Here is a 143184-nt window from a genome sequence, read left to right on the forward strand (position 1 = left end):
TTTAGAAAATGTAAAGATGAAATGGACATGACCATATCTTTAACAAGTAAGAGAAACAGGTATTAAACAAATGGTAACAATTAATTTAGGTAGGCATAGATATAAGAAGTCTATAACAGGTATAATCAATGTCATGAGGAATGATAGGTATAATCAATGTCATGAGGAAAAATGATAGGTATGATCAACATCATGAGGAAAAATTATGGCCTCCTTCACCTAGGAATAGTAACAATTATATGATAGGTATAACCAAAGTTGTGAGGAAAAAAAAACAACAACCAGTATCCTTCACCTTATTTAGAATTATAAACATGGATTATAAGCCTACCCCAGTAAGACTGGTGCATCTAACCACATGAACCAGGTCTAATCACATGGTTCCTCTAACCACGTGGACCACACCCTTGTCTAACTTAATGAAACTATACACCGTGCCAAGTAGGATCACCCAAGATGGACGAGTCATGGTGAAGAGGTCTGACAGAATGTGGTCCACTGGAGAAGAGAATGGCAAACCACTTCAGTATTCTTGTCTTGAGAACCCCATGAACAGAATGAAAAGGCAAAAAATATGGCGCTGAAAGACGAACTCCCCATTCGGTAGGTGTCCGATATGCTACTGGAGATCAGTGGAGAAATAACTCCAGACAGAATGAAGAGACAGAGCCAAAGCAAAAACAATAGCCAGTTGTGGATGTGACTGGTGATGAAAGAAAGGTCTGGTGCTGTAAGAGCAATATTGCATAGGAACCTGGAATGTTAGGTCCATGAATCAAGAAAAATTGGAAGTGGCCAAGCAGGAGATGGCAAGAGTGAACGTCGACATTTGAGGAATCAGCAAATTAAAATGGACTGGAATGGGTGAATGTCACTCAGATGATCATTATAACTGCTACTGTGAGCAAGGATCCCTTAGAAGAAATGTAGTAGCCATCATAGTCAACAAAAGAGTCTGAAATGCAGTACTTGGATGCAATCTCAAAAACAACAGAATGACCTCTGTTGGTTTCCAAGGCAAACCATTCAATATCACGGTAATCCAAGTCTATGCCCCAAACCGTAATGCTGAAGAAACTGAACTTGAAGAGTTTCTTCAGCAGAAGAACAGAAGAAACTTGAACGCTTCTATGAAGACCTACAAGACCTTCCAGGACTAACACCCAGAAGGATGTCCTTTTCATTATAGGGGACTGGAATGCAAAAGCAGCAAGTCAAGAAACACCTGGAATAACAGACAAACTTGGCCTTGGAGTACAGAATGAAGCAGGGCAAAGGCTAATAGAGTTCTGCCAAGAGAATGCACTGGTCATAGAAAACACCCTCTTCCAAAAACATAAGAGAAGACTTTACAAATGGACATCACCAGGTGGTCAACATTGAAATCAGACTGATTATATTCTTTGCAGCCAAAGATAGAGAAGCTCTATACAGTCAGCAAGAACAAGACCGGGAGCTGACTGTGGCTCAGATGATGAACTCCTTATTGCCAAATTCAGGCTGAAATTGAATAAAGTACAGAAAACGACTAGACCATTCAAGTATGACCTAAATCAAATCCCTAATGATTATACAGTGGAAGTGAGAAATAGATTTAACGGACTAGATCTGATAGACGAGGGCCTGTGTTTCTCCACTTCCCCCTCCAGCCTGTGACCCTGGTGCTTCTTTTCATCACAGCCCCCACTGAATGCTCAGGGCACAGCTGGTAAGTGAATAGATCAGAGGCTCCATTCCTCCACTGAGAAGCTTGGATGCTAGTAGGAGGAGGTATAGGCCAGGTCAGGGGCAGGGGAATGTGTAGGAGTGCAAGGGCCACTCTCCTCGCCCCCGCACTGGACACATGACCCCTTTGATGGGAACCTCTCATACTGCACACCCAGCAGGGAAAGCACAGCACAGACCCTACCTCTGAGAGACTTCAGGACACCAGCATTCCGTGGGCCCCAGGAGGGAATGTGAGAGGATCCACAGGAAGCAGGGGCTTTGAGAGGAACCTTGAAGAGGACCCTCAGCCTCCTCTTGTCCACTTCAGCCGGGGGGTGTCTCATTCGCTTCTCAGGACTCCTCACCACAGCCAGTGCAGATGTCCTGACCTTGATTCCATACGAGGTCCAACAAGGTGGTCTTTGCCTCAGTCCAAGGAGAAATGACGCATGTTTCTGTCACCGTTGCCACCCCAAGGTCCACCCCTCCCCTGACCCCACTGCCTATGCTCCCTTCCTCTGACGTATGTCAGTGTGTACTTGTGTGCACACGCAGAGAATCTGCTCCACATTGCCAAAATATCCTGGGGTCTCAGGACCTCTAGTTCCCACGGCAAACTACGTGGCAGGGAGACAGCGCTAGCCTAGGAGATCCTAACTCTCCCTTCATCTCAAGACTCTGCCCCTGCCGAGGCTGATTAGTAGTAACACACACACACACACACACACACACACACACACACTAAATAAAACTTCACAGGCTAAAACGTATTGACTGAAAATTTATAGAAGCAATAGATAAGTTTGGTACCTATTATCTGACTCAGGTGACCAAGTAGAAATTATTATTCTTAAATCTTACAAAGACAGAATCTATAGTCATGAAATGATGATTAGGATAAGAAAACTTGACATTTATTTTTTTAAACAACTGATATCAAGTCCAACACTCTAAGGAAATGTAAAGTCAGGATTTTCCAGCCAGGAGTCCTGGGGCTGACAAACGCCCCTCCCCGCCCCCACTGGGCCTGGAGCGAGTGCGCAGGCGCGAGAGGCTGCAGGTGCGAGTGCGCAGGCGCGAGCGGCCACAGGCGAGTGGGCGGAGGCACAGGGACGCCAGAGCTCCCGGACCGCTCCTGAGGGGAGGGAAGGTGGAGACTGGGTCGGTCCCCACTGCGAAAGGCCCCGGACCGGGGAGCAGGACAGACACGAGTAAGTGCAGCTCCATCCGCAGCCCCTCACCGCGCGCCCCCGCCTGCCCAACGGCCAGCCGCCCCGACTCCTCCAGCCTCGGGGAGCGCGAGCCTCGCTGGGTCCTCGGGTCCGGGGTCGCCGCCACCGGCCGCAGGGTGAGGACCCCGGGCCGGGGCCCAAGACGGTCGTGGAACTGTGGGCGCCCCGCGCGCTCGCAGCCCTCCCTGCTCGGCGCCCCTCGACCGCGGGGGGCGGCCTCTGGGTCTGTGGGCGCCGCCTGGACCCGGTCGCCGCGGGCTCGCGGGTTCGGGAAGGGGAGGTGCCTCCGAGGAGCCCGAAGTCGGGGCCGCGGGGTGCGCGTCGGGCGCGTTGGGTCCGCGGGTGTGAAGAGGTCTCTGCTCCCGGATGCGCGCCGGTGATGGGGGCGCCCAGCTCGGGATCCTGTTCGCTGGCCGCCAACAGCGGGTGTTCAGATGGGACTCCGTGCTCTTTGCTAAAGCCTTCTGGAGGATAGGCTACAAAAGGTTATTAACGTTCACTTTCAGCGTTTTCAGGCTTTATTGACGTCACTGACTCTAAGAGCGCGTCTTGGAGGGCAGTTTGTGACATACTAACATCTAAGCAAAGTTTGAAATAAAACTATTCCCGCCTTTGTATGTTTTGGGGTATGGTGAAGAGTTTTTCTTGATTCCGTTAGGCTTTTCAAGCCTAACGACTTTTGGCGACTTTTGGCGGAGCTGCACTGCTCTTAAATGGTGACAGTATTGTCGCTAAGTCATGTCCCAACTCTTGGGACACCGTGGACTGACTGTAGCCCTTCAGGCTCCTCTGTCCGTGGAATTCTCCAGGCAGGAATACTTGAGTGCGTTGCCATTTGCTTCTCCAGGAGATCTTCCCAACCCAGGAATCGAAGCCGAGTCTCTGGCATTGTAGGCAGATTCTTTAGCAACTGAGCTACTAGGGAAGCTCCTAAGTTAAATGAGCATTTAAAAAATACTTCTTTGAGCAGTTACCATAGACGCTCAAATATTTGAGAATTTTAGTTATAGTAATGGGCGTGGTTTCTTTGGTTTTTTGTTTGGTTTGGGGTCTTTGGTTATTTTTTGTTGTTGGTTGGCTGGTTTTGGGATTTTTGGATTTCTTTGGGTCGGGGTAGAGTTTGCATCAGGAGGAGATGGTATCCAAATCAGGAGAAATGTTTATTTCATGGTGTTCTGGTATGCAGTGTTGCAGTTTAAAGTATCTAATCCTGGTTAAATCTCAGATTGGCTCCAGCAAATGGATATTTTTATTGAGAATAGTTTGGGTTTTGTTCTGTGGGTTTTTTATGTGCTTTTCTTTTTTAGTACAATCTGCTTATTTAGCATGCTTCAAATCATAATAGATTGTAGTTAACACTGGTGGTTGATGCAAGGAACAATGCTTTGTAACACAGAGATGGGTTGTCTTTTTCTACAGAAATTTGTTCTTGAGTCAGTAAATTTCCACGTAAAACTCTCAGGAGTGACTTTTGCTATAGCACTTTGGTCTCTGTAATGAGGAATAAAGCATATCATTTCACTGTTGAAGATAATGGCATATACTATAAAGATAGGCATCGGGTACATAAAAGGAATTCGAGCCTTGAGTTTGGTGAATTAGTGTCCTCAATGAAACGGCTTGTCTCTTCGAAGAGAAGGAGAGCGATAACCACATGGTGATGACCAGGGTTCTTTCCCTACCTTGAACACCAAGAGGAACGGGAGGAGACAGAGTGATTTTCAGAAGAACTGACGTTCATTTATCAACCACGTACCCTCATTCCTTGCTGTTTCTTAATTCCCAGAGAAATTAAAAAACGTGGTTCCTAACCAGGATATTTGAATGGGAAAGGTCCTTTCAGTTCCCAGGCAGGTAACTGAATCCGTTGTATAAGCGTTCATCTGCCTGTACCTTGGAAGTAACACTGAGAAAATCGTCTTCTCTAATGGATGAAGTGGGCAGAATAGGAGGGTGGTGGAGCTTTTTGGGGCAAGTTTTCCAAAAGTTGGAGCAAAAGTAAATCAGTCTCTTCAAAGGAACAGACTCATTAGATACCAGCATTTGGGCCTTAAGGTCTTTTGCAACATCATGTAGCTTGTTAGTAAAAATACTCCAGACCAGAGAAAAATCCACGTGGTCAAATGCTTATTGGATGAAAAGTAATGAATGAAAAAGAACATGCTGAAGATTTTTAATATCTGGTATTTGACCCAGATCAGTTGACTGAGTACAAATAAAGGTCAGTCAAGAAATCTTCCAGAGAGAGAATTTAGTCATTCAGCTGTGATGTGGACAAGAAACCTGCTATTTATTTGTTAAAAATTAATCCCAACTAAAATACTTTGTTAATTAGCAATAAATATGGATAAACTGCAAGTAGTTTACTATGCTGTGTTTTCAAAGCAGGATCAAGGAATTAAAAGTTACTGAAGTTTTCTCTGGAAAGTACTTTCTCAACATTATTTTTCAAATATTGTAATTCTGATTGCAGTGTGTATGAATCTCAGAGTAAAATCTGTTGAGGAATTGATATTCTCTGAGGTCAAATGACTGATTCAGAAGAGCAGGGTTAAATTGGAGGGTAAAAGTGTCAATAACACAAATTGATATCTGTCATTTTAAATGTACTAGATTGAGGGCCATTTAAGTGGATCGTATAATTAGCATAATTGTGCGTATAATGGTTTATGCTAAATTACCACACAACTCCCCAAATTTCAGCAGCACAGCACTATGGTTCCCACATCACAGCCCTGGGTGGGTATTCACTTTGGGGAGACTGCACTCCTTCAGATGGTCATTCAGGAACCCAGACTCCTCCCATCCTATACCGTCTCCCTTCCCTTAGACCTCATCCCCATCTGCATCCATCAGCAGAAGGGGTCAAGAATATGGAGAAATGCATATGGAAGTTTCTGATGAGCCAGCTCTGGAAGGATCCAGGTCAGTTTCTCTGCTGCTGTTTTGGCCACAGTCCATTTCTGTGGCCACAAGAGAGACTGGGGATTCTTCCAACTGTTCTCCCCAGGAAGGGAGAACAATTAAAGTTGTCAGCAACTTTATGAATGTCAGTCATTCATTTCGATTTAATTCGTTTTCAAATCTTTATTGGCTGTTTGCCATACACCAAGCGCTGTGCAGAGTGTGACCTGAGAATTGGTTGAGCAGCATCTTGATCTTGGAGGAGTTGTGAATCCTCAGGAGAGAAGACAGAGTATGAAGTGCCTGCCATCCTAGGAGAAAGGGATTAAGAGAACCTGCTTTGAAAGTTCAGGGAATGATTCTAGATTTGAAAGCTGCCTGGAAATGATTGATTTGGATTCCACTTTCAGAGATGAACAAGATATGATTGTGAAAGAAGCTGGCATCAGGAGCCGTAGAAACAGGTCCTGCGATACAGGGTATCATAAAGAATATCATGTCGTCATTGTTCAGTTGCTAAGTTGTGTCGGTCTCTTTGCGACTCCATGGAACTAAGAAGAGATATATCATTTTACAGCTAAAGCAGCTGAAGCCTAGAGTAGGAAGGTGACCATCCAGGTCAGGTAAAGGGGTTGAAGATCAGGTTTCAAGCTGAGAAAGAGTCCACGGGGACTCAGTCTGAGCAGTTCCAACACTGAAAGGAGACCACTAATGTTCTGGGAAGGCTGGCATCTGGCCTCAGTGTGGGATTTGAGACAGAGAGTGGGCCCAGGGGGAACTGAGCCTCCGCAGTGGGCAGAGGAGGCCACCCCATCTCCGAAAAGTGCCACTGACCTCAGAGTGGGTGGAATGAGCAGTGAATTCTAGTCCACCTGAGAAAGCAGTCCAATCTGAATAACTCTGAGTTTAGGTTTATCTTACAAACTTCTTAAGAAAGAACTTGGACAAGGCCAAGTCAAGTGCAGCCTCTTGAATTCCACACCCAGTATTCATTGGTGGAAGTGCTTAAACCCTCCAAGTGATTCCAGTATTTTAATTTTACTCTGTATTTAATTCCAACAGTCCTATGATTACTTAATGAGCAAATAACTGGAATCAAAAAGAGTGTGAATGTATTTTTAATGTGAGGACAGGTGAAGTGAAGCAGTCTGGAAGAGGGAACCAATAAAAAGGGATCTTGGTAAATAAATAAAGACATCGTTTAGAAATGGAGAGGTATTTGGAAGGAAATTAGTGCCTGACACCATACTCTGCTCTTTGCATGTTTAGGAGCTAGTTTCTGATGTTATTTTCACCACAGATCTCCCTGTGGTGAATTGTATTTGACCTCCACACTGTTTATCTCCTGGACACATTGTGAAATTTTGAGAAGAAGCAGGTATTAGAATTTGTCTTGAGAGCAGCTATAAACATTTCCTGGAACCCCTCTAGGGTAGAAGAAAAAGGAAAGGAAAATGGAAACAAGGGATAAAGACAGCTAATAATGTTGGAGATACCACTGGGATTTGTGGTCTCTTTTTGAAATGGCTTCCCTGGTGGTTGAGACAGGAAAGAATCCACCTGCAATGCAGAAGTCCTGGGTTCGATCCCTGGGTTGGAAAGATCCCCTGGAGAAGGGAACGACTACCCACTCCAATATTCTGGCCTGGAGAATTCCATGGACAGAGGAGCCTGGTGGGCTACAGTCCATGGGGTCACAAAGAGTCGGACACAACGGAGCACTTTCAATTCACTTTTTGAAACTAAATAGAAGAAGTCAGAACGTGACTGTTTCTTGATCATGGTTTGTTTTCATTTTTGTCTTTTTTTTCTTACTCCTTCATCAGTTATTCCAGTTGATAGAACATTATGTCATCTTCAGTTTCAGTGTGAGTGCTTGTCTTGCTTCCATTTGTATTATTCATGCAAACGTTGATTGAACTGATGACCCCAAGTCATCAAGGAAACATTAAATACACTGATGAATACATTTCTTAATTTTAGAAAAAATTAATGAGTGAAGGTTAAAATACTCTTCTTAAATTTGTCATTTAAAAAATTCTCATATGCATACCTCATTGCCCAATACTGCCAGAAAAATGAAGAATTCCTATGTGTTAATGAGCCTGTATATTTTTTTACAGGTATGACTATTACCGAGTGTAAGAGCCCAGTTTGCTGGCCATGTCCTGTCTCCAGGAAAGTTGTAGCTGCTGTTGTTTCAGGTAGTCCCTTGGGTACCAGAGGTGAGTTTATGAAGCTATACGACCTTTTACACTTATTTAAAAAAATTGAAGTGTCGTTGATTTACAGTGTTGTATGTCAGCTGTACAGGTAAGTAATTCAGTTGTGTGTGTGTGTGTGTGTGTGTGTATTCTTTTCCATTACCGTTTATTACAAGGTATTGAGTAAGTTCTCTGTGCGATACAGTGGGTTCTTATTGTTTATTTTATATATAATATGCCTTGCGTGATTCACGCTGGTCAGACAACATGATTATGTTCACTTCTGATATAATCTTTTTAGGTACAGCCTTAAAGTCTTTGATAAGATATTTTAAAATAATTTTAGCATGTGTGTGTTCTAATTCCAGTGGTAGTTATTAGAGATATGATTTTGCATGAAGTATTTCTCTTTTTGTTCTTGACCAATTAAAAAAATTGTTTTTATTTTCTGATTGGTTTGCTAGATATTTGTGACTACATTAAAAATGTTAACTTTTGTCTCATCTTAAAATACGATCTGAATTAGCAATGAATATTGTGCTATACATAAGGGCTGTGACATAAATCTAGTTTCTAACTTCATAAACACATAATCTAGAAGGGAACACAGACACATATGTAACAACTGCATTTGTTTACTGAGTGAAATAGTGAGATGGATAAAGTTCTAGTAAGCCTTGAACAGCCAAATCAGCTTCAGAAATAGATGTGCAGTTATTTTAAAATGTTTTAAACATTTTCCAGCTACATGCAGAAAATAGTGTGAAAAAGGTATGGTTTTTACTATAAACAATTTAGCATTTTGACATTCTGAGCATCCTCATCATGAAATTAAGTCCAGAAGGAGTTTTTCCCATGTCTCTTGAAATGGTCCTTGTTCGTCCACAACATTTCCCATAATAACAGAGGTGCTTCCAAGGGCAGGAAACGTCAACATTATTAAAGTTTCACAAAGCAAAGTCAATTTTAAGAATATGATGTCCCCAAACTGACAGAGGTCTTGAAAAATAATTTCAAGGGAGGCATAAATTATTTTCTGCTTGTCAAAGGGCAAAAATATTTAGGTTGAGCTAATGAATGGTTGAGTTTTAGAGTGGAGAATATCCTTAAAATATTACATAGATTTATACTGTCAGTAGATGCTACCTACATGAGGTTATTTGTATTTAAACAAATTTTAAAATTAAAACTGCAGTTTCTCAGTTGGATTTGCCATATTTTAAAGATGTTTATTAGCTACATGTGGCTAGTGAATACTGCACTGGATAGTACAGATACAAAACATTTTCATTATCATAAAAAATTCTATTGAGCAATACTAAATATATACCCAGATATTCATAGAGGAGGCAACCAAGTCTCAAGGAAGTAATAAAACTTCCAGAGGTCACACAGCTGTGTTTTTAAAGAAACGCAGAATGATGCAAAGCAAGTAATAACAGAGGCATTAAAGAAACCCAGGAGGTTTCTGGAACAGATAAAGTAGAGTTTAACAGTGCAGGCTTAGTTGTTAGCAGGGTTGAAGCTCATGATCATTAGGACGACCTACCTGATTGAATGTGGACAGATAAAATTTTATGCAGTGAATTAAAAGCAGAAAAATATTTCAATTTCAATCAAAAGCTGCCAGCTCCATATTTTTAGCCTGTGCTGTGCTTCCAGATTATGTTTATCACTTTAGTATACAGGGCACCACTCAAACCAAACCCGAAGTTTGGTTTGCCTGGCCCCAAGAAATGAAACAATCTTGAGGGGTTATGGCTATATTTGAAAAGGTTGATTTTTCAATGCATCATGCAGACTGGCCCTGTTTTAAAAGGGACTCCTGCCACCACATAGTCGAAATGTGAACTCTTTTCTCACTTGGCAAAAGTCAAAGATAGGCCCTGCCTTTTTATTATTTCATTAAAATCCAAATATTATTTTTCCATTTTCTACCTTGTTTTCATCACAGTGTGATCAACTGTAGTCAAGAAAGGAAAGGTTAGATTTATCAATCGAAGTGTGATAAAGGCCCTCTAAATAATTGAACCCTCAGGAGAAACAATCCTCATGTATTCTTTTTCTGTTGCTTCAATATCTTCATAAAAAGTCATTTCAGTATGTTTGGTCCTGTAGCAGAGATTCTGTGAAGTGCTTATCTTCCTCGGAGGTCCAGAAAGCCTGTGAGTGTGTGGATAAAGGTGGGTCTTAGAGAGAGAGAGGGAGGATGGAGAGAGACTTGATGCTGAGAGAGGACAGTGTTCTAAAACCTCCTTGGGTTGAATGTAGGGGAGCAGAAATACCCATGAGTAATCTAGAGTAAAAGTTAAATAATCAAGGAGATGAATACTCTGAAGGAATATGGTAACTTCCCTCCTAGAAATAAAAGTTACCCTTATTAATTCTCTTCCTTTTGCCCCAGAAAAGCTTTAGTTAGGTCTAGAGAGGGGTATTATTGCCAGAAATGGAAAAGGCAGTTTGAAGAGACTAGCCTGGAGCAGAGAGAGCAAGAAAGCTGAGCCAGTAGATGGAAAGCAGACTTCATGGAAGTCTCCAGCTCAAGTTCTGGGAACACCAAGTTCAAGTCCAAAAGGGCCCACATGGGAACTGAGGAAGACTGGCAGAGAGGGCAAAGTTACACTGAAGGTACAGTATTTATTATGGGATTGAACTCCTGAAAGGCCTTCCAGTAGCTTCCGATCTGTTCAAGAATCCTTCATGTCCTGCTGCTTCCCAGTGAGTGGCTCACAGCTTCAAGACCTCTTCTCCAGGCTAAAGAACTATTTGTAATATACCCTGCCTGTATTTTTTACTTTGGCAACCCAGACAAGGAAAGTTGAACAATTTTCAGATTCTAGAGCTTTTGCCCCAGCCCTGGAAATGCTGCAGACAGCCAATCTCAGCTAAAGGGAGCCACTTAGCCCAGGGTCACATCACCCCTTCGTACAATGCCCTTCATCCAATGACAGGTGTAAGAATATAAAAGTTAAGACATCCTCCTGAATTGGGACATCCCCCTGAAGGGGTCATCTCATTTTAAGAACTCTCCCCCAAAGGGTCACCTGAGGTTTCCTGAGGCTGCAACACAACTTTACTTCTACCTTTGCCCAATCTGATGTCCTTTTCTTCCATACGTTGTTGATGCCAAGAGTTGTCCCTAATTAATCTCTTAGACACTAATCACTGTCTCAGGGTTAGCTCTGAACATGGTGGCATTTGTTTATGATTTGGAGTGCATACCTAGACTTTAAAGTGCAGCAGTGCCCAATTGCACAAATATGTCTTTCTATTTCTCTCTCTCATCTCTGTTTTCATTTTCTCGCTGCTAGATTAGTCAGGGGACTCCCAAGTTCTTCATTGTGTCATCCTGGTACCAAGATTCTCCTGGAAATTATAAAGTTATTCACCTTCTACATCAAGTACTTCTTATTTTTTCCCTAGAAACATAAATCATCCTTAAAAGGAATTAGAGTGTCAAATCTTAAATATATTTTAGTTTCTCCACCACTTTATACATTAAATGCTTTTTCCTGGAGACTGCTTCTGACATTGGCGTTCACTGTGCTCTCAAACTGCCTAATTTGGAAGCTACTCCTGTTTCCAAATGCTGCCTTCTGCTGGTCTCCTGAAGTTCTGAAGTCTGCCCTGCCTCCACTATTAGGTATAGTTCAGTAGTTGTCTACCTCAAGGTAATAGGGTATCTTTTGGAAGCTTTATTCTTTTTCCATTTACACAACACACACACACACGTATATGATTACATATATTATATAATTCTAATACTTAAGCGTCTATGTGACCACAGCTTTATCTGCAGCCCACAGGTTTTGCTACAGTATATTTTCATTCAGTTCAGTTCAGATGCTCAGTCATATCTGACTCTTTGCGACCCCATGAACTGCAGCATGCAAGGCCTCCCTGTCCATCACCAAGTCCCAGAGTCCACCCCAACCCATATCTGTTGTGTTGGTGATGCCATCCAACTGTCTCATCCTCCATCGTCCCCTTCTCCTCCTGCCCTCAATCTTTCCCAGCATCAGGGTCTTTTCAAATGAGTCAGTTCTTCACATCAGGTGGCCAAAGTATTGGAGTTTCAGCTTCAACATCAGTCCTTCCAATGAACACCCAGGACTGGTGTCGTTTAGGATGGACTGGTTGGAGCTCCTTGCAGTCCAAGGGACTCTCAAGAGTCCTCTCCAACACCACAGTTCAAAAGCATCAATTCTTTGGTGCTCAACTTTATAGTCCAACTCTCACTTCCATACATGACCACTGGAAAAACCATAACCTTGACTAGACGGACCTTTGTGGCCAAAGTAATGTCTCTACTTTTTAATACGCTGCCTGGGTTGGCCATAACTTTCCTTCCAAGGAGTAAGTGTCTTTTAATTTCATGGCTGCAGTCACCACCTGCAGTGATTTTGGAGCCCAGAAAAATAAAGTCAGCCACTGTTTCCACTGTTTCCCCATCTATTTGCCATGAAGTGATGGGACCAGATGCCATGATCTTCGTTTTCTGAATGTTGAGCTTTAAGCCAACTTTTTCACTCTCCTCTTTCACTTTTATCCAGAGGCTCTTTAGTTCTTCTTCACTTTCTGCCATAAGGGTGGTGTCATCTGCATATCTGAGGTTATTGATATTTCTCCAGGCCGTCTTGATTCCAGCTTGTGCTTTCTCCAGCCCAGCGTTTCTCATGATGTACACCGCATGTAAGTTAAATGAGCAGGGTGACAATAGACAACCTTGACGTACTCCTTTTCCTAATTTCCTAATTCTGGAACCAGTCTGTTGTTCCATGTTCAATTCTAACTGTTGCTTCCTGACCTGCATACAGGTTTCTCAAGAGGCAGGTCAGGTAGTCTGGTATTCCTATCTCCTTCAGAATTTTCCACAGTTTATTGTGATCCACACAGTCAAAGGCTTTGGCATAGTCAATAAAGCAGAAATAGATGCTTTTCTGGACCTCTCTTGCTTTTTCGATGATCCAGCGGATGTTGGCAATTTGATCTCTGGCTCCTCTGCCTTTTCTCAAACCAGCTTGAGCATCTGGAAGTTCACGGATCAGGTATTGCTGAAGCCTGGTTTGGAGAACTTTGAGCAATACTTTACTAGTGTGTGAGATGAGTGCAATTGTGCGGTAGTTTGAGCATTCTTTGGGATTGGAATGAAAACTGACCTTTTCCAGTCCTGTGGCCACTGCTGAGTTTTCCAAATTTGCTGACATATTGAGTGCAGCACTTTTACAGCATCATCTTTCAGGATTTGAAATAGCTCAACTTGAATTCCATCACCTCCACTAGCCTTGTTCGTAGTGATGCTTACTAAGGCCCACCTGATTTCATATTCCAGGATGTCTGGCTCTAGGTCAGTGTTTCATTATCATTCAATTAATAAAATTCTAATTCCTATTATGACTTTATCTTTGACATCCATATTTATCAGAAGTATGTTTTGGTTTTTTTTTTTTAATTTAATTTGTTTATTCAGCTGCACCTGGTCTTAGTTGTGGCTTTCAGGATCTTCAGTCTTCATTGTAGCATGCAAGGTCGTTTAGTTGTGGCATGAAAACTCTTTGTTTGTGGGAACCAGTTCCCTGACTCGAGATGGGATTCAGGGTCCCTGCATTGGGAGTATGGAGTCTTAGTCACTGGACCACCATGGAAATCCAGAAGTGTGTTTTTAATGTCCAAATATTTGATAAAATATTGGTTATACATTTTTAAATTTCTTGATTATTCTGAGTCTTGTTTTATACCCAGCATTCAGTCAACTTAAAAATGTGCCATGTACACCTCAAAATTTGTATGTAAATGTGCATTTCATTCTTGTTAATGCAGTGTTTTATGCAAATGTAGGCCAAAGATTTTTTCAATTTATTTATTTTAATTGGATATAGTTACATTAAGGATATTGTGATGGTTTTTGCCATAGGTCAACATGAAATGGCCACAGGTATACATGTGTCCCCCCCAATTCTGAACCTCCTCTCCCATTTCCCACCCCACTGTATTCCTCTGGGTTTTCTCAGAGCACCGACTTTAGGTGCCCTGGTTCATGCATCAAATTTGCACAGGTCATCTATTTTACATATGGTAATGTACATGTTTCAATGCTCTTCTCTCAAATCATCCCACTCTCATCTTTTCCCCCTGAGTCCAAAAGTCTGTTCTTTACATCTGTGTCATCTTTGCTGCCATGCATGTAGGATTGTTGGTACCATCTTTCTAAGTTCTCTCTATATGCGTTAATATAGAGTATTTGTCTTTCTATTTCTGGCTTACTTCACTCTGTATAATAGGCTCCAGGTTCATCCACCTCATTAGAACTGACTCAGATGCATTCCTTTTTATAGCTGAGTAATATTTCATTGTGTGCATATAGCACAACTTTCCTATCCATTCATCTGCTGGTGGACATCTAGGTTGCTTCCTTGTCTAGCTTTGTAAATAGTGCTGCAGTGAATGTTGGGGTACATATGTCTCTTTCAATTCTGGTTTCCTTGGGGTGTATAGGCCAAAGACTTTAACAATGGTATTCAGATCTTCTGTAGTTTACTGATTTGTTGTTGTTCTGAATTATTGATCTAGGTAATTTAGATTTTATTTCTAGTTAGTTTTCAGAATTTCCCTTCATATATTGCCTCGAAGTTTAGTTTTATGACATGTTCCTTGTAAAGTAATGGTTGGTGTTATTATCCTGTCTTATCTCCAGTGATACTTTTTGCTTTCAAATCTCCCATTATTTTTTTTTTCAGTTTTGCTTATTGTTTTTATGACATAAGTTTTGCATCCTTTAACTTGCAGTCTGACTATGGTGTCTTGTAAGGGGCATAGAATTAAGATTTTTGTTTGTTTCAAAAAATCTCTGCCCTTTAATGTGACTATTTACAGTTAACGTATCTTATTATAGACCTTTTACTCCTTGTTTTCTGCTTGTCCTTCCTTTTTATGTTCCTCTGGCTCTTCCTTTTAAATTCATCAAACTCCATTTTCCCTTTATTAGCTCACAATGCTTATATAGGTAGCAGTTACACATGCACCGTGACTTATTAGCTCTTTTACTGCTTCTCAAGCAGTGCTGAGACCTTAAATTTATTTTATTACTTTTTCCTCTTCCTCTTGTTTTAATGCATTCTAATTTTTATATATTTCATTATTACTCTTATGTGCAGTTAGATTTTATTCAGATTTATTCACTTACGCTTCCTTTCTGTTCTATTTAATTCCTTTGTCAAGTCCTTATTTTCCTCTATGATAATTTTCCTTCTGCCTGCGGGTCTCCCTTTCAGTTGGTTCTGATGAGAACATATTCTCTAAATTTTGTTTGTTTGCAGATTTCCTTATTTCGTCTTCCAAACAACATTTTCTCTGCCTCTAGAATTCTCAGTGAGCAGTTATTTTCTTTAGCACTTTCCATTATTTTCTAGTATTAATCATTTTTGCTGAGAAGTAAGCAGTAATCTTAAGCATTGTTGAAAGGTCAACTGTTGTTTTTCCTCTGGTTACTTCTAAGGTGTTCTGTTTTTCTTTGCTATTTGTAAATTGTACTCTGGTGGTGTTAGATATGGTTTCTTTATATTTACTCTTGTTGCGTTTTTTAGTGCTTGTTGAATTTATGGCTTGATATATTCTTTTTAGTTTTTGAGAACTCTCAGCTATTATTTCTAAATATTGTTCTCGCCCGAATCTCTCTCTTCTTTTCCCTTTGGACTCCAATGTAAACATATGATGAAAATGTTTACTGTGGCCCATATGTTTCAAATGCTCTTTTCTGTACTTTTTTATCCTTTTTGTTTTCCACGTTTAGTCTTCCTATTTTTACTGCTACTCTGTCTTCCAGTTCATTTATCTTTCTTCACCTGTGTTCGGCCCACTACTGAGTTTAATTTTGAATTCTGTCAGTTCAACTTTAATCAGTTTCTAGTTGTCTAGTTAAATTCTCTACCTTGTCATCTATTTTCCTGAACTTGGTAATATTTATCAAAATATATTTGAACTTTAATATCTAGGTCATCCATGATTCTGATTCTGTTTTTTATTCTAATTCTCCTTTTCTTGGGAGTCTTGGTGGTTCTTTGATGAACACCAGACTTGGGATATGACAAGTTGTAGAGAATCATAATGACATTCCAGTTGACCTTTGAACAACCTGGATTTAGATTGCACAGATCCACTTATATATGGATTTTTTCCCAACAACTGCAGCACTGCATGATCCGTGGTTGGTTGAATCCTCAGATGCAGAACCATAGATAGGAAGGGCCGCCTATCAAGTGACATGTGAATTTTTGACTGCATAGGGAGTCGGTGTCTCTAAGTCTTGTATTGTTGAACGGTCAACTGTCCTTTTTTCAAGAGAGAATTTCCTATTCCCAGGTAAGGAGCAGAAGGAAAGATCAGCTTATTGATCTTCAGTCATTGCACAAGCTTCATACTCATTTTCCTTCTTTATAGATGTTTCCATCAAGGTAGCTGTTTCATCAGCCTTCCTAACACACATTCACGTGGACACAGATACATATAGAAACCTCCAGTGTCCTAATTCATATCATTAGCCTTCCACCGGGCCACTATTCTTTGGTGGGTTCTGAACCTCAGTTTTATCTCCTCAGCATTACAAGACTCCTGAGTCTTTGCTTTGACTTCAGTTAGCTTTTGTTTGACTTCTTAACATCTTGCCTTGTCTACCTACGTGGAAAATGTGATAACGTCAAGGGACCACTGTTGCTGAATTGAGCTCGAGTCTCTGAATCTTTCCCATCTCTGGGATTTTGATCCTTAAAATTCTAGCTGCCTTGTTATTTCTAAAAGTCCAACCCTGCTCTCTCCTCAGTCCTCCAATATTGTCCTAAGATCTACTGGCTTTTCTTCCTCTTAGGAGCCATATTTGGTTTCTCATGCTTTTGATTTTCATCAATAGTTTCTAAATGACTGGATTAGATAAAGCATGTGCAGAATACTGTTCTTACTTCTATGAGTTTCTTTTCTATTTTATTTTTCTATGTCATGGCTACCTCATTAGCTTTATAATGCTCACAGTCAAATGTTGCTTATGATTTATCTGACCTTTCTAGTATGGTTTCCTAAGGTAAACTGATATAGTTGGAAGCAGAAGTCCTTACCTACTATTGAAAAATTCTGTTTTAGCTTTCTATGAATTCTTTGATTTATTTTATTTTGTCCCATCTTCCATCACTTTTTCCTACCAGAAATTCCGATTCTCACAGTTAATTTTAAAATTAAAAATTATAATTAAGCTACTATGTTAATAGTCAAGGGATTAATTTTGCTTTGAAGAAGAACACAGATTGATGAATGGAATATGGAGAATTTCTTAAGACCTTTGTCATTTCTAAGCATGGGAATCAGCCATCTGCACCGTGATAAATTAGTCAGATATGTAAGGAAGCACTCATTATAAAATCAGCATTACTCAGTAACAATCTCAAAAGTTGCTTCACTTTCCTACTCATGTTACCAATTCCCACATGTTCAATAGGAGCTTAGAATCATGAGATAGGCCATTTTCCATGTCCTATCTTAGTAACTATAATTATTGGGAAAACAAAACTATAAATAAGGATTTGCTATGAATATATTCAAACCTTTTGTTCCTAAACATCTTCTAGAAGAAGACTGAAAAGTTTGACATAGAAACACCTCTTGATAAGTAAGAAACAGTAAAATTTCTCATAATAGTTCTTTTCTGATCCCATTATGTGATTCTCAGGTTCACACAAAATTAGTTTTATATGAACTTCACAAATCTTATTTTTACTATTAAATCAGTGGCCCCACTCTTTTGAAACATGGGGCAAAATAGTTGAAATTGGAACAATTTTCCAAAACCCAGGGCATATGACATATGTACCTATAGAACGCAATATTTCTGTCTGGTTCTGCGGTAGAATTTTTCATACCTGCCAGTCTAAGTTGACTATTGTTTTTACAGTGCGTTAGTAGAAATCAAATGGTAAATTCAGTCAAACAGTCATTTCATACATCAAAAAGAAAAATCAGTCAACACAACTGTCTGACTGAAATAAAGGAAGAAAACAATTCAAGGCAAACAGTTGTCCTAGGAGACTTGTATAAATGCAGTAGCGGTGTCATGTGCAGAATTAACCTTTCCCCACCTTTAACTGGAGAACATTCTGCCAGCCAATTCAGTCAGCTCAGATAAGCCTGAATTTTAATATTCCAGTCTCATCACTCTCAGTTGATGGTGACTGCGCTTCCTTCTCCTTCCCCTGTCACTCAGTGGAGAACGTCAGAGCAGGAGGACAGTGATATCGGCATACTGTAATGGCCTGCCCTGGACTCTACAGCTTCAAAGTTCTTAAGCTGACTCAGTGATCTTACAGAGTCTGGTGCAGAAGGAATATGTGAATTAAATTACAGACCGTTGACTGCCTTCTAGCACTAACATCCCTTATTTCTGGTTCTAATATATCACTAAATACTCAAGAAGAAATTTTTGAGTGTTTAGCAGAAATATGGCTCCAAAGCAGACACATTGCAAAGAAACATTGTCATCTATGATTGGTTTTAAAGTTGACTTGTCTTTTACTCATAAACAGATTTAGTGTGAATTCAGTTTTGCTAAACCGTTAGAGAATCTTTTGGAGGGACGTGCCAACTCTTTTGAGTTTTTTTGCACTCTGACTTTTAAAGCAAGGTTATTTTTCAAAAAGTTTAAGGGTTACTTGAATACTATAAAGATTATTTGTATTTTTGAGTTGCCAGTTCTCTAGAACAAATTTGTGTGCTTGAAGTTCTTAACTGTAGTACCTAGATGGCACGTGGAAAGCAAGCAAAAGAGATGACTTTTCTGCTTTGAGAGACCTCTGCCTATCTTTGTAAGTAACAGGACTCATTCCTCATGAAACAATGTTCAGAAAGGAAGGAAAGGTAGTTTTCTTAGTTGAAGCTTATGATACTGAAGAGGACTCTAAGAATAGCTTCATAAAGAGGATCTGCGTAAAACAGAAGTAACCCTAGGAAACATGTATTTTCTGATGGACTCTTATCTTTGTGATGGTGAAAAGAGGATATGGCAAGGAAGTGACACTAATACTGGCGTGTTACATCAAGCTGTCTCCTGGGATGCAGGGGTAAGCACGTGGGACAATAAAAGCACTTGAGAAAGAGTCAGCTGTCAGCCATCCATCACCTAGTTTGTGAGCATACTTGTGCCTCTCCTCCTCCTTTCCTTTTGACCATTTTACTTTTCTCAGCATATTTAAAAGAAGGCAAGGTGAAAAGAGTGGGTTAACTGTCAGATCAGTCTCATTTTCTGTTTTATAGTACCTCTCCCAGTTTGAGAACAGATAGAGAGCTTTGGAATAATGGGAAGAAAAGAGTCTCTTGGATCAGTAATAGACTCTCATGATAGTTGGCCAATCTTGTGCTCCTTTAGGACGCTAAATAGCAGGTGAATGTACCAACTTCTAATTCAGTAACTAATTGAGTGCTCCTTTAGATAATATACCTGGGTAAGGGGAAAAAAACCCTATTTTTCTTTACCTTGTCATAGCATTAATGGATGTTGGGGGGAGTCTGTGTTTATCTCTCTATCCATCTAGATATAGATACATATTTTGGATTTGCTAGATTTATTATTCCTGTACCTGTTTCCCCTCAGATGTATTCCCTCTCCCTTTCTTGCTCTGCTGACCCCTAGAAGCTACATACTGTTCACATGATTAGATTTAATGAGAATCCTTGATATGTAGTTGAGGAGCAGGAGGAAGGGAGAAACCAGAGTCTTTTTCTCTATCTTGATCTTGCTGGCATCTCTGGCAGGAATGTCTTCAACTCTTTGACTCCAGGTCCTAAAAAGCCTGTCAGCCAGGTGACCATAGATGCTGTCTTGACTCTTGGTGATATCACCTGTTTCCTTTGACCTCCAGCCTAAGAGAATAGTAGTCTTCTGTTGGTGATAATCTGTGGATTGCACACATCCCTTATTTGGTCTCATGGCTCTTCCATGACTGGTATAACCAATTCTCTGTACTTAATTCCCTTTAATCTTGCTTGTAAAATGGTTTTCTTTCCTTGGCTAGCCCCTGGGATACAATGGATAGGGCAGTTTTTCTCATGACTAACTCACTAATCAGTGAGGATCAACCAATTCCCAGTAACATTAATATCCTAATTTTACTAACTCATTAGCTGCATTTGACTAACTGTAATATCTGAGCCATCCTTAGAGTATCTTTAAGGTAGCATGATTTGGGGGGTCTTGAGAAAGGTTGTAGGACCTTTCTACCAACTTCATCAATTCTCCTTCCAATGTCACATGTATAATCATTTCTTAGTCTCACAAAATCTGAGGGATAGAGAGGGAATTATAACTCTGCAACATAGTTTCTGGAATCAGATGCAAACATTTAAAACATTAATCACACCTGTTTTTTCTAAGACAATATGAATATTTCAAATATTTGGCCTATATGAAACTTAGTAATAAATGCAGTTTATAATCAATGTCCCTATGAGATATGCCTACTGCCACATTTAATTTTTACTAACAAGGCATTTCCCCATGCAATAACAAACATGAATCATTACACAATCGTAGGGGTACAAGTAATGTCAGATTTTTCATATAAATACCATTTATTTTGGATCCAGACACAAACCACCTAGTTGGGCAAATGTACAGTATCATCTAATAGTGGGAAACCCTTCCATTATTTTGTAGACGAGATCGGAGGCTTCTTCTATACCAGAAAAAGTGAAGAGAGACTTGGTCCTCGTTTGCAAAGGTCATGCCTGCCAATACTTTTTGATCAGACCAGGAATGATCCCTTTGAAGGTGGAGGGGATTCCAGAATATCATGATTTAGAATCCACTCCATAGACACAGCACGTTTAGAAATCCTTCCATACATGGGTGCCATGTTCAATTTGTAACCACTGTCCTCTGCTTCATCCTCAGTGACCTCACAATAGCTAGGGTCAGACCATCCTTGTTAGACCTTGGCACTCACTCTGTCAGCCAAGTGATATGCCAGCTTCGTAATGGACTCACTGTGAAACTGAAGCCACAGTGTAGTGTTTGCCAATTTCTGTAGTGGGACTGCTCCCATGGTGGTCAGTTTCATGTTACCAACATGATGTCAGTGAAGGCAGAGTTGGGAACAGATTTTTTTTATTATTTCCACCATACAAATTTAAGACATGTAAATAACCTCAAGAAAGAGCACAGATTATAATAAAATGCAGTATAATAATTAGGAAGTGATGAGTTTTGAATATCCGTTAGTATTGTTGTTAATAAAATTAGTTTCACAGTAAGTTTATATCATTTAAATTTTAATGATGACTGTATTTGACAACACAAAATTCCTGAAAAAGATAAGCAAGAGAATATGAGCTATCTGTAGTACACTACCATTTGTCTTTCTCTCCTTAGATTCTCTTGGAGCCTGCCAGGCTCCTCCCGCCATGGAATTCTCCAGGCAGTAGCACTGGAGTGGGTTGCCGTTCCCTTCTCCAGGGGGTCTTCCGGACCCAGGGATGGAGCTCAGTCTCTTGCACTGCAGGCAGATGCTTTACCCTCTGAGCTACCAGGGAAGACCTGGAGTGTCCCCAGTCTCCACACAGAAAGAGCCGTTGTAAGAACTGACAGCGTCATGGTCCATGGTCCTGGGTCTGATTTCTTTAAAGAGGTGTGAAGAGGATCCTGTCTACTATGCACCTTGTCACATGGAGAGTTAAGAACTAGAACTGTGGGGCTGACTGTGCTTCTGGAGAGAAGGGAGTTAGGGTTGGAGACTGTAGGGAAGCTCATTTTTATATGTTTTTGTGAGTACAGAGCAGTAAAACACAAAATGAAAATGGATTTATCAGTAGACTATTTCACTACGTAAAATTTTGACTCAGTCACCCTACTATGAACAATGTTCCTGCTGCCCCCACTGTTTTAGGATGTCACAGAGGGCTCCCTTAGAGTGCTCCCTGACTAATGTAGATGCCAGGCACCGTAGGGGGCTCCCCAGCTGGCACTAGTGGTAAAGAACCCGCCTGTCAGAGCAGGAGACATAAGATGGACAGGTTTGATCCCTGGGTCAGGAAGCTCCCCTAAGGAGGAAATGGCAACCCACAAGAATGATAGTATCAAGAGTTAAGGGTGTAAGGAAGTGACTTAAGAGTCAAGAGGTGAACCCTTATGAATGAGATGAGTTTTCTTATAAAAGAGGCCCCACAGAGATCCCTTGTTTTTCCTGCTATGTGAGGATGCAATAAGAAGTCTACAACCCAGAAAAAGTCAGCAGCCAACCATGTTATCACTCCGATCTTTTGATGTACAACTTTCAGAACTCTGAGAAAGTTCTGTTATTTATAAATTGTCCAATTTATAGTGTTTTGTTACAGCAGCCCAAGTGGATTAAGACACCAAGTATTTGCTAAGAGTGTTTTTGGATGAGATTAAAATTTAAATCGGCATATCGAGTAAATCAGATTGCCCCCCCTAATGTGAGTGGGCCCCATTTAATCATTTGAATGCCTAAATAGAACAGAAAAGCTGACCTTCCCCTGTGAAGAGGGAATTCTGCCAACTTGTGTCCTTTGAAGTGGGACACTGACTTTGCTCCTGCCTTTAGACTCAAACTAAAACATTAGCTCTTCCTGATCTCAAGCCTGCTAGTTTTTAGAATGGAACATCATCATTGGCTTTCCTGATTCTCAGAATTGTGGACTTAGGCTTGAGTCTTCAGTTCTGACTTACCACCCTGCAAATACTGAGACTTCTGCATCTCTCTAATCATGGGAGCTAATTCCCTGTAATGAATGTGTTTGTGTATAAATATATACATATATTGTTATAAACACACATATATACATATTTATGCCCTATTGGTCCCATTTCTCTCGAGAACTCTAATGCATTGCCTGATATTCTTAATTTTGACTCTGTTGACCTCAGCACTCTATTATGGAACATGGTATAATTTTTATTTAGCAGTAATTACCTTATTGAATACATTTTTGAAGTAGGAGGAAAGATATTTTCTTTTTTGCAGCAATACAGATTTTTCTTTTTTGCTATAGATGTAGATCCCAATGATTATTTCAATTAGCTGATTTAGTATTGATGAAAATGATGGAGAATATTTTTAAACCAAATTCCAATTACATAATCATAAACCTTCACACTTAATTAATCATAGTTTACATGTTTGGAAAATTAAATCACTCTTAAGGAGCCTAAGTAGTTATTTATGTATACTATAGAAAATTACAGAGGCAGGAAATTTGTTGATACTCCTTTTAAGGTTCTTTTGAATTTCCAAAATATTTTATAAGGTTTAGGTTACTTTGAAGTAGGATTCGCATTTATAAAGAAGTAATCAAAGTTGAAAGAAGGAGCACAAAACTAAAAGTCAAGTCTCTTAGAAACTAACCTTGACTCTGACAATGATTAGCTTTTAACTAGTTCACAGCAGTGGATCTCACTTTCATTATGTATGAGTACTGGTAATAATCAGATAATATGTATGCTCTTAGTATTATTTCATCTATAGGCAACAGTGTGAGATAAGTTTCTTTGTTCTGACTCATCTAAACTCATCTTACTGACTTGGGTTTTTCTCATCCTACTTCTATGACCACAGAATGACTCCCTCCTCTGGCCAGACTGCACTAGGGAAAAACAAATCTGATATTCATCTGTCATGAGTTTAAATAATTTAAAAGGGATTCAAGTGTGATTGACTCTGTGTTGCTGCATTTGTTTTGCATTTTAACAAGACCGACATTTTTAGCTAAATGAATGAAACTCAAAAGTGGAATTTCAGATGACAGTATAGTTTGGGACAGAAGTTTTCTTAGCCATTTGAAGAGCTTTCAGGGTGATTGTTTATTTGTCTTACCTATAATATTGAGAGAAGAATGTACAAGTCAGGATTGGCCAAGAGATAGAGGAACTGCTGCCAACCATACTTCATTAATTTTTAATCAAGTATTATGTACTAGGCATTGTGCCGGTTCATAGGTATGTAGGGTTAGCGAAGATGGTGCATAGAACTTATTAACTACTTGTGCTTACTTGTGACCATGAAATCTACAAACTTAGAGAAATATTGAAGACCCCAGGCCCACAATGCCCTACATCGCATAACAGTCATCTATTCTTACTTGATAGAATTTGAAACACTGTTAAAAGCTGGAGGAAAGATTAGAACAATTCTTCATATCTTACTTCAGCCCTGAAATAACCTCCACATTTTCTCCTGTATCTTTCTTTCTTTCTTTTTTTTTTTTTTCCTGTTTTGCTTTAAGGAAGAAAGGGCACTTAAAACAGTAAACAGGGTGATTGAGATAGAGACAAGTAAAAAAATAGTATCAATGCATTTTGATAATTGATCCCTCAAATTGTACAAATAGTATGAGATAATTGTATAATTAAATTGTAAAATTGTATAAACGTGTATGAGATTAAGTTTAATTGAAAAGAGTGTTACTGAAAATGATTAAATACCGGTTAGCAATATTTATCTGCTACTATTCAAAGTCACAAGCTGGACACTAATAGTAATGTTCAAATTTATAATCAACAGTAAGTAATAAATAGACTAGCAAAAATTCTTTTATAGGACTTCTATAGCCTCTTAAATTAATTCACCAAAACTCAAATACTGTCCTTGATAGCATTGGAGATGAAAGCTTTACTTTTTAATGGGAAATCTGCATCTCATTGTAAAAATGGAACACTTCATTCCTGGTCTATACGTATTTTCAGAAACAGTAGTTTTTGGATTGCCAAATACTTCACATAAAGACAGTCTTGAAAATTCATTTCAGGCATAAGACACCTATATATATAGAAAGAGGACTATTAAAATGAAATAACCACTTCCTGGGACCAAAAGGTTATAATGATGAAAACTCTTCAAAGTGATACCTTTTGCCTTATGTTTTGCAATCCTAAGCCTGCAAGTACAAAAAAAGATTGAAGAGTGAGAAATAGATACAATTTATGATGATTATTGATATAATTGCAGTTCCTGGTACTACTTGGGTCAACTATCAAGGAGCAGGGAGAATTTCGGCAGTAAAACAGTCTTATCAGATTTATCAAATTTTTTCTTAAACTTGATCATTAGTGTCTCCTACATGCAACCATTATTACATTTTTCCTTTTGAAATTTTCCTGCTTTGCTAAGAAAGAAAATATATATTAGACTGGTAATATAGAGCCTCAAGTTTTGGTTCCAAGTTTGTGATTTGGAATAAGTCCTGTATCTTATATAAGCCTTCTATTGTAAAAGTAAAACTTCCATTTCCAAAGTTTTAGAGAACAATATTTACAGTGGGTTTAAGTTTATGAAGATTTTTTAAAAGTCCTATATAAGAATTCCCTCTAGTTTTGATTATATTGACATTTGATTATAAATTTAGAAGGTGGATCATGACCCCAGTTACCAGTGCTGGGTACTTTCTACAACACCAAGATATCTCTCACCTTGAAGATCAAAAAAGTAAAGTGTGTTCAATTCAGGTTGATCTGATCTGACACCTTGGTGTTGAGACTCAGGCTAACTAACATTTGTTAATGAATGTAAGCTGTCTCTCAGTAATGTGAGTAGATCCGTTGGTATTTAGATTGAGTTTAAAGTCAACCAGTTGGAATATATATTTCACAAAGTTACATGCGTTTGTAGATCAAATGATCCTGGGATTTCTATGACTTTGTTGTGAAATGCCTAACTGATAGAGCCTCAGAAATTACCTGTAGTTTGTGTAGGAGAACATAAGGACAATGTGGCAGATGTGGCTAATGGACTGATAATGAAAAGTCATACTTTCCTGAGCTTGTTTGCAGAGAGATGGGGCCCTGTGGCTGCTTCCCCCTAAAATGAATGTAAATGAGAGCAACACACACATCTTCAGGGCCAAAGCAGTTAAGGACAGATGCACCTTTCCTAAGGTCTCTTTTCTCCAAATACACAGTGAGAGGATCCCAAAGACTGAGCCGAGGACAGGATTTCTGAAGGCCGTTAAATGAGGAAACCCCACCTGGCCATTCAAGTGTCAGAAATAACATCTGTTGTGTGAAGGCACTAAACTGTGGAGAGTTGCTGGCCGTACTGAATTATTACCAGACCTTCCTAATACAGAATTTGATTTTTTTCCTTTTCTTTTTTTTTTGCTAGTGATAGCACTAACTCAAAGATATTTAAGGGCTGAGGAAGAATGATACCATCAGTTTGTTTGCAGTCTCTCAGTTTATATGGTTTACATTTATGTTTTTGTCCTGTTTATGCTGTTTGTCCCTACTGGGGAGTTGAGGGGCACAAATCCATAAAAACTTTACTGGAGAAACCGAGGGTTTAGGGGACTTCCCTTAGAACACATTGCCAGTGAGTGTCACAGTGCAGTGGAGATTTGTAACTCAGGCAAATGGATCCAAAGCCCACACTTTTCCAAAGTTCTTCAGCCTGAAAAAGCCTACAAGTTAGTTAATCCAAGAGATCCATGGTGGTACAGATGCAGTCTTAAGGTCCAACTATGTCCTTCCTTTGCAAGTTTTATTGAGGTGTATTCTATGTAGAGGAAAGTACAAATATCATGAATGTTTCATTTCAAAGACTGTGACAAATAAAGCACAACTGTGCACCCATCATGCAGATGAAGGCGGAGCCCTCCATACCCCCTGCACTGGTTCCTTTCAGCAGCTCCTCGCCTCCTTTAACCTAGAGACTAGTTTGACTGCATTGCATTTTATATAAATTTGGTAATATAGTGTGTATTCTTTGGTGTCTGGCTCTTGTTTTTTTTTTTTTTTTTGGCTGATTAGCGTATTTAAGAAAGCCTCACTGTTGGGTGAAGTGAAGATGATTCTTTTTCATTGCTTGTGTTTTCTTCTTGTTTGTGTAAATCACAATCTGTTAATCCATCCTTCTACTCACGGGCACTTGGGTAGTCTTCACTTTGGGTTTATTGGAAATAATCATACTCAGTGAGTCCCACATTTTCCCAAAGGAGCACACAAGTGACAGGACCAGAGGGCGCAGTGTCTCCTGCTTGCCGCCTCCCCTGCGTCCCAGCCCTTCACGTTTCGCTGGTCGGACTCTTAAAGGAAAGGGAACCAGAGGACCCTTGGCATCCACCTTCTATCTGATTTTACACTGTGTGTTTTGGTATTTTTACTCCTTGGATACTCTGTATAGGTTTACCTTTTTGAGTATGCTGAATGTAGGAAGTCTAATTTTAATTTATTCTTTATATACAATATTAAAACAGTTAATAAACATTTCAAAGTTGAAAATATCAATTTAGTATACAGAAAAGATCATTGGACTTTGAATTCTGGAAAAGTAGATTTAATTTCTATCTCAGGGACTTTGTTTCAAAAAAACCATCTTCAAGACTAAAATTTGCAATCTGCGTGATGGAGCTATATTCCTGCTGCAGAAACTTTTAATTGTGCAGATGTTACATTTGTGAATGCCTTTGGTAATCCTAAGGGCAGTACACAAATATTGGTCATTATTAGGGATAAACTTGCAAAGAAAGTGGGTGCTAAGTCTGAGTGTTCATAATAGCTGAAACAAATCTAAGGTCGAATTTGTTGAGATTTTCTTCATTTAATTTTCTTTTCTGTGTGTGTGTGTGTGTGTGTGTGTATGAATGTACTTTTAGGTCTACTTTTATTTACTTAGACAAGAGAGTGAAAGAAAAAGAGAGAAGGGAACGCTATCCAGGAAAAATGAAGCTTAAAATTCTTGCCACAAACTAGACAGGCTCCCCACAGAGTGAGGTGTTACGGTTATGGACATCCGTTGCCCCCTCTCTTGGGACTCATAAACTGGCTAGATGTCCTCCAATTTCTACCCCAGACATAAAACAGCTCGGGTGCATTGTCAGCAGTGATTACACCCTCCCCAAGGGACCTGAAGTTTCAAGCACCCACTCCTAATCTCCCTGCTACAACAGAAGTCCCCTGCAATCAGACAAATTTGTAGGTCAATGAGTTGAAAATTGGTTGTCTTTAACTTTCTGATTTTTAAATACATTTTGTACAAATTGGTTCCAAGGAAAAGTAGGATGGGATGGTGAAAAATAAGAGCTGCCACCTTGCATTAATATTCACAATATTGTCGTCTACTTACTTTTGGTTTCTGGATTAATGTAGCTCTGACTTGGCTCCTGTCTCTGTCAGTAATAAAAAGATAATAAAATGGGTAAATGGAAACCAGAGAATTTGCAAGCTGTATGATAAGTGTGGTTTTTCATGTTTAAAAAAAAATGTTCATCTGGGAACAAACTAACTTAAAGATTTTAAAAGCCAATTTCAGCTTAGCGGCTGGGGTTTGTTTGAAATCTTAACCACTGACTGAGGTGTGACACTTACATTTGATACAGTAAATCTTGTCGACTGTTATTTTAAAGGACTGAAATGTGCTTTTATTGCAAAATCGTCTCAGATAAAAAATACATTTTTACAATCTCACTCTGTCATAAACTTTCATGTCAGGTTTTGGCTCCGCAATGCATGCGGGGGAAGCATTATACAGAAATAAGAAGGAGACATGTATAATATTTTATTTTCCATTTTAAGAGAGGAACAGAGATGGTCTTATACCATTCTTGTTATCAAAATACTAAATATTACATACTTGATCGGAAATGATCTGTAAGCATATCTCAAGTCATAAGACTCTTGCTTATTGTTGCAGAATCGTTTTCTTAGTTTGATATACTATAATGTCATATATATAAGAAGTTCTGTGAAATGTGTTTATACTTTCTCTCACTTATCATATTTCCTGAAATAATTATTAAAAACTCCAGGCCAAAATTCTACAGGAGAGGGGAGCTTGATTTATATGATTCTCACACTAACATTTCAAAAAATTGAGTTTCTCAAAAAAAGTTTTCAATGAATTGTGTTGTAATTAATTAAACTGTAGATTTCTCACTATTATAAGTCTTATGATTTCAAGTTTAAAAGTACTTGAAAAGATTCCATTTATATGAATAAAACGTCTACTCAAGTCTGTGTTTGAGAATGGAAGGATACAAATTTGAAATGACATTGATTAGCACAACCATTGGCATATTTGTCAATAGATATCAATGATAGAAAACAAACTGGCAAGCAGTTTTTGTCTCAGGGCCATTTCTTTTTAGAATATATTATTTGTTTATTGACCTTAGAAATCTGGGCACACATTAAAGCTTTTAAACATAAAATAATGATGGTGGGAAAATTAATTACAAGGCATTGCTCACATGTTTCAAAACACCAAAATGCTATAATTCTCAAAGAGAAGTCCTCTGCCCTTAGCCTTAGGATTTTAGGGCTTCAGTGTATTTATATATAGGCATACCTCAGAGATTCTGTAGGTTCAGTTCCAGACCACTGCAGTAAAGCAAATATGATAAAGTGAGTCACATGAATTTTTTTGGTCTCTTGAGTGCACAAAAAAGTTATGCTTACACTATACTGTAGTCTAGTGTGCAACAGTATTATGTCTAAAAAAGTACATACCTCAGTTGAAAATACTTTATTGCTAAAAAATGCTAACCATCATTTGACAACGCAGTCTTGCCACAAACCTTCAATATGTGAAAACCACAATGTATGTGAAGCTTGATAAACTAAGCACAGTCAAATGAGGTATGCTTGTATGTGTATATTCACAAATAAAGAGGGTTGTTCATATTGTTCCTTCCCTTACACTGGCACTAGAAAATGCTCTTAGGTAATTCAAACAGGATAACGAATGTTAAAGTGCTTTGCAAGCTAAAAAAAAAAAAAAAAGCTTTGACTCCTGTGCCACCCCCCTGAGTTTGGTATACTCTTCACATCTGTTGACTTTTAGAATGACTTTTGTGATTATTTTTGCTTGACATGAGAGTCTCAAGTGAGCTGTGATTTCCACTTGATATGTGGGTGTTGAGCGCTTCCTTGGTGGCCCAGCAGTGAAGAACCCACTGATAATGCAGGAGACACGGCAGGAGCTGAAGGTTCAGTCCCTGGGTCGGGAAGATCTCCTGAAGAAGGAAATGACAGCACAATCCAGTGTACTTGCCTGAAAAATCCCATGGGCAGAGGAACCTGGTGGTATCTCTAAACAGTTCAACATGACTTAGCGACTAAATAGCAACAACAGCAGCAGAGGCCAACTCGTTCATAAGATTTCTGACACCAGATGTCTGGGATTTTTCCCACGCTGAATCTCCAACACCAGCTTGATATCCTTTATTCAGTTCTGACACTAACCAGCGGTAGCATAGAGGCTGCTGGTTAAGGGTTGTGAGACTGCCCCTCCCCCAACCCCTAACTTCAGATACTAATCACTAGTATAATCCTCGGGTTGCCTAAAATTTCTGACCAACTTGGCTGCAAATTGGAGGTTCCCACAGTACCCTCCCTGGATTCAGTAATTTGATCGAGCAGCTCATAGAGCTCAGGAAAACAGTTCACTGATTTTATATTTTATAAAGGTTACAAATGAAAAGCTGGATGAAGACATACGTAGGATGAGGTCTGGAAAGGTCTTGAGTGCAAGAGTCTACCTTTTATAATTGAAATGCGCTGTCCTCCACGCACGTAGGTGTGTTCACTAACGGGGAAATACTCTGAACCCAGTACTTTTAGGGTTTTTATGGAGGATTCCTAATGTTAGCATGATCACAAACTGCACTTCCAACCTTTTCCCCTCCTGGAGAATAGGAGATGGGACCAAAAGTCCCAAAGTTCTGCTCCCAGCTTGCTCTTTCTGGTGACCATCCTCCATCCAAGAGAACAGAAAGATATTCCTATCACCTAGGAAATCACAGAGGACTTAGGAGCTCTGTGTCAGATGGTCCCATCACTCAGTAAATTAACGAAAGTCTCAAGAGCTTTGTGTCAGGAACTTGGGTCAAAGAGTAATGATAGTATCTCTCTCTACAAGTCCAAGAGATCTGTGTCAGACACTGGGGCCCTGACCAATATATATGCATATATATAATGTTTGTTTCTTATTTTACAGAGGGTCTACACTGCTGAAGAATGAGACAGCTAGGCTTTTAATCTAGGCTTCCATGATAAACTCAGGGCACTGAGTTTTCTATCACATTAATAATTCTAAGGAGATACTAGCATCATTAAAATGTTATTTAATTATACTTTTTATTAAGACGTGTTAATGTGGTTACCGAGTGCTGCTGGATTGTTAATAAATAATCTTTCCAACAAGAATTTTATGATCATGATATACTAAATAGAAAAGCTCTTTAGATTTATCCATGTTATGATTTTGAAAAGTAGTCAAGTTAGGTATTTCTGATGTCAGAAACCCAGTAAGAGTAAGCTGCTGAATTCAAGTTAGTAAAGATATTGAGCCATTTCTTATCTGTATGAACAGCAAGAATCTGAAAGCATAATTCCAGCAAATACACTCTTTGAGAATCAGCCCATATGTCACTAGAAGTCTTAATATTTAAGGTGAACTAGAAAATAAGACCAGAAAGATTTCATTTACTTCCAATCTAATTCAACAAACACTTATTGAACTCTTATTAAAGGAAGGTTCTGTTTCAGAGACTGTGCATATATAGATGAATAAAACGAAAACAAACAGAAAAAGCCGACTCTTGCCGACCTCATCCGCAGCGTTTATGGTGGTTGAGCTTGCGCTACGTAAAGCCTGTTTCCTCTGGTCTGCCCTACTTAGACCAGGACAGAGACTCTGGGCATCTGCATTTTCCCAGTGAAGATTAAGACCTCTGCAGGAAGAATCGACAATGATTTGCGGACCTGCTCAATCATTTCCTGCTGATTGCTATTGAAATTCCTTGGAGACTGACACTGGCTTATACATAGCTATCGCTATAGTCCCTACACACTTGTTGCTCAAAGTATGGCCTGTGGGCTAACAGTGTTTGAGTCTACTTGAAAAGTATAGATGACAACTTTTCTCTGTTTGGTAGAATTCACCTGTAAAAGCTATCTAGTCTTGGCATTTTGTTTTGGGTGCAGTTTTTAAATTATCTGTTCTGTTTCATTACTGGCAATTGGCCTGTTCCTATTTTGTATTTCTTCCTGACTCAGACTTGGGAAAATGTGCATTTCTAAGAATTAGTTCAGCACAGAGGGCCTTGAGACAACTCAAACTCTTTATTTAGTACTGAATTATGATTGGGTAAGTGTGTATGTTTCATGCTTAAGTGATTTTTATCCCACTTGTGTGTTCTTTTGGAGTTTAGATACCTAAATGTATTAATGCAGACCAGGTTATGTCCTGTACATTCTAGGTAAGCATTGTGATGTGTGTTTACTGAAAATGCCCAGTGCAGTCAGTGAGTTAGAATGCTGTCTCCTGCAGTAGCTGGTCTCTGTTAGGGTTCCATAACCAGTCCCAGCTGCAGCTTCTCTCAGAGTCACTCTGTCTGACGCTTCTGGAGACGCCGTGTGGAAACAGAGCTTCGGGCGCTGAGCTGTGTCTCCTGTGCGTCGTGGGCTCAGTTTTGTCCAGCTCTCTGTGGCCCCGTGGAGCGCTGAGTTTCACATGGTCTCAGTCCTTCCTCCTCAGATCGAGTGTGTTGTTTTATTTAAGATCGATGAAACATATCTCATTCCTGTCATCTATTATTTCCATTATGTAAGATACTTGAAATTTCACTTTTGTATTTCCTCCCGCAAGTGGTTAATTCTATATTTATGTATGCATTAACTTCTGAAAGATTTGCCTTCTTACAACTAGAATACAAGTCCCATGTATTTAGAGAACATTCGCTTTGTTAACCATTATGCACCAGTTCCAAAAACTTGACTCAACCTATAGTAGTTATTAAAACATATTTATTAAAAAAAATTTTTTTTAAACATATTTATTGAATAAATAAGTACATTCCCATACTGTCAAATACCTTTAAACCTCTTTTAGGAGTAGATTACTTATCATATTATGAATGATTTAGTTCAAAGCCCTTCTACATGTTCCTCTGTTTTTCTCTTTAAAATGCTGTCTTTATAAAATGTGGCAAATTTTACTGCTTCTCTAGGCTGATATGATCCTCTGAGTTTCATTTTTCCATTTTAGATAATTTCTACACTAATTAGAAAGCAATGAAAAACATACTATTATTTTTAGTCTCTAAAGCATGAGACTGTAGTGCATTTGTTCTTCCACTATAGTTATTTTTAAAATAAAAGGCAGTGTTTCAGTTTCATAGGTTTCTCTTAACTGCCTGGTGAATGCAGTCATTCTTTTGGGAGGTACTTTCTGACATATACTTGGAGAGTAGAGTATAAGAGCCTGTCTTTAAAAACTCACTGTCCAATAGAATATAAAAATCTTAAGGGGTGTGCCAACAAACAGCCCCTAAAGATCAACAGAAAATCCTGAATCCAGTAAAGCTAAATTTATTTGACATATTGCAATAAGGGAAAATACACTATAGCTGTCACACTCTTGGTAACATCTCTGAAGGGGAAAACCGGGGAGGTGGGGAATAGTTGCATGGTTTTAGAATTTTAGAGAGTAATTTTCAGGTGAATCTTGCAAGAGAGGGAACCAGCTGGGACCGGGCAGAGTTTATGCTGTAACTGCTTTGGGTTGGCACGTACAGGGAAGTGAGGGTTTTGAAGTGCGGTGTGACAAGTAAGTCTCGTCTCCACAAGTCAACTGCTCTTATTTGCTCAGCCTTCTCTTCTAGGAGGGAGTATTCCCTGGAGCAAAAACCTAATTTTACTTTGCTTATTCTCAGTATTGTTTAACATAGTCAGAGGAAGTTTGCTCAGTCTCTGTATTGTTTAACACAGGAAGAGAAAATTATTTTGGCATCAGGTTTCAGTGCTTCGTTTTTGTGATTTATCAGCTTTGGCTGAAGAAGACTATTATCATCTGATCACATGATAAATTATATATGTATCACTGTTTGAGCTATCCAGCTCTTTGGGAAAGACCCTGATGCTGAGAAGGACTGAGTACCGGAGGAGTAGGAGACCAGAGAGGATGAGACAGTTGAACGGCGTCACCAGTTCAAGGAGTCTGAGCAGACTCTGGGCGATAGTGAAGAGCAGGGAAGCATTCTGCGGTCCTTCAGGGCACAAAGAGTAGGACATGATTGAACGACTAAACACCAGCAGCACTGTTTGATGTTATGGCTGCATATAAAGTTTCTGATAATAATCACTGCAGCTGTTTAAGATTTTCTTCTCTATTGGGGGGCAGGTAATTTATTATATACATATTGTTTGATGGAATTGCAGCCATGAAACAATATTTAAGACTGAAGATTAAACAATTGAGCACTACAACACAGACACATACTAATATGAATTATTATCATCAGAACTGTGGTTCACTTCTAAGCCAGAAATAGTCCTCATTCTTGAGAATAGATCAAATCCCACACCCACATTATCTCAAATTATGTATGGGTATTTCTTGTGTTTGTCCAGTTTTGGCATCAGGGTAAATTGAAATAATAGAATGAGTTGAGAAGTATTCTGTCCTCTTCTGTTTTTTAGAAGACTGTGTAAGGAATTGGTCGTGTTTTCATTAACTGTTTGACCATAAAATTCTTTGGAATTCAGCCTCAAAGCAATCTGTACACTGCATTTTTAAAAAATTGTTCATCAACTCACAAATCTACAAGTTATCTGAAAAGTTTATCTGTAAAACTCTACCTTTCCGTAGCTTCATCACATACTATGGATATTACCTTAGCACTTTATGGAGCAGTGTCACATACAAAACAAATCCCCTCTTCTTTTTCCTGAACGTAAAGTATTGTTGATTTGTTACATTGAACTCATAGTGAGCAGCACTATAAGTCATGCTTGAATGAAGCTTATCTAACACACATTTTTTCCTAAGAAGCACATCACAGCCGTCTTGTGCTTGTAGACAGCACTTCACTACACTTGAGGCCATTTAAAATAGCAAAATCACAAAAAAAAGCACGAGAACATGAAAAACTTGACACTAAGTATACGTCAGAAAAGAAACTTGTTCCGTGTGAGAGCTGAAATGACAGGGCAGTGTGTTGCCTGATTTGACCTCAGTTAGAACATGTTTTGGGTGACTCAGATGATTCATTACTTTTTATATAAGTTTGTAAATGACTGTGAACTTGCGCTGAGTGTCCGTTTGGGGGGTTACAAACACATTTTGCAAGTCGTCAAATTTGCAAATGCAGAATCCATGAAGAATGGATCCGTACGTTAGTATGCTCAATAGTGTCCTACATTTCTCCAAGGCTCTCTTCATTGTTCCTCATTCTTATTTTTTTTCTGCTCTCAGATTCTGTGATCTCTATCAGCCTGTCTTCGTGTTTACTGGTTTATTCTTCTCCTAACTCCCATTTCCTGTTGACCCCTGAAGCAGAATTTTTGTTTGGTTATTGGGCTTTTTGAACTCCAGAATTTCCTTTTGGTTCAACTTATCATTTCTATTTTTCATTGATCTTTTCTAATAGATGAGACATTATCATCATATCTTCCTTTAATTCTGTAAGTGTGACTTTCTTTAGTTCTTTGAAGGTATTTGTAATAGCTACTTTAGAGTTTCTCTCCTCAAAGTACATTTGGGCTCTCTAAAATGCAGTTTCCTTTGCCTGTTCTTTTAAATCCTGAAACTATGCTTTCTTGTTTATTTGCCTTTCTCATAGTTGGTACTTTTTTAGTTCCAAACTGGATATTTGATAATACATTGTAGCAGTTCTGATACTAACTCCCTATTTCTAGGGCTATCATTGTTAACTAGTCTACTTGTTTGTTGGCATTTATTTTCTAGTTAGTTGCTTGTTTTAGCTGAGTGAAATTAGTTTTTCCCCAAATGTGCAACCCTTAATGTTGAGCTTAGAGAGTGCAGGCTTGAGTATGACTCCTCCTACCCCACTGGGTTAAAATGGTTTTATCTCTGTCCTCTTTGATTATCTCTTTCAGTGAACTCCCTTTGAGGATACTGCTTTAGTTGCAGATGGCATATCTGCATTGGTATCAGATGCCACAGTTAGCCTATGCTAATTTCTAGCTGATTGCTCTATTGTTTTGACAACACCCTGGTAAATAAATTACTCTGAAGTCTGATCTGATTCTGCTTGAACAGAAACAATCTGATTCCAGTGCTTCTACAACTTCTGTAGGAGTTGTCTTTGAGGTCACATTTTAAGGCTTCCGCCACCCCCAGGAGGACCCTGCTACTTCTTTCCTCAGTTATTTCTACTAACCTTCTAGCTGTTCTGCCTTTTCTCGTATTGCTGTTACAGAGCTATAAGCCCCAACTAATTTACTTATCACCAAAATCACCACTGGTGATTCCAGTGTCCTTAGGCTTGAACTTCTCCACACTCCATTCAATATAAGATGAGTCCTCTTAAGGAGAAGTATGGAGTGCTCTGTGCTTTTAGGCTTCCTCTTCTTCCCGGGCAGAATGTACCTGCTACTGCTTCAGAGTTTAAGGTGAGGACAGCACCCTGTTTCTCTTGCAGAGACACCCATGTTCTATGAGCAGAGTTCTAGGCAAAGATACTGTATGGTCATCTTGGCTTTCTCCTCCTAACATGGAACCTCAGCTATACTCGTGTACTAAGACGAGGATGCTTAAGGTCTAGTATTCTCAGCCTGTCATGGCTGCTGTGGAACTTTTGTCCTACAACAAGGCCCAGGTAGAGGAAGAGAGCCTCTACCTTCTCAGTCATTTTTGCCTGAAATAGAGCTTTAGCCACATGAAGCTGGGAGAGGAAGGGATGAGAAATAGGTGGTCTGCTCCTCTTGGCAGATACCATAACCCTAGGCTTGGACTGTCATGAAAGACTTACTCCATCTTCTTAACTTCCCAAGCCTAGATTAGACCTCCTGTCACTATACCTGGGAAAGGAAGGGGGCAAGGCATGGTTCAGATGGCACTGACTCTGTTCTTCTAAAAGTTAGCAGATTTTCTTGAATAAGTATTTCTCCATTTGTTATATGACCTTAGGATGGCTTCCAGACATATTTAAATTGTTTTCCATACTTTGATCATTTGTTTTTTATTGGGAAGAGGATCCACAGAGTTCCTCACATCACTATTCTAGAAGTGCTTCTGACTTGACTTTTCTGGGATGTGTCACTGTTTATAACATCTTTGCATGAAAAGTTCCCTTGATATCTCTAATTTTCTTGAAGAGATCTCTAGTCTTTCCCATTCTATTGTTTTCCTCTATTTATTTGCATTGATCACTGAGGAAGGTTTTCTTATCTCTCCTTGCTATTCTTTGGAATTCTGTATTCAAATGGGGATATCTTTCCTTTTCTCCTTTGTCTTTCACTTCTTTTCATAGCTGTTTGTAAGGCCTTCCTAGACAGCCATTTTGCCTTTTGCGTTTTTCTCTTGTTGATGTTCTTGATCACTGCCTTCCCTGCAATGTCACAGACCTCTATCCATAGTTCTACAGCCACTATCAGATCGAATCCCTTGAATCTATTTGTCACTTCCACTATATAATTCTAAGGGATTTTATTTAGGTCACACCTGGATGGTCTAGTGGTTTTTCCTACTTTGTCCAATTTCAGTCTGAACTTGGCAATAAGGAGTTCATGATCTGTGCCAGAGTCAGCTGCTGGTCTTGTTTTTGCTGACTGTATAGAGCTTCTCCATCTTTGGCTGTGAAGAATATAATCAGTCTGATTTTGGTATTGACCATCTGGTGAAGTCCATGGGTAGAGGGTTCTCTTGTGTTGTTTGAAGAGGGTGTTTGCTCTGACCAGTGTGTTCTCTTGGCAAAGCTCTGTTAGCCTTTGCCCTGTTTCATTCTGTACTCCAAGGCCAAATTAGCCCAGAGACTTTGAAAGATGGGGCCTGACTGTTCTCTAATTGTGATATACATCTATCATCACCGTGGTGGTTTGTGAACTTGATAACAGCTGTGAAGTTTGGCACTTCCTCACAGTTAATACATGCCGGTATCTGAAATTTGTTTGTTCTGTTGTGGGATAGGCATTATTTAATTAAATAACTGTAATGTATGGATGTGAGAGTTGGACTGTAAAGAAAGTTGAGTGCAGAAGAACTGATGCTTTTGAACTGTGGTGTTGGAGAAGACTCTTGAGAGTCCCTTGGACTGCAAGGAGATCCAACCAGTCCATCCTAAAGGAGATCAGTCCTGGGTGTCCTTTGGAAGGACTGATGTTGAAGCTGAAACGCCAATACTTTGGCCACCTCATGCGAAGAGCTGACTCATTTGAAAAGACCCTGATGCTGGGAAAGACTGAGGGCAGGAGGAGAAGGGGACGACAGAGGATGAGATGGTTGGATGGCATCACCAACTCGATGGACATGGGTTGGGGTGGACTCTGGGAGTTGGTGATGGACAGGGAGGCCTGGCGTGCTGCAGTCCATGGGATTGCAAAGAATCGGACATGACTGAGCGACTGAACTGAACTGAACTGAACTGAAATTCATGCATGAGCAAACTGTTCAGAGTGAGAACTGCCTGTATAGCATATGTTGAGTAATGTCCCATGGTAAGAAACAAATACCTAGAGGCCTGTAGGATGAGAATTTGTATCTTGTTATGAGGAAGTCTTTCTCTAAGCGGAGTGTGAAATTGAGATATAAAGAAAAAAGAGAGTTGCTTTGACTTCAGAAAAATGAAAGAATTCTGCATAGCAAAAGGCAACCCAAATAGAGTTAAAGATAACTGGCAAACTTGGAAACATAAACATTTGATGATGTCTTTGGCCAGCAATTCCCTTTTTTCACCGTAGAATGAGGGGGAAATCTCAGTGAGCCAAACCTCATGAATCAATAGATAAGAGGTTAGACTAAATTTCTCATATGGTGTGGATTTAATTTTATGGAATGCAAAGTATCTTCCTGTAGGAAACACGGAGTATTAGCAGTCTTATCCAAATCCTTAGCAGTGCACGCAGGTAAACCTTGCATAACTGTGTGATGGGTGAGTCTCTTTTCTGTTCTATAAGAGAGAGAGAACAATGAGCAGAATGTGTGTTTCTCCAGGGCCGAATTCTAGTATTGTCTCTGGACCACTGAGCTTTTCAAAAAATCGAAACGCACAGTCTCTCGCCAATCACTCTGAAACAATCAAGAGGGAAAGAAATGGAAAGGTTGATGAACTTGCCAGTCACCGTTGTGGTCCTGACTCCTGAAAATAGTGATGATGGGGAGGATGAGATGTCACATATCTGAAACTTACAGGGCATGAAGATTCAGATGTCCAGGGTGTAGATTCACATGGAGTAGGGAAGAATGCCTCTCATAACCTACCTCAGCTGAATTACTTATTGGGAATTGTTGATTAAGAAATGAGAGGATACAGGCAGGAGCAACTCCTGAAATAGTGCCTAAATAACTCAAATATTCCTAAGGAATCCTGCGGGCAACTGTGTCAGAGAGGAACTGACAAATGGAATATAATAAGCACAGAGATCATGCCCTTGTCAGCTAGCATACGGAGAGCATTACTGATCCTCAGCAAATTGCCGGGAGCCAACACACGAGACCCTACCCCTAAAGAGGCCATAGGGGAGAAAACCTGACGGGCAAGGCGAATCAGGTTTTCAGGGGTTTTGGAAAGCTGCCCCCGGCTCTCACCTTAAAGATGATATCTGTCTTTCTGATGCCTGCCTCAATGGACTACTCCCTAATTTCTCTGACACAGGCAGGAGGGCCTTCCCCGATCTCTTCCCAAATAAGAATCAATTTAGAATTTTAATCAATAAGTTTCCCAGGTGGTGGTATTTTATGAGATTATTTAGGGTGAAAGGAGTGTTTTAATTTAAACTCCTTTGCTGGTATTTTAGTTTGTTTGGCAAATGTGTTTAGGTCCTTGGTACTAATATGCATGATTGCTTATAATATCCTAATCATAAAACAGCATAAAGAACCTGATCACCTAAAGTCTTTAGTAGGCACAGAGCCCTTCGGGGGTGAGGAAGCCCTATGAGAGAACATAAAAATATTATTCTAAAAGTGGTTATAGTTAAAGATTTAGAAAAATAAGAGTTTAAATTTGTTAATTTTAACCAGGAATGCTAAACAGGGGCTGCCTCACTGGAGCTGCAGAGTCTTTGTGTGGTAAACCTTTTAGATAAATTTAACTGATAACTTCTGCAAAAGGATTGACCTTTGTGTTCATTAAAGAATAGATTACGGAAAACAGCTTTGCATTCACCTAGGTCATAAAATGTCAATAGGCCCCAAGGCCAGAAGATAATGTACAAGACCCTCATAAACAAAGAAGTATGCAGAAAACACCCTGGTTTCGTGAAGGACAAGCTGACGTAATGTTAAACTATCTTCCCCTTAGAAATGTACAAACTTAGGGTATAAAAGCTATGGTAAAAAATAAAGCATTGCCAGACTCTTCCAGACTCTCTGCACCCCCGTCTGGTCATTCTCTCTCTCTCTCTCTCTCTCTCTCTCTCCCTCGCAGACTTGGCCCTATCAATGCTAGTCTCACGTCTCTCTCTCTCTCTCTCTCTCTCTCTCTCGCCGACGCCGTTCATCCTGAGGGTATCCCCTGGATCCTGCCGAGGCTGGACCCCGGCAGCAAATCATTACTGATCCTCAGAAAAATGTAATGTGACTGGGCCTAAAACCTGGTTGGAATTTTCCATAGATGTGTGATATTGGAGATGTGTTTGCAGCTGCACTTGCCAAATCTCCTTTTCAAAGCACAGTAGGTCATGGCCAGAGGAGCAAGGGCAGCTCTGCTCGCTCTCAGGCAGAAAAGGATTTTAGAAATGTCAGGTTCTCTCCCACAAAGGAAGGGGTTAGCAGATTATGAATTGGTGATTAGTACAAGTGTCTGTGATCCCTCAACTAATTTCCATCTTGAAGCTGGGATATAAAGACTCAGGTGCTGGGTGGTGAGTCACAATCTCTGAATAGGTGCTTAGTCAGGACGGATGGGCTGAATCCGGGTCTCGGCATCTGGTACCCAGCTCTTTTTCCAGCAGGATGCCTTTAGACATGACCCTGACACCTTTGCATCCATAGCTTTTTGTTGTTGTTTGGTTGTTTGAGTATATAAAATGGTGATAACACTACTTGGTGGCATATTCAATTAAAAAAAAATAGCAACCTTTCATTACTCAGTGCAAATCAAACAGGAAATGCTTTCTCTTAGTAACCCTGCTTAACAATTTTCTGGACTCTTCTGCGCTGGGCCAGATTCAGAAATACACAAGTGAAAGATGAGACAGTACATCATGTTTTATTCAATTGGGTCTTGATACCTGTGTGTGACTCTTAACCAAGTAGTATGCAGTAGTTAAGGACACAGATTGAAATTGTTTAGAGTGTGTCCTAAACTCTGACTGCCAGGATTTAAACCTCAACTCTGGAGATTGTAAAACCTGGGAAAAATTGCTCTCCTAAACTTCATTTCCTGCAACCGAGAAACATAACTGTATCTTCCTTGTTGTGTACTGAATAATACCCTTGTCCCTAAATATCCATATTCTAATGCCCAGAACCTGTGAATGTCACATTAAATGACAGAAGGGATTTTGCCAATGGGATTAAATTAAGGTTATTGATAGGAAGATTCTCCTGGGTTACCTGGATGGGTACTCAGTCATCACTGGTGTCCTCACGAGAGAGAGGTAGAGGGAGATTTGACTCCAAAGAGAAAGTGATGATGAAGCTAGGTTTGGATTGATGCAGCCAGAAACCAAGGAATGCTGACAAGAAAACAGATTCTGTCTTAGAGCCTCTAGAGGGGGCATGAATGGTCCTACCAACTCCTGATTTCAGTCCAGTGAAACTGGTTTTGGACCTCTGTCTTCCAGAACCGTAAGAAAATGTGTTTCATTTTAAGCCACCAAGTTTGTAGTAATATTACAGCAACCGTACCGAACAAATGTGCACCTCTTAGGAACTATTACCCCAGTTAAGATGTGTGCCTGGAAGCACACTTAGTGGAATAGCGGCATGCAGCAGGTTTGCCATCATAAGCCATTCTTAAAAACCTGAATCCTTGGCTTTGCGGGATCATCAGATCCAGTACAGTGGTTGCCGTTTTTCTCCTTGTTCATCCTGGTAACATGTCTGGACAGCTAGTAGAGAGAGCTCTGTCCTTCTCCACAGGTCCTCTCACCTCTATTAATTAGAAGGAAAGTAAAAGTTGCTCGGTCATGTCCAACTCTTTGGAGACCCCATAGCCCCCCAGGCTTCTCTGTCCATGGGGAGGCTCCAGGCAAGAATACTGGAGTGGGTTGCCATACCTTGCTCCAGGGGATCTTCCCAACCAAGGGATCGAACCCAGGTCTCCTGCATTGCAGGCGGATTATTTGCCAACTGAGCCACGAGGGAAGCCCAAGAGTACTGGAGTGGGCAGTTTCCCTTCTTCAGGGGATCTTCCTGACCCGGGAATCGAACTGGGGTCTCCTGCATTGCAGGCAGACTGTTTCCCAACTGAGCTACCCAGGAAGTCCTAACGAGAGGGAAGAGGTTACTTAAGTAAGACGTTACTTAAGCCACCATCTTCTTTTCCTCTCCTTTATGACTCTTCATCCAACTGGTCTTTATAAATTTTAAAGAAAACAAAGTCATTTCTCAATGGATTCAGATACTACCCCAAATTAATATTCCCCAAAAGTTCTTATTCTTATTTCCAGACCTCATCACCAGAAATTCCTGAGCCTAAACCCTGCCTAGCTTCTAGGATCAGTCATTTTCTCATTTCTCCCTTTTCCTTTTAGTTGAGTCTTGTCATTTTTGTCCCTTCCCTAAACATAACTTGTAATAAGGTGACATAGCAAAGTGATGAAAGTATAGATGGTTTGTTTTAATCCTGGGTTTTTGCCATCTACTTACTGTGCGACATTGGACAGGCTCTTTAACCTCTCTGGGCCTCAGTTTCAAAAAAATAAGTCAGTATTATAAATAATACCTACCTAAGATTGCAATTGTGAGGATTAAATGGGCTTAAGCACTTGCTAAGCACTTAAAATAGTACTTGTTGTAGTGTAAGCACTGTAATTGTGCTTGCTAATAATCATAAGTGCAATTCCCAGCACATAACTTACTCAACTTTCTGTCATCACTTTGAGGTATGTATTTGATGAAATCAGTAAAATCATTCTGTTTCAAGGGGAACAGAAAAGTATTTTTGAGCAATTGTCCATGTGGCTATTTCACCACATTTAGTGTTTTCAGATTTCTGTACAACAGCCTGGGCTAGTCCAGCAGCAAATTAAAAATGGACAGAGCTTATGTTTTGCACCCTTTATCTCACTGTCCCCCCGCCTCCCCCACACACATCCCCATCTCTTTGGACATAAGCTTTCATTTTTCTTCCATGTTCTGAAAACCTACTTCTAAGAAAGTGTCTCGGTTCATCCATGTCGCCACAAAGTAGCATTGGCATATAGACACTATCACGTGTGAAATAGCTACTAGTGGGAAGCTGCCGGATAACCCGGAGAGCCCAGCCTGGTACTCTGTGATGGCCTGGAGGGGAGTGAGGGGAGGGCTGAGGTAGGCTCAAGAGGAAGGGGAGATACAGATATAGATAATTATATGTTTATATTATATATAACGTATATATTATATATGTATATATAATTATGACTGATTTGCTTTGTTGTATGGCATAAACCAACACAACATTGTAAAACAAGTATCTGCCAGTTTAAAAACCAAAGGTGTGTGATCTCCAACTTAGCGTGAATTTAAGACAAAAGTGCCACTTGTCTCAGAGAGAGAACTTTTCAAGCCTGGTTCTGTTTCTCAAGGTTGTTTTGTTTTTCTGTCTCTCCTAGCCTTTCCACCTTGGGCAAATACGGGAGGTCCACATTGTGGCTCCAACACTTAGCACCCGCGGCGTTCTCCAGGCCTGAGAGGAGCGTCTGAGGGCGGCACCCCTGTCCCGGGGCTGCTGAGGGACCGCGCCCGGCTCCGTCTCACGTGAGGCGTCAGCTGCTGCTCAGGCAGCCCCTCGCCTCTCGTCACCCTGGGTGACGGCAGCGCCCGGTCCAGGGAGGGCCTGGGTGGGCTCAGCATAGGCAAGGGTGTTTCTGGATCTCTGAGAAGAAAATATCGGCGACAAGAAAGACATGCATTCATGAGTCTGGGATTCTCAAATCTTCCACAAGCCGCCTGCTAATTCTTGAGAGGTATATGTGGGGAAAATGCCCTGCTTGATAATAACGAGAGTTTTAGCCTGAAGTTCCACACAAAATTTCTAATCTTAAGAAATATAAGAGGCCCTAGGTGAGATCTCACTCGTGGCCTAGACCAGTATTGGGCACAGTATGGAATAAGGACTACCTGGCTCATAATGACCTGAAGTACTGGTTGAAATCCAGATTGTTAACTCTCCCACAAGGCAAGGAAATTAGGAGTGATGGGGCCAGAATTATGCCGTTTTCATGATCAGTAACTAGTGGTTATTTCCAGTCTAACCTGAAAGCAATTTGGTCTCTTTTCTTTCAGGGTCTTATGCTTCCTTTGGTCTTAGAGCTTCAAACTGAGGAGGGGGAGGGGCAAGGGTTCTGAAAGAGGAGGGGATCCAGGCAAGGAAACAGTGTTGCCTTTGAACATTTTAAAAATAGTTTATTCTGGGGAAATGGTTCAAGAGAACAAAAGAAGGTGGGTCAGATTTTAGGAGAAGTGATGACATTTTGTGAGAAAATAGCAGTTGAAGGAAAAAGCAAACTGAAATACAGCATGAGTTTAAACAGTTGATGATAGAGACAGAAGTAGGAGCATCATGCCTACAGAGAGGGAAATACAGTTCTACCATTCTGTTGTCCCCAGGACCGAGCAGAACTTAGTTAATTTAACTTACTGGTTTTCAACCCATAGCATCAACCTGTAAATAAAACACAGGACACTTTGTTGTGTTTGCATAACAAATTATAAATATTATCATCACAGGTAAAGCAAACATGCTATTGCCCAAAGGTGAGCTGTACAAGGGGAAAGACAGAACTGGGGGCAGAAGCAGTCTCAGGCATAAAGAAAATGATGAGATTAGAGTGAAAGTGAGTACTGTAGCTATGTCCTATAGCTAATATTTCTTGAGAGCTTCCGTGTGTTGGACATTGAAGGCTGCAGATGTGTTATTATTTGCATCATCACGAGCAACTCCACGCAGTGGTGGTTATCATCCAGTTCCTCATCATACAGGTGAGGAAACAGAGGCCCAGGAAGGTTGAGTAAATTGCTCAGGATTGCAGAGCTAATATACTGAAGAACAAAGCTTCCAAGCCAAGTGGTCCATCTCCAGAACCAAGGCTTTTAGCCACTAGGCTACTACTTCTCCCTTCAATAAAAGCCAGCAAAAATTGCATGGCATTACAGAAGAGAGGCAGCAGAAGTGATGAAATGAATATGATGTATTGGAGGGAAGAGGGATGAGAAGTAGTGGGGGTAGGAGTTTATCTTCCTGCCTCATGCTAGGGTGCTAAAATGGATCTACAATGGATACAGCAGATAAACATAATGTCTAGAATTATGGGGGCAACATTCCTGTGGCCAAAAACTGTCTCTGGAGAGGGGAACTGGGGTTAGAAAAGTTGAATTTCTGTATTTGAGATGCTATCATGTCCACATAGTATTTTCATAACAATATTTCCATTTATTTAGATGAAGCTTCAACTGTGTAAATGCATTAAAACATGAAATTCAAAATCATCTTTATATCTCATACATTTGCTAAGTGCTTGCCTTATCAGAATTGTTGTTTTCAGCTTTGAAGGATTTTTGTTTTTTAATGAAAAGCATTATAAATTTTAAAAGTTAAAAATTGTCCCTGGTGATGTTGTCCTGCATGGCCGAGAGAAGGTGTGGAACTATTAGAAGCAAACTGTATTTCAACCCTGCTTCTGGTAGGGAAGGAGAGTGTCTGAAGTCAGGCAACAGGAGCTTTGATCCTCTGGAGTCGGAAGGAACAACTTGGAGTAAATGAATCAGGCGGCAGGGTGCCGGGAGGAGGCTGTCGGCCTCTCTGTGATGGTGTTCTTTGTTTTGCAGGACTAATCTCAGAAATGTTGCATTAGGCTCAGTGCTGTGCATTTTTAGGCTGCAGTATTTTTCCATCTGTATACTTCATGAAAGCAAGCACTTTTATGCTCCCTTTAAAATGGGAATCTCCTATTTGAATTGCCTGGTGAGGACATTTGAAGTAATTCATTAAGCATACATATGCATGCTCTATCTCCATCTATGTAGCTATCAGTTATCCTTTCCCTACTCACCTGCCTGTATTAGTCTGCTCAGGCTGCTATAACAGAATAGCATAGACTAAGTGGCTTAAACAAGAGACATTTCACACTTCTGGGAAGTCTTAAGAGCAAGGCAGAAACACTTCCAGGTGAGTCCTCCATTTTTGGCTTGTAGATGGCCATCTCCTTGCTGTGTCCTCCTCACATGGTGGAGAGAGAAAGCTTTCGTGTTTTTTCTGTTTCTTATAAGAGCTAATCCTATCATGACAGCTCTACCCTCATGGCCTCTTCTAAACCTAGTTACCTCCTAAAAACTCCATCTCCTAATTCCATCACACATAAGGGGATAGGGCTTCAATATATGAATCTGTGGAGGGGGACAAAAAAATTGTCTTAACTCTCTATATCTGTCTGTCTATCTGTCTTTATGTGTAGAATAATAACAGTGGCTTATAATTCATTTCCCTGTGTTATTTTATCCTTCCAAAACTCTTGTGAGGTAAATTGGCCATAGGAAAATCACTGATTTCACTGAAACGTTTGAAGGTTGAATTAACTTTGTGATCACACAATCAATAAATGATGATGCCACAATTCAATCCACATCTTCTCCACCCTCCTTTCCTCTTCTCTTCTCCCTTCCCACTTTCTGACTTTCTTCCAGCCGCATTATTTACTAGCTTTTCCCTTAGGACATTGGTGTCCTTCTTCTGGGCCTTGCAGAGGTTATTCCCATTATCTGGAATGCTTTTTCCTCAGGTATCTGACTCAGTTCCCTCCCGCTACACTGTTCAAACTCCACCTTCCCAGTAAGACTTATCCTGTTCTACTGTTTAACTGGAACACCTTGTTTCTCTGCCCATACACTGCTCAATCTCTGTTGCGTTTGTTACTAGGCTTCCCTGGAGGCTCAGTCAGTAAAGAATCCACCTGTAATGCAGGAGACCTGGCCCGATCTCTGGGTCAGGAAGACCCCCTGGAGAAGGAAATGGCAACCCACTCCAGTATCCTTGCCTGGAAAATCCTGTGGACAGAGGAGCCTACAGGTGGGCTACAGTCCCTGGGGTTGCAAAGAGTCTGACACAACTTAGCAACTAAACCACACCTCCAGCTTGTCAGATAATTTACACTGATTTCTGTTCTCCCCTCTGACTACAGGATAGGCTACAGAGAGTCAGGAGTTTTGCCTTTATTGAACCTCCTGGAGGCCCAGCAAAACTCTAGGGTCTGCAAGAACTGGACACAGTTATACCTCTTATGTTTGGTATTTTAGCAGCCTATCTCAGAGCCAAGCCAGTTATTGAAGAGAATCTTTTCTGATACTTTAAGCAGTATGATCAACTTGAAGTAAACTTAAATTTTCAACAATTACAGAGCAGGCATGGACTCTTCCTTTGTTTCTCCAGACACATGAACCTGGATACAAAGTCCATCCTCTCTGGGTGAAGTGGGAACATACAGAGATGACTGGCCTAAGTTTCAATTGGATCAAAAGATGCACAAAAGAGACATTTAAACGTTTTCAAAAACGAAAACCATCAAGTGTGTTTCCTCTTCACACATCAGGGATTGTCTGGCCTCTGGTGTGGTTCGAGTGGTGCAGGGGGAGAGAGAGAGACATAGAGAAGTAAGGATGAGCTGCCCTGTCTCTCCCTCCTCTGGACCTTAGTTCTTCCTGGACTGTCACTCCTTACACTCAAAGCAGATTTCAGAAGTCAGCACACATGGTCATAATGTATGCCTAGCTCCACAACCCAGTCACTGGGACCCAGAAAATTTTGCAACCTTAAGTCTGCCTCAACACATCATGACTCATATATATCAATGGGTAAAGACACACAAACAGTAGTAGATTAACAGGAATAAGTTTTTACTTATATATAAATTACCTATATACATATTTGTCCATAAAGCTGGGAAAGATAAGTGTCCATTGAGGCAAATGGGTAGGGGGAGAGGAAGCAGCTAAAGACAGCTGTAGAACTTGCCAGTTCCAAGTGTAGGGAAAATATCCAGAAGTTTGGGTCGGCCAAGTTTACAGTCAAACCAGGGATGGCATAGTGGATGATACATGCAGATTACTTTCCATCCTCCACATGGAACTTCTCAATTCTGGTATGTAGTTCTGAACTGGGCTCAGATACTTCTCAGCCTGCACGACACACACACCCACCTTCCTCACCCATGCACATACAACACACACCTACTCGTGCATATCGCTGAGCGTGTGGTCCTTTGGCTCATTGCTGCTAAAGGCAACATCGTGCTCCTCCAAAGTCAGAGGGGTGCCCTGAGTTGGGGTCCCAGGAGTTCTGAGTGCAGACATTCCTCTCTAAATATATATGGTGCTATCCCCCATCGTACTACGTGGGTTTGGGCTGGGGAGGCCTGGGTGCTTTGTGTGAATGGGACAGCAGAAGTGTACCCAGTCACAGCGGGTGAGGTGCTGGCCCCCGTCACCCGCTCTGTGCTTTGCATATATGAGTTCCGAGCCCAGTGGCAGGTGCTGACACTGGGGCCTCCCATCCGAGATGAGATGTGGCTCCTTCCATGTGTTCACCCATGGTGTATTGGCCAGGTGGGTCCCAGTTGTACTGATGGGAAGTGTGGCTACCAGGTCCTCCATTCCTGGGAATGATGACGTTCCCTCCTATACCACCACCACTTGGATCTTGGACAGGTGGACCCCTTGTGTTTGGAAGTCAGGTGGAACTTCTAGTGGGTTTCAAGCCAGGGGTGGGTCTCACAGTTGCAAATCCAATGGATGCAGTGTTGTTCTAGTGAAAAGTTGAAATTGACTTGTCCCTTGACACAAATTTCTTCTTCATGGTGATGGGATTTGTAACTGTAGATTGTCTACACTCATGTGGGTCCTGGGTGCAGTGATGGGAAGTGGTAACACCCCGACCTCTAACCATAAGGATGGTGGTTTCCCCTGCCGTGACTCTACCACCTGGACTTGGCTGAAGGAGACCCCAGGCGTTTGGATTCAAGTTGGAACCAGATACGTGCCCGGATGCTGGGATGGGGGCTTGCTGTTCCTACTGCAGCAGCCAGCTGCAATGAGATGAGCCCAAGGTGATCTGGCCACAGTAGGAACACAGGTGGTGCTGGGTGTCCCACACAGTTCTGTGCAAAAGTGAGGTGGGCCAGATGCTTCTGAATAAGTGAGGCCTAGGGCATTCACACCAACCCAAAACTCCCACCAGCCATAGAGGCTGCAGCCCCATCAACAGTGGGCCTCATGTGGTACTAGCAAGACAACAAGCTACTGTCTCCAGGACTGGGCACTGTGGTATCCATTCCAAAACCAGAAGTAGCAGATACATCCCTGGGGAAAATACCTGAGCTGTAGACAGAGGGCGGCTGCATGTTGATGGTGGTGGTGGAAGACAGGGGATCTGGTAAACCCGAATCCATTATCCTTCCTCTGGGTGGCTGGACTGCAGAAGAGGTTAGCTTTTCATCTTGTGCTAGGGCTAATGGGTTTCCCAGTGGAATCGACTTGTTAGGCTTCTTCCTATTGTTGGCCCCAGATGTGGGTTCAATGGTGAGTTCTGGGTTTCAAGCTTCACTTGAAACATGGGTACCTCTGTTGACCACGTCCACAGGTAAATAAGTCGAGGCTCGGGTCCAGGCATCGCTGCCACTGGGTGCTGTGTTCTCAGAACCAGGAAGAGCCATGTGGTATGAGTAGTGGTTGTCCTTGGAATCAGAGGTAGACTAGAAAGTAAAGTCTGAGGAGGAGGTGCATTCATAGCTTTGATGTCAAAGACTGGTTTGACATCTGTAGAGATGCTGACTGCTGAAGCATAGATAACTGCCGAAGCCATAGGTGGGGGGCTGGGGGAGGCAGGAGCCGAAGCCATAGATGGGGGTTTGGGGAAAACAGGAGCTGAAGCAATAGATGGGGGGCTGGGGGAGGCAGGACCTAAAGCCATAATTTGGGGACTGAGGGAAAGAGCCAAAGCCCTAGAGAGGGGGCCAGGGAAGACAGGACCAAAAGCTGTAGATGGGGGGCTAGGGGAGAGAGTGGGCAGAACCCTAGATGGAGGGATGGGGAAGACACTGGCTGGAGTCCTACACAGTGGGGCCGGGGAAGACAGGACCCAAGGCCGTAGATGGGGTTCCAAGGGAGACATTAACCAGAGTCCCAGATGAGGGCCCGGGAAAGGCAGCAGCCTGACCCCCAGGTGGGGGCCCGGGGAAGGCGGCAGCCGGAACCCCAGATGAGGGCCTGGGAAAGGCAGCAGCCTGATACCCAGGTGGGGGCCCGGGGAAGGCGGCAGCCGGAGCCCCAGGTGGGGGCCCGGGAAAGGCGGCAGCCTGACTCCGAGTGGGGGCCCGGGGAAGACGACAGCCTGACCCCCAGGTGGGGGCCCGGGGAAGGCGCCAGCCGGAGCCCCAGATGAGGGCCTGGGAAAGGCAGCAGCCTGACCCCCAGGTGGGGGCCCGGGGAAGGCGGCAGCCGGAGCCCCAGATGGGGGCCCGGGAAAGGCGGCAGCCTGACCCCCAGGTGGGGGCCCGGGGAAGACGACAGCCTGACTCCCAGGTGGGGTCCCGGGAAAGGCGGCAGCCTGACCTCCGGGTGTGGGCCCGGGGAAGATGGCAGTCGGAGCCCCAGATGAGGGCCAGGGAAAGGCGGCAGCCTGATATCCAGGTGATGGCCCGGGGAAGACGGCAGCCGGAGCCCCAGATGAGGGCCTGGGAAAGGCGGCAGCCTGATAACCATGTGGGGGCCCAGGGAAGGCGGCAGCCGGAGCCCCAGATGAGGGCTCGGGAATGGCGGCAGCCTGACCTCCGGGTGGGGGCCCGCGGAAGACGACAGCCTGACCCCCAGGTGGGGGCCCGGGGAAGACAGCAGCCGGAGCCCCAGATGGGGGCTTGGGAAAAACAGAGGCTCTCTGCTGCCCATCAGTGGCTGCAAATGTAGGGTGAGGGTTGGTTTGGGAGTGAAAGGCATAGTTAAAGATTGAAGCAGGGCAGGAGACCGTCGGCACAAATGGCGCTGGTGGTGTCTGGTCTCCCTGCAGTGCGTGTCTGCTCCACCCCAATACCTGGGGGAGACTGAAAGGTTACAGCATGAGCCGGGGGAGTAGTGTCCATGTCAGTGACGTCCTGATCTGAAGGAGACAGGAAGGTTACACTTGGAGATGCTGTGACTGTGGTGGTAAAAGGGACTCCAGTAGAAGTTGTAGCAGGGGGAGCGATGGGGCGGTCTGGAAGAGGGGTGAGTAAGTATGAGGGAGGGGGAGAATCTACACACATGGGTGTTGGGGATTCATTTTTGTCGGAGGGTGGCTGGAAGGGGAGGGTTGGGGTGCTCAGGGGTGTGGAGAGGTCAGAAATAGAAGGTGGTGTTGCTCTGACTGCACACGCAGTGCCCGCATCCTCCTTGAGGGCAGTTCCCACAGTGGGATTGGAAACTGGAGGCAGAGCATCTGCAGGACTAGCAGAATGAGAGTCCACGGGGGCTGTGTGTCTTGCCACCCGATCCACATAAGGTGTCAGGCAAGGTGGAAGGCCAGCCAGATTGGGGAATCTGGAGGACAGGTCGGCCAAGTTGGTGGTGGTAGGAGGGACCTGCAACGTGTGACTGACCGGAGGCAGGGAGCCTGTGGTCCCTGGGGCAGGCGGGGCGGCGCTGCGGCGTCGCATGGCCTTCCTTGCATCCCTCAGGATTCTGTTCCTCTGACGGTCCCTGTTTTGTTTCAGGGTGCCCCGGGTTTTGGCGCGAGTCATGGCTGGAAGCTTCGGAGGCGGGGGAAGGTCACTGCGACCCCAGGGCAGCGGCAGCGGGGGCGGCAGTGGCCCCAGCAGTGGCGGCAGTGGCAGAAAAAGCGGCGGGGGCATCGTCCTCTTGCAGGGGCGCCCACTGCCGGCGGCTCCCAGGGGAGAAGAGCTTCTCCGCGGGGTGTCTGAAGGTGGCTCACGCTGCAGCGCCTTCCCGGACATCGGTGACTCTGGGCAGCCGGGTTGGTGGTCTTCACCCAGCACCACTTCTCCTGGCCTCTCGGGCAGCAGGCTGCAGCGCGGACTTGGGGCAGAGAGCACCGTGGCCAGGGGGCCAGGCTGCGAGGGAGGCCGGCCGTCTCCAGCAGTGCCGTCTGAGCAGATGGCGGGGCTTTGGGAGGAAGGCTTCGTCCGAGACACCTGGGCTTTCTCACTGAAGTTGCCTCCTGGGTGCCCCGGAAGGAGGTTTGGAGGCTCGGGAGGGCAGTGGAGGGGCGGGAGGAGCCCGCCGGTCTCCTGGGGCCTAGGTGTCATTGTCATAGCCCCGCTGCGGTCCGGACTCATCTTTCCGTTGTCCTCTCCTTCGGCCTCTGTGTGACCTTCCTCCTCTGTCACGCCTTCCCTTTGATCTTCCTGGACCATGGCCTTACTCTCCTTTGCGCGAGGAAGTGGGCGGTGACTGGTTGGTACCGGCTTCCCAGCCTTGGCTACCTGAACAGGTAGCTCAGGGAGTGAACGCAGGAGAGTAATTTTGCGCCCCGGTGGAGGAATTCTGACGGTTCTCGAAGGTCCGAACATCATGGAATTGCGAGTGGACAGGACGGGCTGCTGCTTCGGCCGCTCCCTCAAGTTCGCCAGGGGTAGCCCGCCCACACGGGAGTACCCAGCCTGCTGGATTGGGTACCACCTTTTCGGCATGCTGTAAAGCCCGGACGATGAGGGCACTGGATCCTGGTTGAGCAGCCTGCGACCAGGTTGTAAAGCAGGAGCTGGGGCGGCGGGGTGACCCCGGCCAGATGTGGTGGCACCCCGAGGGCGCAAAACCAGCGAGCGCCGGCCCAGCGGGCGCCGGCGGCGGAGCACAGAAAGAAGTTTACACAGTAAATTGCCCGTATTGTGCGCCAAATAACCCGAGAATAGAATGTGAAACTGCGAGAGCGTCTCCCTAGCTTCTTACTCCTCTCGCGGTGAAACACGCCCTGGAGAGAGGAGGACTCAGCCTGGCAATTGTGACTCGTCCATGGTATACGTGTCACAGAGAAACTGCAAATTCCGGGGCAAAGGGCGGGGCCCAGTGCATGACCCCTCCCGGGCTCTCTAGCCGCTGAGACCTCCCACTGTGGGTGGCAGGTGTTTGGCACCAGATGGGCCACCGTGCAGAGACTCTTCAGGACCGTGGGGGCCTCCTTCTCCAGAGCTCATCCCATCTAGCTCCTCATCATGCAGCCCCCTTGGTGCCTGCGTGTGTATCTGCCGGCCCTTCCCTGCCTGGGTCTCAGAGACCTGTGCAAAGCTGACTGCAGGAGCCACCCACCCTCCCGGGGGTGGTCCAGCACCTGTGGGGACCTCTCCAGCTTCTCTGCGAGGCCAGGAGCCAGGAGCAGCTTCTCCGCCGCGGCTCCTCTGCCATCATCACCAGCCGGAATGCAGAGCCCTCACCTGGCCAGGTGCTGCACCCCACCACGTCCTTTTCTGGCGGGTAAGCCTCTTTCTTCACTTCTTTTTAGAAATTTGGTACAACAGTTAAATCTTAGACTGTTCTTCAGGGTGTGCAGATGGTAATGGCTTAGCCAGGATGTGACCCAAACCTGCTCTGGGCTGTGGTGCCTCCCCGCCATACATGCTTCACGTGTTACTGTTCTTTTCTTGTCCTCCTTATGGCACTTAGCCCTAAGTGTCATACCTATAATGAGTCTATATCCTACCCTGTAGGTTTTCTTTTGCTCAATTCATGAATTGATCACCTGCTGCGTTGGGTTCTGATCTCAGAAGAGGCAGGTTAAGGACCACCAGTTGTCAGCATAGCACCAGCGGAGGTTTTCCCTTTGGTATAGTTTGAAGGATCCAGATATGTAAAGATGATAGTCTAGATAAATCATGGGCTTTCCCGAAAGAAATTTACCAGTGCATTATTCTGTATGGATTAGAAGCCTGTTTCTGTGGCCTTCCTGGAGTGTGTTCAGTAAGGCAGCTCATTCATGTTGAGAAAGCAAACACATCACTTATTGCAGGTTCATAGTGGAGCTCTGTGTCAGCTTCAGTCAGTCAGTACAGTTTGGTCACTGTGAGCATGTCAGCTGGGTCCACTCTTTACTACCATATATAATTCTAAAGATTCTTATGCCCAGGAGAGAAGTCACACTCTTGGGTGTCTAGGACAAGGGAGACATGTTATTATTCACAAGGTAGAAGCTTCAAAAGAATAGGATAGGACTGAAAACTCCTAGTCTAACATGGCTTTATCGAGTTTGAATCTTGTTTCTTTGGCTTACTTCATTGGAGTGTTTTCTTTCTCCTGGGCTGACATTGTGTGTTACACAGCAGGCATGTGACATGTAGAGGTTTCAGAACCCAGAATTGTATTGATCAGTGAAACTTTATTTATATATTTTAGTTTAAAATCTATTTAAAATAACACTGGACATAATTCATATATTATAAATTAGTTTGCCCTCTGCTCTTGAGATTCTTTTTATAGTATGTCAGAGTAAATTTGGACTTCCATCCCCAAGAAGATTTGAGATTGGAGGACACAAAAGGTTTTTCTCAGACCTAAATTATGTCTGAAAAAAGCGAGAAATATCATAAGCCCTATCTGACCTCTCTAGGAGCAGAAATGATTTACAGTTGTGGCATTTAACCATAATTCCTTGATCTCATTTGAGAAGAGTTCAGTAAGGAACAATCTCTTCATTTTTGTTTCTTCCTTATTTTCTTGTCTTGCTTACCAACAATCCATTGTAATCCATGGATTGATATGGCAGCAGGCTGAGTGGTCTCTGGAGCTCATACAAGTAACTTTTTTCCCTAAAATAACTTTAATTTCCTTGTTTTTCAGCTCCTCTTCTTTCCTTGCCCTTTGCTATAACCAGAACTCACCGAAAGCTAACTGGCTTTGTGCAGACCCTCCTTAGGACAGTCTTTCCTTAGTTATTTTATTCATCACTCTGTTTCATTTTTTGCCTTCTCGAAATATGTTGAAATCTTTCTGTAGTTGATGACTTCCACAACCTCTTGGCTTTTACTGGCTTATTAATTTTGGTATTTCTACACTTTTATTTAAGTATGGTTTCAGAAGGAACAGAAAGTAAATGTGTCCTAGTCTGCCATCTTGAGCTGAAAATCCCTGTCAGTTTTAGCATCCAGCATTCCCATGGGGTGGGGCGGGGACCTTGGCATTAATAGGTGTAACACTCAAGATTTCAGCTTTTCTTGGGCAGTCACTAAGGACATAGTATGTGGTAATTTCTAATGGGAAAATAATAACTATTTCATGGAATTTATTTGAGGATTACATTAGATAATGAACATACAAATGCTTTCTAAAGTTTCAAAGTCCATAAAAATGTTTCTTGTTATTGATTTGGTGCTACTTCAGTTTTACTTGACAGTGATTCATGACCTTGCTTATGTGAGAAGATGCCTTCTGAAACAATTATGATCATTTAAAATATTTGTTTATTTTAAATGTTTACTTGTGTAAGGAGCTGTGCAGAATGAACTGGGCATCCCCTGCCCCCTAGTGGCTAAAAAGCTGCACACAAAACACTTTTAACATTTCCAGAGTGACTTGGAAAGGGCTGAGAGCTGGGAGACGCCGCTCTAGGGGACTTGCGTTTGTGTACTGCAGTCTGTAATTGCCTGTGCCGAAAGTTTTAGCCCCTCTTTTTTTTCTGGCATGTTATCTAAAGCTGGCTAATTAGCATTCTTAAGAGTAAATCATTTGTTACTTTGAATTAGGTGTGTTTTGTTCAAGGACAAGTTAACATATGTCAAGTCATGCTGAATGTAGATTCTCATTTTCATACAAAATAATGAATATCTAAAACACTTGGAATTTATGTCTTAAAGCGTGTCCTGTGAATTGTTGAAAATCAGTAACTTTGTTTCGAGGTTTATTTAAGGGTAAAATTATTTTTTTCATTTTATCTCTCGATCTCAAGATTTATGTAAAATCCCATATGCTGAGTCTGTTCTTTCCAGAAAGTGAACTGAAACATTTATCTAGAAAGCATCTCAGTTCTGACCTCCTGGTCTTTTGTTTTGAAGCAGGAAGACAGCTGAAATTTTTGTAGTTTTACACAGCCATGATGTTGTTCTTACTATACAGATATTGAGAAAGTTTCTATTAGCTGATCCTTAGAAATTTTATAAACACATGTGAAAAATTTTTACAGAGAGAAATGGAAAGTTCAGTTAATATTTTCATTGCCCAAAATAAATTATGAATTGTAGATGCATTTTTAAAATTTCAATTGAAAGTTATTTGGAGGAAAACACAAAACATAACAAAGATAGAAAGAACAAAAATAACAGAAGAAGGTGTTACCTGGAAAAAAAAGGAAAGCAAATTGTTCCTCATGTGTCCTGAATTATAAGCATTATTGTATTAGAGCAACAGTTATCTCAGGTAGAGAAAAAAAAAAGGTTAGGCTTGTACACGTGTTTCGTTTCCGGTTTTATATTTGTTTTATAGTTTAATTATGTTTTGGGAAAGTGTGACTAAGGCCTGTTTTAACACAAGTCAATAAATTAGACTGCATGCTTTTGTTATAATAGACATGTTAACATACGCGGTTCTTCATAAAAATATGTTTTTTTTTCATATATTTTGAATCATTTTTTTCCTATTTTTCAGCCTCTAAATGTGACCTGTGCTTATAACTGACCTTACCTGTAAGTACAATGCTGTTGTCCTTCCTAGTTTTTTACTACTTTATTTTTAATTTTTACCCTCTTTTAAGAATCTGTTCCAAGTGGAGAAAATCAGAGTGTGACAGGAGGTGAGGAAGAGGCAGTGGATGAATGCCAAGAGTTAAATGCAAGAGAAGAGGGGGATATTGAGATAATGATGGAAGGCTGTGAATATGCAATTTCTAGCGCCGAGGCCTTTGCAGAAAGGTTGTCCAGAGAGCTGCAGGTGTTAGATGGGGTCAGCCTTTCTTGTAACGTGTGGCTAGTGATGTGTGGTAAGCTGAGGAGACTGGTGATGTTCATATTCTGCTGCCGCTGCCTTTGAGCCTAGACGGTGGGATCGTTGCTGTCTTTCCCTAGAAGCGCATCACCAGCTGCCTCCCTCTGTCTTTCACTGTTCTTGGTCCAGAGACAGAACCATTCCTATTAGGCCAGTGAAGGCAGTTGGCTGAGGTTCTGGATTTGGGGAGGTTCTTGATATGAAGTGATGGAAGTAGAAAGTAGCCAACCTGAAACCACCCTGGGGGTTGATTCCCCCAGCCTCTGGAACACTTCAGAATAGTTCAAGGCTAGAGAATATAATTTTTGTGGTTTGGGGGGAAAAAAATAGGTACAAGTTAGAAGGAGAGAGAGTGAGCTGAAAGAAGCGAATCCTTTACCCAAAGAGAGCAAAATAGTGTAGTGAAAACAGGAGAGCCAGGGCAAAAGGATGTTTGACGACTCCTCTGAACTGCTGTGGAATAGATGCTGTTTATTTGTATGCACATATCTGAGCTTGTACCTACATGTACATCTTTAGGAAGTAAAAAGCTACAAGTAGCACCTGTCTTACGAGAAAAATCTAAAATGAGAGTGTTTTGTGAGGGGGGTGTCGTTTTGTTAGGCAAAGTATGAATTTAAGAAAAACTCTGAGAATAAGGAATGTTTTTAAGACTTAAAAGAGTGTTGGCATTTTATACATGAAAGGTACAGAAGTTGTAAGGTTGAACTGAGGTCCAGAGATTACACCAATAGCCCAAGCTTACAAATTTGTAGAACTCTCTGGAAGTAAAGCCTAGAAGAGACTTCAAGATGTTGAAGTGAAAATTGTCCTGGATCAGTTCAAGTCACAGCTCTGCTGCTTAAGATTCAGTGGGTCAGAGCTCTGCTGCTTTACAGTTGGGCTGCATCTCCATGGGAGTTATTATGAATAGTATATAAAATAACATGTGAAATTTTAGCATCACCCATACAATGATACTATTTTATTTCTTTATCCAAATTTTTTCCTCATATCATGTTATCTGCCTTCTTAATGTGGCTTTGTGGTTTGTATTTTCTAGTTAATGTTGCATCTGTGTTTCAAGTCATCATATTACTTTGCAGTTTAATTTTGGGTTTGAAAGCTTCCATATTTCAGGGAATTGAGAATCAATAGAGTCTTTAGAAAATATTAATAAGGGGTCGGTGGTTTGTTGCTACTTTGTCTGGGGAAAAAAAAAAGTAGTTGCAAATGAAAGAGAAAAGAAAGAATATTGTAGAAGGAGCTATCTTATGGCAATAGACTCTTCCACATCCTATTAGTACAAATCATGCTACAGTTATAAATTAGTTCCATGTATCTGTTAAAGACTGGCATGCTACTGCTACCCTCTTAACTAAGGTATTAGCATAGGTGATTATTATGCTTTTGTTTAGGATTTTACATAAATGTTGCAGATTATAGAAAATGTCTATAGTTGATAGAGCTGGAAGCAGCGTCAGAGATGGTATAACCTAACGGCACTAATGAGAGTCCACATTGCTGATGATACATCATGGCGCATGCCCTAAATATGCGGTATTGAGATCTGGTCCCTATCCTCCACATAAGGGGACGTGTGCTTCCCTGAAATACTGTGTGAAAAAGTGGAGTGTAAACACAAAGCAGCCAATTAAAGTAGACGTGTAGATGTGTGTGTCAGCCTTTGTTGCCGCTGCTGCTGAGTCACGCTGCTGTCAAAGATTTATGGATATTTCATTTGAAGAATATGAAGTATTACTTCTCTTTTTAACTGTGTAGGCCAACATCCAGTCTATCATGGCCTCTGAAAAGCAAGTCAACATCCTTATGAAGTTACTGGATGAGGCTCTCAAGGAGGTGGATCAGATTGAATTGAAACTGAGCAGTTATGAGGAAATGCTCCAAAGTGTAAAAGAACAGATGGATCAGATCTCCGAAAGCAACCACCTCATTCATCTCAGTAACACTAATAACGTAAAACTCCTGTCTGAGATAGAGTTTCTTGTGGTAAGCATGGTTATAAACTACTAACAACAATTAAAAAAAAACAAACTATTGATCTCTAAAGCCCATTTGCAAGTATTTTCTAGTTTCCTTAGGAGAGCAAGATTTAAAAATACTGAAGTTTCAAACACCCAGTAATAGGATTGCGTAGCATCTTACCTGTAAACTTCCTAAGAGTACACAGACAAATGGTGTGTTTATTTACTTTCCAGAGCCACATGGACCTGGCCAAAGGTCATATAAAGGCACTTCAGGAAGGAGATCTTTCTTCTTCCAGGGGCATTGAGGCCTGCACCAATGCTGCAGATGCCCTGCTGCAGTGCGTGAATGTAGCTCTTCGACCAGGTATGACCATAAAATCTGCCCAAGAACCTGGGACTAAGCTTCTGACTTAGTGTAAAGCTTTTGACAAGAAGTCCATGAGGCAGGTGGTTTAGGGTTAGATTATTAGCTATTGAAACAAGTTTCACTTACTCTCAAACATAATTTATATTGGCACGAAGAACTTGTTCATTTCAGTACCTTCTGATTGACCATCAGTGACTCTGCGTTAACACCAGCATTTTTCTTCAGCGCTGTTCACAGGACCTAGCACAAAGTAGATGTCGTAAGGCTTTGCTAGACCAGCGGTTCCTAAACTTGAGCTTGCATCGGGATCACGGCTAGGGGCCAGCGCAGAAGCAGTAGGTCTGCTCTGAGGCCTTAGAATCCATGTTTCTGACCGTTCCCAGGTGAGGCTGAGGCAAGACCGCAGCGTGAGGATCGCTGAGTTACACTGTTTTTCCCCCTTACCTTTCTTTTATAAACACACGCATAAACCAGCAAAAGGTTGAGTTCTTCAGAACTGAAATACGGCTTCTGTTATAAATGCACTCCTTAGACATCCGGGAGCTCTTTAACCCGTTGAATAAGCTGTCACGATTTCAGGCCATGACGTGCTTCTGGCAGTTCAGCAGCAGCAGCAGCAGCGTTTCAGTGATTTGCGAGAGAATTTTGCCCGGAGACTGGCCAGTCACCTCAACAATGTTTTTGTTCGACAGGTAATTTTATCTTATTATAGTACTGGCATGTTCCTGTAGCTTGAAATGAAATGGTCACAGAAAAAAAATTTTAATGTATTTAATTGGGAGCACAATATGTTCCTTTCTATATTTATTTGATTTTAATATTTTTAGATATGTATGTATTTGCTCATAGATGTTTTGGGGGCCTCAGTGGTCTCCTATGAAGACAGTTCCTTTTAGCCAAAATTCCCTAAGTTTTAAATAATTGTGCTTGCATGTTACATATACCCCATTTAGACAATCTTGTTTCTAAAAATAAGTCCAAACTTGTTACGTTTTTAATGTTTGGCCTGTTTTATTTTTCAGTATTTTCAAGTGAGAACAGGGACTTGATTCCATGTTTTCAGTATTTCATTGGCTCCATATACTTATAAATATGAGAAAAATGACTAACTCAATTGTAAATTCTAGTTGATTTAATCTTATAGAAAACCTTTATCTCTATTTCTATGTGGAAAGGGTGTTATAATTAAGGTTGTGGCAATGATATAAATGTTGCTGTTAAGTATACCTTAGAAGGATTTGACTAGAAGGTGCTTTTTTTAATAAATAATAAATTAGACTTAATATTTCTTGAATAAATTAGGTGTCATAAATTAGATTTTGTGTATTTATGATCTCTTTAATAGGGATTTGGGGCCAAAAAAAAGTTGAGTGAAATTTTGTTCATCAAGAAATGCTGACTGATATTCCAGGTTCTTATTTTGTTTTCACTTTGTAGTATTCTGAAACAATTGTATTTACTCTATTTTATTTCTGATTAGTTTACTCAGGCCCTCCTTCAACTCTATAACAGGTCCTACTTTCTTTCCGTGCCTGTGAGTACATCAACTTTGGCTCCAGCTTCTCCGATTCTTTTTTTTCCCCTGTAAGGTTTACTAAGCTTAATAGCAGCAGAATCTTTATAGTTATAATTTACTGATTTGAGCTACCTGTTAACCATATTTGTGGCAGTTTTTTTAATGTCCCATAACAGAAAGTTTATTTAGATCCAAAGGCATTTAATCTCATTCTGCTTGCTTTTCTTTCTGTCATTCTTTCATTCACTCACTCACTCCTTTATTTGGAAGTCATTTGCCAAGTGATTAAAGATGCATTCCAGACATTTCATTGGAATAGATGAGAGGCTGATTCTTTGCTCTAGTTGCTCACGATCTAGAGAAGGGCGACAAACAGACTGAGGGAGGGTGTATGTTATGGTGGTACCATGGGAGTAAAGGAAGACCAGCTAACTAACCGCGCAAGGGGGAAACAGGGGAAGACTCTCTTAACATTCCACTTGACTTGAAAAGCTTCAGGAAAAAAGTAAACCTAGGAATCACATAGGAAATACTAATGCACATTTTTCTTACACTATTATTTCAATAATATCTATTTTTACACAATTCCCTAGTTTTTTTAAATTATCCTGTTGACAGGCTATGGTCCACATTTGTAAATGGTATGGAAAATACCAGTCAGTAAATGATAATCCTTTCTCCACCCTTAATTGTTTGTTATAACATGCTATTATTTGTGATTTTTGCTTCCTTGCCTTATAAACTAATGGCTTTGTTTAAAATGAATGCATCCCAGTTCTGAAAATCTAATATGCATTGTTACATGTGAGTAATGCATGTTAAAAACCAGAATGTTGCAACAACCTGGAATGTGCTGAAGAAGATGAAAGACAGTGTCCCAAGTGCAGAAAAGAGATTTTCTGTGTGTTAAATTGAATACTTCGTGTCACCTAGCAAAGAGTTGGGAAACAAGGGGATTTCTGTTCCTGGTTGTGGGACACACGGGGAAGATTCGATTACCGCACTGGGTTACATGTCTTTGTTCACCATCAAATTTTGATTGTGTGTCTGATTTGTGTGTTACATTGTATGACAGGACTCACTGTCCTCCATATGTAAGAGTAAGAAATGGCTGCTACCCTCAAGATGCTTGTGAGGATGTGGTAAAGGTAATGTACTTAAAACTCTACAGCAGTGTATAGGGGCTACCTTAGGGACACCACAATGAAGTGAATGTGTCAGTAAAGCAAGTCACACAAATTTTTTGGTTTCCCAGTGCATAAAAAAGCTATGTTTACACAGTATTTTAGCCTATTGTGTGCAATAGCATTATGTCTAACAGAAGAATGTACACATTTATTTTAAAAATACTTCATTGCTAAAAATTGCTAAGCACCCTCTGAGCCTACCATCTGAGTCATCATCTTTTTGCTGGTGGAGGGTCTTTCCTCAATGTTGAAGGTGCTGGAGGACCAAGGCAGTGATTGCTGAAGATTGGGGTAGCTATGGCAATTTTTAAAAATAAGACAAGAGTGAAGTTTGCTGTAATGATCAACTTTTCCTTTCTCAGACAATTTCTCTGTGGCATGCAATGCTGTTTGATAGCATTTTACCCACAGTAGAACTTCTTCCAAAATTGGAGTCAGTCTTCTCAAATCCTGCCACTTGTTTTATCAACTTAGTTTATGTATTAATTATAGTCTAAATCCTTTGTTGTCATTTCAGTAGCCTTCACAGCATCTTCATCAGGAGTAGATTCTCTTTCAAGAGACCAGTTTCTTTGTTCATCCGTAAGAAGCAACTTCTCATCCATTAAATATCTGTTAAATGAGATTATAACAGTTCAGTCACATCTTTAGACTCCACTTCTAATTCTAGTTCTGCTTTCTACCACATCTATAGTTACTTCCTGTACTGAAGTCATACCCCTCAAAGTCATTCATGAGGGTTGGAATCAGCTTCTTCCAAAACTCCTGTTAATGTTGATATTTTGACCTCTTCTCATGAATCATGGTGTTCTTAAAGGCATCTAGAATGGCCAGTCCTTTTCAAAAGGTTTTCAGTCATCATTACTAATTTATTTATCTCTAATAAGAAACTTTAAACAATGTCTTAATTTTTAAAGTATATAAAGAGTAAAATTCTTAGCACGATTGAATTCTAGATATGATAGTTATCTATATTATTGATTGAATTAAGCAATTTAAGTATTTTTTCTCCTTCCTATATATTTTGAAACCAGTTTCTCTTAAAATCTTTCTGTTAACACTAACAATATTTAATATATCCTAATAGTCTGAAGGTAATAATGTTTTTATATCAGTGAATTTTCACATGATGATGATCTGGAAATGCTACTTACAGTAGAAAGTTTTGAATAGTAATATATGTAGAAGAGCTTTGTAAACCGTAAAATTCTCTATAAATGTTGGTTCTTCCATTTTGCAGGAGAGATGAAGGTTTTTAATTGAAGAGTTTTCCTGACATTAAATTAAATAGTACAACTTAACATGCAGTGACCTGAGTAAACAGCTATAGAAGAACATAAACCATGATTTTGAGTCTTGAATTATTGAAAAAATTAATGAGGAAGGATAATGGAAATATATCTAATGTTATTATTAATAAGGGTAAAATATTTGGAAAACATTTATCAGCAATAACAAGTTTGTCAAATACTCCTTCCTTTTAGTTAGTGTAACTTAATTAAGGCACAATTTGGAGACATTAGGAGACTTAAAACTAATCTCTCTGTGTGTACAGTATCTAATATCTGTGAGTCAGTGGAATCTCAGTCATCCTTCTGATGTGGTAAACATTTCTGAAATGTAATGTTTGTAATGACCTTCAGCAGTTTTTGAGTCTGGTTAGAATGGTTTTGTTTGGCATGTTTTTAAAAGAAAACAGAAGTGAGACTCACATGGCTGAGGTTCAGATTCTAGCCTTCCACCTGTGTGGCCTGTGTGGATCACTTAGCCCTTTGAATTTCAGTTTGTTCCGTTGGGTCAGCTGATCTACTGGATCCATATACTCTAGAACAAAAGTCAGGATGCATCGTCTGCCTCAGGCTGATTGAAAACGTGCTCATTTATATAAGTCATGTCAAGGATTAAAAACAAAATTATATAGTTGCTTCTGTAGAAAATTAATGGAAAAATTAAAATTACATTATTATTAGGGGTTATCCTGGAAAGGGCTTCCCAGGTGGCTCAGTGGTAAAGAATCCGCCTGCAGTGCAGAAGACATAGGTTCAGTCCCTGGGTGGGGAAGATCCCCTGGAGGAGGAAATGGCAACCTACACCAGTACTCTTGCTGGGAACTCCCATGGACAGAGGAGCCCGGCAGGCTACAGACAATCTATTGGGTTGGCCAAGAATAGGATATGATCCAGCAACTGAGCACTGAGCGCTGCCCTGGAAAGCCCAGGAAGCAGTCATCTGCAGTCCTTCCTAGTTCTGACATTCTGTGTCCTGTGCATTTTCACCTGCTGTTTAAATATCGTAGACTCTAATGGAGATATCATAGATGGAGACAATTTGTTTTGAATGACTTCCCCTGTTCGGTGTGTGTTTCTTAGTAACAGTTTATATCATGATATTTATTTGCTTAGTCAATTGTAAAATGTTATGGGAGAGGTAAAGTTGATTAAACTATTCATTCTCAACTACTCTAAAAGATAAAATGAGTCGACTTATCAGAGAGTCATTCTTGTGTGTTTATGACTATTTTATGGTGGTGGTGTTCAGTTTGTATACACAGGATGATTAAAAAAAGACAAGTAAGTACTCGGTTCTTATATTTCTATGTTCTGTTGTTTTTGCTTGGCCATGCTTGATCATTATTAAGGATATTTAGTTACAACAATGTTTCTTTATACTGTCAGTGATAGTTATGTCCTTATTTATTCACTCTAGGGTCATGATCAGAGTTCAACTCTTGCTCAGCGCTCTATTGAACTGACTTTACCTAATCATCATGCATTTCATAGAGACTTACTCCGATATGCCAAGCTGATGGAGTGGCTAGAGAGTACGGATTATCGAAAATATGAGGGACTAACAAAGGTATGGATTTGACGTCAGCTACTCACTGAGTATAGAGCATTATCTTTTAGAATCGAGAGGTCGTGTGTTCAGTTACGCAAGTGACATTTGAAGCACTGTTGTATGTTCTTAAAAAAGCAGCAAGTAGTTGAATTTCTTAGTGCTCATTAGCTATGGAGAACATTTTTTTTCTTTTTCATTTATTTTTATTCGTTGGAGGCTAATTACTTTACAATATTGTAGTGGTTTTTGCCGTACACTGACATGAATCAGCCATGGATTTACATGTGTTCCCCATCCTGATCCCCCCTCCCGCCTCCCTCTCCATCCCATCCCTCTGGGTCTTCCCAGTGCACCAGCCCTGAGCACCCGTCTCATGCATCCAGCCTGGGCTGGTGATCTCTTTCACCCTTGATAGTATACTTGTTTCAATGCTGTTCTCTCTGAACATCCCACCCTCGCCTTCTCCCACAGAGTCTAAAATTCTGGAGAACATTTATTTTATGTACTTAGATGGAGAATAGCTAAATTTTGAACTTCAATATAGTATTAGGCCATACTGTAGCTTGAAGCATCATTTAGTTTAGTTAGTTAAATAATTATTTCCTGAGTTGCTTTATGTGCAATATAAAAACTAGAGAGTACGAAGTTATATTTTCAATGAGGCATTTGCTTTATAAGAACCTGTAATCTGTTCTTTTAAGCACATGCAGTGTGCCTTTTTATTAAGCAGACATTCCACTGTTCCAGGCACAGAGGAACATGGGTATTTCTGTTCCTGATTGTGGGACACACTAGCTGGAAAAATTGGATTATCATATTATGGTACATTTCTTTGTCACTCACCAGATTTTCACTGTGTGCCTCTTTTGTACTCACTAATCCATATGTAAGAATAAGAAGTGGCTCCCACACATGCTTCTACTTCCAGAGAGCGTCAGGTCTGCCCGGGAAGAGCAACTATCCTTAGCAGCCGGCCAGAGTTAAGTGCTGAACTGGATATGAGTTTAAATGTATAGCATGTTAGAGAAAGGAAATTCATGACCTGTAGCCACAGGAGAAAACTTCATAGAAAACATTGGACTTGACTCTTTTCCCGGGACTTTAAGAAGACCAGCCTGACTGAAGCTGAAATTCCATATTCTAGAAGAGTGAGAAGTTAGGTTGAAAAATCTGAGTCGTGAGTCCTAGCAGCATTCTTCAGACACAGGAAGAGACTTGATAGGGGAAACTAAGAACCTAATACAATAGTGAACTGAAATGAAATCTTGGACGAAGAGGATGATAGTAGGAATAGAGATTATAAGTCACAAGAGAGAATCCCAAAACAAGGGACAGGATGGTGCCAGACTTGTGAGACGCAGAGATTAAAACAGTGATAAATACCACTTGGGCTTCCCAGGTGGCGCAATGATAAAAAAAAAATCCACCTGTCAATGTAGAAAATGCAGGCTTGATCCCTGGGTTGGAAAGATCCCCTGGAGAAGGAAATGGCAACCGACTGCAGTACCATTGCCTGGAGAATCCCGTGGAGAGAGGAGCCTGGTGGCCACAGTCCGTGGGGTCGCAGAGTGGGACACGACTGAGTGGCTGAGCACACACACACACGGATGGCCACAGCTGGACAAGAAAGAGCCATTCACACGTTCCCTTAGCAAACGCGCTGAGCATCTGCTGTGTGCTGACACTGTTGTATGCACGAAAGAGAACGGCGCTGAAGGAGACAGGCGAACACTTGCCTGTTCAGAGTACATATTCCAGTGGAGAAGGACCAACATAAAAGTCAACTTCATAGTCTGCTGGAAGGTACTGCTGAGAGCTCTAGAGAAAATAAAGCAGGGAATGCTAGGACATCAGAAAGGTTGCGGTTTCAAAAAGGGTGGTCCGAGAAGGCAACATTTGAGCACAAATTTTAAAGATAAGCAGGGGTGCGCAGTGGGAATTTCCGAGGAACGCTTTCCCAGCACAGCACAAGTGCCCCAAGGCAAGAGCAACCTGGAGCACTGGAGGAGCAACCAGGCCGTGGTGGTGGGAGCACGGCGAGTCAGGTTCAGGATGGGAGGGCGGGCGTGAGAGGTGCGGTGGGGGGCGGGGGGCGGGGCAGGGCAGATCTGGAAGGGACTGGGCACCGGTGTTGGAATTTGGTTTTTACTTGCAGAGAGATGAGGGAGGGGTGTTGATGGGCTTTGAGTAGCAGAATGACATGCTCTCATTTAGTAAACGGCCATTGTAGCAGGAACCCTTGGGCTCAGGACTCTACTGTTGTGTTGTATTCTGATTAGTTTTGAGTCAGCAGAATTCTGATTTGGAGATAGTTTACAGAAGAATATTTGCATGACTGGAATCTTTGCCTTCTGAAGTTTTAAGAGGATTAATACTGTATTTTGAATGATTAAATATTGTTACATCTTAAGAGTTTTGTGCCAACAAGTGCTTTGTCCCCTAGTGAATATTCAAATGAGTAAAATAATCAATAAGCTTTTTGCCTGATTGTGTTCTCAGTGAGTATTATTGCCGTATCTTTATATATATGTAGCGTCATGAATGTAATTTAAAGTGAAGAAGCAAGCCAGTAGCCAGTCTAGTGCTGAAGTATGGAATCATTCTCTGCTCATGGTATATTTTCAATTGACAGTATTGATGTGCTTTTTTAAATGAAATTATCTTATTTCCAAAGAATCTTGCTTTATCTTGTGTTTGAACTTGTGACAGACCATGCAGTTTTATGCCTGATAATCTAATTTGGTTGCTCAAGTGTTTTCAAAAATAGGAATCTTATTAATATGACCAAGAAAGGAATGAAAGGAAATGGAAGGAAAGGAATGAAAAAAGGAACCTGACAAATCAGTGTTTCTTTGGTAAGAAATAATAATTAAATCCAGATGCTATTTGTACTTGATCCTTTCCATGTAGTGTGTGCTAGTGGTAAAGAACCCGCCTGCCAATGCAGGAGACAGGAGATTCAGCTTCAGTGTCTGGCTCAGGAAGGTCCCCTGGAGAAGGAAATGGCAACCCACTCCAGTATTCTTGCCTGGAGAATTCCATGGACAGAGGAGCCTGGTGAGCTCTAGTCCATAGGGCTGCAAAGAGTTGAACCTGATTGAAGTGACGTAGCACTCACCTTTGTACTTGGTTATTTGTACCCAGCTCACACTTTTTGGCAGGACCAGGAAAAGCTTGTCTTCATTTCTTTAGGGAAAAGAATAACTAGGCCCTGCCCCAACTCTACTTACGGCTGAATCTAAGCAAACCCCTGATTTGGGGGTGTATGTAATTTAGAGCCTAAGGAAAATAGAGGTGCGTTGGGCATGTAATAAGCTCGGCTGCCCAGAATCCCTTCTGCCTAGCTGGGGCAGTAGAGCATGTAGAGCAGTTGAGCAGGGAGATGGTTTATCCTTGTTTAGGTAGGAACAATCTTTCCTCTCCCAATAGCCCCTTGAGGCCGACAGTCTTTAAGACTGCTCACACATTGTCTCAGCCTCAGTCCTATATTTGTAAATATAGAAAATAAAACATGGTGTTATCTGTAAGACTCTAAAGTGAGCACAAGAAAAAGTTGGAAATACTGCCTGAGATAACAGTATTTAAGCTCAAGATAGTTGGATTTTAAGTTAGGTGCTGTATACAGGATGCTAAGAGAAATACTCCCAGTGAGAAGCTTCTCTCTGAATTCAGTAAGTGAATGAGCTGGGAGTCACGCCTGTCTGTGGGCTTCCCCACCTGTGGGTTCTGTTGAGCACCTGGGGGAAGGTGTTCAGTCATTTCAATTGTATTGAAAAAGAAGGTGATTTTCAGTAGTCTGCTCAAATCACTGTTTTAGAAATAGCGACTGTTTAAATTGCTTGGGTAGTAGTGTGCACTTAGTTTGGGTATTGGAATGCAGTCTGTTATATTGAGTGAGTTGAGTAGAAATCTAATGAAGATTTTATGAACTATAAATTGGTCAGCCATTTACATTGATTTCCAGTGATCAGTGTTTTTGTGATAATTTAAAATTCAACGAATGAGATGCTGAAAAGTGAAATAGCTGAACGAAATAGGAATAATTTTAGTGTCTGTTTAGCTTTAGATTTGCTTTTAAAGCTACACACAAAGATCACAGGAAAAAATTTCCTATTTAACTTTCCTTACGGAGAATCTGTGGGAAATGTATGTGGCATGCAAATTGGAAAAAAGAAGGCTCTATATTATGTTCATCCAAAAATTTTTTATAAGGACGTATCTATCAATTAAATATCTAAATATATATAAATATATCTAATATATTTTTATATACTTATAAAATAACTTAAACAAATCAATAATGAACTATGAGTCAGTATACAAATAATTTAAGTGATATACCTTTGAAAGTTACATCTGATGTTTAAAGCAAAGTAAACTGTTCTAAAACTGGATGTGTTTGAAATTGAAGTGTAGATTTCATGATAAATTTAAAAGAATAACTAGGCATAGGAGTTTTTCTGCTGCGGATTTATTTAAATTTAGTGAAACTCTACATAAGGCATTTAACATAGGATTTGGAAAAATACATGGCCTCCCACTGTTGACTCTTTCGTCAGGGTATAAAATATTTTTGTATGATAATAAGCATAGATGATGAGGGAATGAGTTTGCATGTTAAATAATAGATGTTTTCATTTGAACTAGAATAAATTTTGTTTTTTAAAAAGAAATCATTTGATTATGAAAACTGTAAGATGTGGTAATTAAATTCTTATGAGAGTAACCTATTTGGGGCTAATTTACTACCCCATGCTGGCAAGGTATGGTAAAACTCAGTGTCCTGCTTCAGTGTCATTGATCCTGTCTGTTGGTATAATAATTTTTGAAACAGCATGGTATTATGGAAGAAGAGTTAAAAGATTCCCTTATTCTTTAGCACTGTAATTTTACCCTTAGGAAATTATTCCAATAAAGCAGTTCATTAGAGATGAAAAGCTTGTTGTAACATTGTCTATCACAGGAAAACATCAAAACCAATTATGTAGTCTGTGTTAGGAGGTTGGTTTACTAAACTGAACATCAGCAGAGCATAATACTGTGCAGTCATTAGCATATGACCTGGAAAAGCGTGATTGTGCTGCCCCAAACACCCAGTATCGTATGAATGCAGCTATGTTTAAAATACATGAAAGGTAATGTGTAAATTACCATCGGATCATTGAAAAAGCAAGAGAGTTCCAGAAAAACATCTACTGCTGCTTTACTGACTACGCCAAAGCCTTTGACTGTGTGGATTACCAAACTGTGAAAAATTCTTCAAAAGATAGGAGTAGCAGACCACGTTATTTGCCTCTCAAGAAATCCGTATGCAGGTCAGGAAGCAACGGTTAGAACTGAACATGGAACAACAGACTGGTTCCAAATCAGGAAAGGAGTATATCAAGGTTGTATACTGTCACCCTGCTTATTTAACTTATATGCAGAGTACATCGTTTGAAATGCTGGGCTTCGTGAAGCACAAACTGGCATCAGGATTGCCAGGAGAAATATCAAAATCCTCAGATAAGCAGATGACACCAGCCTTATGGCAGAAAGTGAAGAACTAAAGAGCCTCTTGATGAAAGTGAAAGAGGAGAGTGAAAAAGTTGGCTTAAAACTCAACATTCAGAAAACTAAGATCATGGCATCTGGTCCCATCACTTCATGGCAAATAAATGGGGAGACAATGGAAGCAGTGAGAGACTTTATTTTGGGGGGCTCCAAAATCACTGCAGGTGGTGATTACAGCCATGAAATTAAAAGAGGCTTGCTCCTTGGGAGAAAAGCTATGACCAACCTAGACAGCATATTAAAAAACTGAGACATTACTTTGCCAACAAAGGTCCATTTAGTCAAGTCTATGACTTTTCTAGTAGTTATGTATGGGTGTGAGAGTTGGACTGTAAAGAAAGCTGAGCACCGAAGAATTGATGCCTTTGAACTGTGGTGTTGGAGAGGATTCTTGAGAGTCCCTCGTACAGCAAGGAGATACAACCAGTCAATCCTAAAGGAAATCAGTCCTGAATATTCATTGAAACAACTGATATTGAAGCTGAAACTCCAATACTTTGGCCACCTGATGCGTAGAAGTGACTCATTTGAAAAGACCCTGATGCTGGGAAAGATTGAAGACTGGAGGAGAAGGGGACAACAGAAGATGAGACGGCTGGATGGCATCACCGACTCAATGGACATGAGTTTGAGCAGGCTTCGGGAGTTGGTGATGGACAGGGAGGCCTGGCATGCTGCAGTCCATGGGGTTGCAAAGAGCCGTACTTGACTGAGCAACTGAACTGAACTGAAAGTATAAAAGTGAAAATGTGAGTGTGATTATTCAACTTCATATTTTTACAAACTGTTAATATTATGATGCCAGTTCAGTTTTTTTAAAAGATGGAAAATAGCCTTCTTGTGTCCTATGAAATGCATCAAATATTTTAAGACCACAAAATTGAAAACAAGCACAAAGGATATGGGGGGATTGAGAAATGGAAATTGTTATACTTGTTTTATTAATGAGTATGTGTTGTTTTCACTTTTAAGAATTGCATGGATTGTTTGTCATGACTCTGTGAGAGAGAAATTAAAGATGTCTTTGAAGTTGCAAAGATCAAGATGACTGGCACAACTAAAGAAAGCAAGAAGCTTGGTAAGCTTAGGCACCTCAGTCCCCTTGTTTTCTCTTCTACTAAAAATTATTTATCTGTGACACATAATTTTAAGACTTTTTAGGCAAGGTGGAAGGAGATACAATAGAATTAGTAAAAGAATAAATCTAATGCATTGGTTTGATTTATAGGTTTTTCATGGAACAAGTATGTCTCTAAAGCCTTATTTTTACTAATTAAAATTCTGCAGTATGTGAACTTGACAGCAATTGTATATACATGCCGTGTCTAATAAAAGTACAGCGCAGACGCGGAACCCGTGAATACGGAGGACCAACCATGGGACTTGAGCATCCATGGATTTTGGTGTCCACCACTGGTGCTGGAACCAACCCTGCACAGATACCAGGGACAGCTGTGTATAGTCACAGCAGCAGCAGTTGGCCAGAGAATGAAGTGCAGTCTGGAGAGAAAGTACTAGATTAAGAGACAGATGTTGGAAGTTCAGTTTCTGATTTCCTAAAAGACCTTTTGTACCAGTTGGAGGCAAGTCTGTGATCTCTTAAGTCATTGCACTCCACAGGGAAGTGAAGTGATGCCTGGCTTCTTACTTGTCACTGGCTATTTTGAATCAAAAAGAAAGTTGCTAAGTGTTTTCTCCCCTGTGAAGGGGCTGTAAAAATGTCACCAAAATTTCTCCTGTAATTATACTTTATTTTTCCAAAGAGTTATTTTTGAAACAAGAGGGGTTTTTGTTGCTTCTAAATATGTTAAATAAACAAAAAACTTGATTTAAAAGGATAACCAGTGAAAGTATCAAGTTGCAAGGAAATGATTTGCCGAGGCCACGTTCTGCTCTTGCATGTACCCATCTCTGGGCTTTTTGGATGGAGTTCTGTGCCTGTCGGAGTCAGAACCTGGCCTTAAATGGCTACAGTGTGTCCTCTGTGTCTGCATAGCTCCCCTTTAGAACCATGAGTGTAGCATTTGCTTGTTGAAAGGAGCCTGTGCCCTGATTGAAATTGATAGCTCGTCTTTCCATTCTTTTCTTTAGGACAAAGAAGACTATCTTTAGTAGTGGGTAATTATTTTGTGATTCACTGGTTTGTGGTTTGTTTTTGTTTTTAATACAACACTAATATATTGGTGATACTAGTTCCGATTTTTTAAATGGTTTGAATCTGTGTATTGCACTTTGGTAAAGATACTGATAAAAATATTGGGACAATAGGCTTTTGGAAACAGAAATGCTAACTCATCCTAAAGGTTACTTGTTCTTAAACGGTGTGTTTATATCCTTGTTAATGTTTCACCATGGATATGTTAAATTGAAGAAGGAATTCATAGGGCCTGGACTCCATCTCAGGCCTGTCCGTGCTGATCGTGCTCGGCTGCCTCTCCAGTGGACTCTGAACTCTCTGCTTAGTGCCTGTGGGAACGACAATGGAAGGATAAGACCCCCTCCAGACAGGGGAATCTTGAAGATCACATCCAGGTTGCTCATTGCCTAAGAGGAAGCATACCGTAATCACCCCTGTCTCCGGACAGGTCATAAACTTTTCCTGTATCTATCAGGATGTAATCACAGGCTTATCGATTATTAACTGGTTGGAATGTAACTCCGGGCTTATTGACTATTGACTGTTTGAACACACAACACTTGAATGATGGGGTTATTGTAGTTGTATTTACCCTACCTTTGTTTATGTAAGTCTCAACGGAATTGAGGTGGTGGGTTTGGACACGTACACATGGGGTAGGTGGTGGGGTTTGGACACGTACACATGGGGTAGGTGGTGGATTTGGACACGTACACATGGGGTATAAAAGATTTTCACAAATGCTGGACGGGGTCCTTGGCTAAGAGGAGACTCTGCCTTGGGCCCGCCGGTGTAATAAACTGCACTCCACTATCTGCATTGTCCTTCTGAGTGAGTCTGTTTCCCGGAAAGCGTGGCTATAACAAAATCAGTTTTTCTTTTTAGTAAACAACATATTAATACAGTTACATGTTTAATGTTTTCATTTAGTATATTTGTCATCACTTGCTACTGCAGTAAAAGGGAAATCTTTCTAAAACTACCTCCTTGGGAGGTTATTAATGCCCCTGTCATAATATTAATTTATCAAGCTTAAGATTCTCATTGAGATAAATGACATAATTGGAATATAATTTAAATCAAATACAATACTATCTTAATGGTATCATTGCATTAACCTAAAACCTTAATTTTTTTTCTTATTTTTTGAAGTTCTTAAATTATCTTGTTAAAAAATTTTTAATTAACCTAAGACAAGTTTAGAAGATACTTTTAAAACAGGGTTAAAATTACATCTCTCGTATGTATCCATTAAGTAGTAAGAAATAGGAGAGTAACCAAAAAATTATAGTTTCTATTACTTTGATGTTATCAGTTACAAGAAAGGAAAAACTAAATAATAAACAGAATTCAGAGGATAAAAACTATTTTGTTCATCTTTGAAAATGTAGCTTGTTGGTCAACATTTAAAAATAAATTTCAGGTTAAATACAAATGACTTCAGAAGTTCTAAATAGATAGAATGTAAACTTTTTAAAGATACCTTTTCAAGGATTCGAATTATGTTTAAATCAGTTCTTAATAGTAATTACAGTTAAAAGAGAAACCTAAAATTTGGGGAAGGTAAATTTTCAATGGATCAAAATTAAGGAATTATGAATAAAATTTTAAATTTGTTTTGTTTTTTCCTTGCTCTGAAAATGCTGCATCCGAGATACTAATAAAAATAGAAAGTCAGCGGCGGGCGGTTAAAAAAAAAAAGAATAGAAAGTCAGATTGAATGTATTTTACAAAAGGAAATTGTGTATAGTCATAGAGATTCAGGGGAATTCTCTCTTTTTGAACCATTCTTTACTCAAGTCTTTAACATCTACTTAGTTTAGATAATTTAAAACAACGTTAAAATGCCAGTAAAGCACTTTTTCTTTGTGGTAAGGTTTTTATAAAACCTTTGCCTTTCTAAGGTCAGAAGGTTACCCTGATACTCTCAGAGGTGTGGGATTGTCCTCCCGAGATTGATACTTTGGTGTTTTGTTTTTCTTCTGTATTCCTCAGATGTACTGAATGAAAAGACAGGCAAAGGATATCTAGTAATAATTTTTTAAATTGCCCATTTTTTTTCTTTTTACTACTAAGATAAGACACACAAGTATTAGTTGAGTCCATTTACATAATAACTTCCTTATCTTTAGTAATCCAAAACTTAAAAAATGATATGCCAAGCACATTTTTTCCAGTGTTTCTCCACTGAAATTAAGAAATCTTGTTGACTCCAAAGGGAGTCTTGAACACAAGACTACATTCAGTCCTGAGTGGATGATTCATTCAGTAAATGTTTATTAATTACCTATTACATGATAATCGCTGCTCGATACTGAGAATGCAGCAATCAGCAAAGACCCTACCCTCTTGGTGCTTGTACTCTAGCAGAAATTGTTTAAGGATATTTAAAATTTACCAGAATATTGTTACTTCTTGCTGATAAATAATATAGACTTTTTTATGAGCCCAAATAGGGCACTAGTAGTATTTATTAACTACTTTAAAAAAAGAAAACTATATGCAGAATCAGGCTTTGCTCTGAAACTGGTGAACTTAGTAGAGTGACACCTTAAGATCGCCAGCAGGTACTGTTCAGATTGACAAGCTAGTGGCTCCAGTGCGTCCCCCGCTCCTGGTTGCTGTGTGTCCAGCCTTATCATTTCATATTCCTTTAAACTTCAGGCAGACAAGGCTGGGAAGATTGACATGTTTTTGGTGTGGCAAATTAGTAGTTTATACTCGAGCTTTTGCCTAGCAATAGCAACTATCACTATCCCTGTTTGGCAGGAGTTGACACCTTGTTTTCCGTTTCTTAAATATTTCTAGAGTTATATTCATTAATTTTCTGTTTTATTCTATAATTTCTTTCTTTGCCATTCAAGTTAGATTCTCATTTGGGTTTAGAATGTTTCACAAAACGATCTCTACAATTGATCGAACAAATACTAAAGAGAGGTTTTAGATAAAGGAAATGCCAAATGACCCTGAAAGAACTCCAATTCCCACATTAGACCTGTCTCTCAGCTTTACCCTTCTACCTACCCATCTCCCAATAATTAGTGTTTTGATACATGTGTTTTATTCTCAGTGTTCACAGAGCCAGCTAAGTTACTAAACAGTTTAGCTTATTATTTCTAAAATGGTTTTAAAACTCTACTCATAATTTTTTTTATCAGAGGGAGTATAAAATTATTTAGTACAGTGGAGATTCCTTCCAAGAGCTTTCAGTGAATACAGGATTGTTAATGCATTTAATGTATAAATGTGCAAGTTCTTTCTATTAAATTTTCACTGTATTAAATTATTTACTTGAACTCTGTTTTCTTCAGAAATCAGAACTTGGAAGTGTAGTCTTTAAATTTAAGTACATCAGCTTAGGAGACTTAAAAGTGTGGGGGAGGTTTACAAATGTAGATATTTTTACCTGAATATTTGCATCAAATAGTACATTAAAAGACTAGTAAAGGTTTTTCTGTCATGTAATTTCTCAAGCAGTAGCTGACCAACTAAACATATGTTGCCTCTCTCGTTGCTTGGTGCTCCTGGTTCTTTGCATGTGTCTTTTCAACTAGAGCTTTAACTTCCTCTTGTGCGCGGTTTGTGCAGATTGCAGCTTGCTAACTTGTCTTTGTCTGTGACGCTTGCAGCCTAACCCGTCGCAGCCACACTGCCTGGAAAGGCAGTGCTGTCAGACGGGAAGCCGAGAGTGGGCGTGCTCGGCGTGTCAGCAGGTGCTCTCAGTGCGTGTGTGTGTCTAGGAGCCAGTCGTTCATCCTGGAGAAGCTGCGCCAGAAACACTGCTTGCTCTGGGTTGCCAGGGCTTGGCCAGAAAGAAAACCAACAGAAAGGAAGTGGGATGGCTGCATCCAAGAAATGTGTGGCATGGTTAAACATGTATGGTGGGTAGTCAGAAACTTATAAAAAGTCTTAACCGTTATACTTTTGTTTTCAGGCTGTGTTTAGAAACTATAAAATTTCTTGTACGTATGGTCAGATTTTGCATAATGAAACCAAAGTTTGTCTCTAACTAACTGTATATCATATTTGTTGTTGTTATTTTTTACTTTACATATACAAATATGATTTGTATATCATATTTTTTATCACTTATTTTATTATTTGTCCCTTCTGACCATCAGTGAATAATACAGGTTTAGCTGAGAAATAGTCAAGAAGAATAAAAATGTTTTACTGTTTAAATTTAATTCTGAATAGAAACATCACATTTTCTTGTAAAAATAGAATCCTTTAATAGTTTGGTGTATGTAGGATATTGTGCAGACATATTGTTCTCATTTTTCCTCATAGCTATGATAGATACCTATGTTTATACCTAAACTCAGATGTCCCATATTAATATAGTTAACTATGTATGTGTTATGTTAGTTGTATTTTAAATACAACAAATATTCAGGGTTTTGTTTTTGTTGTTAGTTTTTCTCTTTTCGTTTTGTTTAGTTTTTAAAAGAACTTTAATCAATTCACTTGCTGAAAAAACAGGAATGTCTGAGTTCAGGAATGTATTAAGTTGAGTCATGTGTAATTGACGTTTTTAGTAGGACAAGATTAATTGAGTGTTGGTAGTTTCATGTGGTTCAGCCTAATATGTTGATTCAATGTAGAGGCAAATAATATTGGAATATGGCAGTTTTTTTCTAGAAATACAATCATTATGTTAGCTAGTATTCTAGGGGGTCAGTGACTTTCATCCATAGTCATGTCTTCTGAGTGGAAAAGAACTCCTCATCTACTTTTGAAAAATCATCAGACAACTGTGATGAGACTGGGCAGGGCACAGTGTGATCTCTAAGATCCCTTTCAGTCTTATTCTGTGATTCTGTATGATTTCACCTGTCTTTACATAGGCTCAGAAGTAGAACACAAATCTTAATGAAAGAGGAAGACACTCTACATCCTCTTCATGTGGCAGAGTTGTGCCCTAACCCATATGAGCCCCAGAAGAGCAGGACAGCAGAAGGGAGCCCTGATGGATGCCATGAACCTTTCATTCGTGAAGGTCACAGCTTTTAAAGGTTTATCATTTCCCAGGTCTTCACGGGAGTTCCGGGAAATTAACCGGGTCTACTTCCAGTCTAAATAAGCTCAGTGTTCAGAGCTCCGGGAACCACCGGTCTCAGTCATCTTCCTTGCTGGACATGGGAAACATGTCGGCCTCTGATCTCGATGTCGCCGACAGAGCCAGGTTTGATAAGGTAAGATAAAATGACGCATGTTTCTTAAACATTACTGTCAGTTTTCTAGCACCAGTTTGTTACTGCTTTAATTGTGTTCAAAGATTTGGGCTCTATTGACTCTTTTAATTAACCGTGTCTTACTTTCCATTTCTGAATCTAAAAAAAAAATAATAATAACTGGTCAAATGGCAACTGAAATGTGATTCATCAATTAAATGACATAACAGCTTTATTAAAATTTGTTATAAATCATAAAGAGCTTGCATTGTCAATCCAGTTATTTGAGTGACTACAAAGAGGAAACAACTTTTATGAAGCTAAATTGTTTAAATAAAGTTTTATCACTCTGTTCCTCTTTCCAGATTCCAAGTGAGTAATTGTTGTCAGTTTTGTTTTAGGTATGTTCTGACCCTGTTATGCCTCATCAATACTGCATTGTCTTGTCAATCTTGGAAGTATTTGTTTGGGGGATTCTATTAAGATTATAGATAAAGCTTCCCTGGTTGCTGCAGAAAAGTGATTAAATGTGGAATGTTATTTTAAGCGTTTTGTTCAGTTCTTTGTAGAATCATTTTGGTTTTCTTCAGATCTTTGAACAGGTACTGAGTGAACTGGAGCCCCTGTGTCTGGCAGAACAAGACTTCATAAGTAAATTTTTCAAACTACAGCGACATCAGAGTATGCCTGGAACTGTGGTATGGGTGACATTTATTTACTAGCTCATATTTGTGATCTATATCATAATTAGCCTAATCATTATGTTGTCATAATTTCAATATCAGAACAGAAAGAATTTACATTGTAAGGATTTTTTAAGTAATTTTTATCATATAAGATAATAAAAAAAAGGATAGTGTTTGGGCATCTAATCTAATATTCTAGACTATCTTAGGCCTAAACATTCTCCAAATTGATGAGTGGGGGAAATGTCTGAGTTTACTTGGCAAAAAATATTTTTAAAAAGCAAATTTATTGTTTTAGTGATCAAGAAAAAGTAAATAGAATTAAAAAATTACAATGATGTTTTAATGTATATTTGTTGTTATTTAGTCACTAAGTCGTGTCTGACTCTTTGCAACCCCGTGGACTGTAGCCCACCAGGTTTCTCTCTCCATGGGATTCCCCAGGCAAGAATACTGGAGTGGATTGCCAGTTCCTTCACCAGGGGATCTTCCCAACCCAGGGATTGAACCCGTGGCTCCTGCATTGGCAGGCAGATTTCTTTCCTGCTGAGCCACCAGGGAAGCCCCCATGGTCTTAAAAAATAAATGAAAGCAAGCAAGAGAAAAATGGAGAGCCTCAAATCAGAATCTTTCTTATGGCTTTCTTACTATGAGACTGAGAGAGTAACAGGCGGGAAGGCCAGGGGTCTCCAAATGGAGGAATGAGGCTGTAAGTGCCAGACATTTTTATCTCTCCTAACCGGCAGAAAAGAACAAACCAGCGATCTGTTTTTCCTTCTCTATACAAAATTAAAAGGAGGTTTCTCCTAACATTCTGTGTGGCCATGACACCTGGTCTCACCTAAAGCTAACTACTCCCAAACCTTGAGTTAACCAATACATTTCTTTTTCGTATGGAAATGTTGTCTTAAGCTATGTTAATGAACCCCAGACTCCATCTTCAAGTTGGTTCCGCCAAAGGGCCTAACTTACTTGTTCAGGTATTGTTCCCCTAATCTATGTAAACGAAACTATTTGTTGGTACAAGGTGCAAGTCAATAGTTTTATGGCCTGGGATGAATTATCTGGTGCCATTCTAGATTTTATGACATTCCTTTCTTTTCATTAACAGACTGTGAGTGACTATATACCATACAGCTAAAGACTAGGAGGGGGGTACTCTTTTGCCCCCTTCTGATGCCTATGTCAGAAGCTTTCTCTATCTCCTTTATACTTTAATAAAACTTTATTACACAAAAGCTCTGAGCGATCCAGCCTCGTCTCTGGCCCCGGATTGAATTCGTCTCCTCCGGAGGCCAAGAATCCCGCGTCTTATCGTTCAGCAACAACCTTTCATCTTGAGGGCTCGTCCGGGATCCTTCAGGACAAGGTAAGGATGCTTGGAGCTCTACTTCTTTGTTCTCCTAGCGAACACGTTTTCCGCTGTTCTTTACTAACTCTAAGGTGTGCTTGTGTGAATGAATGAAAGGCCCTGCTCTGCGCTTCCTCGGCGACCTCATAAGGCTTATGGCAGAAACTTGTCGGGGGTTTATACCGACCTGCCAATGCCAAGAGGCAACCAGTGTCCCCTTTGGGAGCCGACCAGAAACGGGCAAAGCATGTGGACCGAACTCTTTTTTCTCGGTCAAACTTTTCGGTCTCTGACCATTTCATAACTCCTTGGGAATTAAAAGTACTAACCTTATCTCTCGGATCTTAGGCTTTCAAGAGACTTGTAACCTATGTTGCTACTCTACTGTGGTCTAGGTCTCAAACTTGGATTGGTAGTTAGGAAGCGCCTAGCCTCGCTAGGCATGGAAAGTTTGGAAGCTAGATGGAGCTCTAACTCCCAGAGCATCTCTGATGTTAAAGGTTACTTGGATTGGAACTGCAATGGTTTTTTTCTTTTGGTAACACTGGCTCTTACTGGAGCAGAGGAGGCTCTTATACCGGTGTGGTGACTCTTGGAAGGAACATCTCAGTTTCATGTTTGTATCAGTCTTATTGTGGTCAGGAATATACTCCGGGTCGTGCACAGGCACTCAGGTGACGAATGTGTCCCCCAGAGGTCTTGGCTTGGGAGGCATTCCGGAAGGTTACTCTGATTGCACCCTGGGTGGCATCAGAGGCAAGTGAGGTGAAGAGCTGGACGTCAGTCAGGGATGCCATCAGGTCTACCCTGGGTGCATCCCCACCCCGTCTCGGTGGTAGAACCGGGAGGGACGAGTGTGACGCCTGCGTCGGTAAGGGACAGACTAAGTCCGACCAGGAAGGAAAAGCTTTTGGTGTAATGTCTGTCTACACCCCCATCTAGAGCAGGGAGGGACGCCTCCGGTAGAAAAATGGCGCTGGTCGCTTTTTTTCTCTCTTACAGATGGGAGCTAACAATTCCAGCCTCACTCCTTTGAACTGTATCCTGCAAAACTGGGATAGATGTGATCCCCAGGGCTTAAAGAAGACACACCTGGTCTTCCTATGTGATACTGCATGGCCGCGGTACCCACTGGAGGATGGCGAACGGTGGCCAGTTGGAGGGTCTCTTAAGTATAATACTGTTTTACAATTAAAACAGTTCTGTAAAAAGCAAGGGAATTGGGTAGAAGTAGTGTATATTAGAGTGTATTAGAGCTTTTAAAGGTGTTACTCTGCATTATGACCTTACTTGGAAGGATGTGATGTATATCTTGGGACAAACGTTGACTGCCGACTCAAAGCCTCGAGTTTTGGGTAAAGCGGTTGCTTATGGAGATGAATGGCTTGGTAATGAATCAGTGGGAAAGAGGGAGGACGAGATGACTGCCCTCCCCACTGGGAGTCAGGCGGTCCCAGCTACAGAACCAGACTGGGACTCTAACACTGCTAAAGGAAGATGGGATCAGAGTCATTTTGTCAGATGTATTCTTGAAGGACTCAGGCAGGCGCGTTCTAAGCCTTTAAACTATGGCAAACTGGCAGACATAGAACAAGAAGAGAAGGAAGCTCCTGGTAAATTCCTAGACAGACTGAGAGAAGCCCTTCGCAGATTCACTGAGATTGATCCCGAAAGTGAAGAGGGGAAAGTGATCTTAAAGGATAGATTTCTCACTCAGTCGGCTCCAGATATTCGCCGTAAGTTATCAAAACGGGCGTATGGACCAAATCAGTCTGTAGATAATCTGTTACAACTGGCTCAGACAGTCTATTATGGTAGGGAATATGAGGAAAAGAAAGAAAGGCAGAGAAAGACGAAGGAAAAGGCGGAAGCCCTCGCAATGGCTATGAAAACCGTTCTTAAACAGCCTGAGAAAAATGCCCAGAGGGACCCAGGTGAAAAGGGATGGGCTTGCTATGGCTGTGGAAAGGAGGGGCATCTCAAGCGGGATTGCCCTCAGGCGTCTGAGCCGCCCCCGGCTCCATGTCCGGTCTGCAAGGGACCACACTGGAGGAGAGACTGCCCCGAGAGCCGTAGGTCTCAGGGGTCTGACTCTCAAGACAATCAGGACTGAAGGTGCCCGGGGGTCCCCACACAAGCTCCCGTCCTAATTACACCTGAGGAACCCCGGGTATTGATAACGGTGGGAGGCCAATCCGTCAATTTCCTTTTAGATACTGGGGCAACTTACTCCGTGCTTACTGAAGCCCCTGGCCCACTTTCTTCCCGATCCGCTTCCGTAATGGGACTGTCTGGACGAGCCAAAAGGTATTACTTCAGTTATTCTCTATCGTGCAACTGGGATTCTGTGCTATTTTCACACGAGTTTCTTATCGTGCCAGAATCACCCTCACCCCTTTTGGGGAGAGATATACTGAGCAAGGTCCATGCCTCTGTTTTCATGAATATGGAGCCCTCCCTTTCTCTCCCTTTAGTTGAAGAAAATGTGAATCCTAGAGTATGGGCTGATGGAAAATCTGTGGGTCGAGCACAAAATGCTATTCCTGTAGTTGTCAAGCTCCAAAGACCCACACTTATTCCCACATAAGAAGCAGTATCCACTGAAACCTGAAGTTAAGGAAGGGTTAAAACCCATCATTGAAAATTTAAAGGAGCAGGGACTATTAGTTCCCTGTAACAGTCCATGCAACACTCCTATTTTGGGTGTAAAAAAATCAAATGATAAGTGGAGATTAGTTCAAGATTTACGAATAATAAATGAGGCTGTGGTTCCTTTACACCCCGTGGTGCCTAATCCTTATACGCTACTGTCTGAAATTCCTGAACGAGCCAAATGTTTTTCAGTAATTGATTTAAAAGATGCCTTCTCTTCAGTGCCTTTGGCAGAGGAAAGTCAATTTCTATTTGCCTTTGAAGACCCTACTCAGCCAGCTTCTCAGTTAACCTGGACAGTTTTGCCCCAGGGATTTCGTGACAGTCCCCACTTATTTGGACAAAGTTTGTCACGGGATCTACAAAACTTTAATAGCTCTAAAGCAGTAGTGTTACAATATGTAGATGATATTTTGCTCTGTGCTGAGACAGAGGAAGCTTGTTCACGAGCCTCAGAAGATTTCTTAAACTTTCTGGCAGGCTGCGGTTACAAGGCATCAAGAGAAAAGGCTCAGCTTTGTCAACAATCTGTTAGATATCTGGGCCTAATCATATCAGAAGGGACTAGGGCCATAGGCCCCGAGAGAATTAAACCTATACTAAACCATCCCCTACCTATGACTTTAAGGCAATTGAGAGGATTTTTGGGAATCACAGGCTACTGTCGTATTTGGATTCCGGGTTATGGAGAACTTGCCCGGCCTTTATATAAACTTATAGCTGAAACTCAGCAGGCCCAAACTGACAAACTGGTTTGGTCTCCAGATACTCAAAAGGCTTTTAAGGTTCTTCAGACTGCTCTCCTGCAAGCTCCAGCTTTGAGTTTGCCCACAGGGTCAGAATTTAACTTGTTTGTCACTGAAAGGAAAGGTATGGCCTTGGGAGTTTTGACACAACCCCGGGGGCCTCACCAGCTACCTATTGCTTATCTAAGCAAAGAATTAGATGTAATTGCACGTGGGTGGCCCCACTGCCTAAGAGTAATTGGGGCAGCTGCTTTATTAGCACCTGAAGCTTTAAAAATAATTACTGGACGAAACCTTACTGTACTGACTTCTCATGATGTGAGTGGAATCTTAAATTCTAAGGTTAACATTTGATGACAGACAGTAGGCTTCTTAAATATCAGTCACTGTTGTTAGAAGGACCAGTAACTAAGCTTTAAGTTTGTAGAAATTTAAATCCTGCTACTTTCCTTCCTGAGAAGGAAGATGAAACACCTGATCACGATTGTTCCCAATTTCTAACTTTAAACTATGCAGCTCGGGAAGATCTAATGGATACCCCATTAGACAATCCTGACATGGAAATATTTACAGATGGCAGTTCTTTTGTTCGGGATGGAAAGCGTAAAGCAGGTTATGCTGTGGTGACGGCTGAACAGGTTTTAGAAGCAAAATCTCTCCCCCAGGAAACCAGCGCCCAGTTAGCGGAGCTTGTGGCTCTGACCCGAGCTCTAGAGTTAAGCAAAGGGCAGCGAGTAAATGTCTACACTGATTCTAAGTATGCTTATTTGACTTTGCATGCTCATGCTGCAGTATGGAAAGAAAGACAGTTTCAAACAGCAACAGGGGAACCTATTAAGCATTTCAGAGAGATCCAGAGACTTTTAACTGCTATCTATTGTCCTAAAGAAGTAGCGGTTATGCATTGCAAAGGGCACAGCAGGGATGGGAGTAAAGTAGCCACCGGTAACCTGTTAGCAGACTCTCAAGCCAAAAAAGCGGCACTTTATGAAACCCCCTCCCTACAGACGCCTTTGATATGGACAGGTCCTGTAGAACAAGAAAAACCACAATATACTGAGGAAGAATTAAAAAGATATGAGAAAAGAGGAGCAAAGATTACTGATAAAGGATGGTTACAGTCCGAGGATGGACGATTAATAATTCCTGAAAATGCTCAGTGGAAAATTCTTAAGGGTTTACATCAGAGTTTTCATTTGGGTGTAGAAAGTACTTGCCAGATGACTTCTCGTTTGTTTGAAGGTAAAAATATAATGAAAACTTTAAAAAACATTATCAAACGGTGTGAGGTTTGTCAGAAAAATAACCCAAAGACGGAAAGGCTAGCAAAATCTGGATTACAACGAAAGGGAAAGTATCCTGGAGAGGACTGGGAAATTGATTTTACTCATATGCCAAAACCTAATGGATATTCTTGCTTACAAGTTTGGGTGGATACTTTTACTGGATGGATTGAGGCGTTCCCCTGTCGTAGTGAACAAGCTAAGGAAGTTATAAAGATTTTAATCCATGAAATCATCCCCAGGTTTGGGCTGCCACGGAGCCTTCAGAGTGACAATGGCTCCGCCTTTAAAGCTGCTGTAACTCAGGGGGTGTCTAAAGCTCTAGGAATAGAGTATCACTCACACTGTTCCTGGAGACCCCAATCCTCAGGAAAGGTTGAAAAAGCTAATGACATTATCAAAAGACATCTGCGCAAATTAACTCAAGAAACCCATAGCTTTAATGAGGGCTGGAACTGCCCCCAAAAAGGAGGGACTGTCCCCCTTTGAATGTATTTATGGAAGGCCTTTCTTACGCACAGACATTGTTATAGATCCTGAAGCCTTAGAGCTAACTAATTATGTAACTCAGCTCTCAGCTTTTCAACAGGCATTAACAGAACTCCGGGAGACGACTCCTGACCCAGCCTCTGAATCCAGCAAGCCTCTATTTGAGCCAGGAACCGAGGTCCTCACAAAAACATTGGGATCTGGGGGCTCATCCCTCGAGCCCCTCTGGGAAGGCCCTTACCAGGTTATTCTTTCTTCTCCCACAGCTGTCAAAGTGCCAGGAATTGATTCTTGGGTACATCACACTCGAGTCAAGAGGTGGCACCCTGACCAGAACTAAGTGATGTCATTTTTTGTTTTTACTTTCTATGCTCTGACTTTGTATGTTTCAGATGGGCCTGATAATCTATGTGAGCCTACTTCTGCTGACTCCAGAAATCCTGAGTCTGCCCTTTGATCCTCAAGACAGTGCCTTCCTGTCCTGGGCTCACTCCTATGCTGCATTCCACAATCGGTCTAACTGTTGGGTCTGCGGAGCACTCCCCTCTTCATCAGTGGAAGGCTTCCCATGGTGGACATCTCCACTTCAAGGAAAAGACTTTCTCCAAGTCTGCGAATACCTTCGACAACACAATCACATGTGATGCCTCTTCTTCATCTGATGACATCTAACAACCCTAGAATGAACTGGTGTAATACTCTGTACCTTAACTATGGACATAATGTGACTTTTAATTTTGATTATACACTGTCTCAGTTTAATCACTATTTTGCTGCACAAGGAGGAACTTGTGCCATCATTCATACTCAATGCTGTACATATATACCTGATATGAGCACTAATGTTACTCATTTTACTAAACACATGAACAAGATGATTGGGGCCATGGATACTCCTGAAGCCTCAATCGCCTCACTTTGGGAGACATTAACTAGTTCCCCATGGTGGAAAACTATCTTAATTACAATAATTCTGATTGTTTTGTTTTTGCTCTTTGCTCCCTGCATCTGTAACTGTGTAACTGGATTTGTTTCTAGTCGCATGAAAGCTTTTAAGTTACAAATGGTTGCTCAAACTCCTGCTATCACTGCAGCTTCTTCCGATTACTATTTGGGGCCCCTGGATCAGACATCCTCACTATGAGGATTTAGGAGAATATGTTGCCTCACCAATTTAGGGACAATGCCCCTTGTCAGCTCAGAAGCAGTTATGGAATGAAAACGACGCCCCTTTTCCCTAGGCAACATAATTCTCCTAAAAGAAAAGGGGGGAATGAGAGAGTAACAGGCAGGAAGGCCAGGGGTCTCCAAATGGAGGTATGAGACTGTAAGTGCCAGACATTTTTATCTCTCTTAACCGGCAGAAAAGAACAAACCAGCGATCTGTTTTTCCTTCTCTATACAAAATTAAAAGGAGGTTTCTCCTAACATTCTGTGTGGCCATGACACCTGGTCTCACCTAAAGCTAACTACTCCCAAACCTTGAGTTAACCAATACATTTCTTTTTCGTATGGAAATGTTGTCTTAAGCTATGTTAATGAACCCCAGACTCCATCTTCAAGTTGGTTCCGCCAAAGGGCCTAACTTACTTGTTCAGGTATTGTTCCCCTAATCTATGTAAACGAAACTATTTGTTGGTACAAGGTGCAAGTCAATAGTTTTATGGCCTGGGATGAATTATCTGGTGCCATTCTAGATTTTATGACATTCCTTTCTTTTCATTAACGGACTGTGAGTGACTATATACCATACAGCTAAAGACTAGGAGGGGGGTACTCTTTTGCCCCCTTCTGATGCCTATGTCAGAAGCTTTCTCTATCTCCTTTATACTTTAATAAAACTTTATTACACAAAAGCTCTGAGCGATCCAGCCTCGTCTCTGGCCCCGAATTGAATTCGTCTCCTCCGGAGGCCAAGAATCCCGCGTCTTATCGTTCAGCAACAACCTTTCAAGACCATAAACTAATTATTTAATCCCTACTTTTCCTCATCTATGTAATGGGTATAATAATGCCTATTGAACATGGCTCTCTGGTGGCATAAATGTAAGAAAATAAAATGAGCCATTTGCTAGAGTATTTTAAAGAACTTAAAAACACAATGCAAATCGAGTGATTTTTTTAAAATTAAGATGATCTTTAAAAGAACTAGCATATAAAAACAGTGCTCAAAATTAAGTCTTTCAGATGGTTAGGGGGTTTGTTCTTGTAGATGGTAATTGCTAGTAAATTTGTTAGTTTCTGTAAGAACTTCTGACAGCATTTTTTATGCTCAAGTTTTATTAGGATGATTAGTTTTATTAGAATGATTTTAATTTTCAAAATTCTCCCTTGAACATGTCCCTAGATATTTTCAGCTTTTTATTAAATTGTCCCCTCGTTCCTGCACTCCCTCTGAGTCTCCTCTACCTTTCTCTCCCGCCCCACCCCCCCTAAATGTGCTCAGAAGCAAACACAGCTTCTCATTCTCAGATAAAATCTGAAAACAAAGCTTCTCCTGAACATTCTGAAGCAACATGTTAAATTATATAATTTCATTGATAATACTACCTTTAAAAATCATTATTTCTCATCATACATTCTCTCCTAAGAATTTGGAGACTGAGCAGGCTATTGCTATATAAACTAAACTCTTCAATTTGTTAGCCTTTTATTATGTGAAGTATCTGAATAATTTTTGCAGACTGAAGCAGAGGACACAGATGGAGGAACTTTGTCACAGCAACATAATGCTGGCCCACCGCTGCCTGTTTCATCTGAGTATGTGTTTGTTACTATCTGTTGTTTATTGTGAAAAAAAAGTAAACTTTCAATTGAGCAGGAAGGAATGCTGCCCAGTGAGGAGTCCAGATTACTGTCCATAGCTGACAACACTCAGAGCACCGATCTGTGTGCCCAGTGTGTTACAGAGCTTCTCAATGAAGTAAACTTGGTCCCCTTTATGGCTCTTTGGCTTTTCTTTGCTCTTGTAATCACACAAATGCAGTCAATTTTGATGTTTGCTGGTAGGAAGTTGCATTTGAATTGTAGTGTATTTCTCAGAAATCACAAAGCACATTTCAGGACCCAGTTCTACAAAGGACGTTATTTTGAGTGATAAAAATGCAACCTCAAAAAAATATGTTTATGTTGGAAACCACGCTAGAATAATTAACTATTTGGACAGTGTTAGTTGATATATCAAATTTTAGTCATTTGTGTATACCGAGTGGATTAAAGTTAAAGGTAAATGCACCTGAAGCTTGTACTAACTATTCTGTTTTGTATTTCTGAACAGGAAAGATATGATCCGCCAGATGATGATTAAAATATTTCGCTGCATTGAGCCAGAACTGAACAACTTGATTGCATTAGGAGACAAAATCGATAGCTTTAACTCCCTTGACATGCTAGTCAAAATGAGTCGCCATGTGTGGACTGCACAGAACGTGGACCCCGCTTCTTTTCTGAGCACTACACTGGGAAATGTTTTGGTGACTGTCAAAAGGAACTTTGACAAATGTATTGTAAGTTGGGTATTTTTTTTTTCAGTAACTTAGAACTCTTAACCATTGCAGAGTATCTGTGTGTGTGTGTGTGTGTGTGTGTCTCTGTGTGTGTGTGTGTGTGTGTGTGTGTGTGTGTGTGTGTGTGTTTCAAAGACTTCTGGCTTCCCACCAGGGGACCTACTGTTCCTGTCCCCACGCCTTGCAGCAGGGTATTGGCTGCAGTGTCCAGGAGCAGGCTAGTGCCAAGTTGTGTCCCGTCTACACTGTGAACCATGGCCAGTTCCTGGAGTGACTGACACAGAGGCAGCAGCGATTACACCCGAGATCCACTAAGTAACTGAAATCCCAGGTGACCAATTAGTGACCATAGATTTAATGAAGCAACTGAAACTTGAATTTATTGTTTTTCTTCTTTTAATATATCACAATAGGGTAATTAATATTTGGGTTATTTTAATTGATTAAAGTATTTTTTTCAGTTCAATAGCTTTAATCATATTGCTTTAAGAATAAATTGTTCTTATGACAACTTTTGGTAGTTATCATTTTTCTCCTAATAGGGAAAAAAATCATTAACTTTATTTTTTCTGTTAGGTTTTGGTAAGCTTATAGATATGAAGAGGATTGGGCCAGGTTCTAAAAAGAGTTTCATTTTATGAATATATTTAGTATTAATATGTAAAAATAGGTATTTATCATCTGAATTATTCTACTATGTAACCTCTAAGTTAAATCCAGTGCTTGAATAGCCATAGAATAATGAGTGAGTGAAAGTCACTCAGTCATGTTTGAGTCTTTGTGACCCCATGGTCTGTAGTTTGCCAGACTCCTCTGTCCATGGAATTATCCAGACAAGAATACTGGAGTGGGTAGCCATTCCCTCCAGGGGATCTTCCCAACCCAGGGATCGAACCCAGGTCTCTCGCTTTGCAGGCAGATTCTTTACCGGCTGAGCCACCAGGGAAGCCCATAGAATAATGAGAGAATAATAAAAATATTAAGGGTGATTAAAATCCACTTCATCTTTTATACTTTTTAAAAATAATGCTTACTGATTTCTGAAAGTTTAAAAGCCATCCGTAGAAACGTAAATGTCACCTCAACAGACTTGTTAACCCTCCTTCCCCACCAAATGATTGCACTGGCATTTGAAATATTATGAAATTTGGCCACTTATCCTCTTCCCTGCCCAGCTTTCTTCAGAAGTGATGATAAACCTGTAAGGTCTGATTGTAAGCTGATTGCCAAAAAGAAAATAAAGAATTACTAAAGTCTAAGATAATGAGTCCTATGTGACATAGAATAAGAATAGCTAGAACATTAACCATGAGAACACTGTACATTTTTAGAATATGAAGATTTTCTTGCTCTTATCAGTGAATAAAGCTAGTATATAAAACTTTAATATAATACCTCTCAATCCAGTTGAATGTAATTGTTAGAAGTGTAAGATATAATAGTGTCAGGGAGATGTAGACATGGGTTCAAATGAAGTGCTTAGCACATTGCCTGGTACAGAATAAGAGCTTGTAACTAATTGCTTGTAATGGTGATGATGATGATGATGATGATGACAGTAATGAAAGTGAAAGTAAAGTCGCTTAGTCGTGACCGACTCTCTGCGACCCCATGGACTGTAGCCTACCATGCTCCTCCGTCCATGGGATTTTCCAGGCCAGAGTACTGGACTGGGTTGCCATTTCCTTCTCCAGGGGATCATCCCGACCCAGGGATCGAACCCAGGTTTCCCACATTGTAGGCAGATGCTTTACCATCTGAGTCACCAGGGAACAATAGTGGTAATTAGTAATAGTTTGCTGAAGAATGTTCGTGTTCCTCTCAAAACTGGGAAGTGAAGAAATTTAGTTAAATTAACCTAGACAAAGGTATAAAGTCGTGTTTTTTCCCTAAATTGCATGTATTTCTAAAAGATGGACCTTGTCACTAAAGGGAAGAGGATGGTTCCTTCTGTTGGTTATCATCAATCTGTTTCTTAATTTAAATCAAGTCTTTTCACAGTGTCGTCAGTTGTGTGTGCTCAGTAAGTGTTACATGTTTTTGGTACTTGGGACAAGATCTGGACCTAAAGCATACCTTGAAAGAGTAGTGAATGGTTCTCTGTGTATTGAGCCAAAGAATGAATGTCAGACAACTGCAGAAAGTGGAATAGATGGTATCTGAGTTTAGTACTTTCATCTGGTGGCCAAGCCCAAAGTGTTCTTCAAGGAACAGGGCTAAAAAGATTAGCCTGCCAAGAACTAGGGATAAAATTAGAAACATATCAAGTACTACCAAGCTGGACACTGCACTCCAGTACATTTCTTACCTGCATTTACTTTGCTTTTCAGGATTCCTCACACTACAGTGATGTGGTTTTGTACCCTTTAACCTTTGAAAATGGTATGATCTGGGTGTCTCTGCCTCATTGTATATTCTTGCCTTCTTTGTCATAGATTAATTAACCGTATAAGGATGGGTTTATTCCTGGGCGCTCTGTTCTGTTAATGTACATGTCTGTTTTTGTACCAGTACCATATTTGATGACTGTAACTTTGTAGTATAGTTTGAAATCAGGGAGCATAATACCTCTGATTTTGTTCTTCTTTCTTGAGCTTGCTTTGGCATTACGATCTTTTGTGTTTCCATACAGGTTTTAGAATGATTTGTCCAATTTGGATTCCTTTTATTTATTTTTCCTGTCTGATTGCTATGTCTAGGACTTCCAATACCATATTGAACAAAAGAACGGTTACTTTTCTAATCTCTACATGTCATATGGTTTTCAGGTTATACCCCCAGAATCTCAGCACAATGAAATTTTAGGTAGGAGTTGAAAATGATTCAACACTTTGGCAATGTACTTCTTACTGGGAATAGAACTAGATCCCCTGGAAGTACACAGAATCATAATTGATTATTTTGAACCAAAGTGTCTATATTCTGTCTATTTGTCTATTTGTTACTTTGTATCCATCTTACACAAGTACTTTGCTATACTGATTTAGAGTGAATGACTAATAGGTACATGGAAAACTATATAATGCAAATCCACAGTAGAAGTACCTGTTCTCCTCTGTGCTCATACCCCCAAAACATAGAACTTCTCTATCCAAACAAATTTTAGGCTGATGAGATTTGGAAATGGTTGTGGTTCTCAACTTGACTATATAGACACCAACCAGAAATAATCTTGAGAGATCCTGTGTGTGCTCTGGTATCTGCTCTGCCCCAAAGTGGGCAATCATTATATACTTACCTTTTATAAATGATAGAAGTGTTCATTGGTTGTTTTTACTTGAAACAAAGACCTGAGGTTCACAAGCTTTGAGTGCATTTTGTTTTGAATAATTTGGATTTTTTCCCTTGATTTTAGTTCCTTCAATGATATCTATGTACTTTTTAATCTCTAGAAATAGTTTTTCATAGTTATCCATATTGTGTTAATCTTTGATTAGTAAATGTCCGAAATGTTCTAGGTATTAAATTACATCATGCCTTTGTGGTATATATATTTACTTTTAATTGTACGTTGTTTCTAAGTTGCTTAGCTATTTTTCTCCCTTGCTTTCTGCCTAACTTTAGAGTAACCAAATAAGGCAAATGGAAGAAGTAAAGATCTCAAAGAAGAGTAAAGTAGGAATTCTCCCGTTTGTTGCTGAATTTGAAGAATTTGCTGGACTCGCAGAATCAATCTTTAAAAATGCTGAGTGTCGTGGAGATCTAGATAAAGCATATACTAAACTTATCAGAGGAGTATTTGTTAATGGTAAACTTTTGTTACATTATGAAGAAGTTTTTGGTGGTGGTTTTCCTTATTTCTGGTGTTTTTGGTCAGTTGTTTTCATTATTTCTGATTAAGTTAGAAGTTGGGAGACAGATGTGTTCATTATTTTCCATAGTCTCTAGTCTTTTTTAAGTTTTCTGAAATTAAAGATTTCTTAAATTTGGGACTTCTCTGGTGGTCCAGTGGCTAAGACTCCACACTCCCAATGTGGAGAACCTGGGTTCAATCCCTGGTCAGGGAACCAGATCCCACATGCAGCGATGAAGTCCTGGCACAAGTAAATAAAAAAATATATATATATTAAAAATAATAATAATGATAAAGATTTCTTAAATTTGAAAAACAGTGTGTAAAACCCTTTTGTATTTACCAGGAACTACTTATATTTTAGGGTTCATATGGGCTATCAGTATGCAAAGTTGAAATTCATTTTTTAAACACAAAAATGACCTTGTGGATTACATTTGCATTTTAGCAGGAGTCTTCTTGAGCTGATCAACAGTGATGTCTGTATGTGTGTGTGCTTAGTCAGTCAGTCATGTCCGACTCTTTGCAACACCATGGACTGTAGCCCACCAGGCTCCTCTGTCCATGGGATTCTCCAGGCAAGAATACTGGCACGGGTTGCCGTGCAATCAGCCAGGGGATCTTCCCAACCCCGGGATCAAACCCAGGCCTCCCACATTGCAGGTGGTTTCTTTACCATCTGAGCCACCGGGGAAGGTCAAGAATACTGCAGTGGGTAGCCTATCCCTTCTCCAGGGGATCTTCCCGAGCCAGTTACTGAATCTGGGTCTCCTGCATTGCAGGCCGATTCTTTACCAGCTGAGCTACCAGGGAAGCCCAAATTAATGCTAAAATAGTGTAATTCATCATCTAGCTATGTCAGATCACACAGTTAAGTTACAGAAACAGTGTGGATGTGTTTAATTTGAAATAAATGATCTGACTGCATCAATTCAGGAATTTTTAAAACTAAAAAAAATGACCAAAGTAGAATTATCTCAACAGTTAGAGATAATACATTTTTGGTGGAAACAGGTTTAGGGGAAAGATGATAAATTACATGATTGAATGTTTATATGGTTGATATTTCTTTTAAAATTCAAAGTAGCTTTGCTTTGTCTGATTGTAAAGTAGTATATGCTCATTACATACCCCCCAAAAGCAGCACACTGACTTTAAAAATCAAGAAGAAACTAAAGGTAATTTGTAATCTCATCATACAAAGGTTAACGTTTAATTTTTACCTGTGTGAACTTTTCAGTATATCTCTCTCCCTGACAGACATGCACATATTGTGTGTTCTGTAATTTGAAATGTTTCTCACACCTTACACCCTGTTTGGAACCTGCTAGACTCTGTGATTCTAGTGTCTGTCCTTGTCTCCTGATACAGATAACCGTAGTCACTTCTGATGATTACATAGAGTTCCATCTGTCATTGTTTACTTAGCAGATCTTCTGTTAACAGGCATTTGGTTTGTTTCCAGTTTTCTGTATATTTCTGTATATTGTCCAATGATTTCCCTAGGATCAGTTATTAGAAATAATTCCTGGGTCAGAAGTTTTGTGTCTGTTGAGTTTCTGCCAAATAACCACATAGAAAGATTATACCAGTTTGGTCCTTTGAGTGTTTGGTGAAAGTTTCTGTCACATCTGCCTCAAGACCCAGTATTTCTCGGTATTATCAGTCTTGTTATCCTTTGTTAACCTAGAAGGATATAATTCAGTTTTGCTTATGGTATGTTTTACTGTGTAAGAGCTTCCAAATTATATGTTAAGTTTATTCATCTTTCTCTTTATGACTTCTCAGTTTTGGGCCATTCTTAGAAAGTTCGTACTACCACAGAATTATTTCTTTAATTAGGTTTATTTTTCTTAGTACTTACAATTGCATTCATTTATTTGCCTTTGACATTTTAAGCACTTGAACAATTTAGAATTTGGTTGGCTAAAAGATGTGAAATAGGAATCCAAATTTAGCCATATATATATATATATATATATATATATAACTGTTTTAGAATGATTTTTTATTTAGGTTTAGGTCGATCCTTCAATACAGTATGTTTTATTTGATTAAGTCCAGAAATGTGCTTCCTTCTTAAAGTTATAAATGAAAAAAATCATGTAATTTTTCCATAGCTAAATGTGGTCATATTCATACCAGGTCATCGTTACATTTTTTCCATTTTTGTTTTAGTGGAGAAAGTAGCGAACGAAAGCCAGAAGACCCCCAGGGATGTCCTCATGATGGAAAACTTCCACCATATTTTTGCAACACTTTCTCGTTTGAAAATCTCATGTCTAGAAGCTGAAAAAAAAAGAAGCCAAACAAAAAAACACAGATCACCTTCAGTCTTATGTCATATACACTTTAGGACAACCTCTTGAAAAGCTAAATGTCAGCATATTTTCATTCAGTATTTTTTTCTTGGTTTTGAACCTGTGTTTAGATGTGAGTAACACAACAGACATTTAAATTTGCTCATTCATTGGTGGGTGCAGGAGGATAAGGAAGGATGGACTGAGATATTGAAGCTGCTCAGACACTGCTAGATGTTTTATATACATTATTTCTTTTAATTCTTGTAAACGATGATGTGGGGTAAGATAGCATTATCCTTGTTTTACAAATGAAGAAATTGGAAGTAAATAAAAAGTTATAGTAATTGACAGGTAGCAAAGCAGGGGGATTAACCATAGATTTAGCCTTTTCCATTATACCAGTCTTCCATTTCTTACCTCGTAAATGGCTAACCTTTATCCCTAACTCAGATGAAGATTTTGAAAATTCTATCAAGATAAAAAGAAAATAAAAAATTGTTTTATTCATTGCCTTTTCTTTATCCTTCCTTTCTTGACTTGTCATTCCCCAGAGCAAATCTGATCTTTAAACATGAGAAATGGTAGTTTTAGAGAACTTTGCAACATAGTAGAAGCTTAAATGGACCCTTCTAACAAATTAGGTCCACAGTGTGATTCGTCATCTTTGTTTTGAAGTTAGAGTCAAATAAAAATTGTCTGTCTGTTGTCAGCAATTCAAATGCAGAACCAGTGCCTTGTAAACTGAAGAACAGGCAGATATTCCTTTAGGGTAAAGGGTCTGTCTCAGACCTAAAGCCTGCATGATGCGTAACTGCAACATAAAGGAACTTCCTTTGAAATCAAATTTAGAGCAGACACATTGATAAATCCTTTATTATGTAACATTGTTAGAGAAGCTCTAGCCAATGCAGTAAGACCGAAACATAAAGACATATGGAAAGAGAATCATACTGGAATGGACTGCCATTTCCTTCTCCAGGGAATCCTACCACCCAGGGGTCAGATCCGGGCCTCTTGTGTCTCCTGCTGGCAGGCGGAGTCTGTGACTGCGCCACCTGGGAGGCCCTCGGGCTTACAATCACCTGTGTGTGACATGTGGGAGTTATTTCATCTTGTAAAGTAAAGTAGGTTTTTTAACCTAGTCAAGGTATATATATATATCAAAAAACAGTTTGTTTCCTATATGTTATAATAACCAATTAAAAATCTGTGTAGAAAAATAAATACATTAATTAAAATCTGTGTAGAAAAAAAATTTAAATATCTGGAACAGATTTGTCTAGAAAATTATTATTAAAAATGTAGTAATTTAATGAAGAATAAATAAATAATTGCTAAGAAAATTTTAGAGAATAGTAGAGAGGGGATTTGACTTGTCAGTATTAAATCATGTTGTGCTCAAGTAAAGACTTGCCAATATACATGTTAAAAAACCACTTACACTTAAAAGGCAGCCTGAGAAGAATATTTATAACAGTACAAGAGTCAGGATGCTAAATATAAAAGATCTTTTTAAAATCAGTCAGGAAAGCACTAGGATCCCAATATATAAATGGGTATGGGTTCTGAATGTACTTACTGAGCATATGAAAAGCAGATAAACTTCATTGCTAGCTGAAGAATATTGAAATAAAATGACAAATAAACCTTTCTTACCTTTTTTTTTTGGCTACACCACTTGGCATGTGGGATCTTAGTTCCCCATCCCCGTCCGTCCACCGGGGATCCAATCCATGCCGTCTGCATTGGAAGGGCAGAGTCTTAACCACTGGACTGCCAGGAAAGTCCCCCTTTTTCACTTTTCAAAATGACAAAGATTTTTCTTTAGTTATGATAATGCTGATGATAGTATGATAAGATTAAATAGTGTCATATACTGCTGACAGAAATATAAAGTAACTGAACTTTTCTGGGAAGCAATTTGTGTATATGAAGAGTCTTCAGAATGCTTAACAATTACACTCCTCAACTGAAGAATTATAGTCCTAGAAATTTATGCTGGACAGTCATCAAAAATGTGGGTAAATACCTATGTATGAAAGTTATTTATAGCTGTATTTATAATAGATTTTGTTTTTGATGAGTAGATTTTGCCAACTTCAAGAGAAAAAGTAAAAAATATTAAATACTTAATACTGAAGGAATGAATAAACATAGTATAGTCATTGGACGGAACATGATGCAGCCATTAAAATTTATACTTTGGGAAAAACATCAAATATTAAATGGAAAATATAGCATACAAAATTAATCTCATTTTCATACTCACACATCAAAAGACTAGAGGGAATTCTAGTCTTTTGACAGTACTTATCTCTGAGTAGTGTGATAATAGCTGATTATTATTTTATCCTTTATATTTTCACACACCGTCTGATTTTTACACAGTGGATATATACTAGTTTATAATCAGATTTTTTTTTTTTTTTTTTAATTTAAGTGGTAGTGAGAGCCGTTCTTAGCCGTTGTTTCTTTTCATTTCCTTGAAGCATTTGTTTGAAGGTGTGGAAGCTCAGGTGGCACAGGGTATAAGAGAGGAGGAAGTGAGCTATCAACTTGCGTTTAACAAGCAAGAACTCCGAAAAGTTATTAAAGAGTCTCCTGGAAAAGAAGTGAAAAAAGGTCTCGATAACCTCTACAAGAAGGTTGATAAACATTTATGTGAAGAGGAGAACTTACTTCAGGTATGCTTTAGTTCTCTTAACCTACCTAGATTGCACATCCTTTTATATATCTATTTTCCCCTAAATATTCCTCTAGAAATGCTATACATTTTCTAATTTTAGTGCAGGAGGAAAGCGCCATATAAAATGCAGACAAGATTAGTAAATTGTGAGGAAAAAAGGAATATTTATACAAGTTTATATGGCTATCTCTGTGTATTTTATATTTCTGTGGTATCATTTTGAGACATTAAGTTGTTTTGCTTTTGTTTGGGGACGGGTTTTTCATGACTTTCTGTGTTTTGTTTTAGTTTGGAAGGTAGTAAGGGAATGGAATGTGGAGTGATTGTGAGCATGGGAGCCTGGATATGGGTTCATAATCTGCCTCCAGGTAAAACTGCCTGGTTTGGAGCAAGTTAGTTCACCTCTCTGAGCCTCAGTTTCCTTATTTGAAAAGCAGAAATAATACCTGTACTCTCTAGGTGGGCACTAATATTATTGCCATTGCCATTTTATACATGTGAAAATCAGAGCTTGGAGAGGTAGAGTAATGTGACCACGATCCCATAGCTAATGTATGATAGAGTCAGGTTTAAACCTCAGTTAGAGATGAGTAAGAATCACTCTTGATTTTAGCATCATGGAAGGCTTCATGAAGGAAAGCATTTATGTTAGTCTCTGGAAGTCAGATACTAACTTAACAGATAAAATAGAAGTGGCATTCCCAGTGGAAGAAATACTGTGAGCTAAAAGATGAGAAGCAAAAAGTGTAAGTAAAGCTGTTTAGTAAAATAGTCTTAAGCTGACTGTTAGGAATTTAAGGTTTGTGACATTTAGGATTTACAAGGAAAAATCCTCGAAGAAGGCACTCTTTGAACTGGCAGATAGAAGTGGTGTTCGTTCATAGTACCCACCCTCACCAGGTTGTCATGAGACTTAAATAGAATAATACGTGCATAAAGCCCTTTGCACTGTGCTGATGTGAAACAAGTCGAGTAAGTGTAGCCTATTGACAGCGCTGCCGTGTCAGTGTGTGTGTGTCAGGTTCTGCCTTGATAGTTGTCTAAGGTTTATTTTCTGATGGGACTGTTCATTTGTTTACTTTTTCTTGACTGAAGTACAGTTGATTTACAGTGTCGTATTGATTTCTGCTTATATCTGTCAGCAATTTAGTTTCCACTTCTAGACTATAGATCCCTTTGACTGCTCATGATTAGTCTGACTCATCTTGGTGTTCTCCATGTCATCAAGAAGTGTTTTGCATCCTTAATTTTAGATAAATTAAACTTTCATCTGCTGTGAAGTTTCATTTAATCCTTAGTCTTATTTCATACATAGTAGTGCATAGCCACATCTGTGTTGGCTATTGGAACAGATACAATAACAGCTGAAATGTAATAAACATTACTGTGTTGTCAAACACTGTTCTGAGCACTTTACATACATTCACTCATTTAATCTCATTTGAACCTGTGGGGAAGGTATTATTATCACGACCCAGTTTACAGATAAGGAGGGCCTTGAGGCACAGAAGAGTGGTGTAACATACTCAAGGTCACTCGAGGAGTTACGAATCTTCCTTCAGGATGTACATTCTTAACTGTTGTTGTTCAGTCGTTCAGACGTGACTCTGTGACCCTGTGGACTGCAGCACGCCAGGCTTCCCTGTCCTTCACTCTCTCCCAGTTCAGCTCCGTCGCTCAGTCGTGTCCGACTCTTTGCGACCCCATGGACTGCCCAGAGTTTGCTCACATTCATGTCCATTGAGTCGATGATGTTACCTAACCATCTCATCCTCTGCCACCTTCTCCTCTTCCCACCTTCAATCTTTCCCAGCATCAGGGTCTTTTCCAGTGAGTCGGCTCTTCACATCAGGTGTCCAAAATATTGGAGCTTTAACTTCAGCATCAATCCTTCCAATGAATATTCAGGGTTGATTTCCTTTAGGACTGACTGGTTGGATCTCCTTGCAGTCCAAGGGACTCAAGAATCTTCCCCAGCACAGTTCGAAAGCATCAGTTTTTTGGCACTCAGCCCTCTTTATGGTCCAAGTCTCACATCTCTACATGACTACTGGAAAAACCATAGTTTTGACTCTACAGACCTTTGTCAGCAAAGTGAAGTTTTTGCTGTTTAATATGTTGTCTAGGTTTGTCATAGCTTTTCTTCCAAGGAGCAAGCATCTTTTAATTTCATGGCTGCAGTCACCATCCACAGTGATTAACTATTATGCTATCCTGCTGCTAAGTCACTTCAGTCCTGTCCGATCCTGTGCGACCCCATAGACGGCGGCCCACCAGGCTCCCCCGTCCCTGGGATCTCAAGGCAAGAACACTGGAGTGGGTTGCCATTGCCTTCTCCAATGTGTGAAAGTGAATTATGCTATCCTAAATGCTTAGAATATGTCTTGACAGTATTTCTACATTCTTGTTATGTATTGTTTCCTCTTGCAGTTTAGCGACTCTCATTTTCATTTTGTAGGTGGTGTGGCACTCCATGCAGGATGAATTCATTCGCCAGTACAAGCATTTTGAAGGTTTGATAGCTCGCTGTTATCCTGGATCTGGTGTTACAATGGAATTCACTATTCAGGACATTCTGGACTATTGCTCCAGCATTGCACAGTCCCACTAAACCTTATAAAAGAAGAAAAGATAAATGAAAAGAAACACTCTGAGTACACCAGACACTATTCAAAAATACCAAGCAACCGTTTTGAGAACTCCGACTTGAAATTTTACGTATTACTTAATGTCAGATAATTGGGTAATGTGTGCATGCTCAGTTGTGTCTGACTCTTTGCAACCCCATGGACTGTAGCCCACCAGGTTCCTCTGTCCATGGAATTTTCCACGCAAGAATACTGGAGTGGGTTGCCGTTTTCTTCTCCAAAATGGATGATGCCATACCACATATATTCAAGAGGAAAACTACCAACCAGTGTGGCAGTTTTATTCACCCAGTAGGTTGTGTACTAACTTAAAGCATTTATCTCATCATAAATGCCTTTATCATTTTTCTACGACTGAACAGAAAATTTTCCTTTATTGTCTCGCTTCTTGTATTTGAGAATGGTTATCCTATATGTAATTCATTGAGAGTTCTTCGGCTTTCAGTAATTCAGTATTGGTTACAAATCACGTAACTACTAAAATACTGTATCGAATTTTTCCTTCTGAATAACTATTGTGTATATGGATAAGGGTCTTGTGAAGATCAGTTGTAAACTTGAATTTTGAGGATCATGTGATTCTGTGTAACAGTCTGAAATACATTTTCCAAAAAGTTGAAATGTGGTAATATTATTCTTAAATTTATCATGTGCTGTCATTTGTATGAAAGCAAGTCCTTATAGAATCAATACAGAAGAATTATTACATGTCATTTATCGTAAAACATAGTCAGTCAGTGGTACTCAGTGAGGACTGAATCACTGCCATAAAGAGACTCGTGTCCTTAATGCATAAACACAAAGATCCTGTCAGTGCAGCGGCTTCACTTTTCTGACATTTATTTTACTTTTGGTTACGTCAGGATCCTCACTGCAGCCTGTGGGCTTCTCTCTAGTTGTGGCGCTCAGGCTCAGGTCCCATGGCCTATGGGATCCCAGTTCCTGGGCTAGGGATCAACCCGCATTCCCTGCATTGGAAGGCGGATTCTTAGCCACTAGGCTGCTGGGAAAGTCCCTCAGTACAGTTGTAATAGCAAAAAATTGCAAATAATCCAACTTTCCATTAGTAGTAGATGGATAAATTAAGGTGTATTCAGTATTTGCCAATAGAGTAGTGAGAATAAGTGAATTTTATCTACAAAAATTACTGCAGATGAATACCAGGAAAATAATGTCAGGTTTAAAAAAAAAAAGTCACAGAATATATATCATATGATTCTATTAATATAAAAGTTCAAAATAAACAGTATTTAGAGTTACAAGTGTTGTATAACTGAGAAAAAGCAAGGAAATGATCATAAAATTCTAGAGTGATTAGGGAGCAGGAAGGGAAGATTATGGTATCTAGCAGGGGCAGGAATTTAAAGGTATGTTATGTTACTTAAACTGGGCAGTGGCTACATGGATTTCATTGTACTATGATACTTGATACCTTACACATACCTTATAAATCTTATTTTATATTAGCTCCACGTTTAATTTAAAAACAAAATCAAACTCATATGTGTGTGTATATTCTTTATTGACATAGGAAAAAACCTTAACATTTGTAGATGATCTGGAGACAAAGAAGATCCAAGGTTGGTTGGATTGCTCGAGGTTCAAGCCAAGTATTTTCAGAGCTGATATTCCACACAACAGTGACCTCCCTCTCCAGAATGTTACAGATATAAATATATTTAAACATCTAAAGACCAAACACTGTCTAATGTTTGTGTTAACAGACCAAGGTTAATTTTACCTGAGGTGCTATGGCTCGTTTTTAAAGAAAAGGCAGATAGCAAAATACTTCTTAGAAAAGAATCTAGAAAAGTAAGCACGTCACATAACAAAATTATCTAAATAACTGGATAGAAATTTTGAGAAAGTAAGATGTACATGATTCCTATTAAAGATAAACATTGGTTAATTAATATGTCTCAGTTTATATTTGTGTTAGTATCTGTTTATTCTAAGGAATTAGAAACTAAGTTTAATACAGCTTTTCAAAATTAAATAAGATATTTTGAATGAAGACAGAAAAGGCAGTGGATGACTGATCAGCTACAATTTTCTAGATCTTAGAGATATGTAATATTTTGTGCTACAGATGGAATGAGAAGAGCAACATATGATAACTTAGAGAATATAAAGAAATGAAAAAGTGCTGAGAAAGCAAAAATGGCTATGCCAGGAAGGTTAAATATACAATGGTGTCTAGGAAGTAAGATTATTAATTCTCATAACTCTATGTTCTAGGATCCTCTGCATCTGCAAGTCCCCAGTTTTAATGTACGTATGAAACAACCAGGAATCTTGTTGAAATGCAGGTTTTGTATGATCTAAGACTGCATTTCTAGCAAGATCCCAGGTAATATCAGTGCTACAGGCCTATAACCCACAGCTGAAACTGCAAAGTTTTACAGTGGTATCAGTTCAATTCAGTCGCTCAGTCATGTCTGACTCTGCGACCCCATGGACTGCAGCACACCAGGCCTCCCTGTCCATCTCTTTTGTTTCTTTAGGTAGATATACTCCTAAGTATTTTATTCTTTTTGTTGCAATGGTGAATGGTATTGTTTCCTTAATTTCTCTTTGTATTTTTTCGTTGTTAGTATATAGGAATGCAAGAGATTTCTGTTGTTAATTTTATATCCTGCAACTTTACTATATTCATTGATTAGCTCTAGTACTTTTCTGGAAGAGTCTTCAGGGTTTTCTGTGTAGAGGATCATGTCATCTGCAAACAGTGAGAGTTTCACTTCTTCTTTTCCAATCTGGATTCCTTTTACTTCCTTTTCTGCTCTGATTGCTGTGGCCAAAACTTCCAACACTATGTTGAATAGTAGTGGTGAGAGTGGGCACCCTTGTCTTGTTCCTGATTTTAGGGGAAATGCTTTCAATTTTTCACCATTGAGGGTGATGCTTGCTATGGGTTTGTCATATATAGCTTTTCTTATGTTGAGGTATGTTCCTTCTATTCCTGCTTTCTGGAGAGTTTTAATCATAAATGAGTGTTGAATTTTGTCAAAGGCTTTCTCTGCATCTATTGAGATAATCATATGGTTTTTATCTTTCAAGTTGTTAATGTGGTGTATTACATTGATTGATTTGTGGATATTAAAGAATCCTTGCATTCCTGGGATAAAACCCACTTGGTCATGATGTATGACTTTTTAAATATGTTGTTGGATTCTGTTTGCTAGAATTTTGTTAAGGATTTTGCATCTATCGTCATCAGTGATATTGGCCTGTAGTTTTCTTTTTTTGTGGCATCTTTGTCTGGTTTTGGAATTAGGGTAATGGTGGCCTCATAGAATGAGTTTGGAAGTTTACCTTCTTCTGCAATTTTCTGGAAGAGTTTGAGTAAGATGGGTGTTAGCTCTTCTCTAAATTTTTGGTAGAATTCAGCTGTGAAGCCATCTGGTCCTGGGCTTTTCTTTGCTGGAAGATTTCTGATTACAGTTTCGATTTCCGTGCTTGTGATTGGTCTGTTAAGATCTTCTCTTTCTTCCTGGTTCAGTTTTGGAAAGTTATACTTTTCTAAGAATTTGTCCATTTCTTCCAAGTTGTCCATTTTATTGGCATAGAGCTGCTGGTACTAGTCTCTTATGATCCTTTGTATTTCAGTGTTGTCTGTTGTGATCTCTCCATTTTCTTTCTTTTTTTTTTTATCTCTCCATTTTCATTTCTAATTTTGTTGATTTGATTCTTCTCCCTTTGTTTCTTGATGAGTCTGGCTAACGGTTTGTCAATTTTGTTTACCTTTTCAAAAAACCAGCTTTTAGCTTTGTTGATTTTTTCTATGGTCTCTTTTGTTTCTTTTGCATTTATTTCTGCCCTAAGTTTTAAGATTTCTTTCCTTCTACTAACCCTGGGGTTCTTCATTTCTTCCTTCTCTAGTTGCTTTAGGTGTAGAGTTAGGTTAGTTATTTGACTTTTTTCTTGTTTCTTGAGGTAAGCTTGTAATGCTATGAACCTTCCCCATAGCACTGCTTTTACAGTGTCCCATAAGTTTTGGGTTGTTGTGTTTTCATTTTCATTCGTTTCTATATCAAGAGGCCTTTTAGTTCCTCCCTGCTTTCTGCCATAAGGGTGGTGTCATCTGCATATCTGAGGTTATTGATATTTCTCCCAGCAATCTTGATTCCAGCTTGTGCTTCATCCACCCCAGCAATTCTCATGATGTACTCTGCATATAAGTTAATAAGCACAGTGACAAAATACAGCCTTGACGTAGTCCTTTCCCTATTTGGAACCAGTCTGTTGTTCCATGTGTAGTTCTAACTGTTGCTTCCTGATCTGCATACAGATTTCTCAAGAGGCAGGTCAGGTGGTCTGGTATTCCCATCTCTTTCAGAATTTTCCACAGTTTATTGTTATCCACACAGTCAAAGGCTTTGGCTTAGTCAATTACAATGGTGTATGCTACATCATTCATACCTCTGAACAAATTAACATAATTTGGGGTTTCTTGTTGTTGTTGTTTTGTCTTTTGGAAGACAGCTCACATGTGTGCTTGTGGCTTTAAGAGTTCTCAGCTTTTAATATTTGGCAGCACCATGATATGGTATGCTGGTATGCATAGGTCCTGAGTTGTGTCCATCTCTTTGCAACCCCATGGGCTGTAGCCTACCAGGCTTCTCTGTCCAAGGGATTTTCCAGGCAAGAATACTGGAGTGGGTTGCCATTTCCTTCTCCGGTGCGTGAAAGTGAAAAGTGAAAGTGAAGTTGCTCAGTCGTGTCCGGCTCAGCGACCCCATGGACTGCAGCCTACCAGGCTCCTCTGTCCATGGGATTTTCCAGGCAAGAGTACTGGAGTGGGGTGCCATTGCCTTCTCCGAGTACTAAGTGCATTTAGGAGCAATTCATATTTTGAAAAGAGGAAGAAAAAAGACAGTGGGGCGGATGAAAGGGGGGAGAGGAATATATGAAAAAAAGGGAAATCAGGTGATAAGAAACAATGGAGAATATAGCAAGCAAGACAAACATGAGTCTATGAGCACATGTCTTGCCCAAAAAATCTTGAGAAAGCAGCTTCTCTGAGATAACATCTCGATCAATTTCACTGGCAAGATGGTGAGTCTTTCAAGAAGTTCCAGGTAGTCAGCTAGAAGAGAAGGTAGTAAAACAGAAATTAAGAAATGGAAGGAATGTGCTTTAATCTGAATTTAAATTTGTCTCCATCTCACTTTAAACAGTTAGCCTTTCTGGATCTCCTTTCATTTCAATTATGTTGCCCTGTAACTCTCTCATAAGAGCCTATTCTTTTCCTTCATGGCACTTAACTATAATATACTACTTCTTTAGTATATCTCCCCTATATCTAAGCCTGCAGTCTTTATGACTAGGATTATTTTGTGTAACAGTATCTGTCTAGAACATGTACGTACTTAAATATTGAGTTTAAACAGTAGAAAGTGAACAGGCAGCCTTGAATTGTTAACTCATGGAAGGAGGAAACCATTGCATGAATTTCTTTACAATTCTCTTCAATGTTTAGAGCACAACTGTATTCTTGAAAGTAAGTTGCATTAGGGCAGAATCTCTGTTCTCTGCTTGAACCTAGCACCTAATGTAACTAGAATGTGGATCTCATTCTAGGTGCTGAGTGAAGGTTGTTACAAGGAAATTGGACTTACAAGATAAAGTATACTCTACTCCCAGTTTTTACCTTATACATATACAGGGTCTCCACAGTGGTATACATTCTATAAAGACTGACGAATTAAATTCATGAAGGGCCTAAATGAACAATGTCTTCTGTAGATTTCAGATATGCTCTCTTAGGGAGGCCGTGTACCTGATCTACTGTCAGCTCCTCTGGTAGACACTGTGAGCTGTGGGGTCTGCCTGCTCCTCCTGCTAACAGAGCTCTGCTTTTTACAGAGTAGGAACAGGCCAGACAAAAGTGAAACACCAAAGCTGGCATAGACTCTTGGATCCCGACCTGCTGCATATTAGAGTTGTGGAAATGTTTAAAACTCCTGATATCTGCACCCTACTCTAGCCAAATAAATATGAATCTCTGAAGATGGGGCCCAGGTTCTTACAAGCCTCCCAAACCATAATGGGCAGCATGCTTGGCCTGTTCTCAGCAGGCCATGACAGTCCAGCTCTCCTTTGCCTAGGTTTGATTGAGGAGTACATATTTGTGTAAACCCAGCTCTAGTCAGTGAGATCTAGGAGGAAGTCTGCTAAGAGATCTCGAAAGAGATTGTCCATCCTGAAAAAAAAAGAAAGTTCATAAGACATACAGGGTCTTTAGCCTCTATATCTTCTTCCTTCTTGGTATGTTGTGATAGGAGATGAGAGCCATGGCTGCTGTGATCATGAAGTAGGATTACCAGAGCCATCAAAGAAAAAGGTAAAGCATGCAATGATATATGTGTATTAAAACATGCAAGCATGTCAAAAAAATATGTATATAAACAGAGTAGGTGCAAGTGTTTGAAAATTTAGGGTATTGAATGTAATTTCTTTAATGATTATCCATATGTTACTATTAATCTTTAGAGGTTTCTATTGAATTTTCATCACACAACCATGATCCTTATGGTTTTGCAGATGATTTTAAAATACGTGCAGAGAGATCTGAGAGTTGTTTGGAAGAAATTTTGTATTGTTTTGTTAGAATATATGCATTTGCTATAGTTTAAAAGAACGCTTTATCATGGGTTGTTTTTCTGGACCAACAGCTCTTATCTTACCTCCCAGTCTTTGCCAAGCTGTAGCTAAGCCAACATTGATCCTCTGCAACTACTTTGAGGTCAGGTTGACCAGTCAATACTGTAGCACTTAGGGAAAATAGAACTTTCTAAAAGGATTTCTACGTAGTGGAATAATACAAAATTTAATCCAAAACACCACCTGCTTTCCTAAGGCAGTTTGTAGGCCCAACCAAAATTTAAATTTGAAAAAAAAAAAATATCTTGAAGTGGTTTGTATTAAAATTCACTCATTATAATTTTACTTAGCTTTTTTAAAGCCAAGTTTATTTAGCTACAGCTATAAATGAAATGAACTACATCTAACTTGTGTTCATAAAAATTCATTTCCATATTTGTTTATTCAGGAGGAATAATCTCCTGTAAGATTGCTCAAACCATAAAATTTATCACAGGGAACAGTTCTGAAAGTAGAAGAGAGCAGAGGAACAGCTAAGAGTATAATAGATGAATACTTTAACTTTTACTGATGGAGGCTGAAATTATGTGCCTCTTCCTAGGGCATCATCATTCTAAGAATTGTGATTTCTCTGCTTATTCTCTGGGTCCTTTGTCTTAATAATTTCCTGCCTCTTAGCCTTGTCTTTGTACCATAGATTGTCTTTTCTGCCTGAAAAATTATAGTATTGCATCAGGGGATATAAAATTAATCACAATAATCTAGACATGGATTGTGTCTCTTCCCATATCACAGTAGGATCATTTGGATCCTGAAAGATTATCCATCACAGTCCCCATGCTCTGCAAAGACTAGGCAGATGATTGGTCTAACTGGGCCAATCAGGCTCTCCATCTCTGCCGGGAGTGTGAATCTTGGGCAGGCGACACTGCTTGAATGAAGGTACTTAGAGTTAAATCCTCCCCGTTTCACACCAAAAGAGAACACCCATAAATGTCTTCTATAAAGATCTCCAAAGTTGCCCTTGTTTGTGATCTTCCCAAGATGAAGTGGTTCTTTTTTCTTCTGATTTTGTGAATCACCCGATATTCTTCCCATATTGCAGTCAGGGAGTAGTAGGGAGCCCTTAAGTTAGTTGAAGTTAGTTTCTGTAGCTTGCAACCGAAGATCCCCAATTAATGCAAACTAAAATATGTTTATACACAGAATCAAATAAACTGTATAAGACAATAAATGGTATTTGCCAAATGAATGATACAGACAGTGTTGTAATAGCTCAGAGGAGTTAGATGTATCTGTAGTCTGATAAAGTCAAGGAATTGAGACATGCATCATTGAGTTGCTGCCACCCACCCATTGGGCAGCACCCGTGAAGATCAGTTAACAGTGTAACCTGAGCTGAGAGTTCAGACTCTGAAGTTAGCACAGGCCTCACACCCTGCCTCTCTCGGGCTGTCTGATCTTGTGCAGGTAAGTTAGTTCTGGGCCTCAGGATCCTAATTTGTAAAAGGGAAAGAGTAGTGCTTCTCTCATAGGTTCATTGTAAGGATTAAATCAGATGGTGTTTGTAAAATGTTTAGCACGGTGCTAATAAGCATTCAATTTTAAGAAGAAATGGATCAACGAGGCATTTCTGAGCAACGGTTGAGCAATCAGACTCTGCTCTCCAGGGTGAGTGGATGAAATGGAGCAACATCCTTGGGCCGAAAGATGACAACACCTCACTGGGGTCCGTTCCTCACCCTGACCCAGTCACCCACCGGGCAGGCGCACCTGCGTCTTCCCAGGACAGAGGAAGTCTCTCCAGGCCTTTGTGTGCGAAGCCATTACCCACAAAGTCCTTAGAAACTTGCTAATGTTGTTTCATCAGCCTTTCCAAATCCTGTGAGGCAAAGCAGAGAAGAAGGCTTCAAGCCTCAACCAGCCTTCTGAGAAATGTTAATAAGGTTAATATCTTAGACATCTTCAACAAATTCTGCTAAATGACCTGGGAAAGAACCTCATTCACTGAACCTGAAAACTAGATATGAACTGGGTCCTGTTTCTTACTCATAACACCAGTAATCTATTCACTAGGTTGGTTTGTCTCATCCTTCATTTTAATCAGACTGCCAACGTTATGTCTTTTTTAATTTAGAATTATGTTACTAATTTTTAAAACATTGACAAATCCAAATGACCAATCAGCGCAGTTCATTTCACTTGAGCACATTAGATAGCAGAGTATGTATTGACTATGCTTTATAACATATCGAAAGTAAAGTAAGCCGTGAAAATTCTGGGCGTTACTGCTATGAGATCAGATAGTCACGTAAAAACACAAAAGCCTTGATGAATTGCCTTATCATCCAAACTTCTCATTCCGTGCTCCCCGGCGCGAGCTCGGGAGCTGCGGCCCCCAGGATCCCAGGCGCGGGCTCGTGAGCTGCGACCCCCGGGCTCCCGGGCGCAGGCTCGGGAGTGGCGGTTCCCAGGCTCCCGGGCGCGGGCTCGGGAGCTGGGGCCCCAGACTCCCAGGCTCCCAGGCGAAGACACGAGAGCTGCTGTAAACCAGTCTCCGGGCTCCCGGGCGTTTGCTCGGGAGCTGAGGGCCCCAGGCTCCCAGGCTCCCAGGTGCGGGCTCGTGAGCGGCATCTCCCAGGCTCCGAGGGGCAGGCTCGGGAGCTGCCTTCCCCAGGTTCAAAGGCAACCAGGCGCGGGTTCGGGAGCTGGGGCCACCAGGATCACAGGCTACCAGGGGCGGGCTAGGGAGCTGGGGCCCCAGACTCCCAGGCTCCCAGGCGAAGACACGAGAGCTGCTGTAAACCAGTCTCCGGGCTCCCGGGCGTTTGCTCGGGAGCTGCGGGCCCCAGGCTCCCAGGCTCCCAGGCTCCCAGGCGCGGGCTCGGGTGCTGGGGACCTCAGGCTCGAAGGCGCGGGCACGTGAGCTGCATCTCCCAGGCTCCGAGGTGCAGGCTCGGGAGCTTCCACCCCCAGGTTCAAAGGCAACCAGGCGCGGGTTCAGGAGCTGGGGCCCCCAGGCTCACAGGCTCCCAGGCGCGGGCTAGGGAGCTGGGGCCCCAGACTCCCATGCTTCCAGGCAAAGACACGAGAGCTGCTGTAAACCAGTCTCCGGGCTCCCGGGCGTTTTCTCGGGAGCTGAGGGCCCCAGGCTCCCAAGTTCCCAGTCTCCCAAGCTTCCAGGCGCAGGCTCGGGTGCTGCGGACCCCAGACTCCCAGGCTACCAGGCTCCCAGTCGAAGACACGAGAGCTGCTGTAAACCAGTCTCCGGGCTCCCGGGCGTTTGCTCGGGAGTTCAGGGCCCCAGGCTCTCAGGCTCCCTGGCGAAGACACGAGAGCTGCTGTAAACCAGTCTCCGGGCTCCCGGGCGTTTTCTCGGGAGCTGACGCCCCAGGCTCCCAGGCGTGGGCTCGGGTGCTGCGGACCCCAGGCTCCAGGCACGGCCTCGTGAGCTGCTTCTCCCAGGCTCCAAGGGGCAGGCTCGGGAGCTGCCTCCCCCAGGTTAAAAGGCAACCAGGCGCGGGTTCGGGAGCTGGGGCCACCAGGATCACTGGCTACTAGGCGCGGGCTCGGGAGCTGGGACCCCAGACCCCCAGGCTCCCAGGCGCAGACACGAGACCTGCTGTAAACCATCTCCAGGCTCCCGGGCGTTTGCTCGGGAGCTGAGGGACCCAGGCTCCCAGGCTCCCAGGCTCCCAGGCGCGGGCTCAGGAGCTGGGGCCCCAGACTCCCAGGCGCGGGCTCGTGAGCTGGGACCCCAAGGCTCACAGGCTACCAGGCGCGGGCTCGTAAGCTGGGACCCCAAGGCCCACAGGCAACCAGGCGCGGGCTCGGGACCTGGGGCCCCCAGGCTCACAGGCTCCCGGTCGCGGGCCCGGGAGCTGGGGCCCCAGACTCCCAGGCTCACAGGCGCGGGCTCGTGAGCTGAGGGCCCCAGGCTCCCATGCGCGGGCTCGGGAGCTAGGACCCCAAGGCTCACAGGCTACCTGGAGCGGGCTCGGAAGCTGGGGTCCCCATGCTCACAGGCTACCAGGCGCGGGCTCCGGAGCTGGGCCCCCAGGCTCACACGCTACAAGACGCGGGCTCGGGAACTGGTGCTCACAGGCTACCAGGCGCGGGCTCGGAAGCTGGGGCCCCAGACTCCCAGGCTCCCAGACGCGGGCTCGGGAGCTGGGGCCCCAGACTCCCAGGCTCCCTGGCGCGGGCTCCTGGGCTGCATCTCCCAGGCTCCGAGGGGCAGGCTCGGGAGCTGCCTCCCCCAGGTTCAAAGGCAACCAGGTGCGGGTTCAGGAGCTGGGGCCCCCATGCTCCCAGGTTCACAGGCGCGGGCTCAGGTGCTGCGGACAGCAGGCTCCCAGGCGTGGGCTCGTAAGCTGGGACCCGAAGGCCCACAGGCAACCAGGCGCGGGCTCGGGACCTGGGGCCCCCAGGCTCACAGGCTCCCGGTCGCGGGCCCGGGAGCTGGGGCCCCAGGCTCCCAGGCGCGGGCTCGGGAGCTAGGACCCCAAGGCTCACAGGCTACCTGGAGCGGGCTCGGAAGCTGGGGTCCCCATGCTCACAGGCTACCAAGCACGGGCTCGGGAGCTGGGGCCCCAGACTCCCGGGCTCCCAGGCGAAGACACGAGAGCTGCTGTAAACCAGTCTCCGGGCTCCCGGGCGTTTGCTCGGGAGCTGGGGCCCCATGCTTCCAGGCTCCCGGGCGCGGGCTCGGGAGCTGCGGGCCCCAGGCTCCCAGGCTACCAGGTTCCAGGCTCCCCGTCTCCTAGGCACACAGGCGCGGGCTTGGGTGATGCGGACACAAGGCTCCCAAGCGTGGGCTCGTGAGCTGGGACCCAAGGCTCACAGGTTATCAGGCGCGGGCTTGGGAGCTGGGACCCTAAGGCTCAGAGGCTTCCAGGCGCGGGCTCGGGACCTGGGGCCCCCAGGCTCACAGGCTCCCGGTCGCGGGCCCGGGAGCTGGGGCCCCAGACTCCCAGGCTCACAGGCGCGGGCTCGTGAGCTGAGGGCCCCAGGCTCCCAGGCTCCCAGGCGCGGGCTCGGGAGCTAGGACCCCAAGGCTCACAGGCTACCTGGAGCGGGCTCGGAAGCTGGGGTCCCCATGCTCACAGGCTACCAGGCGCGGGCTCGGGAGCTGGGGCCCCAGACTCCCGGGCTCCCAGGCGAAGACACGAGAGCTGCTGTAAACCAGTCTCCGGGCTCCGTGCGTTTCCTCGGGAGATGGGGGCCCCAGGCTCCTTGGCGAAGATACAAAGCAGCTGAAAACCAGTATCCGGCCTCCTGGGTGTTTGCTCGGCAGATGCGTGCCCCAGGCTCCCAAGCCCGTGCTCGTGAGCTGGGAACCCCAAGGCTCATAGGGTAACAGGTGCGTTCTCGGGAGATTGTGCCCCCAGGCTCACAGGCTCCCAGGGGCGTGCTCGTGTGTTGCGCACACCAGGCTCCCAGGCGCGGGCTCGTGAGCTGGGACCCCAAGGCTCACAGGCTACCAGGCGCGGGCTCGGGAGCTGGGCCTCACAGGCTCCCAGGCGCGGGCTCGTGAGCTGGGTCTCCCAGGCTCACAGGCTCCCAGGCGCGGGCTCGGGAGCTGGGGCCCCATGCTTCCAGGCTCCCGGGCGCGGGCTCGGGAGCTGCGGGCCCCAGGCTCCCAGGCTACCAGGTTCCAGGCTCCCCGTCTCCTAGGCACACAGGCGCCGGCTTGGGTGATGCGGACACAAGGCTCCCAAGCGCGGGCTCGTGAGCTGGGACCCAAGGCTCACAGGTTATCAGGCGCGGGCTTGGGAGCTGGGACCCTAAGGCTCAGAGGCTTCCAGGCGTGGGCTCGGGAGCTGGGGCCCCCAGGCTCACAGGCTAACAGGTGCGGGCTCCGGAGCTGGGGCCCCCAGGCTCACACGCTACACGGCGCGGGTTCGGGAACTGGTGCTCACAGGCTACCAGGCGCGGGCTCGGAAGCTGGGGCCCCAGACTCCCAGGCTCCCAGGCGCGGGCTCGGGTGCTGTGGGCCCCAGACTCCCAGGCTTCCAGGCTCCCAGGCGCTGGCTCGGGAGCTAGGACCCCAAGGCTCACAGGCTACCTGGAGCGGGCTCGGAAGCTGGGGTCCCCATGCTCACAGGCTACCAGGCGCGGGCTCGGGAGCTGGGGCCCCAGACTCCCAGGCTCCCAGGCGAAGACACCAGAGCTGCTGTAAACCAGTCTCCGGGCTCCGTGCGTTTGCTCGGGAGCTGGGTCCCCAGGCTCCCAGGCTCCCAGGCGAAGACACGAGAGCTGCTGTAAACCAGTCTCTGGGCTCCCGGGCGTTTGCTCGGGAGCTGATGGCACCAGGCTCCCAGGCTCCCAGGCGCGGGCTCAGGTGCTGCGGACCCCACGGTCCCAGGCGCGGGCTCGAGAGCTGCATCTCCCAGGCTCCGAGGGGCAGGCTCGGGAGCTGCCTCCCCCAGGTTCAAAGGCACCCAGGCGCGGGTTCGGAAGCTGGGGCCCCAGGCTCCCAGGCGCGGGCTCGGGTGCTGCGGACCCCAGGCTCCCAGGCGCGGGCTCGTGAGCTGCATCTCCCAGGCTCCGAGGGGCAGGCTCGGGAGCTGCCTCCCACAGGTTCAAAGGCAAACAGGCGCGGGCTCGGGAGCTGGGGCCCCAGACTCCCAGGCTCCTAGGCGAAGACACGAGAGCTGCTGTAAACCAGTCTCCGGGCTCCCGGGCGTTTGCTCGGGAGCTGAGGGCCCCAGGCTCTCAGGCTCCCAGGCTCCCAGGCGCGGGCTCCTGGGCTGCATCTCCCAGGCTCCGAGGGGCAGGCTCGGGAGCTGCCTCCCCCAGGTTCAAAGGCAACCGCTCGGAGCCTGGGAGATGCAGCTCACGGCCCGCGCCTGGGACCCAGGTGTCGGCAGCACCCGAGCCGCGCCTAGGAGCCTGGGAACCTGGGAGACTGGGGCGTTCAGCTCCCGAGCAAACGCACGTGAGCCCGTAGACTGGTTTTCAGCAGCACCCGAGCCCGCGCCTGGTTGCCTTTGAACCTGGGGGAGGCAGCTCCCGAGACGGCCCCTCGGACCCTGGGAGATGCAGCACACGAGCCTGCGCCTGGGAGCCTGGGGTCCACAGGACCTGAGCGCGCACCTGGTAGCCTGTGAGCCTGGGAGCTTGGGAGGCTGGGGGCCTGGGGTCCGCAGCAACCTAGCCCGCTCCTGGGAGCCTGGGAGCCTGGGAGCCTGGGGCCCTCAGCTCCCGAGCAAACGCCCGGGAGCCCGGAGACTGGTTCACAGCAGCTCTCGTGTCTTCGCCGGGGAGACTGGGAGCCTCGGGCCGCAGCTCCCGAACCCGCGCTGGTTGCCTTTGAACCTGGGGGAGGCAGCTCCCGGGCCTGCACTGGAAGCCAGGGAGATGCAGCTCACGACCCCGCGCCTGGGAGCCTGGGGTCCGCAGCACCCAAGCCCGAGCCTAGGAGCCTGGGAGCCTGCGAACCTGGGGTCTGGGGTCCGCAGCACCCTAGACCACGCCTGGGAGCCTGGGAGCTTGGGAGGCTGGGGGACTGGGGTCCGCAGCACCCTAGCCCGCGCCTGGGAGCCTGGGAGCCTGGGGTCCGCACCACCATACCCCGCGCCTGGGAGCCTGGGAGCCTGGGGCCCTCAGCTCCCGAGCCCGCGTCTGGGAGCCTGGGAGCCTGGGAGCCTGGGGGCCTGGGGGCCTGGGGTCGGCGGCACCTTATCACGCGCCTGGGAGCCTGGGAGGCTGGGGGCCTGGGGTCCGCAGCACACTAGCCCGCGCCTGGGAGCCTGGGAGCCTGGGAGCCTGGGGTCCGCAGCACCCTAGCAGCGCCTGGGAGCCTGGGAGCCTGGGAGCTTGGGAGCCTAGGGTCCGCAGGACCTGAGCCCGCGCCTGGGAGCCGGGGAGCCTGAGGCCCTCAGCTCCCGAGCCCGCGTTTGGGAGCCTGGGGTCCGCAGCACACGAGCCCGCGCCTGGGAGCCTGGGAGCCTGGGAGGCTGGGGGCCTGGGGTCCGCAGCACCCTAGCCCGCGCCTGGGAGCCTGGGAGCCTGGGGCCCTCAGCTCCCGAGCCCGCGCCTGGGAGCCTGGGAGCCTGGGAGCCTGGGGGCCTGGGGCCCCCAGCTCCCGAGCCCGCGCTTGGGAGCCTGGGGTCCGCAGCACACGAGCCCGCGCCTGGGAGCCTGGGAGCCTGGGGCCCTTAGCTCCCAAGCCCGCGCCTGGGAGCCTGGGAGCCTGGGGGCCTGGGGTCCGCAGCACCCTAGCCCGCGCATGGGAGCCTGGGAGCCTGGGAGCCTGGGGGCCTGGGGTCCGCACCACCCTACCCCGCGCCTGGGAGCCTGGGAGCCTGGGAGCCTGGGGCCCTCAGCTCCCGAGACCGCGTCTGGGAGCCTGGGAGCCTGGGAGCCTGGGGTCTGGGGTCGGCAGCACCTTATCACGCGCCTGGGAGCCTGGGAGCCTGTGAGGCTGGGGGCCTGGGGTCCGCAGCACACTAGCCCGCGCCTGGGAGCCTGGGAGCCTGGGAGCCTGGGGTCCGCAGCACCCTAGCCCGCGCCTGGGAGCCTGGGAGCCTGGGATCCTGGGGTCCGCAGGACCTGAGCCCGCGCAAGGGAGCCTGGGAGCCTGGGGCCGCAGCTCCCAAACCCGCGCCTGGTTGCCTTTGAACTTGGGGGAGGCAGCTCCCGGGCCTGCACTCGAAGCCAGGGAGATGCAGCTCACGAGGCCCTGCCTGGGAGCCTGGGGTCCGCAGCACCCGAGACCGCGCCTGGGAGCCTGGGAGCCTGGGAGCCTGGCGCCCTCAGCTCCCAAGCCCGCGCCTGGGAGCCTGGGAGCATGGGAGCCTGGGAGCCTGGGGTCCGCAGCACCCTAGCCCGCGCCTGGGAGCCTGGGAGCCTGGGAGGCTGGGGGCCTGGGGTCCGCAGCACCCTATCGCGCGCCTGGGAGCCTGGGAGCCTGTGAGCCTGGGGTCCGCAGCACCCTATCGCGCGCCTGGGAGCATGGGAGCCTGGGAGCCTGGGGTCCGCAGCACACGAGCCCGCGCCTGGGAGCCTGGGAGCCTGGGAGGCTGGGGGCCTGGGGTCCGCAGCACACTAGCAGCGCCTGGGAGCCTGGGAGCCTGGGCCCTCAGCTCCCGAGCCCGCGCCTGGGAGCTTGGGAGCCTGGGAGCCTGGGGGCCTGGGGCCCCCAGCTCCCGAGCCCGCGCTTGGGAGCCTGGGGTCCGCAGCACACGAGCCCGCGCCTGGGAGCCTGGGAGCATGGGAGCCTGGGGCCCTTAGCTCCCAAGCCCGCGCCTGGGAGCCTGGGAGCCTGGGAGCCTGGGGGCCTGGGGTCCGCAGCACCCTAGCCCGCGCATGGGAGCCTGGGAGCCTGCGAGCTTGGGAGCCTGGGGTCCGCAGGACCTGAGCCCGAGCCTGGGAGCCTGGGAGCCTGGGGCCCTTAGCTCCCAAGCCCGCGCCTGGGAGCCTGGGAGCCTGGGAGGCTGGGGGCCTGGGGTCCGCAGCACCCTAGCCCGCGCCTGGGAGCCTGGGAGCCTGGGGCCCTCAGCTCCCGAGCCCGCGCCTGGGAGCCTGGGAGCCTGGGGTCCGCAGCACCCGAGCCCGCGCCTGGGAGCCTGGGAGCCTGGGAGCCTGGGAGTCTGGGGTCCGCAGCAGCATAGACCGCGCCTGGGAGCCTGGGAGGCTGGGGGCCTGGGGTCCGCAGCACCCTAGCCTGCGCCTGGGAGCCTGGGAGCCTGGGGTCCGCAGCACCCTAGCAGCGCCTGGGAGACTGGGAGCCTAGGGCCCTCAGCTCCCGAGCCCGCGCTTAGGAGCCTGGGGTCCGCAGCACAGGAGCCCGCGCCTGGGAGCCTGGAAGTCTGGGGACCTGGGGTCCGCAGCACCCTGTCCCGCGCCTGGGAGCCTGGGAGCCTGGGAGGCTGGTTGCCTGGGGCCGTCAGCTCCCGAGCCCGCGCTTGGGAGCCTGGGGTCCGCAGCACAGGAGCCCGAGCCTGGGAGCCTTGGATCATGGGAGTCTGGGGTCCGCAGCACCATAGACCGCGCCTGGGATCGTGGGAGCCTGGGAGGCTGGGGGCCTGGGGTCCGCAGCACCCACGCCCGCGCCTGGGAGCCTGGGAGCCTGGGAGGCTGGGGGCCTGGGGTCCGCAGCACCCACGCCCGCGCCTGGGAGCCTGGGAGCCTGGGGTCCACAGGACCTGAGCCCGCGCCTGGTTGCCTTTGAACCTGGGGGAGGCAGCTCCCGGGCCTGCACTCGAAGCCAGAGAGATGCAGCTCACAAGCCCGCGCCTGGGAGCCTGGGGTCCGCAGCACCTAGCAGCGACTGGGATCCTGGGAGCCTGGGAGCCTGGGAGTCTGGGGTCCGTAGCACCATAGACCGCGCCTGGGAGCCTGGGAGCCTGGGGCCCTCAGCTACCGAGCCCGCGCTTGGGAGCCTGGGGTCCGCAGCACACGAGCCCGCGCCTGGGAGCCTGGGAGCCTGGGGCCCTCAGCTCCCGAGCCCGCGCCTGGGAGCCTGGGAGCCTGGGAGCCTGGGAGCCTAGGGTCCGCAGCACCCGAGCCCGCGCCTGGGAGCCTGGGAGCCTGGGGTCCGCAGGACCTGAGCCCGCGCCTGGTTGCCTTTGAACCTGGTGGAGGCAGCTCCCGGGCCTGCACTCGAAGCCAGGGAGATGCAGCTCACGAGGCGGTGCCTGGGAGCCTGGGGTCCGCAGCACAGGAGCCCGCGCCTGGGACCCTGAGAGCCTGGGAGCCTGGGGCCCTCAGCTCCCGAGTCCGCGACTGGGAGCCTGGGAGCCTGGGGGCCTGGGGGCCTAGGGCCCCCAGCTCCCGAGCCCGCGCTTGGGAGCCTGGGGTCCGCAGCACACGAGCCCGCGCCTGGGAGCCTGGGAGTCTGTGGTCCGCAGCACCATAGACCGCGCCTGGGAGCCTGGGCGCATGGGGTCGGCAGCACCCTAGCAGCGCCTGGGAGCCTGGGAGCCTGGGAGCCTGGGTTCTGGGGTCCGCAGCACCCGAGCCCGCGCATGGGAGCCTGGGACCCTGGAGCCTGGGGTCCGCAGCACCTGAGCCCGCGCCTGGGAGCCTGGGAGCCTGGGAGCCTGGGGTCCGCACCACCCTACCCCGTGCCTAGGAGCCTGGGAGCCTGGGAGCCTGGGGCCCTCAGCTCCCGAGCCCGCGCCTGGGAGCCTGGGAGCCTGGGAGCCTGGGGCCCTCAGCTCCCGAGCCCGCGCCTGGGAGCCTGGGAGCCTGGGAGCCTGGGGTCCGCACCACCCTACCCCGCGCCTAGGAGCCTGGGAGCCTGGGAGCCTGGGAGCCTGGGGGCCTGGGGCCCCCCGCTCCCGAGCCCGCGCTTGGGAGCTTGGGGTCCGCAGCACCCTAGCAGCGCCTGGGAGCCTGGGAGCCAGGGAGCTTGGGAGCCTGGGGTCCGCAGCACCCGAGCCCGCGCCTGGGAGCCTGGGAGCCTGGGAGGCTGGGAGCCTGGGGGCCTGGGGCCCCCAGCTCCCGAGCCCGCGCTTGGGAGCCTGGGGTCTGCAGCACACGAACCCGCGCCTGGGAGCCTGGGAGTCTGGGAGCCTGGGAGTCTGTGGTCCGCAGCACCATAGACCGCGCCTGGGAGCCTGGGAGCCTGGGAGGCTGGGGGCCTGGGGTCCACAGCACCCTAACCCGCGCCTGGGAACCTGGGCGCCTGGGGTCCGCAGCACTCTATCCCGCGCCTGGGAGCCTGGGAGCCTGGGAGCCTGGGAGTCTGGGGCCCTCAGCTCTCGAGCCCGCGCTTGGGAGCCTGGGGTCCGCAGCACACGAGCCCGAGCCTGGGAGCCTGGGAGCCTGGGGACCTGTGGTCCGCAGCACCCTATCCCGTGCCTGGGAGCCTGGGAGCCTGGGAGGCTGGGGGCCTGGGGCGCTCAGCTCCCGAGCCCGCGCTTGGGAGCCTGGGGTCCGCAGCACACGAGCCCGCGCCTGGGAGCCTGGGAGCCTAGGGCCCTCAGCTCCCGAGCCCGCGCCTGGGAGCCTGGGAGCCTGGGAGCCTGGGGCCCTCAGCTCCCAAGCCCGCGCCTGGGAGCCTGGGAGCCTGGGAGGCTGGGGGCCTGGGGTCCGCAGCACCCTAGCCCGCGCCTGGGAGCCTGGGAGCCTGGGATCCTGGGGCCGCAGCTCCGGAACCCGCGCCTGGTTGCCTTTGAACCTGGGGGAGGCAGCTCCCGGGCCTGCACTCGAAGCCAGGGAGATGCAGCTCACAAGCCAGCGCCTGGGAGCCTCGGGTCCGTAGCACTCAAGCCCGCGCCTAGGAGCCTGGGAGCCTGGGAGCCTGGGGCCCTCAGCTCCCGGCCCGCGCTTGGGAGCCTGGGGTCCGCAGCACACGAGCCCGCGCCTGGGAGCCTGGGAGCCTAGGAGCCTGGGAGGCTGGGGGCCTGGGGTCCGCAGCACACGAGCCCGCGCCTGGGAGCCTGGGAGCCTGGGGCCCTCAGCTCCCGAGCCCGCGCCTGGGAGCCTGGGAGCCTGGGAGCCTGGGGGCCTGGGGTCCGCAGCACCCTATCCCGCGCCTGGGAGCCTGGGAGCCTGGGAGTCTGGGGTCCGCAGCACCATAGACCGCGCCTGGGAGCCTGGGAGCCTGGGAGGCTGGGGGCCTGGGGTACGCAGCACCCTAGCCCGCGCCTGGGAGCCTGGGAGCCTGGGGTCCGCAGCACCCTAGCAGCGACTGGGAGCTTGGGAGCCTGGGAGCCTGGGAGGCTGGGGGCCTGGGGCCCTCAGCTCCCGAGCCCGCGCTTGGGAGCCTGGGGTCCGCAGCACACGAGCCCCCGCCTGGGATCCTGGGAGCCTGGGAGTCTGGGGTCCGCAGCAACATAGACCGCGCCTGGGAGCCTGGTAGCCTGGGAGGCTGGGGGCCTGGGCCCCTCAGCTCCCGAGCCCGCGCTTGGGAGCCTGGGGTCCGCAGTACACGAGCCCGCGCCTGGGAGCCTTGGAGCCTGGGAGTCTGGGGTCCGCAGCACCATAGACCGCGCCTGGGAGCCTGGGAGGCTTGGGGCCTGGGGTCCGCAGCACCCTAGCCCGCGCCTGGGAGCCTGGGAGCCTGGGGTCCGCAGCACCCTAGCAGCGCCTGGGAGCTTGGGAGCCTGGGAGCCTGGGAGGCTGGGGTCCGCAGCACTCTATCCCGCGCCTGGGAGCCTGGGAGCCTGAGAGCCTGGGAGTCTGGGGCCCTCAGCTCCCGAGCCCGCGCTTGGGAGCCTGGGGTCCGCAGCACACGAGCCCGCGCCTGGGAGCCTGGGAGCCTAGGGCCCTCAGCTCCCGAGCCCGCGCCTGGGAGCCTGGGAGCCTGGGAGCCTGGGAGCCTGGGGTCCGCAGGACCTGAGCCCGCGCCTGGTTGCCTTTGAACCTGGGGGAAGCAGCTCCCGGGCCTGCACTCGAAGCCAGGGAGATGCAGCTCACGAGCCCGCGCCTGGGAGCCCTGGGTCCCCAGCACCCAAGCCCGCGCCTAGGAGCCTGGGAGCCTGGGAGCCTGGGGCCCTCAGCTCTCGAGCCCGCGCTTGGGAGCCTGGGGTCCTCAGCACACGAGCCAGCGCCTGGGAGCCTGGGAGCCTGGGAGCCTGGGAGGCTGGGGGCCTGGGGTCCGCAGCACATTAGCCCGCGCCTGGGAGCCTGGGAGCCTGGGAGCCTGGGGTCCGCAGCACCCGAGCACGCGCCTGGGAGCCTAGGAGCCTGGGAGCCTGGGAGTCTGGGGTCCGCAGCACCATAGACCGCGCCTGGGAGCCTGGGAGCCTGGGAGCCTGGGGGCCTGGGGTCCGCAGCACCCTAGCTCGCGCCTGGGAGCCTGGGAGCCTGGGGTCCGCAGCACCCTCGCAGCGCCTGGGAGCCTGGGAGCCAGGGAGCTTGGGAGCCTGGGGTCCGCAGCACCCGAGCCCGCGCCTGGGAGCCTGGGAGCCTGGGAGGCTGGGAGCCTGGGGGCCTGGGGCCCCCAGCTCCCGAGCCCGCGCCTGGGAGCCTGGGGTCCGCAGCACACGAAACCGCGCCTGGGAGCCTGGGAGTCTGGGAGCCTGGGAGTCTGTGGTCCGCAGCAACATAGACCGCGCCTGGGAGCCTGGGAGCATGGGAGCCTGGGAGCCTGGGGTCCGCAGCACACGAGCCCGCGCCTGGGAGCCTGGGAGCCTGGGAGCCTGGGGTCCGCAGCATCATAGACCGCGCCTGGGAGCCTGGGATCCTGGGAGGCTTGGGGCCTGGGGTCCGCAGCACCCTAGCAGCGCCTGGGAGCTTGGGAGCCTGGGAGCCTGGGAGGCTGGGGGCCTGGGGCCCTCAGCTCCCGAGCCCGCGCTTGGGAGCCTGGGGTCCGCAGCACACGAGCCCCCGCCTGGGATCCTGGGAGCCTGGGAGTCTGGGGTCCGCAGCACCATAGACCGCGCCTGGGAGCCTGGGAGCATGGGAGGCTGGGGGCCTGGGGCCCTCATCTCCCGAGCCCGCGCTTGGGAGCCTGGGGTCCGCAGCACACGAGCCCGCACCTGGGAGCCTGGGAGCCTGGGGACCTGGGGTCCGCAGCACCCTATCCCGCGCCTTGGAGCCTGGGAGCCTGGGAGGCTGCGGGCCTGGGCCCCTCAGCTCCCGAGCCCGCGCTTGGGAGCCTGTGGTCCGAAGTACACGAGCCCGCGCCTGGGAGCCTTGGAGCCTGGGAGTCTGGGGTCCGCAGCACCATAGACCGCGCCTGGGAGCCTGGGAGCCTGGGAGCCTGGGAGGCTGGGGGCCTGGGCCCCTCAGCTCCCGAGCCCGCGCTTGGGAGCCTGGGGTCCGCAGCACACGAGCCCGCGCCTGGGAGCCTGGGAGCCTGGGAGCCTGGGAGGCTGGGGCCCTGGGGTCCGCAGCACATTAGCCCGCGCCTGGGAGCCTGGGAGCCTGGGAGCCTGGGGTCCGCAGCACCCTCGCAGCGCCTGGGAGCCTGGGAGCCTGGGAGCCTGGGAGTCTGGGGTCCGCAGCACCATAGACCGCGCCTGGGAGCCTGGGAGGCTGGGGGCCTGGGGTCCGCAGCACCCTAGCCAGCGCCTGGAGCCTGGGAGCGTGGGGTCCGCAGCACCCTAGCAGCGCCTGGGTGCCTGGGAGCCTGGGAGCTTGTGAGCCTGGGGTCCGCAGGACCTGAGCCCGCGCCTGGGAGCCTGGGAGCCTCGGAGCCTTGGGCCCTCAGCTCCCGAGCCCGCGCCTGGGAGCCTGGGAGCCTGAGGTCCGCAGCACCTGAGCCGGCGCCTTGGAGCCTGGGAGCCTGGGGTCCGCACCACCCTACCCCGCGCCTAGGAGCCTGGGAGCCTGGGAGCCTGGGGCCCTCAACTCCCGAGCCCGCGCTTGGGAGCCTGTGGTCCGCAGCACACGAGCCCGCAACTGGGAGCCTGGGAGCCTGGGAGCCTGGGGTCCGCAGCACTATATCCCGCGCCTGGGAGCCTGGGAGCCTGGGAGGCTGGGGGCCTGGGGTCCGCAGCACCCTAGCCCGCGCCTGGGAGCCTGGGAGCCTGGGGTGCGCAGCACCCTAGCAGCGCCTGGGAGCCTGGGAGCCTGGGAGCTTGGGAGCCTGGGGTCCGCAGGACCTGAGCCCGCGCCTGGGAGCCTGGGAGCCTGGGAGCCTTGGGCCCTCAGCTCCCGAGCCCGCGCGTGGGAGCCTGCGAGCCTGAGGTCCGCAGCACCTGAGCCGGCGCCTGGGAGCCTGGGAGCCTGGAGTCCGCACCACCCTACCACGCGCCTAGGAGCCTGGGAGCCTGGGAGCCTGGGGCCCTCAGCTCCCGAGCCCGCGCCTGGGAGCCTGGGGTCCGCAGAACACGAGCCCGCACCTGGGAGCCTGGGAGCCTGGGGACCTGGGGTCCGCAGCACCCTATCCCGCGCCTGGGAGCCTGGGAGCCTGGGTGGCTGGGGGCCTGGGCCCCTCAGCTCCCGAGCCCGCGCTTGGGAGCCTGGGGTCCGCAGCACACGAGCCCGCGCCTGGGAGCCTTGGAGCCTGGGAGTCTGGGGTCCGCAGCACCATAGACCACGCCTGGGAGCCTGGGAGCCTGGGAGGCTTGGGGCCTGGGGTCCGCAGCACCCTAGCCCGCGCCTGGGAGCCTGGGAGCCTGGGAGCCTGGGAGCATGGGGTCGGCAGCACCCTAGCCCGCGCCTGGGAGCCTGGGAGCCTGGGAGCCTGGGAGCATGGGGTCGGCAGCACCCTAGCCCGCGCCTGGGAGCCTGGGAGCCTGGGAGCATGGGGTCGGCAGCACCCTAGCAGCGCCTGGGAGCCTGGGAGCCTGGGAGCCTGGGTTCTGGGGTCCGCAGCACCCTAGACCACGCCTGGGAGCCTGGGAGTTTGGGAGGCTGGGGGCCTGGGGTCCGCAGCACCCTAGCCCGCGCCTGGGAGCCTGGGAGCCTGGGTTCTGGGGTCCGCAGCACCCTAGCCCGCGCCTGGGAGCCTGGGAGCCTGGGGTCTGCAGCACCCTAGCAGCGCCTGGGAGCCTGGGAGCCTGGGAGCTTGGGAGCCTGGGGTCCGCAGGACCTGAGCCCGCGCCTGGGAGCCTGGGAGCCTGGGAGCCTGGGGCCCTCAGCTCCCGAGCCCGCGCTTGGGAGCCTGGGGTCCGCAGTACACGAGCCCGCGCCTGGGAGCCTGGGAGCCTGGTAGTCTGGGGTCCGCAGCACCCGAGCCTGCGCCTGGGAGCCTGGGGTCCGCAGCACACGAGCCCGCGCCTGGGAGCCTGGGAACCTGGGGCCCTCAGCTCCCGAGCCCGCGCCTGGGAGCCTGGGAGCCTGGGAGGCTGGGAGCCTGGGGTCCGCAGCACACTAGCCCGCGCCTGGGAGCCTGGGAACCTGGGGCCCTCAGCTCCCGAGCCCGCGCCTGGGAGCCTGGGAGCCTGGGAGCCTGGGGTCCGCAGCACCCGAGCCCGCGCCTGGGAGCCTGGGAGCCTGGGAGCCTGGGAGTCTGGGGTCCGCAGCACCATAGACCGCGCCTGGGAGCCTGGGAGCCTGGGAGGCTGGGGGCCTGGGGTCCGCAGCACCCTAGCCCGCGCCTGGGAGCCTGGGAGCCTGGGGTCCGCAGCACCCTAGCAGCGCCTGGGAGCCTGGGAGCCTGGGAGCTTGGGAGCCTGGGGTCCGCAGGACCTGAGCCCGTGCCTGGGCGCCTGGGAGCCTGGGAGTCTGGGGCCCTCAGCTCCCGAGCCCGCGCTTGGGAGCCTGGGGTCCGCAGCACACGAGCCCGCGCCTGGGAGCCTGGGAGACTGGGAGCATGGGGTCCGCAGCTCACGAGCCCGCGCTTGGGAGCCTGGGAACCTGGGAGCATGGGGTACGCAGCACCCTAGCCCGCGCCTGGGAGCCTGGGAGCCTGGGAGCCTGGGGGCCTGGGGTCCGCAGCACCCTAGCCCGTGCCTGGGAGCCTGGGAGCCTGGGAGACTGGTGTCCGCAGCACCCTAGCAGCGCCTGGGAGCCTGGGAGCATGGGAGCTTGGGAGCCTGGGGTGCGCAGGACCTGAGCCCGCGCCTGGGAGCCTGGGAGCCTGGGATCCTGGGGCCGCAGCTCCGGAACCCGCGCCTGGTTGCCTTTGAACCTGGGGGAGGCAGCTCCCGGGCCTGCACTCGAACCCTGGGAAATGCAGGTCACGAGCCAGCGCATGGGAGCCTGGGGTGCGCAGCACACGAGCACGCGCCTGGGCGCCTGTGAGCCTGCGGGGACAATCTCCCGAGAACGCACCTGTTAGCCTATGAGCCTTGGGGTCCCAGCTCACGAGTACGCGCTAGGGAGCCTGGGGCACGCATCTCCCGAGCAAACGCACGGGAGGCCGGATACTGGTTTTCAGCAGCTTTCGATCTTCGCCTGGGAGCCTCGGATCCTGGGAGCCTGGGAGCATGGGGTCGGCAGCACCCTAGCAGCGCCTGGGAGCCTGGGAGCCTGGGTTCTGGGGTCCGCAGCACCCTAGACCACGCCTGGGTGCATGGGAGCTTGGGAGGCGGGGGCCTGGGGTCCGCAGCACCCGAGCCCGCGCATGGGAGCCTGGGACCCTGGAGCCTGGGGTCCGCAGCACCTGAGCCCGCGCCTGGGAGCCTGGGAGCCTGGGAGCCTGGGGTCCGCACCACCCTACCCCGCGCCTGGGAGCCTGGCAGCCTGGGATCCTGGGGCCGCAGCTCCGGAACCCGCGCCTGATTGCCTTTGAACCTGGGGGAGGCAGCTCCCGGGCCTGCACTCGAAGCCAGAGAGATGCAGCTCACAAGCCAGCGCCTGGGAGCCTCGGGTCCGCAGCACTCAAGCCCGCGGCTAGGAGCCTGGGAGCCTGGGTTCTGGGGTCCGCAGAACCCTAGCCCGCGCCTGGGAGCCTGGGAGCCTGGGGTCTGCAGCACCCTAGCAGCGCCTGGGAGCCTGGGAGCCTGGGAGCCTGGGGCCCTCAGCTCCCGAGCCCGTGCTTGGGAGCCTGGGGTCCGCAGTACACGAGCCCGCGCCTGGGAGCCTGGGAGCCTGGGAGTCTGGGGTCCGCAGCACCCGAGCCCGCGCTGGGAGCCTGGGGTCCGCAGCACACGAGCCCGCGCCTGGGAGCCTGGGAACCTGGGGCCCTCAGCTCCCGAGCCCGCGCCTGGGAGCCTGGGAGCCTGGGAGCCTGGGAGTCTGGGGTCTGCAGCACCCGAGCACGCGCCTGGGAGCCTGGGAGCCTGGGGTCCGCAGCACCCGAGCACGCGCCTGGGAGCCTGGGAGCCTGGGAGCCTGGGAGTCTGGGGTCTGCAGCACCCGAGCACGCGCCTGGGAGCCTGGGAGCCTGGGGTCCGCAGCACCCGAGCACGCGCCTGGGAGCCTGGGAGCCTGGGAGCCTGGGAGTCTGGGGTCTGCAGCACCATAGACCGCGCCTGGGAGCCTGGGAGCCTGGGAGGCTGGGGGCCTGGCGTCCGCAGCACCCTAGCCCGCGCCTGGGAGCCTGGGAGCCTGGGGTCCGCAGCACCCTAGCAGCGCCTGGGAGCCTGGGAGCCTGGGAGCTTGGGAGCCTGGGGTCCGCAGGACCTGAGCCCGCGCCTGGGCGCCTGGGAGCCTGGGAGTCTGGGGCCCTCAGCTCCCGAGCCCGCGCTTGGGAGCCTGGGGTCCGCAGCACACGAGCCCGCGCCTGGGAGCCTGGGAGACTGGGAGCATGGGGTCCGCAGCTCCCGAGCCCGCGCCTGGGAGCCTGGGAGCCTGGGAGCATGGGGTACGCAGCACCCTAGCCCGCGCCTGGGAGCCTGGGAGCCTGGGAGCCTGGGGCCCTCAGCTCCCGAGCCCGCGCCTGCGAGCCTGGGAGCCTGGGAGCCTGGGGGCCTGGGGTCCGCAGCACCCTAGCCCGTGCCTGGGAGCCTGGGAGCCTGGGAGACTGGTGTCCGCAGCACCCTAGCAGCGCCTGGGAGCCTGGGAGCATGGGAGCTTGGGAGCCTGGGGTGCGCAGGACCTGAGCCCGCGCCTGGGAGCCTGGGAGCCTGGGATCCTGGGGCCGCAGCTCCGGAACCCGCGCCTGGTTGCCTTTGAACCTGGGGGAGGCAGCTCCCGGGCCTGCACTCGAACCCTGGGAAATGCAGCTCACGAGCCAGCGCATGGGAGCCTGGGGTGCGCAGCACACGAGCCCGCACCTGGGAGCCTGTGAAGCCCAGCTCCCAATCCCGCGCCTGGTAGCCTGTGAGCCTTGGGGTCCCAGCTCACGTGCACGCGCCTGGGAGCCTGGGGTGCGCAGCACACGAGCACGCGCCTGGGCGCCTGTGAGCCTGCGGGCACAATCTCCCGAGAACGCACCTGTTAGCCTATGAGCCTTGGGGTCCCAGCTCACGAGTACGCGCTAGGGAGCCTGGGGCACGCATCTCCCGAGCAAACGCACGGGAGGCCGGATACTGGTTTTCAGCAGCTTTCGATCTTCGCCTGGGAGCCTCGGATCCTGGGAGCCTGGGAGCATGGGGTCGGCAGCACCCTAGCAGCGCCTGGGAGCCTGGGAGCCTGGGTTCTGGGGTCCGCAGCACCCTAGACCACGCCTGGGTGGATGGGGGCTTGGGAGGCTGGGGCCTGGGGTCCGCAGCACCCGAGCCCGCGCATGGGAGCCTGGGACCCTGGAGCCTGGGGTCCGCAGCACCTGAGCCCGCGCCTGGGAGCCTGGGAGCCTGGGAGCCTGGGGTCCGCACCACCCTACCCCGCGCCTAGGAGCCTGGGAGCCTGGGAGCCTGGGGCCCTCAGCTCCCGAGCCCGCGCCTGGGAGCCTGGGAGCCTGGGAGCCTGGGGGCCTGGGGCCCCCAGCTCCCGAGCCCGCGCTTGGGAGCTTGGGGTCCGCAGCACCCTAGCAGCGCCTGGGAGCCTGGGAGCCAGGGAGCTTGGGAGCCTGGGGTCCGCAGCACCCGAGCCCGCGCCTGGGAGCCTGGGAGCCTGGGAGGCTGGGAGCCTGGGGGCCTGGGGCCCCCAGCTCCCGAGCCCGCGCTTGGGAGCCTGGGGTCCGCAGCACACGAACCCGCGCCTGGGAGCCTGGGAGTCTGGGAGCCTGGGAGTCTGTGGTCCGCAGCACCATAGACCGCGCCTGGGAGCCTGGGAGCCTGGGAGGCTGGGGGCCTGGGGTCCACAGCACCCTAACCCGCGCCTGGGAACCTGGGAGCCTGGGGTCCGCAGCACCCTAGCAGCGCCTGGGAGCCTGGGAGCCTGGGAGCTTGGGAGCCTGCGGTCCGCTGGACCTGAGCCCGCGCCTGGGAGCCTGGGAGCCTGGGAGCCTGGGAGCCTTGGGCCCTCAGCTCCCGAGCCCGCGCTTGGGAGCCTGGGGTCCGTAGCACACGAGCCCGCGCCTGGGAGCCTGGGAGCCTGGGAGTCTGGGGTCCGCAGCACCCGAGCCCGCGCCTGGGAGCCTGGGGTCCGCAGCACACGAGCCCGCGCCTGGGAGCCTGGGGTCCGCAGCACACGAGCCCGCGCCTGGGAGCCTGGGAGCCTGGGAGCATGGGGTACGCAGCACACTAGCCCGCGCCTGGGAGCCTGGGAGCCTGGGAGCCTGGGGTCCACATCACCCTAGCAGCGCCTGGGAGCCTGGAAGCCTGGGAGCTTGGGAGCCTGCGGTCCGCAGGACCTGAGCCCGCGCCTGGGAGACTGGGAGCCTGGGAGCCTGGGAGCCTGGGGCCCTCAGCTCCCGAGCCCGCGCTTGGGAGCCTGGGGTCCGCAGCACACGAGCCCGCGCCTGGGAGCCTGGGAGCCTGGGAGCCTGGGAGGCTGCGGGCCTGGGATCCGCAGCACCTTAGCCAGCGCCTGCGAGCATGGGAGCCTGGGGCCCTCAGCTCCCGAGCCCGCGCCTTGGAGCCTGGGAGCCTGGGAGCCTGGGAGCCTGTGGTCCGCAGCACCCGAGCCCGCGCCTGGGAGCCTGGGAGCCTGGGAGCCTGGAAGTCTGGGGTCCGCAGCACCATAGACCGCGCCTGGGAGCCTGGGAGCCTGGGAGGCTGGGGGCCTGGGGTCCGCAGCACCCTAGCCCGCGCCTGGGAGCCTGGGAGCCTGGGGTCCACAGCACCCTAGCAGCGCCTGGGAGCCTGGGAGCCTGGGAGCTTGGGAGCCTGGGGTCCGCAGGACCTGAGCCCGCGCATGGGAGCCTGGGAGCCTTGGAGCCTGGGAGCCTGGGGCCCTCAGCTCCCGAGCCCGCGCTTGGGAGCCTGGGGTCCGCAGCACACGAGCCCGAGCCTGGGAGCCTCGGAGCCTGGGGACCTGGGGTCCGCAGCACCCTATCCCGCGCCTGGGAGCCTGGGAGCCTGGGAAGCTGCGGGCCTGGGGCCCTCAGCTCCCGAGCCCGCGCTTGGGAGCCTGGGGTCCGCAGCACACGAGCCTGGGAGCCTGGGAGCCTGGGAGTCTGGGGTCCGCAGCACCATAGACCGCGCCTGGGAGCCTGGGAGCCTGGGAGGCTGGGGGCCTGGGGTCCACAACACCCTAACCCGCGCCTGGGAACCTGGGAGCCTGGGGTCCGCAGCACCCTAGCAGCGCCTGGGAGCCTGGGAGCCTGGGAGCTTGGGAGCCTGCGGTCCGCAGGACCTGAGCCCGCGCCTGGGAGCCTGGGAGCCTGGGAGCCTGGGAGCCTGGGGCCCTCAGCTCCCGAGCCCGCGCTTGGGAGCCTGGGGTCCGTAGCACACGAGCCCGCGCCTGGGAGCCTGGAGCCTGGGAGCCTGGGAGGCTGGGGGCCTGGGATCCGCAGCACCCTAGCCAGCGCCTGCGAGCCTGGGAGCCTGGGGCCCTCAGCTCCCGAGCCCGCGCCTTGGAGCCTGGGAGCCTGGGAGCCTGGGGTTCGCAGCACCCGAGCCCGCGCCTGGGAGCCTGGGAGCCTGGGAGCCTGGGAGTCTGGGGTCCGCAGCACCATAGACCGCGCCTGGGAGCCTGGGAGCCTTGGAGGCTGGGGGCCTGGGGTCCGCAGCACCCTAGCCCGCGCCTGGGAGCCTGGGAGCCTGGGGTCCGCAGCACCCTAGCAGCGCCTGGGATCCTGGGAGCCTGGGAGCTTGGGAGCCTGGGGTTCGCAGGACCTGAGCCCGCGCATGGGAGCCTGGGAGCCTGGGAGCCTGGGAGCCTGGGGCCCTCAGCTCCCGAGCCGGCGCTTGGGAGCCTGGGGTCCGCAGCACACAAGCACGACCCTGGGAGCCTGGGAGCCTGGGGACCTGGGGTCCGCAGCACCCTATCCCGCGCCTGGGAGCCTGGGAGCCTGGGAGGCTGGGGGCCTGGGGCCCTCAGCTCCCGAGGCCGCGCTTGGGAGCCTGGGGTCCGCAGCACACGAGCCCGCGCCTGGGAGCCTGGGAGCCTGGGAGTCTGGGGTCCGCAGCACCATAGACCGCGCCTGGGATCCTGGGAGCCTGGGAGGCTGGGGGCCTGGGGTCCGCAGCACCCTAGCCCGCGCCTGGGAGCCTGGGAGCCTGGGGTCCGCAGCACCCTAGCAGCGCCTGGGAGAATGGGAGCCTGGGAGCCTGGGAGGCTGGGGGCCTGGGGCCCTCAGCGCCCGAGACCGCGCATGGGAGCCTGGGGTCCGCAGCACACGAGCCCGCGCCTGGGAGCCTGGGAGCCTGGGAGGCTGGGGGCCTGGGGTCCGCAGCACCCTAGCAGCGCCTGGGAGCCTGGGAGCCTGGGAATCTGGGGTCCACAGCACCATAGAAAGCGCCTGGGAGCCTGGGAGCCTGGGAGGCTGGGGGCCTGGGGTCCGCAGCACCCTAGCAGCGCCTGGGAGCCTGGGAGTCTGGGGTCCGCAGCACCATAGACCGCGCCTGGGATCCTGGGAGCCTGGGAGACTGGGGGCCTGGGGTCCGCAGCACCCTAGCCCGCGCCTGGGAGCCTGGGAGCCTGGGGTCCGCAGCACCCTAGCAGCGCCTGGGAGCCTGGGAGCCTGGGAGGCTGGGGGCCTGGGGTCCGCAGCACCCTAGCCCGCGCCTGGGAGCCTGGGAGCCTGGGGTCCGCAGCACCCTATCCCGCGCCAGGGAGCCTGGGAGCCTGGGAGGCTGGGGGCCTGGGGAGCTCAGCTCCCGAGCCCGCGCTTGGGAGCCTGGGGTCCGCAGCACACGATCCCGCGCCTGGGAGCCTGGGAGCCTGGGAGCCTGGGAGGCTGGGGGCCTGGGATCCGCAGCACCCTAGCCAGCGCCTGCGAGCCTGGGAGCCTGGGGCCCTCAGCTCCCGGGCCCGCGCCTTGGAGCCTGGGAGCCTGGGAGCCTGGGAGCCTGGGAGCCTGGGGTCCGCAGTACCCGAGCCCGCGCCTGGGAGCCTGGGAGCCTGGGAGCCTGGGAGTCTGGGGTCCGCAGCACCATAGACCGCGCCTGGGAGCCTGGGAGCCTGGGAGGCTGGGGGCCTGGGGTCCGCAGCACCCTAGCCCGCGCCTGGGAGCCTGGAAGCCTGGGGTCCGCAGCACCCTAGCAGCGCCTGGGAGCCTGGGAGCCTGGGAGCTTGGGAGCCTGGTGTCCGCAGGACCTGAGCCCGCGCATGGGAGCCTGGGAGCCTGGGAGCCTGGGAGCCTGGGGCCCTCAGCTCCCGAGCCCGCGCTTGGGAGCCTGGCGTCCGCAGCACACGAGCCCGAGCCTGGGAGCCTCGGAGCCTGGGGACCTGGGGTCCGCAGCACCCTATCCCGCGCCTGGGAGCCTGGGAGCCTGGGAGGCTGCGGGCCTGGGGCCCTCAGCTCCCGAGCCCGCGCTTGGGAGCCTGGGGTCCGCAGTACACGAGCCCGCGCCTGGGAGCCTGGGAGCCTGGGAGTCTGGGGTCCGCAGCACCATAGACCGCGCCTGGAATCCTGGGACCCTGGGAGGCTGGGGGCCTGGGGTCCGCAGCACCCTAGCCCACGCCTGGGAGCCTGGGAGCCTGGGATCCGCAGCACCCTAGCAGCGCCTGGGAGAATTGGAGCCTGGGAGCCTGGGAGGCTGGGGGCCTGGGGCCCTCAGCGCCCGAGCCCGCGGTTGGGAGCCTGGGGTCCGCAGCACACGAGCCCGCGCCTGGGAGCCTGGGAGCCTGGGAGTCTGGGGGCCTGGGGTCCGCAGCACCCTAGCAGCGCCTGGGAGCCTGGGAGCCTGGGAGCCTGGGAGTCTGGGGTCCGCAGCACCATAGAACGCGCCTGGGAGCCTGGGAGCCTGGGAGGCTGGGGGCCTGGGGTCCGCAGCACCCTAGCAGCGCCTGGGAGCCTAGGAGCCTGGGAGCCTGGGAGTCTGGGGTCCGCAGCACCATAGACCGCGCCTGGGAGCCTGGGAGCCTGGGAGGCTGGGGGCCTGGGGTCCGCAGCACCCTAGCCCGCGCCTGGGAGCCTGGGAGCCTGGGGTCCGCAGCACCCTAGCAGCGCCTGGGAGCCTGGGAGCCTGGGAGGCTGGGGGCCTGGGGCCATCAGCTCCCGAGCCCGCGATTGGGAGCCTGGGGTCCGCTGCACACGAGCCCGCGCCTGGGAGCCTGGGAGCCTGGGAGGCTGGGGGCCTGGGGTCCGCAGCACCCTAGCCCGCGCCTGGGAGCCTGGGAGCCTGGGGCCCTCAGCTCCCGAGCCCGCGCCTGGGAGCCTGGGTGCCTGGGAGCCTGGGAGCCTGGGGTCCGCATCACCCGAGTCCGCGCCTGGGAGCCTGGGAGCCTGGGGTCCGCAGGACCTGAGCCCGCGCCTGGTTGCCTTTGAACCTGGGGGATGCAGCTCCCGGGCCTGCACTCGAAGCCAGGGAGACGAAGCTTACGAGCCCGCACCTGGGAACCTGGGGTCCCCAGCACGCAAGCCCGTGCCTAGGAACCTGGGAGCTTGGGAGCCTGGGGTCTGGGGTCCGCAGCACCCTAGACCACGCCTGGGAGCCTGGGAGCCTGGGAGCCTGGGGTCCGCACCACCGTACCCCGCGCCTAGGAGCCTGGGAGCCTGGGAGCCTGGGGCCCTCAGCTCCCGAGCTCGCGCCTGGGAGCCTGGGAGCCTGGGAGCCTGGTGGCCTGGGGTCCGCAGCACCCTATCCCGCGCCTGGGAGCCTGGGAGCCTGGGAGGCTGGGGGCCTGGGGCCCTCAGCTCCCGAGCCCGCGCTCGGGAGCCTGGGGTCCGCAGCACACGAGCCCGCGATGGGAGCCTGGGATCCTGGGAGGCTGGGGGCCTGGGGTCCGCAGCACACTAGCCAGCGCCTGGGAACCTGGCAACCTGGGATCCTGGGGCCGCAGCTCCGGAACCCGCGCCTGGTTGCCTTTGAACCTGGGGGAGGCAGCTCCCGGGCCTGTACTCGAAGCCAGAGAGATGCAGCTCACAAGCCAGCGCCTGGGAGCCTCGGGTCCGCAGCACTCAAGCCCGCGCCTAGGAGCCTGGGAGCCTGGGTTCTGGGGTCCGCAGAACCCTAGCCCGCGCCTGGGAGCCTGGGAGCCTGGGGTCCTTCAGCACCCTAGCAGCGCCTGGGAGCCTGGGAGCCTGGGAGCTTGGGAGCCTGGGGTCCGCAGGACCTGAGCCCGCGCCTGGGAGCCTGGGAGCCTGGGAGCCTGGGGCCCTCAGCTCACGAGCCCGCGCTTGGGAGCCTGGGGTCCGCAGCACCCGAGCCCGCGCCTGGGAGCCTGGGGTCTGCAGCACACGAGCCCGCGTCTGGGAGCCTGGGAGGCTGGGGGCCAGGGGTCCGCAGCACCCGAGCCCGCGCCTGGGAGCCTGGGAGGCTGGGGGCCAGGGGTCCCCAGCACCCGAGCCCGCGCCTGGGAGCCTGGGAGCCTGGGAGCCTGGGGCCCTCAGCTCCCGAGCCCGCGCCTGGGAGCCTGGGAGCCTGGGAGCCTGGGGGCCTGTGGTCCGCAGCAGCCTATCCCGCGCCTGGGAGCCTGGGAGCCTGGGAGTCTGGGGTCCGCAGCACAATAGACCGCGCCTGGGAGCCTGGGAGCCTGGGAGGCTGGGGGCCTGGGGTCCGCAGCACCCTAGCCCGCGCCTGGGAGCCTGGGAGCCTGGGGTCCGCAGCACCCTAGCAGCGCCTGGGAGCCTGGGAGCCTGGGAGCTTGGGAGCCTGGGGTCTGCAGGACCTGAGCCCGCGCCTAGGGGCCTGGGAGCCTGGGAGCCTGGGGCCCTCAGCTCCCGAGCCCGCGCTTGGGAGCCTGGGGTCCGCAGCACACGAGCCCGCGCCTGGGAGCCTGGGAGCCTGGGAGCTTGGGAGGCTGGGGGCCTGGGGTCCGCAGCACCCTAGCCCGCGCCTGGGAGCCTGGGAGCCTGGGGCCCTCAGCTCCCGAGCCCGCGCCTTGGAGCCTGGGAGCCTGGGAGCCTGGGAGCCTGGGGTCCGCAGCACCCGAGCCCGCGCCTGGGAGCCTGGGAGCCTGGGAGCCTGGGGACCTGGGGTTCGCAGCACCCTATCCCGCGCCTGGGAGCCTGGGAGCCTGGGAGGCTGGGGGCCTGGGGCCCTCAGCTCCCGAGCCCGCGCTTGGGAGCCTGGGGTCCGCAGCACACGAGCACGCGCCTGGGAGCCTGGGAGCCTGGGAGTCTGGGGTCCGCAGCACCATAGACCGCGCCTGGGATCCTGGGAGCCTGGGAGGCTGGGGGCCTGGGGTCCGCAGTACCCTAGCCCGCGCCTGGGAGCCTGGGAGCCTGGGGTCGCAGCACCCTAGCAGCGCCTGGGAGAATGGGAGCCTGGGAGCCTGGGAGGCTGGGGGCCTGGGGCCCTCAGCGCCCGAGACCGCGCTTGGGAGCCTGGGGTCCGCAGCACACGAGCCCGCGCCTGGGAGCCTGGGAGGCTGGGGGCCTGGTGTCCGCAGCACCCTAGCAGCGCCTGGGAGCCTGGGAGCCTGGGAGTCTGGGGTCCGCAGCACCATAGACCGCGCCTGGGAGCCTGGGAGCCTGGGAGGCTGGGGGCCTGGGGTCCAGAGCACCCTAGCAGCGCCTGGGAGCCTGGGAGCCTGGGAGTCTGGGGTCCGCAGCACCATAGACCGCGCCTGGGAGCCTGGGAGCCTGTGAGGCTGGGGGCCTGGGGTCCGCAGCACCCTAGCCCGCGCCTGGGAGCCTGGGAGCCTGGGGTCCGCAGCACCCTAGCAGCGCCTGGGAGCCTGGGAGCCTGGGAGGCTGGGGGCCTGGGGCCATCAGCTCCCGAGCCCGCGCTTGGGAGCCTGGGGTCCGCTGCACACGAGCCCGCGCCTGGGAGCCTGGGAGCCTGGGAAGCTGGGGGCCTGGGGTCCGCAGCACCCTAGCCCGCGCCTGGGAGCCTGGGAGCCTAGGGCCCTCAGTTCCCGAGCCCGCGCCTGGGAGCCTGGGAGCCTGGGAGGCTGGGAGCCAGGGGTAAGCAGTACCCGAGCCCGCGCCTGGGAGCCTGGGAGCCTGGGATCCTGGGGCGGCAGCTCCGGAACCCGCGCCTGGTTGCCTTTGAACCTGGGGGAGGCAGCTCCCGGGCCTGCACTCGAAGCCAGGGAGATGCAGCTCACAAGCCAGCGCCTGGGAGCCTCGGGTCCGCAGCACTCAAGCCCGCGCCTAGGAGCCTGGGAGCCTGGGTGCCTGGGTTCTGGGGTCCGCAGCACCCTAGCCCGCGCCTGGGAGCCTGGGAGCCTGGGGTCCGCAGCACCCTAGCAGCGCCTGGGAGCCTGGGAGCCTGGAAGCTTGGGAGCCTGGGGTCCGCAGGACCTGAGGCCGCACCTGGGAGCCTGGGAGCCTGGGAGCCTGGGGCCCTCAGCTCCCGAGCCCGCGCTTGGGAGCCTGGGGTCCGCAGCACACGAGCCCGCGCCTGGGAGCCTGGGAGCCTGGGAGTCTGGGGTCCGCAGCACCCTAGCTCGCGCCTGGGAGCCTGGGAGCCTGGGGTCCGCAGCACCCTAGCAGCGCTTGGGATCCTGGGAGCCTGGGAGCTTGGGAGCCTGGGGTCCGCAGGACCTGAGCCCGCGCCTAGGAGCCTGGGAGCCTGGGAGCCTGGGGCCCTCAGCTCCCGAGCCCGCGCTTGGGAGCCTGGGGTCCGCAGCACACGAGCCCGCGCCTGGGAGCCTGGGAGTCTGGGAGCCTGGGAGGCTGGGGGCCTGGGGTCTGCAGCACCCTAGCCCGCGCCTGGGAGCCTGGGAGCCTGGGGCCTCAGCTCCCGAGCCCGCGCCTGGGAGCCTGGGAGCCTGGGAGCCTGGGAGCCTGGGGTCCGCAGCACCCGAGCCCGCGCCTGGGAGCCTGGGAGCCTGGGAGTCTGGGGTCCGCAGCACCATAGACCGCGCCTGGGAGCCTGGAAGCCTGGGAGGCTGGGGGCATGGGGTCCGCAGCACCCTAGCCCGCGCCTGGGAGCCTGGGAGCCTGGGGTACGCAGCACCCTAGCAGCGCCTGGGAGCCTGGGAGCCTGGGAGTCTGGGGTCCGCAGCACAATAGACCGTGCCTGGGAGCCTGGGAGCTTGGGAGGCTGGGGGCCTTGGGTCCGCAGCACCCTAGCCCGCGCCTGGGAGCCTGGAAGCCTGGGGTCCGCAGCACCCTAGCAGCGCCTGGGAACCTGGGAGCCTGGGAGCCTGGGAGCTTGGGAGCCTGGGGTCCGCAGGACCTGAGCCCGCGCCTGGGAGCCTGGGAGCCTGGGTGCTTGGGAGCCTGGGGCCCTCAGCTCCCGAGCCCGCGCTTGGGAGCCTGGGGTCCGCAGCACACGAGCCCGCGCCTGGGAGCCTGGGAGCCTGGGGACCTGGGGTCGCAGCACCCTATCCCGCGCCTGGGAGCCTGGGAGCCTGGGAGGCTGGGGGCCTGGGGCCCTCCTCTCACGAGCCCGCGCTTGGGAGCCTGGGGTCCGCAGCACACGAGCCCCCGCCTGTGATCCTGGGAGCCTGGGAGTCTGGGGTCCGCAGCACCATAGACCGCGCCTGGGAGCCTGGGAGCCTGGGAGGCTGGGGGCCTGGGGCCCTCATCTCCCGAGCCCGTGCTTGGGAGCCTGGGGTTCGCAGCACACGAGCCCGCACCTGGGAGCCTGGGAGCCTGGGGACCTGGGGTCCGCAGCACCCTATCCCACGCCTGGGAGCCTGGGAGCCTGGGAGGCTGGGGGCCTGGGCCCCTCAGCTCCCGAGCCCGCGCTTGGGAGCCTGGGGTCCGCAGCACACGAGCCCGCGCATGGGAGCCTTGGAGCCTGGGAGTCTGGGGTCCGCAGCACCATAGACCGCGCCTGGGAGCCTGGGAGCCTGGGAGGCTTGGGGCCTGGGGTCCGCAGCACCCTAGCTCGCGCCTGGGAGCCTGGGAGCCTGGGGTCCGCAGCACCCTAGCAGCGCCTGGGAGCTTGGGAGCCTGGGAGCCTGGGAGGCTGGGGGCCTGGGGCCCTCAGCTTCTGAGCCCGCGCTTGGGAGCCTGGGGTCCGCAGCACACGAGCCCGAGCCTGGGAGCCTGGGAGCCTGAGAGCCTGGGAGGCTGGGGGCCTGGGGTCCGCAGCACCCTAGCCCGCGCCTGGGAGCCTGGGAGCCTGGGGCCCTCAGCCCACGAGCCCGCGCCTGGGAGCCTGGGAGCCTGGGAGCCTGGGAGCCTGGGGTCCGCAGCACCCGAGCACGCGCCTGGGAGCCTAGGAGCCTGGGAGCCTGGGAGTTTGGGGTACGCAGCACCATAGACCGCGCCTGCGAGCCTGGGAGCCTGGGAGGCTGGTGGCCTGAGGTCCGCAGCACCCTAGCTCGCGCCTGGGAGCCTGGGAGCCTGGGGTCCGCAGCACCCTCGCAGCGCCTGGGAGCCTGGGAGCCTGGGAGTCTGGGGTCCGCAGCACCATAGACCGCGCCTGGGAGCCTGGGAGGCTGGGGGCCTGGGGTCCGCAGCACCCTAGCCAGCGCCTTGGAGCCTGAGAGCCTGGGAGCATGTGAGCCTGGGGTCGCAGGACCTGAGCCCGCGCCTGGGAGCCTGGGAGCCTGGGAGCCTGGGGCCCTCAGCTCCCGAGCCCGCGCCTGGGAGCCTGGGAGCCTGGGAGCCTGGGGTCCGTAGCACACGAGCCCGCGCTTGGGAGCCTGGGAGCCTGGGAGTCTGGGGTCCGCAGCACCCGAGCCCGCGCCTGGGAGCCTGGGGTCCGCAGCACTCGAGCCCGCGCCTGGGAGCCTGGGAGCCTAGGAGCCTGGGAGGCTGGGAGCCTGGGGTCCGCAGCACCCGAGCCCGTGCCTGGGAGCCTGGGAGCCTGGGAGCCTGGGGCCCTCAGCTCCCGAGCCCGCGCCTGGGACCCTGGGAGCCTGGGAGCCTGGGGGCCTGGGGTCCGCAGCACCCTATCCCGCGCCTGGGAGCCTGGGAGCCTGGGAGTCTGGGGTCCGCAGCACAATAGACCGCGCCTGGGAGCCTGGGAGCCTGGGAGGCTGGGGGCCTGGGTCCGCAGCACACTAGCCCGCGCCTGGGAGCCTGGGAGCCTGAGGTCCGCAGCACCCTAGCAGCGCCTGGGAGCCTGGGAGCCTGGGAGCTTGGGAGCCTGGGGTCCGCAGGACCTGAGGCCGCGCCTAGGAGACTGGGAGCCTGGGAGCCTGCGGCCCTCAGCTCCCGAGCCCGCGCTTGGGAGCCTGGGGTCCGCAGCACACGAGCCCGCACCTGGGAGCCTGGGAGCCTGGGAGCCTGGGAGGCTGGGGGCCAGGGGTCCGCAGCACCCTAGCCCGCGCCTGGGTGCCTGGGAGCCTGGGGCCCTCAGCTCCCGAGCCCGCGCCTGGGAGCCTGGGAGCCTGGGAGCCTGGGGTCCGCAGCACCCTAGCAGCGCCTGGGAGCTTGGGAGCCTGGGAGCCTGGGAGGCTGGGGGCCTGGGGCCCTCAGCTCCCGAGCCCGCGCTTGGGAGCCTGGGGTCCGCAGCACACGAGCCCCCGCCTGTGATCCTGGGAGCCTGGGAGTCTGGGGTCCGCAGCACCATAGACCGCGCCTGGGAGCCTGGGAGCCTGGGAGGCTGGGGGCCTGGGGCTCTCATCTCCCGAGCCCGCGCTTGGGAGCCTGGGGTCCGCAGCACACGAGCCCGCACCTGGGAGCCTGGGAGCCTGGGGACCTGGGGTCCGCAGCACCCTATCCCACGCCTGGGAGCCTGGGAGCCTGGGAGGCTGGGGGCCTGGGCCCCTCAGCTCCCGAGCTCGCGCTTGGGAGCCTGGGGTCCGCAGCACACAAGCCCGCGCATGGGAGCATTGGAGCCTGGGAGTCTGGGGTCCGCAGCACCATAGACCGCGCCTGGGAGCCTGGGAGCCTGGGAGGCTTGGGGCCTGGGGTCCGCAGCACCCTAGTCCGCGCCTGGGAGCCTGGGAGCCTGGGGTCTGCAGCACCCTAGCAGCGCCTGGGAGCTTGGGAGCCTGGGAGGCTTGGGGCCTGGGGCCCTCAGCTCCTGAGCCCGCGCTTGGGAGCCTGGGGTCCGCAGCACACGAGCCCCAGCCTGGGAGCCTGGGAGCCTGAGAGCCTGGGAGGCTGGGTGCCTGGGGTCCGCAGCACCCTAGCCCGCGCCTGGGAGCCTGGGAGCCTGGGGCCCTCAGCCCCCGAGCCCGCGCCTGGGAGCCTGGGAGCCTGGGAGCCTGGGAGCCTGGGTTCCGCAGCACCCGAGCACGCGCCTGGGAGCCTAGGAGCCTGGGAGACTGGGAGTCTGGGGTCCGCAGCACCATAGACCGCGCCTGGGAGCCTGGGAGCCTGGGAGGCTGGGGGCCTGAGGTCCGCAGCACCCTAGCCCGCGCCTGGGAGCCTGGGAGCCTGGGGTCCGCAGCACCCTAGCAGCGCCTGGGAGCTTGGGAGCCTGGGAGCCTGGGAGGCTGGGGGCCTGGGGCCCTCAGCTCCCGAGCCCGCGCTTGGGAGCCTGGGGTCCGCAGCACACGAGCCCCCGCCTGGGAGCCTGGGAGTCTGGGAGCCTGGGAGTCTGTGGTTCGCAGCACCATAGACCGCGCCTGGGAGCCTGGGAGCCTGGGAGGCTGGGGGCCTGGGGTCCACAGCACCCTAACCCGCGCCTGGGAACCTGGGAGCCTGGGGTCCGCAGAACCCTAGCAGCGCCTGGGAGCCTGGGAGCCTGGGAGCTTGGGAGCCTGCGGTCCGCAGGACCTGAGCCCGCGCCTGGGAGCCTGGGAGCCTGGGAGCCTGGGCGCCTTGGGCCCTCAGCTCCCGAGCACGCGCTTGGGAGCCTGGGGTCTGTAGCACACGAGCCCGCGCCTGGGAGCCTGGGAGCCTGGGAGCCTGGGAGGCTGGGGGCCTGGGATCCTCAGCACCCTAGCCAGCGCCTGCGAGCCTGGGAGCCTGGGGCCCTCAGCTCCCGAGCCTGGGCCTTGGAGCCGGGGAGCCTGGGAGCCTGGGAGCCTGGTGTCCGCAGCACCCGAGCCCGCGCCTGGGAGCCTGGGAGCCTGGGAGCCTGGGAGTCTGGGGTCCGCAGCACCATAGACCGCGCCTGGGAGCCTGGGAGCCTGGGAGGCTGGGGGCCTGGGGTCCGCAGCACTCTAGCCCGCGCCTGGGAGCCTGGGAGCCTGGGGTCCGCAGCACCCTAGCAGCGCCTGGGAGCCTGGGAGCCTGGGAGCTTGGGAGCCTGGGGTCCGCAGGACCTGAGCCCGCGCATGGGAGCCTGGGAGCCTGGGAGCCTGGGAGCCTGGGGCCCTCAGCTCCCGAGCCCGCGCTTGGGAGCCTGGGGTCCGCAGCACACGAGCCCGAGCCTGGGAGCCTGGGCTCCTGGGGACCTGGGGTCCGCAGCACCCTATCCCGCGCCTGGGAGCCTGGGAGCCTGGGAGGCTGGGGGCCTGGGGCGCTCAGCTCCCGAGCCCGCGCTTGGGAGCCTGGGATCCGCAGCACACGAGCCCGCGCCTGGGAGCCTGGGAGCCTGGGAGTCTGGGGTCCGCAGCACACGAGCCCGCGCCTGGGAGCCTGGGAGCCTAGGGCCCTCAGCTCCCGAGCCCGCGCCTGGAGCCTGGGAGCCTGGGAGCCTGGGAGCCTGGGTTCCGCAGCACCCGAGCCCGCGCCTGGGAGCCTGGGAGCCTGGGGTCCGCAGGACCTGAGCCCGCGCCTGGTTGCCTTTGAACCTGGGGGAAGCAGCTCCCGGGCCTGCACTCGAAGCCAGGGAGATGCAGCTCACGAGCCCGCGCCTGGGAGCCTGGGGTCCCCAGCACCCAAGCCCGCGCCTAGGAGCCTGGGAGCCTGGGAGCCTGGGTTCTGGGGTCCGCAGCCCCCTAGACCACGCCTGGGAGCCTGGGAGTTTGGGAGGCTGGGGGCCTGGGGTCCGCAGCACCCTAGCCCGCGCCTGGGAGCCTGGGAGCCTGGGGTACGCAGCACCCTAGCCCGCGCCTGGGAGCCTGGTAGCCTGGGAGCCTGGGGTCCGCACCACTCTACCCCGCGCCTAGGAGCCTGGGAGCCTGGGAGCCTGGTGCCCTCAGCTGCCGAGCCCGCGCCTGGGAGCCTGGGAGCCTGGGAGCCTGGGGGCCTGGGGTCCGCAGCACCGTATCCCGCGCCTGGGAGCCTGGGAGGATGGGGGCCTGGGGCCCTCAGATCCCGAGCCCGCGCCTGGGAGCCTGGGAGCCTGGGAGCCTGGGGGCCTGGGGTCCGCAGCACCCTATCCCGCGCCTGGGATCCTGGGAGCCTGGGAGCCTGGGGCCCTCAGCTCCCGAGCCCGCGCTTGGGAGCCTGGGGTCCGCAGGACACGAGCCCGCGCCTGGGAGCCTGGGAGCCTGGGAGTCTGGGGTCCGCAGCACCCGAGCCCGCGCCTGGGAGCCTGGGAGCCTGGGAGCCTGGGGGCCTGGGGTCCGCAGCACCGTATCCCGCGCCTTGGAGCCTGGGAGGATGGGGGCCTGGGGCCCTCAGATCCCGAGCCCGCGCCTGGGAGCCTGGGAGCCTAGGAGCCTGGGAGGCTGGGGGCCTGGGGTCCGCAGCACCCGAGCCCGCGCCTGGGAGCCTGGGAGCCTGGGAGCCTGGGGCCCTCAGCTCCCGAGCCCGCGCCTGGGAGCCTGGGAGCCTGGGAGCCTGGGGGCCTGGGGTCCGCAGCACCCTATCCCGCGCCTGGGAGCCTGGGACCCTGGGAGTCTGGGGTCCGCAGCACAATAGACCGCACCTGGGAGCCTGGGAGCCTGGGAGGCTGGGGGCCTGGGGTCCGCAGCACCCTAGCCCGCGCCTGGGATCCTGGGAGCCTGGGGTCCGCGGCACCCTAGCAGCGCCTGGGAGCCTGGGAGCATGGGAGCTTGGGAGCCTGGGGTCCGCAGGACCTGAGCCCAGGCCTAGGAGCCTGGTAGCCTGTGAGCCTGGGGCTCTCAGCTCCCGAGCCCGCGCTTGGGAGCCTGGAGTCCGCAGCACACGAGCCCGCGCCTGGGAGCCTGGGAGCCTGGGAGCCTGGGAGCCTGAGAGCCTGGGGTCCGCAGCACCCTAGCAGCGCCTGGGAGCCTGGGAGCCTGGGAGCCTGGGAGTCTGGGGTCCGCAGCACCATAGACCGCGCCTGGGAGCCTCGGAGCCTGGGAGGCTGGGGGCCTGGGGTCCGCAGCACCCTAGCCCGCGCCTGGAAGCCTGGGAGCCTGGGGTCCGCAGCACCCTAGCAGCGCCTGGGAGCCTGGGAGCCTGGGAGCTTGGGAGCCTGGGGTCCGCAGGACCTGAACCCGCGCCTGGGAGCCTGGTAGCCTGGGAGCCTGAGGCCCTCAGCTCCCGAGCCCGCGCTTGGGAGCCTGGGGTCCGCAGCACACGAGCCCGCACCTGGGAGCCTGTGAGCCTGGGGACCTGGGGTCCGCAGCACCCTATCCCGCGCCTGGGAGCCTGGGAGCCTGGGAGGCTGGGGGCCTGGGGCCCTCAGCTCCCGAGGCCGCGCTTGGGAGCCTGGGGTCCGCAGCACACGAGCCCGCGCCTGGGAGCCTGGGTGCCTGGGGTTCGCAGCACCCTAGCAGCGCCTGGGAGCTTGGGAGCCTGGGAGCCTGGGAGGCTGGGGGCCTGGGGCCCGCAGCCTCCGAGCCCGCGCTTGGGAGCCTGGGGTCCGCAGCACACGAGCCCCCGCCTGGGATCCTGGGAGCCTGGGAGTCTGGGGTCCGCAGCACCATAGACCGCGCCTGGGAGCCTGGGAGCCTGGGAGGCTGGGGGCCTGGGGCCCTCATCTAACGAGCCCGCGCTTGGGAGCCTGGGGTCCGCAGCACACGAGCCCGCACCTGGGAGCCTGGGAGCCTGGGGACCTGGGGTCCGCAGCACCCTATCCCGCGCCTGGGAGCCTGGGAGCCTGGGAGGCTGGGGGCCTGGGCCCCTCAGCTCCCGAGCCCGCGCTTGGGAGCCTGGGGTCCGCAGCACACGAGCCCGCGCCTGGGAGCCTTGGAGCCTGGGAGTCTGGGGTCCGCAGCACCATAGACCGCGCCTGGGAGCCTGGGAGCCTGGGAGGCTTGGGGCCTGGGGTCCGCAGCACCCTAGCCCGCGCCTGGGAGCCTGGGAGCCTGGGGTCCGCAGCACCCTAGCAGCGCCTGGGAGCTTGGGAGCCTGGGAGCCTGGGAGGCTGGGGGCCTGGGGCCCTCAGCTCCTGAGCCCGCGTTTGGGAGCATGGGGTCCGCAGCACACGAGCCCGAGCCTGGGAGTTTGGGAGCCTGGGAGCCTGGGGGCCTGGGGTCCGCAGCTCCCTAGCCCGCGCCTGGGAGCCTGGGAGCCTGGGGCCCTCAGCCCCCGAGCCCGCGCCTGGGAGCCTGGGAGCCTGGGAGCCTGGGGTCCCCAGCACCCGAGCACGCGCTTGGGAGCCTAGGAGCCTGGGAGCCTGGGAGTCTGGGGTCCGCATCACCGTAGACCGCGCCTGGGAGCCTGGGAGCCTGGGAGGCTGGGGGCCTGGGGTCCGCAGCACCCTAGCTCGCGCCTGGGAGCCTGGGAGCCTGGGGTCCGCAGCACCCTCGCAGCGCCTGGGAGCCTGGGAGCCTGGGAGCCTGGGAGTCTGTGGTCCGCAGCACCATAGACCGCGCCTGGGAGCCTGGGAGGCTGGGGGCCTGGGGTCCGCAGCACCCTAGCCAGCGCCTGGGAGCCTGGGGTCCGCAGCACCCTAGCAGCGCCTGGGAGCCTGGGAGCTTGTGAGCCTGGGTCCGCAGGACGTGAGCCCGCGCCTGGGAGCCTGGGAGCCTGGGAGCCTGGGGCCCTCAGCTCCCGAGCCCGCGCTTGGGAGCCTGTGGTCCGCAGCACACGAGCCCGCACCTGGGAGCCTGGGAGCCTGGGAGCCTGGGGTCCGCAGCACTCTATCCCGCGCCTGGGAGCCTGGGAGCCTGGGAGGCTGGGGGCCTGGGGTCCGCAGCACCCTAGCCCGCGCCTGGGAGCCTGGGAGCCTGGGGTGCGCAGCACCCTAGCAGCGCCTGGGAGCCTGGGAGCCTGGGAGCTTGGGAGCCTGGGGTCCGCAGGACCTGAGCCCGCGCCTGGGAGCCTGGGAGCCTGGGAGCCTTGGGCCCTCAGCTCCCGAGCCCGCGCCTGGGAGCCTGGGAGCCTGAGGTCCGCAGCACCTGAGCCGG

The 143184-nt window shown here is 48.3% G+C and overlaps 1 protein-coding gene and 1 non-coding gene across 2 annotated transcripts; both read left to right on the forward strand.

Annotated features, from left to right (window-relative positions):
- Nucleotides 1-2782: 2782 nt before the first annotated feature.
- Nucleotides 2783-95578, forward strand: LOC136152873 (exocyst complex component 1-like). The gene is given in 17 exon segments (XM_065914343.1): nt 2783-2918; nt 7967-8068; nt 51873-53589; nt 56749-56786; nt 58846-59073; nt 59283-59415; nt 59998-60110; nt 64828-64977; nt 71485-71590; nt 77681-77844; nt 78414-78521; nt 87714-87790; nt 88308-88536; nt 88724-88867; nt 90867-90918; nt 92101-92284; nt 94508-95578. Coding segments are annotated over 10 exon segments (1377 nt in total). The 5' UTR covers nt 2783-2918; nt 7967-8068; nt 51873-53589; nt 56749-56786; nt 58846-58863; the 3' UTR covers nt 88811-88867; nt 90867-90918; nt 92101-92284; nt 94508-95578.
- Nucleotides 92471-92543, forward strand: TRNAG-CCC (transfer RNA glycine (anticodon CCC)). Its single transcript has one exon. It is a non-coding gene; the product is annotated as a tRNA-Gly (tRNA).
- Nucleotides 95579-143184: the final 47606 nt, after the last annotated feature.

This window comes from Muntiacus reevesi, chromosome 22 (assembly GCF_963930625.1).
Source record: "Muntiacus reevesi chromosome 22, mMunRee1.1, whole genome shotgun sequence".
NCBI classification, from domain to species: domain Eukaryota; kingdom Metazoa; phylum Chordata; class Mammalia; order Artiodactyla; family Cervidae; genus Muntiacus; species Muntiacus reevesi.